This window comes from Magallana gigas, chromosome 9 (genome assembly GCF_963853765.1).
Source record: "Magallana gigas chromosome 9, xbMagGiga1.1, whole genome shotgun sequence".
NCBI classification, from domain to species: Eukaryota; Metazoa; Mollusca; class Bivalvia; order Ostreida; family Ostreidae; genus Magallana; species Magallana gigas.
In genome coordinates this window covers 16,139,232-16,283,410 of record NC_088861.1, presented here as the reverse complement: position 1 = coordinate 16,283,410, position 144,179 = coordinate 16,139,232, and the positions used below count along the sequence as shown (strand labels likewise).

The window sequence follows — 144,179 nt, the reverse complement described above, 5'->3', positions numbered from 1 at the left end:
AGTATTTCCCTTCTGCAATCATATATATCATAAGATGGATAAATATTTTAAATGTAAAGTGTATTAAGAATAAAATAATGTATTTTTTTTATTCAAAGGTTAAATTATTTCAACACACAAGGACATTTATCTAAAAGAATTATGTATTTAGTATTTCCTTGAATGCGAAATACAGCATAAAATTCTAACTTATTTTACAGTCTTACATGTAGCTTAAGTCAGCTTTTTAGTTTTAAGTCTTTTGCAATGTAGTAGTCACATTTCTTTGAAATTGCAGTCAAATAACTAATATCATTTACTTTATATTTAATAGATTAATGAGTTATTAATATCAAAAGATGCGTAATGCCACACAAACAGATAATAGCTAATTACCCCGATGATTCATTACAATCGCTGTTCTTTCTTTCATTGGTGTTGTTCGAATTGTTCATTGCTTTGGAGAAGTCTTGAGGCTCGGTAGAACACGATCCTTTCTTTTGTAATTTCACCATGTCATAACAATCATTACCTTTGACCAGTCAATGAACAATGAATAGGTTACGAAAATTAAATATGTTAAATATCACACCATTTTGTCTTTGCTCGAAATTTTGTTATAAACAGCATCACAAACTCTTTGGTTACAGAAATAAACACAAAAAATGACTGTTGTTAAAGATGCATGTACTAAATCAAAACGGAATTGTTAAAACTTACATAAATAGGCTTCTGAAGACAGATAGGTTGGGGGACATTTTGGTAAAAATGTTCTGCACTTCAAAATCTGATGTTCCTGTATGGTTTTTCCAAATGTGTTATATTCTGTACAACGACCTCCTGAAAGATAATGCGCATTAGTAATTCTTGTACAAATATATTAGTATGCTTTTAATTTCACTCCCAAAACAATTCTGTTAACAAAAACACTATAAATTACATACATATCAGCGTTAACATATTTATCATCGGTCATAATACAAATGCTTTGTTAGAAATTGGATAAGAACGGACGAGAACCGGTCACCCTTAAGGCAAAGTTTCCTAATCATTTGAGGGAGGGGGTAATTGAGATATGTTTTAAGTGTATTAAAAAATCACTGCAACTACAGAGAATATGAATAACTAGTTCTATAAAAAAAATATTACAAAATATTCAAATCTGTAGAAAAATACTAAAATATGAAATTGTGGAAAAATTAAAGGGAGGAAATATGATTTTTCTAAAATCTTAATCAGCCTCACGTTGATTTGAACTTAGGATCTGCGGTTCACAAACTTGATACTTAAACCACTGATCTATGGTGATATTCAATCAAATCAATTCAACATAAATAATCTCACAAAACATTTAATTCTCCATTTTGTGACGTTGGGTCATAAAATATTAATGTATAACCTTGACGTTAAGAGTGAGCTACATTACATTTGGAAGTTTACATGTATTCTTCATTTCATTGCAATTGGTGATTCAAAATATTTGAAATACTGTATATAATTCATGCATGAGCTTCAGTTTAAATGTCGAAAATGTGTGTTTTAAAATTGAAATTTTCTACTGAAATAACAAAAAAGAATGGTTTCTGACCTTTTAATCGTATTTCTGTGAGGAAAAGTTACTTAAAAGCCCTGATTGCAGAAACATTTATATCATTGTCGCCCTGTTCATAACGGGTTCTCATACATTTTTATATATTTTATTAATAAAGTTTTATGAATGACTTTTTAATCTTATCATTAGAATTTAAAGTCAAACGCAGAAGTATTGTTAGACTAAAGCTATTTTTTGGTAGCAAATTAAAATAAAATAAAAATACAGGTCATATTTCTTTACACTTAAAGTAAAACCCAAATAAACTTGCATGGATCGTAAACAAGTTCCGTACTTTGAATGCTATTTGAACGACCAAATAAAATTATAACAACAACATTTGAAAGATTTGCTTTTCATATTAAATACCTGAACTTATTCAATAATGGTATTCTCAGTGTAACCTTATTTTTATCTTATATCAATGTTTACAGCAAAGGCACTATATACTCTCACAACTGCTAATTGTAAAAACCAGGTGGTAAAAATGTCAGTTTGAATGAATCAGTACAGTTAAATGTCATATGTGTATAGCCTCACAATGAAAAATTTGTGTTTCTCAATTTTGAGCGTATACAGTTTTCATCGATTATTATTTCCAATAAATTATTTTAATAACAGTACATAAATAATGAGTAATGTAGTTAGATGTCTACAAATGTACTATGAATTTAAACAACCTACCGTTAATACGGTGTTCTTTTGCACAAACTTCAATCAGTTTGTTCTCGTGCTCATTCATAGCACAGTGATACTTAAACCTCTCTGGCTCTGTGCAATTTTGAAGTTTTGCCCATATTTCGCATTTTTTCTCCGCTTTCCTTTTGATTAATTCGTCTTGTGTCTCAGGACAAGTGTCAACTACCGTTTCAGTAAAAACAGAAAACTGACAGGGTTCGCATCCTAAAGCCTAAATAATTTTGAACTCCCACATCAACAACAACATTATCTACACATATTTAATAAAAACATTCTATTAAAAAGGGATTTTTTGTGCAAGATATTTTATGCAAAAAGTCTTACCGTGGGTATTACATGTAGTCCCCCATACAGTATAATTAATAAGAAAAGTTGACGAATACAATCTTTAAGCATCATCTGTTTTCAAACAATGCCAATAAAGCACATTGCCTACAAAACCAATAAAAATGTACATCATGAGATACATTTTGTAAATCTTTAACATAATTTTATGAAATACAGAGCAGACAATGAGTAATTTTAAAATGATCAACCTTTTAGCTAGCTGGAGCTAAAAATTCTTTATAGTAAGCATTTCGAATTCTTTTTAAAACATGTACAATGTTGGTTCATGTCGGTATGATCACTTGTACTTTTTTTTTCATCAAAACCACTGCCCAAATAAAATCAGTTCCAACAATAGCTGAGTTAAGCTGTGACATTTACCCAACAGAATTTTTTATTATGTCTATGACTCAAAATTGAAAAAAAATGAGTATGTGGACTTAATTGTTAAAAAATTGGCATTGTTGAAAAACGCTGTATATAGGTTCATAACATGGTGTCTATTTAAAACATTCAAATCGAAAGTAAGGTACAAATAATTGATTTGAAATATTCTTTTATCTATACAACGCACTGTTTTAATGAGTTTATCATGTATATTATTCTTTTGATAATGATAAATATAGTTATTCTTACTTACAATTGAAAATTGAGATTTAAAACCCACTGTGCATCCAATGTCGTTTATTTATGGACTATGGAACGCTGTTGCGGTATCTATCTATTGTGAATAATATGTATATTATGGAAAAAAACTAAGTCATGTTCATTATACATGTATATGATTCTTTATCATTAATCTCTGATTTTTGCAACCCTGCAAACAAAGTTTTGGAAGGAATATAGGAATCACAATGTACGTCTGTCCGTTTGTCCGTCTGTTCTGTCTGTGCAATCGTGCCCAGTCCGGACATCTTATGGAAAAACATTGAAGTTCTTACTTTTCACAAAGATTGCTCATAACCTGAGGATGTGTCATGATTCTGGCCGAAGGTCATTTGGGCAAGTTGAAGGTCACTGTTAAAAAAAACACATAATCCCTGGTTCAGGCACGTAGCGTCGTTTTTTAAAGTGGTTTTTGAACTTGTATGTGGACTGGGGCGCGGATATTTCTACGATATGTATGACTTGGATGCGTATGACTATTTTGATACGTTTACACGTGCAAGGCATTGTTTATTTGCAGATGATCGAGTGTGGTGGTTCTGTGTTCGTTGTCCTTTGTCTCTGTTTGAGATGATGCCTCAGTGAAAAGAAGAGTTTCTGTGTTGGTCCCCCCACTCCTTTTCCGAATAGGAAGTGGTACAAAAGGGAACGCAAATCTAAGCATGTTTATTCGTCCTTTCTTGGTCCTCGGACGACACAAGAGCGATGATATCTTAGTTCGCAGTTTAAAAATGTCGACTTCTTTTCTTGAGAGTTTCTTTTCAATGGTCTTATCTTTTGGCCTGGCGTCTTTAAGCTTTTCTTTCAGAGTCGGAACTTGTGTTTGTTATCAAGTCATGTTTTCTTAGTTCTTTTTCCAGGACGCTTAGAGGTTTTGTTCAAATATTACATGATTTTTCTGCTGCTTATTATCTATTCATTTAGTGCTAAAATCTTCCTTGCAACAGTAGTTTCCTTTTTCTGCTCTTGAAATGTTGGTCTTGAGATCTAGACCTTCAAGAAAAAAAAATAGTTCTGCGTCAGAAACTTTACAAAATAGGAATTCGATGGTGATCTCATGTCGAGCCATGAACATGGCCAATTGCTTTTGGCCACGCTTTTCTTCCTATGATTGTTGATTGTTGATATGTTGATTTCCTTTTGACAACCATTACGTTCACTGTTCTGACACAAGAACTCCTGCACTGCGTTGAAAGATGGCCGATTTTCTGGCAGGTGAAACAGTGCATACTCATAGCTTTACACTTGGTCTTGCATCCTTTGTAGAATAACTCTCAAAGGTAGCAGGCTATGCCGGATAATGTGCGCGACATTGGAGGAATTTACTGCTTACACAATGATAGACACGAGGTACTGGGATCTAGGTATTACATAGGAAATGCAATACTCCGGGCCAATTCTTAAAAATTCTCAACCAATTCTCACAACCTGACTTTAGCGTAATATTAAAGGAACACAAAAATAATGTTGAAACCTTTTATTTCCTTGAATGTCCAAATTAAAAACAGAAGCAATGAAAATATTCTCGCTTTCTTACAATATATACTCGTACTGTTCACACTAGTTTTGTTACTCAAAACTGTCAAGAGTTAAGCGACGTCCGGGAATCACCACGGCGGAACTCAAACTAACTTTACACAATTCAGTCAATTAACACAATCACACTTAAAGTAACTGTTTTCAATTTGTCTTTGATGGTTTGTATGTACATGTATAAGTGTTTTCCCTTTACTTTGGAGATAATATTTACTTCTTTGGACGATCCTTAATAGGTTGTATCCGAGAAGCTTGAAAAAGAGGTTAAGAGTGGGTGATGAAAATACGTAATATTTATCAAAAGAGCGTAAACAAATAAGTTACGCCCATAGCCCAACTCTCGACTGTCTTAAGTCCGATGCCACCTGAACGAATTGTGGATAGTTTGTTCTGTTCTTTAGAAAGGCAAAATTAACCAAAGACGTGTATGACGTCCTATCGGTCATTGTTTCGAATTCAACAAGACGCATGATATCAAAACCTGAGAGAAAGTCAGTATATTCCTGGTATTGTAGTCTCTAATTTAGTTCGCATGTGTTTTACGAGAGGAATTTGATATCTTCATCTGCTCACCTGCATTCTCCTATTTGGTGGGGGTGGATCCGTTTTGGAACCACTTAGCCGCAGGTCGTCCTCCATCACCGCACTGGTTGTAGTCCCACACTGCGGTCGGAGTTTGAATCTCCTTGGGCCCCGGGGGTTTCGTCGGCGTGTTCTTCAGTGTTAAACAATTTATTGTCAATTTTTAAATTATCAACCAATAACCTAACGTAAATGTATTGATTTTTTAAAACTGTAACGAAGAAAAACTCACTTCCCAGTTTTCTTTTAATGAAGGCGATAAATGTTATAATAAGTTATTTTTAGTATCCTTTTTTTATTCCTTAAGCTAGAAATATTAATATGTTTTCCTGTGTATTTCTACAAATTCAGAATTAGTTAGGAATAGTTTATCAATGACCCACTGCTTCGGCGCGAGGGGAGATTTCATAATAACATGAAAACAAAAATTTCATAAACTTCAGCAAGCATTCCGTATTTGTTTTTAAAAACCACGGATCATCGCTGAACATAAGATCCGCTGCTTTAACGGCATTATTGTCCGCTTTATTTATAGTTTATTTCTCTATACTCCATCAGTTAAATGTATTTGATATACAATACAGAATGTTTACAACGTTGACATTGGCGTTCACCCACTTAAGCTATATCGAGTGCACCATTTAGAGATGCATGTTTTGAGTTTAAAGGAGGAATGATGTTTCCGTGAAGACGTGACCTACAATGTCATACTAATATTATTATGGTGGTTTATACAGCATGCTGTTGAAATGTTAATTGTACTACACGTATATTGAAGTGAAATACGCCGCTAGATATTTTTACAAAGTACTTGTTTTGGATTTAATTATGGCACCAAATGTGATTCTAGAAGGAATTGAATTTAAGGTTCCTTGTCGTGAAACAATATGATGAATATTTGTGCTGTACAGCCACGCATTAAAAGTACATGCAGAAATACTTTAGATGCATTTCAAATGCGGATGTGATCCTTCTGTTGTTATTCTTTAGAACTTTTGAAATCATAAGTCAGTTGGAGTTTTATGATATTTATTAAGCACTGTAATCGTATAGTGGTATAAAAGCAATATATAATCAATCTGCTATCAATCCAAAATCCATCTACTAATTATTAATCAAATCATAAGTATATAAATCAGTAAAATAAAATAATCAATTGTTAGAACATCCTTTCGGGTCACAGTTCATAAGTGACTTATAACGAAGTCCATTGTTAAAGGTGAATTACAATTAAGAGTCTTGCATCCGTTGACCGCTTTCCAAAGTCCAATCATCATCGAGAGTTTTATTCTTCCTGGTCATTCCGCTAACACCACGAGTTCTAACTACGCAGTTGTCCCTCTCGGTCAATGACCTTTAACATTGTTCACTATACACTTATTTCGTATCGAGTGCACAACAAGCTAATGACTAATTAACGTAAAGTAGAATACAATCATAAAATTATATTTCATATATATACGGCTATCTGGTTACATACGTCCCCCTAACAAAAGAAATATCCCCGAGGGAGATTTCTTTCGCCAGGTGCCCGGTGTGAGAAATTATCCTTCAAACTCTTCTATGTCAGATGAACTTCCTGGTGACACACCGGTCAGAACATCTATGTTAAGAGGTTGAATGAAGTGACCAATTTCCTATACCGGCTTAAGACACAATAATAGTCTGTCAACAAACATGTATACTTCACTCATGACAATATATAATTGTTTAGCAATTCATGCAAAAGTCAGTAATAATCATATATACTTTTGACAACAATATTAATCAATACAAAATAATCAAAATCAAATATAATCGCAATTAAATGCAATCAGAATTGTCCAATGTCCAACGTTCCACACAGGTAACATATAAAGTCCATTATAAAATGTTAATTCAAGCATAAGCGCCGCTAGAATTATAATAAAATACATAAGCATATATAAAGGTTACACAGTCCAGCGTACATAAAAGTTACACTAAAGTTATCGGTTTCACACAATTGCATCCTTTTCGAATAATCGGAACGATAATCAAGAAAACGTTGTGTAATTCGGATTCGAAGAATTCCATTCGCAGTTCTCAGCTCACCACATTTGATTTCAAATATAACATTACATAATTATTTCAAAAACATTTTACATTTTTCACAAATTTGAACATATTGAATACACAATTTTCATAAGCACACCAACGGCACTTCCTGCGCGGATGGCGAGTTTGCTCCTCGCGGAACATCGACTGCGTTCCTCTATTTCTTAGACATCAATGCCCTTTCTGCAAGGTATTCGCGTGCCAAGTCCGGGTCCGGTCCATAGCGTTCAGGCCTCGGATAATCGGAGTTCCTATTCTCTCCGGTCAACTGGTATGCTAATTCTTCAGTGAGTGGTCCAATAGCGTGAGCGTCTGTAATTGATCGTCGTGGTTTTCCATAACGGCGAGGTCTCTTTGGGGTTGTAGTGTCCTTTACTATGGGGTTCATTTCAATAGTCTCTTGGGAATTTCGTTGATCAGGATTAACACCAGACAAAACATTTCTGCCAGAACTTTCCTCATCCCTGTCACCACCCCTTTTTCGACCACCCGACCAGCAACCACGGCACTTATATCCTAACTTTTTGATAGTTTTACGTTTCAGGATACAAATTCCGAATACAATTATTATTGCCAAAATCAAAAATACATAAAACCAAAGACTTCCCACCCAAGGTAATGATTCCATAGGTTGTAGTTCATTGCTTACTGGCAATTCCGCCATTAGTGTGTCCATAGGGAAAACTTTAATATCCTTTAATTTATCGGGGATCTTAATGTGTCCCATCCCCGGAAATTTGATGTTAAGGGGGTCCCAAAGTGTGTATGTGTTTATGCCATCAATAAAATTTTGAAAGGAGTCCGACATATTAAATTGACTTTCTCGATTATAGTAAGGAGGAAGTAATAATGAACCAAGAAGACCAGAACATCCTCGTCCAAACTCAAGATGTTTATCCTAACATTTATTATTTTACCAGTAATTTTAAATTTCTTACAACGACACGGTTTTACGGTTTCTTTACATAATCGCGGGTTCCGATATTTCAAACGTATTACGTCCGCGGTATTTCATTATCAGTCAAAATGTCAAAGGGGTGACACACTATCGTACCTATTCCAAAAGCGAGCAATATATACAAAGCAAGTTTACTCATTATTATTTACATTTACAACACGTTATACAATTGCTTTAAACGCTTCAGCCATGATAGCAAAACAATTTTCTACGTGCTGTTGTTTACTAACAGCTATATTCTTACGAGGTTTGGGGACTGGTTTACGCGGTTTGGGAAGTGGTTTACGGGTGAAGCCTAGACCTACTTTAGAATTTATTTCACCAATTTCCATATCCTCGTCTAAGGGTAAAGCTGGGGTATTTAAAGGTATCTCATAATTTTGATCATGATATTCACTTTGTTCTGACTCAGGGTTCTCATCCGATTCCGACTCAACAGTCTGTTCATGCTCGTCCTTACTCGGTCGACAATCCATGATCTGTTTAGCTCTTATGCGTCTCTGAAGTTCAGCTAAGGGTATATCTTCTTCGTCTGAAGAATTTTCTCTCTCTTGTTGTTTAAACCGAATAGCTCTTTCTAATGGCTCTGGCTGCAACTCGCCATCATCTTCCGAAGATGATTCCTCCTCAGGTGGTACCACATAATTGGTTTTTCTCAGAGTTCTTCCACCTTCTTCAATATCTTGTGAGAGGGGCCAGTGCGAAATATCTGCCAATCTCAATTGCCGTGCATGGCACTTGGTGATAGATCCAGTTAATTGATCCTTCACCACAAAACTGACTGGTCCTTTCTGTTCAATAATTCGGTAATAGGGGAGCCACTTTTTATCTAGTTTGTTTTGTCTCCTGTTGTTCTTGAGATAGACTGGGTCTCCTACCTGGAAATCTTCATCTTTGCTCTTCTTATCAGCCTGGGCTTTCTGTTTCTTCTTGGCTTCTTTCATATTTCGATGTACTAGCATAAACGCCTTGTGCTGTTCTTGAAGGGCGATTTTATGTTGATCTTCTCCTGCATATCTTCGACGAGGTTTCAGTAAAGTATCAAGAGGTAATACAACGTCTCTATTGTACATCAGGTAGTATGGGGAAAACTTTGAAGATTCATTCGGGTGAAATCGAATAGCTGCCAATGTTTGGTTAAGATGAATATCCCATGTTTGAGCATTGTCTGTTATCTTCTTAGCCATTACGTCATGAAGAGTGCGGTGGAATCTCTCTACCTTGCCATTGCCTTGAGGACTGTAGTAAGAGGTTGTGATGTGGTTAATGTTTAGTTCTTTCAAGGTTTCTTGTACCTTTTGATTTACATTCTCTGTTCCATTGTCTGTGAGAATTTGAAGAGGACAGCCATATCTGGGGTATATTTCTTCTAATATAAGGTGCACTATATTGTCAGCTGACTTGTCAGGAACGGGGAAGGCTTCCGGCCATCCAGAGTAAATGTCAATGAAAGAAACTATATACTTGTTTCCTGTCAGTGAAGTTGGATATGGCCCTGACAAATCAAGTCCTACCTTAGCCATTGGAAAAGGTGGTATGTCTGTCTCTTGAAGTGAAGGTTGAGTTCTCTTATTGCTCCTCGTTTGGCATATTACGCATCCTTCTATATAAGAGTATAACCTCTTGTATAAGTTTGGCATATAATATTTTTGTCTGATTACATCATACGTTTTGTCCACTCCCATGTGTCCAAGTCCATCATGGTATTGTTGTACTACCAAAAGTTCTAACTCACGTGGTATATACAGGCGCAGTCTCGGACCTTCAGAATCTCCATCCGAAAGATAGTACATTAGGCCATCTATTTCAAGAAACTTCTTTTCTTCGGTCGCCGTTGCTTTTCCTTTACTCAACCTATTTCTCAGCTTTTTGATCTGCTCATCATTTTGTTGGCTCTCCTTTATGTTTATTTCTTCCGGTAAGTCGATGAAAGGCTTGAGCAATTCGTCCTGCTGTTTAACTTCGCACCTGGCTAATCTTTTGGGTGAGAAAGCATTTGAGTTTAGTACGTTTACTTCAAAGAAATTGTCTTTAACATCCGGTTCATCACATTCAGATTTTTCTTCCGCTTCATCATCAGAGATAGTGGACGGTAACCTGGATAAAAGATCTGCACAGCAATTGAACCTTCCTTCTATGTACTCTACCTTGCAGTTATATCCAGCGATACTCAAAGCCCATAATTGAATCTTTTTATTTTGCATAGGGGATTCTAAAATATATTTGAGCGGTTTGTGATCTGTCCGTATAGTAAACTCAGCACTGTGAAGGTAATGGTCCAGCTTCTGGAGGGCATAGTGGATTGCAAATGCCTCCTTTTCTATGGTTGACCATTTCACCTGGGTTTTACTCAGCTTGTGGGATAGATAGTATATCGGCTTATCTTCTCCTTCGTCAGTCTTTTGGGTGAGGCAAGCTCCTATACAATTGTCGCTGGCATCGGTATACAAGATGTATGGCTTATTAGTATCTGGATAAGCTAATAAAGGCACTACTGTTAAACTCTCTTTAAGGAAGTCAAACGCTTCTTGACAGCATGATGTCCACTTGAATCTGGCATACTTCCTGGTTAAGTCGATCAATGGTTCCGCAATCTTTGAGAAGTTTGGTATAAATCTTCTATAATAACTGCACATACCTATAAAACCACGGACTTCCCTAACTGTAGTGGGGGCTGGTAATTTCTTAATGGCTTCCACTTTCTTCGGATCCGGTTTGACGCCATGTTCATTGATAATAAAACCAAGATATTCAGTCTGCTCTTTGAAGAAGCTACACTTCTTTAACTTCAGTTTTAGTCCATGCGTCCTTAGACGATCAAACACTTCCTGGATATGATGGAGGTGATCTTCCGGTGTTTCTGAGAATATGAGTATATCGTCCAGGTATGCGATAGCAAACTCCTCTTGTCCTTGTAGAACGATGTTCATGAGTTCTTGGAAGACTGCTGGGGCATTACTTAATCCAAATGGCATCCTATTAAATTGAAACAATCCCTTGTGGCATGCAAAAGCTGTTTTTTCTTTACTTGATTCTTCTAATTTTACCTGCCAATATCCACTCTTTAAATCTAGTGCAGTGAAGTACCTGGCCTTACCGAGCAAACAAAGAATGTCATCAATCAATGGTAATGGGAATGATACTGGTCTCACTATCTTGTTTAAACTTCGAAAGTCTACGCACATCCGGTCTGATCCGTCCTTCTTCTTTACTACTACCAGAGGAAATGACCAAGGCGACTGTGATCTTTCAATAATCCTTGCGCTCATCATCTCCTTTATGGCCTTGTCGATTATCTGTCTTTTATTGAGGGGAACTCGATATGGTCTGTTCTTTATCGGGTGATGGTCTCCAGTTTCTATCTTCATTTTGACGGTGTCGGTCACTCCAAGGTCGCTGTCCCTTTTAGCAAATAAGTCATTGTTTTTCCTCACAAGTCTTTGGATGGAGTGTTCGAATCTTTCAGGCACATCAATCTTTTCTTCATTGTCCTGTTGGGTTTGGATTTCCGAGATTTCTTTTGGTCTTAATGCGGTAACACGTCCTACAATGTAGCCTTTAGGGATTTTGTAACTTTTGTTGGTTTGATTAACGAAGATCATGGGAATTTTTCTGTCTCTTCGGATAACACAAACTGAGTCTTTTAAATATAGTCCTGGGTCCTCCATGATACAATTATTGTCTATACTGTTCACTTCCACTAAGTCTTTTTCTTCAAGGGGGAAATTTTTGTTCACTTTTCCATAAAATACAGTCACAGTATTTGGTTTCACTATAAGTTTCTTAGGTGTTCTTACGATCGTTGAAATGTGTAGATCCTCCTTTAATTCGGCATAAGCCCTGCCATCAATGCGCATGAGTCCAAGATCAAAGTATAAACGGACATTGTTTTTCTTGAGCCAATCACGACCGAGAATCAGGTTTCGGTTGAGTCCCTTTGTCACAAAAAGTTTATGGTCTAAAGTTAACCCTGCAATCTTAAATGAAATATTTACATACCCTAACGCAGTTAAAGAATTACCATTTGCAGCTTGAAGACAAGGAATATCATTTTTACACAATCTGGGGCGGGGGAACAAATTATCATACATTTTTTTACTAATCAAAGATACGGCCGCGCCAGTATCTACTAACGCTCTGAATTTATTTTTACCAATTTTTAATAAACAGCTACTGGGGTTGTTTGTAAAGTTAATTTCAAATGTAGGTTTTTTATGGACGTTCCTCCTTCGGGCTTCAACGAAGGAAGAACATCTTAGTTTTCCTGATTTTGTTTATCAAAAGTGGCGCGACGGGTCCAGATTTTGGGTGATCTCCTATCATTTTGGTCTTTAAAATCACGTGATCGATCTTGACGATCAGCTGACCTACCTCTGTTTTGCTGCGTTCTGCAAAACCTGCGTTTGCTCCAGCAATCTGCACGCAAATGTCCTATTCTACCACAATTCCAACACTCAATCGGTGGGCGGGGGCTTTGCTCAACATAATGCACAGACTGAGTATTATGAAGTCGTTTATTTAATTGAGGGCGGGGCCTAACCTGGGGTTTATTTAGTGGACAGAATCTGGCCCTATGACCAATTTTCATGCACTTAAAACAACCTTTGTTCCTCGTGTGGTCAACTTCCATGGGTTCTTCCTGTCTATTGTCTGTCGAGGACAAGTTAACCAATCTTTCACTTAATAAAGGCGTTGTACTGTCAAACCGTGAAACAGTCTGTCTATTGTCATTCGGCGTAGTACTTGTTATACTTGACCCCCTTATAGCTAGTCTTTGTCTTAAATTTTGTTCGCGCATTGCTAACTGAATTGCTGACTCCAAGTCTTTGGGGTTTTCTCTAAGGATTTTCATCCTGAGATAGTCAAAGGTCAGACCGTCACAGAATATGTCTACAAGTTGTTGTTGGACTAAGGGATCTTTTAATTTGTCTTTACTATACGCGTCTTCCGCGATTTGCAACAACCGTTCCGCGAATAACTGTACACTTTCGTTTGAATTTTGCCGCGTCCTGCGCATTACTGCTAACGCGTGTTGTGAGTCGGTTATCTCCGCGAATCTGTTTCTTAAGGATTCTTTTAAATCGTTCCACGACGGCATTTCTTCCGACGCGTCTGTTTCGTCCAAATATCTTTTGATAAAGTCCCCTACCGAACCTTTACTCGTAATATACGCGAGCATGGGGATTTCATGACCCTGTTTCCCAGACAATAAAGCATATTTTTCAATTTCCTTTATCCACTGCTTGTATTTACTAGCATCTCCTTCGAAAGGAGTTATCACAGAAGATAGGGGCACTGTAAGCGCGGATGTTATAGCTTTAACCTGACCAATGAAAAAATCTTTATCATCATCCTGATTTGGGACTCGGTGTCGAGGTTCATTAGTTTCATACAACCTTGCATCATAATATGTGTCAGTTTGTTTTTGAAAAGTGTTTTGTTTTACCTGTTCTTGTTCTGAGAATTTTTGACCTGTTTCATGCCCTTCCTTTTCTTCACTTTGACCCAACCCCGCAAATTGTTTTTCCAATTGTTCCATTTGATTTTTAAATTCTTTTCTATCATAACCATTTCCAGTTGCCATATAGGTTGCTGATCAGAGTTATTTACTTTGAGATAGTGAACAGAGATATTGAGAAAAAGTTCTTACCTTAACAGTTCAGTTTTTCTTTAGCACTTCGTTTTATCCTGGTCACTGGCACCATAAAAGTCTATGTGATCCTTCTGTTGTTATTCTTTAGACTTTTGAAATCATAAGTCAGTTGGAGTTTTATGATATTTATTAAGCACTGTAATCGTATAGTGGTATAAAAGCAATATATAATCAATCTGCTATCAATCCAAAATCCATCTACTAATTATTAATCAAATCATAAGTATATAAATCAGTAAAATAAAATAATCAATTGTTAGAACATCCTTTCGGGTCACAGTTCATAAGTGACTTATAACGAAGTCCATTGTTAAAGGTGAATTACAATTAAGAGTCTTGCATCCGTTGACCGCTTTCCAAAGTCCAATCATCATCGAGAGTTTTATTCTTCCTGGTCATTCCGCTAACACCACGAGTTCTAACTACGCAGTTGTCCCTCTCGGTCAATGACCTTTAACATTGTTCACTATACACTTATTTCGTATCGAGTGCACAACAAGCTAATGACTAATTAACGTAAAGTAGAATACAATCATAAAATTATATTTCATATATATACGGCTATCTGGTTACACGGATAACAAATTTAAAATTTGTGAAACGTCGAGGTGCAAAAAATTCTGACGTTTTGATGACATTGGAAAAAGTTGTTTAAATTTGACCATCATCCAAAGAAGTCCAGCGTTAAGGTCTTATACTGGAGTATTAAGTTCCACCCCTTTTTCCTTGTTGACCGCTCAAACAAAAATCAATCTTCATACCAGAGTGATTTGCTTGTGTCAAAATGTTGGTAAATGACACGGTTCCAATAGAAGATGCACATATTTTCGGGTTTTTTTTTCCTATATCTTAATTACATTAATGAGAAAGATACAGTGTATAAAAAACTGTCGATTCAATATTTTGAGATGTGCAAAGATGAGTTTATTGGTATATGACCATTGTTACAAAGGAATAGATATCTTGAATATTTGAGTTATCTTTCTCACTGTAAAACTAGACTCTTTCATTGACCGTTAAAACACCAGCAATCATTTGATCATCCGTTTCATTAACGTTTTTGATTTCTTCATAATGGACATTCGTTACCGGTTCCAGGTACATCGGATCAGTAGCATTTTCTACCGGAGGTTGTTGGTGGCTTTCCCGAAATAAAGATTCATACTCGGCAACTTGACTTGAAAAGGTTTCCTCCTTTTTACTGTGAGACACGTCAGTCCTCTTCACACAATGTTTATAGAAATATATTACCACAAAAAATCCAAATAGAACGACAAACGCAACTATTATATAAAATATAGAATTCGAAAACCCTTGGATGAAAATAGCATCCCCAGAAGATGTTTCTGTTGTCTTTGACGTTGTTAAAATCTGGGATGTTGAAGTAAACGTTTCATTGAGGGAAATGTCTAAAAAGTAATCATCAATGATAAGGATAAAATGTTATACATATTTTTGCAGTAATATTTATATTTGCATGCAAGTAAATTTGAAAAATGCAAGCGTTTTGTGATACATGAATGAAACAGTTTGGAGTTCTTATTTAACTGAGCCAAAATAGCTTTCCACAATGATGACACAGAATGCTATAAATATACCGTGAAATATTTTACATCCAAATCTAAAGTCACATTCGCTAGGTTTGCAGTCGCATAAGTCCTGACACCTTTTCCCAAAAGTCGGATATGTGCATACTCTGGAACAGTTAATGTCTTGGTACCCTAACGGGCATTCTACGTAAAGAATATCGACATGATAGTCAAAAATACACTGTAAATAGAGAAATATACAGTACGTGTGAAGTTCTAAATAGATTATTATTAACTATTGTAATTACTTTCACAACTTGATGTTTCATCATTCCAATATGTCCCTGCACAGCATACGGGTCCAACATAGCTTTTAAGTAAATAAGTATCCTTTATATTTGTAAAAAGTTAAGATAAATGTTTATAAATAGTAAATAATAAAACAAAACAGTAGTATTTTGTAGTCATACCATACCTTCCACATAATGATAAAACTGGTGTCCAGATTAGAGGGAAAACTATCAACACGAAACTCATTTTGTACAGCTAAAAGTTGAATTGATTCAGATCACTTGTTATAATTGCGTATCATATCTGGCTTATACGACGATCTTCCGTTAATAACTGAAAATAAGATCTGTAATGATAGCCAAATTTTAAATCAATTAAAAATAAGGATGTTCATAATCCAGCTAGATATAATTCAAATCCGTTTTTAAGAGTTAAACAACTTTTCAGCTCAATACATCTGAATTTAGGGACTTTAATCGTTGAATATTATATCCCCAGTAGATGTTATTTAGTTGACGATTGACCAGCCATTTATTAAACAATACTCGAGCCTTCACTTTGTTTTTTCTCTGTTTCACATTTATATAATTTCAATAAACATTAAATCAACTCTTCCATGGAACATGTACAACTATACCCTAGGTTTGTAAAGTTGAAACACACGAGTAATTAAAAAAAAAAACAAATAGTAATGAGGCCTTGATTTATTGTTTCCGAGATGTGTCTGAAAGACAAATTCCTATTTCACTGAGATATAAAATTTCAGTCTGAGTTATTATATGGAGTGTATGGTCAATTTCAGGCTAACTATCTTATTAACAAAGATATATACACCTTTAAGATCGCGCATACATTAAGTTTCTTTGTGTTATCAGATTATTAACATCCTCAGATGTTGATGATATTAATACACATTATAAATTATGTTCATATTCGTTTTAAGCTCATTAAAAAAATACAAGATTAAAACATACAAGTAACTGAACCTAATTTTTAAAAAAAATCTAAAAAACAAAAAAATAATACAAAACCTTATGATTAAAAGACCTACTTCTGTGTCTAAATATGAAGCTTTCACGAAAATATGTCAATGTGTTGATTGATCATAACATCTAAAAATTTTGAATTTAAAAATCCAAAGAAAACCAACCTAATATTTTGGTTAAAGGCAATAGCGCAGTCTTAAGAGAACTCCCAAAATCGGGTATCAGCCGTGAAAGTGAATCAAACAGCATTCTGACTCTTCATAGACTCTTCAACTGTGAAGAAGTCATCTGACTGAAGACCACTAGATGATAGCAGCGGCGCATAGGGAGAGAGGTAAATAGATTGAATTGAAGCGAGATGGACACTTCTTTCAAAAGATTTCAGGAAGAACAAAGTCCTATAATATATGCTATTAATAAACTCGCATTTTTGTAGATTTTAAAAATGAGTATACACTGGATCATTTGCTTTCGTCGTATCTTAAACTTAAAAAATTGTGTGTAAACTAATTAATATTAAATAAATATTTTATATATATGTAAAGCTGTGAATGTACAGGTTTTTATGTAAATTTTTGAATTGCAATTATAGTTTGCGAAAACTAATCTGAAATTAATTTCTTGCAATATAAGAAACATGACCCACTGGTCTCACCGGTTATCACGTATAATATAGTAATTTTACTTTTACGTCAGAGAATCAGTATAGAATACACTAAAAAAAGGTCGTACGCCGTAATAACGACGGACACATTCAGTTGTTGGGATATAAATTAGTAGATCACGAAGCAAGTGAAATATGCTTCAGTTATTTATGATCATTGACTTGTTGTTTGTGGTTGCTTCACGGTTGATTTAAGTGACGGTCAGCCACTACATATATATATATATATATATATGAATATTTTTAGTATGTTAAATATTTGTCACCACATTTCTCATATTCCTATGTAGGATATATTTTGTATTTATCTTGTAGGCATTTAAGTAAGATTACTTTTAACTGAAAAAAAATTCATTTTTATTTTTATTTTTTTATGTACTTGATCTCCCCCATTACTTCAAAATCCTGATTCTATTAAAAAAATGTCATAATTTTAAATTCTTCCTTGATTTATTTACTGTCATTATCTCAAAATTGTTAATTTCCTTTAGTTGATGAACAAGATAATGAAGTATAATTTAAGTACTTTAATTTATTATATTTTTGTACAATTCTAGTCAAGGAAATATTTTCACTTTATTTTGTTTCATAATAAAAATGCACGATTGCTAATTGATATCTATTTATCACAATGGTTTACAATAATTAATATAAATCAAACGATTATTATATGATGCGACATGATCAAAACCCAGTACTACATATTAAAGTAAATAAATGAAAAACTGAAAAGGATATAATAACGATTCTCTTACATAACAGATCTAAACAAGACTTTTTGATCAGTGTTTACAATTTAAGGCAGACATAAGTGTATGAAATATAAATATTGATTTTTTTAGCAGAATAAATAAGTGTAGGAAGTACAATCTGCTAAATCATGCTAGGTTTAATTCCTTTTTTAGAACTGACATATTTTGCATTTAATACCTTTAAAAGCTTCATGTGTATAATATACTCATATGTAAATGAGCTTTGACATTTGTATAGAAGTTTAAGTAACATATTAATACAGGAAGTTAAAACAAAGTTGGATTTCCTTTCACTTACATTTATATATAAGACTCAACAGATATTGTGATAATTTTCCAAGAGCAAACTCAACATTTCTTTCCATCGTACATTAGAATAACTTTTTTTTAAATCAAGGATACTTCTTATCTACATGTTTAATCTGTCTCGGGGAACAGTTCTCGTCTTTTTTATCGATTTAAGCACACATACTTATTTGTGGGAAAATCTTGCATTTTTATATTTAGAGGTTTTCGTGATCGATCCCTATACACCTTTTTGTCATTCCGTGAGCGGAATCGATACGCAGGATCAAAGACGCTCCGAAAACTGGATTAAATTCACACGGTGCTTCGGTCGCGGACGTTTATTAAAAACTAAAAACTCCTTAATGAATATTATTATTTTTTTAACATTGGGTACTAGTAATTTACTAATTAATTGTTAAACAATGTTTTCGTTAGGCAGAATATATTAACAATCAACACAAATTATTGCTTAGTGAATTGACAACCCATCCTACTTGCCAGATTAATTAATATGGAACGCAAAGTAATATAGATTTTGAGGTTTCCGTTTAATTTTGCATGTACTTAAATAAAGTCTTTAATATATGCACTCTTATAAAACCCTTTTCTTGCTTATATGACTGATACTGTAAATTCCTTATATTACGCGAGTACTTAATTTTGCGAGCCCGCTGGTTTGTATAAAATCGCGACAATATAAAAATGCGAACGTGGAACTTTTCTTCTTATTTTTTATAGTTTTCAACTCTCAGAAAATAATGGTGAGTTTTTAAAATTCGCGAAGAATGCTTCTCTCGATTTTACGCGGATATTAGTTCCGCGTTTAATTAGGAGTATACTGTCATTGGCAAATAACGAGTAAACTGTTTGTTGTTTACCCTTTTGTTTCGATTGCCATAATATTTCAGGTAAATTTGCTTTTCCCTCCCCTCACTTTCTGCCTAAACCAAACTGACTGACATTGAAATCCAATGCTCCAACCGTCTTATGGAAGGTTTTAATTACGGAAAGAAAATAAATTTGCGTATATGTAAAAAATGATATGTTTGTTCATATTAACGATTTTCAGTTTACTTGTTCACCAAATTCCGAAATCGGATAAACAGTTTAGTTTCAACAAGAATAAATATGCACTTTTTTAAAATTCCTAGTTATAAAAATCATTTTATCTGAATTTGCATGTGGTTTTGTTCAAACAATAGAAAGCAATTGACTCTATTTAAGTTTTGTTATTCTCTTTTAAACATCTGCTGATTTATCAGACATCGTTAATGAAACTCAATGTGTTGCTTTTTTTTCTCTCAGAAATTTTTCACTAGATTATATCTTATCTTTTATCCTCCTTTTTAGCAAAATATTCTGCGACCTTTTTTCCTCAAGTGCTTCAAATAATAATCAATAGATAATATTTAACGACTCTTGATTTTATGATAAAATTCGGTGCTTATAGACTGCATCTTTAGATCATGATGATGATAATTGTTTTCAGAAATATGGTTATTGAACTAAAAAAAGTGAAACGTAAGCAATAATATTGAGCATTGTTTTAAGCTCTGTTTTAACTTTGATTTCCTTCAAGATGTTATGCTAATGTTATTATACTGTAGCTATAGCCCTGAAATATAAAATGTACATATACCAATCATTTATATTGTCGTTTGATTCTACAACTTGTTTGTATTGTGGAAATATTCTTATCGTTAAATCAAGAAGAGGATCATCAACGACCTTTATAACTTAACTTATTCTCCTACATTTTTCTTTACCATCGTTGGGGAATTTTCATATTTTTTCTATGTTCTCATACAAATTATATAGAATAAAACGAAATATGAAAACGATTTACATTCTTTTATTCATAAGAACATGATAAAATGAACATCCATTTCTCTTCTAGAACACTTTTATTGGTACAATTCAACTACATGTATTATTTCTCTACAATGTTCTTAATGTGTGCTATTTTTTCATAATATTCCGTCTCAAAGTTCACTCGCTGGTAATATTCCTCCCGTGTCCTGTTATAAATTAGTTCGTCCATACAAAGTAAGGCTTGACTTTGGTAATTGTGGTGAAATTTATTGGCAAAGAACTCAGGTCGACGAGCAAGAAGAGGAAGATCTCCGACTCCAAATATACATATCGATCGAACAAATTTACCGTGACATTGGAGTGAATTTGCCGTATCCCTCCAGTTCTTAAAGCGAGATAGAAAAGGTTTTCGTACACCAAAATCTGTCTCTAAGTCACCTTAAAAAAACACAAACAAATGAATTAAACTCAAGTATACATTTTGTATTTAATTAAGGTAACTCACAACATCTAGACTTAAGAATACCAGTTATACGTGAGATACAGAACTTATAATTCTTTGTTATCTAGGAAAAGCTCAGGTTATTTTTGGGATTACATTTATATTTTGAAAAGTAAATATTTAGGTTATGACATAGAATGAACGTGACAAACATGCTGAACTGTTTATTTATATTTAAAACAAATAAACAGATAAAAACACCAGCTTGAAAAAGAATTTTTACCGGTATATTGAACCAATGCATTTAAAAACATGGCACGAGCCTTATTTACACAACCAAGAATGGTAAGATTTAAGTCTTGCTAGCAACTCTACGAGTGACACTCAATTTTTGGTTGATTATTAGCAATGCAATACTGAAGCATTGTAACCAAAGAAAAATAGAAAAAAAATTGACCAGTATTGTGACCATACCCGATTAAGAATTAAAAAACTCAAAATATATAACAGGTATGAATTTGTCGTACGTTAACTTTCAGGTTATAAAATATATCAACTCAAAATAGTCATTGAAATGATTATGCTGTTTGTGGAGATAAAAGCTGCTTTACATCACAATGTGTTCTGATACATGTATTAAATTGCACATCAAGAATATGGTACCATATAAATATCTTTTAATACTTACCCTTGAAACTCCCCGGAATGCCGAGCTGGGAATTATGAATCAAGGTGGCAAAGTATGTTTCGTCTGGGACTTCTGTTTTCTTTACCCATCTGAGAAAATCAGCAGCTACATCGTTATTAATGACGTATTCCACAAATTTTCTGTTTAAAGTCACGTGAACCGATCCTTTTACGGGGTGTATATCATGAGGAGGTTGCTCTCTTATATTCCATCTATATTTGTTTGCTCTAATTGAATATAAAAAGGATTATTAGAAATCTGTAAATTAACATTAATTTATTTCATCGAAACGCATTAAGAAACTATATGCGAAAGTGTTATATTCGTACATGTAAGTACAGATATTAGTGACAAAAGTCTTAACACGGCCATGTCAGTACAAAACAATAATAATTTTGAAATATTATATATAGGTATAAATAAAAAACTGCAATTTTTTACCATTGTATTTGTATATGCAAAAACAAATAGAATAAAGAAATTATTTGTTCTGCTAAATCTGAATTAAGGAGAGCTGTTATAGTTCTCATTCCATGAAAGTTATTTCCCTTGGTTGCTATCTTTGTCAAAGATGTGAATGTTTCACTTTGACAACCAATTTTAGGTATGTTAAAAATGTACAGTGATGAAAAAAAATTCAAACAGCACTACAAATACATAGTAAAGAAAGCTCTAACAAACGTAAATACATGATTTAAAAAATTCTATCTGCGTTAAAATACCCAGTAGTGCAAGTTGATATTGGTTGAATATTAAAGTAATCATGACAGTTTGACCCAAAATATGGCCATTAGCTGGAGGTTACTCCTGCTGGAATTATTTTTCTGAACTCATCTTAAGGGTAAAATAATCCTGCCATAATAGAAGCATCAAATAAAACAGTTTGTATATGTACATGTATATAGCTGATGATACAAATGTTGAAAAACATTTTAATATTTTTAATGCCATAAACTGCATACCTCTTGATCGTCCCGTCCCCTCTGCGTCATTTGAACCATTATAAATTTTTAAAATTTTCACCAACTCATAATTTGTACGAAGAGGAAATTCCGGTCCAGTGAGATTGATAAAATATTTCCAAGTTGAAAATGATAAAAGATTTCTCATGCATTCAATCTCTGGTAATAAAACACCTATTTTCCCCCAGTTCACTGAATATCTTTTCGACGCTAAGAAAACATTTGGAAAGCGACGTGTGATGCATTTAAATCCATTGAAGACGTTAGGAGGGGTTTTCTTGTCCACGTGAACACAGTAAACATTTTGTGGTCGGTAAATGGCTCTCAAAAGAAACTCAAATTGTTCTGGACTTTTGTAAACAAGAATGCTGTAGGCAATTGGGAAATGTTTTTCCTCGTCTGATAAAGAATCTGTTATATATCCTCTTGACGAAATAAAATGTCCACAGTCTTTTGTTTGCTGACACACTGGCGGTGAGGGTATTTTGGTGTTCATTTTACGTCGTACGTTTTTGATTTTCTTTAAATTGTTTTCAAACAGTAGGCTACAATCCACGTTTGAGACATGTCTTGAAGGACTAAAGAATCCTTGAGGTGATCCATTCACTGCTTGTGAGTCTTTGTACAAAGGTGAAAACGATACTGCAAACTGTGCCCCAATGTTAAATAGTTTATATCTAAATTGCATCTCTAAATCATGTTCCGTTTGTCTGTTCTTTGAATCAGGATTTGTCCGATTTTTATAATTGGTTTCAAGAAAGGCTGTATTATTTATCCCATGATACACATTGAATTTTAAAATATAATGTGTTAAAAATGTTAGACAAAAACTATAAAATAAAACCCAAATCAAGAATCTTTTTCCGTCAGTATATTTTAAAGTCATTGCAGTTGCTTTAAGAAGAGACACGTTTGAGGGGTCATGAATATATATATATATATCTTATGAATTTCAGCCTTGATTGGGATTTTTATGTATTATTATTTCTTATCGATTATTTTGTTTCTTTACTTTTCCTTTTGCGATGCGAGATAATCAGTGATTCTGGAATGTTCACTCCTTGTATGGCGGTAATGCATGCAACACATGTTGTGAGTGAGACACAAAAAAGTGAAACACAGTAAATCAGCCAGACAAAGTGAATTATCATCTGTCCGATAAAATCTCGAGCCTGCAATAAAACGGTTGTATAAGTGTCGTCAGCTTTTATTCTTTCCAATAAAAATGTATTTTCATAAACATAATAGGTGACAACGATATGCCAGGTTTACTATGTGTTCATAGTGAGAAAAAATATTCTGTGATCAAATGAAACGTGCAACAATAGATTTATATATTGTGTATTCTATTGCTGACAAACACCAAACATATTTTCTTATATTCTATTTAACACATCTCTTATCTTGATCGCTATTATTTGTTTAAATAAGAAATTTGTTTTAAAACGTTTGCTCTTTAAAATATGCTTCTCTAAGGCCCTTTCACACCAAGTTGCGTACCCACGTAGTGGTCACGGCGTTTTAAAATTCCTAACCTCGCCGAAGTATGGCGGGGGGGATTCAGAGAAATTGTACAATTTTATTCTAAATTATTTTTATTTTAAATTTTACAAGTAAATATGTCAGGGCGTACTGACGGCGATCTAGTCCTTTCTGTGGAGCCCGGGCGGCGAGTTCTACTTGGCGATTGACTCTCGCCGAGTATTACAAAGCGTTCATGACGTCCTAAGAGTTTTTACTTTGCGATCACGTCGTGTCCAGTGCACTGACTGCGTACACAAGACGTTCTTTACTTATGGGAATATACATTTTAATTTGAACGCAAAACAACAAGAATTTTGAACTTTATAACAAGTAAATAATTTTAAAAAAATTTGTTTGTTTTAATGACATAAGGATAAGGTTATTGAAACATCACTTTTGAAATAATATGTGACAAGACAAAAATTCTGGTAGAAGTGTTTAAAAAAAATAAGCGTTGTTAGCTGCTAGAAAACATGAATGGATAGTAATAAAAAACATTCCATGAATTACATGATCGATTAGGTCCTGATAAAATCCCAGATGTTGCTTTTTACATGGTTATCCACATCAGGTTTGCTTGCTATAGTACAACAACCATTGTTCCAGATGTGTGGTCTGGCTAAAATCGCACTAGAAATACCGAAGAGGTGCGTTATAAATGCCAATGAACAAAGATGAAACGCCATGAGAGTGCGATAATCGCAGCAACAGCTCTTTAGGGGAATGATAAACAACAGGTTCAGACGCTGCGGATGCGTACGCCAGTAAAAGCGCACTTGAGACCCGGCAATTACATCATCAAAGAGGTCTCTGTGCAAGCGCAATTGACTAAGTACTGCATCTAGGCTCCGATTAAGTGCGTTACTTGAGAGCGCCAGCGGAGCTATAGTGGTTCTGTTGGAGACCTTACGACGCTGTCACAGCGACCTCACTTTGTTTCTATCGCATGTTTATCAGAACGCAGAGCCAAGGCTCGTACTTGTGCATGCTCAAAGTGCGCGCCGTCGCATGGCATTTTTGCAATCCCACCGCGACAAATGAAGATACCGCTGTGCTGTTGCTACGCTGTAGGATACCCTTCTGCGTGTATAAGCACCTAGGCGTTTTAAAAATTTTTGGGGTGAAACGGGATCACTGAGGACGCAGTCAAGATGCAATTCCTGTAATTAAAGAACATTTAGACATTTATAATCTCTATATAAATATGAGATATACTGAAAATAAATTATCGACAGTAAAAATTTTAACTATAAATGTAATATATCTCTGTTAAACTAAACTTATAATACTAAAAATGTGAACATTGAAAATAAAAAGAAATTACAATTTTGTTTTACTACTTTATTTTGTTTCTGGTCCTTAAATATGTATTTTTTTTTCAGGACAGTAAACAGAGGAAGGGTTGCAGCTACAGGTAGCAAGGGGCAGTTTCGCATAAAGTACCCTTCAATATTTTAGTAAAAATGTGTTACTGTATTTAAAGGCCTGTATGTACTATGAAAATTAGTGAATTGATTGTAGGTGATCATTTTATGGTAACAGGGAGTCATTCCTGTATATTTATGTAAAGCGTGTAGGTCCCATAGTGTTATAGGGGGTGCTTGGGAGTCAGATGCGAAAAGGCGGCTGTTGGCAGGTGTTCTCACTTTTCATGCAAGAAGAAAGTAGGGCAGACGGTAAGTGAAATAGTGTGAAACTGAGGTGGGGCGGTACAGACTGGCAGGGAAGGGACATGTTAGACTACAGGTTACACTCTGTCGCAGGGGTCATCTCTCTGCAGGGAATACGTTAGGGTGGGGTCTAAATGGGTCAAAATGGGTAAAATTTTGACATTACACAGGGTGGTTAATTAGACATTTTATTTAACCAGAAAAAGATATTGGTGTCATTTAGTGTAAATTTTTAACTTTAATGTCCTTCCTTAAGCCTAACAGGTAGTTACAAGTCATTTTGATCCAGGTGCAGATTATATTTTTCCCGCAACATAGTGCTAAATGGGGGGTACCCCCACCCCACAATTTCATGCATAACAAAAACTGTCCCCTGCCACCTACAGTTCACTGCCTGGTATTTGCGTCTATAGCCCGATAGCCTGCTTTAAGTGCCTGCTTGTACTTATGGAAGTAAATCGTAAATATGTGTTTGATTTAAGATACTGTTAGTTCTGGGAAACCACTGTATCACAGGAATAATTCGAACACCTAGCTAGTAGGACACAGGCTTTCTCTAATGAAGTTTAAAAGTAGAACTTATTACGGTGAATAATTCGTTAAAACATTTCGATGTGCCTGGTATTTGGGTAGTTGCATTTTATTATTCATTCTATCACAATAAAAAAAAACAACACACATACTATATAATACAAAAATAAATGAAAATGAAATATTTTGACCTTACAATAAAATCTGCGTGACGTCTGTTTCAAAGTAAACAGCTAGATAACTGGATGTTTAATTTTTCTAACCCATCTTGACTGTTCTTGTCTTAAGGTATTCAATGCATAATGAAGGGATATTGAACAATTTTGAATCATTTTAAACTAGTTAAATATGTATTGCAAGATAACAATGAAAGTGAAATAAACCAAATTCACATGACTGACAACATATAAAAAGCCGGTCATTTTGCACTTCAAAATTTTTCAATGAGTTATCTCCCCCTTGACAAAAAAAGAAAATTTTAATTTCGTCAAAATATCTGCGGTAAGTGATTCATTTTCTTTCATAGATTAATAAAGAGAAAGTTTATGCATGTATTTACCAAGAAAGTTCTACGAATTTTAAGTTACTTTTTACAATATCTTAATAAAACATATGTTGTGCATAGACGTTAATGCAAAATTCAAGGTGTAATTAGTTGGATCATAATCAAACTTTTGAAAATTCCTTTGGTGGAGTGTTTTTATTTGATAACGCTGTCAAAATGATATCATGATTAAGAGTATCGGACCATTCATTTATTAGGTACAAAATGTGGTCGTTACACATCGAATAATACCTTAAAGTTTAGCACTAGGTACATTCAGCTCTGGATATACTGTCATTACATTTGATGTTTCTACATCTGAAGAGTTATAATAATTCTAAGGTTATAATGGATCTGCCAAAGTTATATCTAAATTAAAAACACGTTTTCTACGTTGGATTATTAAATTAAACTTATTCAATGTGACAAGTAAAGTCTGTCTGTCCCGATTAAACCCCGCCGACGTTTTCAACGGCATGCAGACCAGCCATTGTGATAGAAAATGTTAAACTCAATTTCATTGGTTAATATTCCTGATGGTTTAATCAGAATCAGTCTTTCTCGAAGACGTCAAAATGGCCGGTCTGGTTAGAAGTTGATGTGGCTGCACAATAAAAGTTCAGTTTGGAGAGTATTTAAGAAATTTTTTCGGAATTTAAGGATGTAAGTAGCGTGCGTTTGATGTGAGATTTTAAAAGATTAGTGCGAATGTTTCTCGACTTGTTGCAATACTGCTGTTGTCATACTAGGCATAATCCCATCGTGAGCCCTGGACCGGTATATGTCCGAGTAAAAATAAAATGGCGACTTCAAGAAAATAATGACGTATATCTCCGCTATTTTAAGACCCATCAACTTGAAATTCGGCAAGAGTGTATCTTAGACATTACTTTTCTGGAAAATACATGCATATTGCAAGTGTTATAAAAAATAATTGATTTATTAGGCTTTTGAAGCGAGCTGGTAGTTTTTTAATCTGGGTCAGAGTTCGACCCCTTTCTTTATTTATGGTTACATTGAAATTAATGTTAAAACGAGCTTGGCCCCTGTGCATCTACCGTCTTTCGCTTGATAAGCGGCGGCGAGGCGCTTTTGTAGCGGCCGACCGTAAAAAAAATTACCTTTTGCCGAACACATGATGATCGGTCAACTATTCGCTGACTATTTAAATTCAAACTTTTGAAGTTATCGGTTTTCCAAGGACTTAATATCAACGCACCGTGCCGTCGTTTGATATACCAGTATTAATGATTAGCATTGCGAATGTGTTCGATAAGAAGATATGTTCAATTAATTCAAATAATTGTAGGTTTCTCCCTTTTTGATAAGTCAGTTATAGATAAATCAGCAATGCATCTTTTTTCCTTATCTTATTTTTCATCTATATTGGTTTTTGGATAATTTGAGATTTATTGATGTCTAACCATCTAACAATACATTGGCAATCATCAAAGGAGACAATCCTTTATTGTCCTAGGAAAATGATGCAAATATAGATTAAAATCTGATGTATGTAGTGCATCAGCCAACCTATTACTGTATATTTTATTCCGCCTCCACAATTTGTCCGTTGCAAACCTTTATATTCCTTTTTGCAGCTATTTTTGATGTGCAATCCGTGGTTAAAAAAAACTTAGTGTAAAGTTATTAACTGCAGCTGTTACTAATTGCTAAGGAAAAAGATTTAAAGTGCCCTAAACTTTTTTTTCAAAATCTTCCTTACCTTTAAATGTCTAGAAGACAAACTATATAATTCTAAAACAATTTTGTTTTTGACTTTTAAATTTGATGAAAATAAATGTATATTAATTTGTTACTTTCTGGGTTCTTCGAGCAGGATAATCTCTCTCTCTCTCTCTCTCTCCGTCTCTCTCTCTCTCTCTCTCTCTCTCTCTCTCTCTCTCTCTCTCTCTCTCTCTCTCTTATACACGTCTTATTTTCATATTTTCTAATTTAATTGAACGACTTTAATAACCGTTATGAGATCTATAACACAGTAATATTGGTAGAGAAAAAACATTTTATATTTTTACATGTTATGAAAATCTATAAACCACTAACTACATATAATTATATCTTTATATGGTTGATATTTACTGCTGTGTTTCTTTGAAACAGCTATTCAAGGAAATTCTAATTTTGTCGTCAGGTGATTTTTTTCAAGGTATCTCGTCGGAAAATGAATACGAAGATGCGTTTAAAAACTTGCAAAAATCTATTTAAAGAGGGTTGTTAAATTACACTTATCGTAATTCATTGTTCACATAAGAATCAAAATTGAAGCAAGCATTAAAAAAAGACAACAAAACTTTTGAGTAATTGTATTACATAGTATATACTCTCTAAAACACAGGAACAAAGTAGTGTCAGCCTTATAATTTGAATTTACAACTATTTGTGTCATCTAGCGTTTATGAAATATCATATGATTGTTAAGTCGTTATGAATAAATATTAGAATGAAATAGTTCTACATGTACATAAAAGTGTTCTACAAATTTTTCCGATAATTGTGAGCGGATTCTGTACAAACTGAAAGAGCATAAAAAGAAATTAAATGCAATTCCTGTTCACTTTACACTAACTAAAGATTTTGGGGGAAACCCGCAACTCTGATGAAAACCGAATTAACCAAAATTCTCATTCTGCGTTCTGTTCTGTGTTTAAGTAAATTACATTTTACATTATATAATTTTCGGGGACCAAATTGAATATGATGTGGTAAAAATAACCATAAATCAAAACAAATAGATAAAATTTAAAAAAAAAACAATATCACAAGGCATAAAAAATAATATAATAAAAAAAACACTTTGATTGATGATTCTAATTACAAATAAACAAACCTCATACTCATAATGTAACGCAGATTAAAATATTTTCTCCTTTATATTGTTTGCCTGTATTTTTTAAAAAAATGTATTTAAAACGCGAAGCAAAATAACTCTCGTTCTTGCATACGTTTTAAAATGTAATTAAAAAAGTAGAAATCAACCAGACGCTCTCTCTTAGCGCAAATCTTCAAAGCGCTAGGTAGACTGAGCTTATCATAGTTTCGCGGAAACGCACATCTTGTTATTTCCTGATTGACCCCAGTATTCAATGGATCTCCATGCGTGTCCTTGTAAAACTACAACCATCAATAAAGATAAGCGGATGACAATTTATTTTCCCAACCCACAATGATGGCTCGAATTCTCCGAAAACCACCGCTTATTCTAATCCCTATGCATATCACATTAATGTCTAGCATTTGAAAGACACGTTATAAGACCTAAGATTGACAGTTGTTATACATGTACTGCAAACTTACTTTATATAATTTGTTGAAAGTTTTCAATATGATTTTTAGACGAGTGAAATTATATCAAAAGTTATGAATGATGTAGGGAGTTTTGTTTAAATATGCATACAGTCTCCTATAGGAAAAAAATAAACAAATCTCAAATTAACCCATTCTAGTCTTATAATGAATTTCTGTACATGTTCAACCGTCTATCAATTTTAATTTACAAAAGACAGTTCTACAAACACTATTTTTCCCTAGAATTGCGTCGTTGTAATTAAAATGAATGCAAATTTAGAAACACAGGAGAGATATGAAATGATATGTTTTTTAATAATATCTTGAACAATACAAAAAATGAACATGTAAAACTATATAATGATAATTTCGACTTCAGAACTGTTCTCAGTTAAGAAATATTCTCTTATTTCTACTTTGCTCATTAAAACGTTTAAAAAATGCTGTTTAATCGCAATATTTTTAGTTATTCTGATTTCTCAAAAATAATGGTGAAAAAAATGTTCTTGCCCATACAGTGTATATAATAAAAACGTTATTGATGTGTGACAATTTATTAATACAAAACACGGATTTTAACCCCCACATAACCCATTTACTATTTTAATTACTAAATATATAAAGTATAAAGACGTTTTCACAAATTCATAAGCAGCTTTATAGATTAAAGAGGTTACATGTAACCAGATTATCATCGACAAGGGCCACCAGCGACTGGAACGTGTCCTCTTAGCCCACAGGAAAGCAAATTGTACATACTTGTACATGTATATTGTGCATCTGCATGTCAATGCAAAATGGCCTTGCGAATAAATTTCTGTCGTAATTCAAAGTAAATAACAACCGGGGGGGGGGGGGTGAAAATGATTTGATGACAATTGGAAACCTTTGATTGTCTTTTTTAAGAAAGTTAAGAGGCTTTTTACCTTAATTTGTCCTAAATGGACATTAAGTTGTGCGACTGTGTATAGAAATTGAATGATATTACAAACGATGCTTGTCTGCGATTCCAGGGATGGAACCTTCTGACTATAATGGCCAGTTTTAGAGAAAAAAAAACACATACCACAAAAAAGCATTTATGCATAAAACACTATTTTTTATTTATCAAATAGGTCTTCAAACATGTAAATGCATTTATACAATGTTTCGGATATGTTTTAAGTTTTTATAATACTCTGTATCAAAATGCAGTCGTTGGTAATATTCATCCCTTGTCCTGTTAAAAATAAGTTCATCCATACAAAGTAAAGATTCTCTTTGGTAATCGAGATGAAATTTATTGGCAAAGAACTCAGGTCGACGAGCAAGAAGAGGGAGATCTCCAACTCCAAAAATACAGATCGTTCTAACGTATTTACCATTACATGGTAAAGAGTTGGGTGAGGTTTCCCAGTTTTTAAACCGAGATAGAAAAGGTTTTTGTACACCATAATCTGTTTCCAGATCTCCTGTAAAAATAACTTGTACATTAGTATCCTTCTCATGAAAACCTGATACTACTATGAAGTTGATGTTTTAAAATTTGTGTATCTATTTCATATTGACATCAGTAAAATCAGTAATGAAGTTTTGAGTTTTGGATAAAAAAAAAAATTCAAGGTTTGTCAAGGTTTGTAATGCGTACATTTTAACCACAATATATAAAAAATATAAAGTGACCTAGACAATGCCAATAGCTTTTTTTACTGAATTGTATTGAATTGAATTATTGTTTTACTTTTCTCTTTAGTTTCTCTTACCTTTAAAACTTCCTGGAATTCCAAGATTAGGATTGTGAATTAGTGTGGCGAAGTATGTCTCATCTGGAATTTTTGTTCTGTTTACCCAAGTTAGAAAATCAGCAGCTACACTATTGTTGACGAGGTATTCCACAAACTTTCTATTAAGTGTGACGTGAACTGATCCCTTTACTGGATGAATATTATGGGGAGGCTTTTCTCCAATTTTCCATCTGTCTTTGTTAGCCCTTTGAAAAAAAGATAACTCCATGCTTTGACATTGAATTATTTTTAATTAACAGTTCTTGTTTGAGAAGATTACAAACCTTTTGATTGTGCCTTCCCCATCGTTGGAACCATTATAAATTTTTAAAATTTTCACTAATTCATAATTTGTTCGCAGTGGAAACTCCCGACCAGTTAAGTTAATGAAATATTTCCATTTTGAAAATGATAAAAGATCTTTCATGCACGAGAGTTCCGCTAGTACTATTCCTATTTTCCCCCATTCCACCTCAATTCTTTTAGATGCCAACTTCACATTTGGAAAGCATTGTGCAATGCATGAGAATTCATTAAACACGTTTTCGGTGGTTTTTCTGTCAACGTGAACACAGTAAGCATTTTGTGGGCGGTATATGGCTCTCAGAAGAATTTCAAATTGTTCTGGACTTTCGTAAACAAGAATACTATATGCAATTGGGAAATCTCTTTCCTCGTCGGTTAAAGAATCCATTATATATCCTCTTGATAAAATGAAACTGTTACACTCGATTGTTTGATTGCAAAACGTAGGTGATTTGCTTGTAGTATTCAGGTTACGAACTCTCTCAATTTCTTTCAAATTTTGTTGAAACAGCGAACTACAATCCACATTTGATAAATGTCTGTCTGTGTCAAAGTTTTGATGTCGAGTATTTCTTTCGATGATTTTTGATGACTTGTTTTGATACAAAGGTGAAAAGGAATAATCAAATCGTGGTCCATTATCGAAAACCTTGATTATCCTTCGCAAAAATCGATCTTTAGTTGCACCTTTCTCCGGTTCGTCTGTAGCGTTTTGGCTCGTCCAAGTAATAACCGATTGAATTCCGTTTCTTTTTTCTGAGCAAGAATTGTTCATCAACATTGTGAACATGATAATACAGATACCTAATAGCACATAAAATATCCACATTGTTTTGTTTGTAAGTTGCAAATCCTTCAAATTCATTGTTTGAAATATTAACTTCCAGTGTTTTCTTTTTTTTGTAAAAACGCAATATTACGTGACTGCATAACTTAGTCTGGATTTATCTTATCTGAACCCATCTAATATTTTATAAATGATGTCCTTAAATGCACTCATATCTGCATTGGAATAAGGTTACTGGGTGCATTGAGAACATAGTCTATAATCGGAAAAGTAAAGCTCATTTTGTCGACAAACTACCTTATTCAACATTTTATATGAAAAAAGAAGAAAACATTTATAACAAGCGTAGGTGCTGAAAAATATCAACGTTGGTGTTTTAGGTTTCACTCTAAGCAGACAATAGTTCTGTAACGTGTTCTATTGTTTGTGGTTACATTTAATTTTTGGGCGACTCAACCTAATGTTTAAGTTTATGATTGTGAATCAAATTGTGTCATTTAAAGACAGGCATTTCAGTTATTAATAAAGGAAACTTATGGATATACCTGATAATGTTTGTAGAACAAAGAGTTACGCTGTACATGTTAATGATTTTTATATCTATGACATGATCATTATAAAAGTGTTCGAAAGCGTAATATACAACCCTAGCAAAAGAAAATTCAGGTCAAAAAGAAAACTTAAGCATTAAATGATAATTTACTAAGCGTATAGAATCCTTTTATTGCTTTCTTATTTGAGGCATCATTTCTAAGCAAGTTTTAAAACTGTGAACGTTTTACGATTAGAGATGTGATTTAACGTATCAACTTCGTTGCATTACTATCTTTTTAAAGATTTGTTATAGTAGTATAAAAGTCATAAATTTATAATCGTGATATTCAATGTCGTTTTATCAATTGTTGTAGTGCAAGCATATTGCGATTCAAGATCTGTTTATCAATTGTTGTAGTGCATGCATGTTGTGAACGGCACTAGTGTTTTATCTTATCTCAGTCACTGCAAATAATCCTTGGTTCAAGCAGTACATGCCGCTTTTTGTGAGAAGTGCATACATCTTAACCAGACATCAGATACAAATAAGTACTTTGTCGTAATATCCACTACAATGCCCCTTCTGTCATTGTGTTAGATTTTTTATTTGCAATAAACTCTTCTTTTCACCATTTTTGTTGATTAAAATGGTCAACAGTTTACAAATGTACCCTTTCCTGTAAATTGGTTTTTTCCTCACTGTGAAATACTGTACATACTTCCACACTTGTACCGACATATTTTGCATAATACAAATCGTGGAACTTAAAAAGTTAATTTTTTATTTGCTTATCTTGGCAACTTGTGTTTTCGTCATTTTTTCTTAAAAAAAGGAAACCATATTTGAATTCAAAATTCAAACTTTATGTATGGGATATGAATTACTTTGTGTACTCTGTTGTTTCATGGTTCTGGATAAATATGCTCTAATAATGTTGTCAAAACATGTTTTAGACATTTATTAGTAGTCATTTAAAATTAAAACATATACTGTAAAACGAGAAAATTTGGCGCATACGTATTTTAGCGCAAACACAAGTGCCAGTACATTAGCGCAATTATATTTTAGCGCATGCATCTTTTCTTTAAAAAAGAATACAAAAAATGTTGTGGTTTGATAAACGATGTGCACGCCCAATATTTAGTTTTGTGTTCACTCAAGCACGTGAACACAACGACCTTGATTTCTATCTCGCATGCACGGTAAACTGTCGTTGAGAACAATGCACTTACTTTTGTGTAAATCGTCAGTAAATAGATATGAAAACTTCATTTATTGGCGATGATGTGTAATTTTTGTTGGTAAACAAATTTGAGTTATCGGACTTTGAATTTAACGTGTCGACTTGGATAACACTAGAAGAGTCCCGAAACTAAAAGTGAAATCGAATGCTACATTTACCATGAGTTTCGATCACCATGAGAGAATCTTTTTCACAGTAATTTTACATTAAAAAAAATAGGTATCGTCTTGTTATCTTTATATCCACTAATCAGAGAACAAAGAAATTATGATCAATTATGTATTGTCAGCGTTAACGATCGCCACGATTAATCACATTTTCACCTCGAGGCGCTAAATGGAAGTGGCATGGGGAGAAGCCAAATTTTCCAGGTGCTAATGAGAGATATGAAAAAGCAATTAAAACTGAATTAATTAATCCATGTTTAGGCACTTATACCCGATAACCCATACCGTTTACCTTTGTAATTGTTTAAACAAACAGAACCGACAGCATCTGATATTTAAATGAACACTTCTATATAGCCTTAGAAATGGACTGACGTTATTGTTTTGCAACTTGAAGAAATTTAATACAAATGGAAAATCGTTGGCGCACTATTAATTTTAGCGCTCAGAGGCAGTTGCGCCAAAGGCGCTAAAATTTGTAGTGCGCCATAATTTCTCGTTTTACAGTAAGTTTCTCTGGTCCTCATTTTGTCATGAACTTCTCATAATATCACAATGAGTGAAGAAATTCATTTGTAATATTCATTTCAAAAACTCGATCGATTTCTTAAAAGCTATTTTATACAGTTCAAAACTACAGTCAACGTATGAACAGGCATTCCTCTCTCAGTCCCCAAGTCGCCTTGCAGCATTTACTGGAAAGCTTCGACAGTCGATGTTAATAGTCTATTTTACAAAGGGGCTAAAGACGTATCAAACTTTACTCATGCCTCAAAAAAGTAGTATTTTTGCTGTTGGTTCAAATAATACTATTTTGATTGAATACCCTTATCAATTTCATTTGGTGTTTGCTATTTCAGTCTAGTAAATCTAATATTAAAGCCTACCTCTTTAAACATGTTAGTGTTGTATGGCGTTGAAGAGCAACAAATAAATACTGTGGAATCATTAAAAATCGTGGGGTCAATTGTCCTGGATTGCTTAAATTTTACTTGTACATTGGGACGTAATTTCGTGTATTCTCATATTCATAAAAGGAAATATGACTTTATAACTCTAATTTATTAATTCGTGGAGGATGGTAATTCGTGGTGGAAAAGTATCCACGAATTCCAAGAAAACTGAGCCACCACGAAATCTTATGATTTCACAGTAATACATTTCAAAAAATGATTCTTTTTTTAAGAATATTATTTCTTTGAAAATCATCACGAAGTCGAACCTGTTTTCTTTTACTGGACCATAAATAGATGTATAGCTTCCGTTGTTTGGATTGTTTCTCAATATACCGATTATTTTATTTAAAGCTTTCTGACGCGTTGCGTAATATTCGATGACTATCGACAAGTTGGCAAAACTGTGTTTCTGCAACACTTGTAATGATTAAGTAAAAAAAAACGTAAAATTAAAATTTTACAAAGTGGGGTCCTATTACCCAGGTAGGCACACACTAGTATTATGAAATATAAATCCTTAACATCACTTTTTGAAACTCATTACGTAGTGCATAAAAAACAAAATGAGAATTGAAAAGCTTTTCTTTATTATAGTTTTTTCTTCCACTTGAATATGGGTATGGCGTGGTATAAACCTTTAATTTTTTTTGTTTCTAACTATAACGGAAGGACATGAAATAAATGATGTATGTCGACTCTCTACGGTGCATCTCTTTTTAATTATGATCTGCACATGTCACTCTATGTTATCTGGGTTTCTTTTCTGATGTAATTCTATTGTTGTCTGAATATAAGTTTATCATTTTATCACTTACTTCGTATAGCCATATCTTATTTTTATAAACATTGCAAATCTATATATTTCAAAGGTTACAATGTCTCCAAAATTGCGTATCTACGGATGGATTGAGTTGGTGAACACATTTTCGGCTTCATTATTGGATTTCACTTAGTTTCATTATGCTATGGGATTTTAATAAAAGTTTCTGTAAAATATTTCCAAGCATTATGAAGTAAAACATTTATTTAAAAGGAATCAAGTAACACACAGATATATTTTTTATATTAATTCCATCAAACAATTTGCTCATAATGTGTTAGCATGCGTTTAATGCAATTTTCTTGCAAGTTTCCTTTTTCATTCATGTGCGTCTTAACGATCAATGATATATCAAAAGTGTCTACAAAAGAAAGCAGCTTATATGCATAGTTGTTTTTTACTACAACGTTATAAATATGAAATGAATAACGTATTTTCTTTCTTATTATAAATAGAAACTCATGAAAACGTGTTTAATTTTCCGCATATTAACATGCCATGCTGCCAAAATATTTGAGGAAAGATAAACCCAAAAATGTTTAATGCCAACAAGGGGAGGAAAGATACCTTAAATCAATTATGATGTCATCACTGATGTAGGACGAATGAAACGGTCGAAACTCACTAACTAGCTTAGATCTTTACCTTATGTAATCTGGAAAATTATCAATTAAAATGTCTTGACAATAATAGCAGATGGGCGATGAATTGAATCTTCCGCTTTTTATATTTACTTTAAATTGAGTTTCATGTACCGTACTTTCCTTAGAGTGCAATCAACAAGTAAAATTATATTATATTTTTTTTAATCTATTTACTAATGTATTCATTTCTCTTGGGTTTATTTATGTTTTTGACGTCAGAAAAAATATTTTCCCGTATTTTACTCAATTTTTTTCAGAGCAGAAGGACAAATTCTGCCGGTTTTTTTTTAAATAGAAAACCATGTCCGCAGCCGTCGCCCATTTGATATCAGATTAAGCATACAGTAAAACTCGTATGATACGAACAATGATATCCTCGTGTAGCGACAGTAGAAAAACAAGGAGCGGATCGAGGATCTGATTTAAATCGGATTGTCAAGTTTTATGAAATATGATTTCATTTCCACATTACGGTCATAAAAATTATTGTCGGTTAAAAACATACACACAAAAGTGTGTTGATAAAAATGGTTATATATAATATTAACCCCTATAGGTTGACTTTATGAGACTGCAAAGATTACAATCGTGTCGTTAAATATTTTATTATACACATTCCATCATTGTCATCAGTAACAATTTACAAAATACAAAAAACCGTCCAAATACTTTTTATCACATTTTCAAACGTCTATATGATGTTCCTGATATGTGGTAGTTTTTCATAATACTGTAAATCAAATCCTAACCGTTGATAATACTCATCTCTGGTTCTGTTGTATATTAACTGATCCATACAAAGCAAAGCGGCTTCCTGGTATTCTGTGTGGAATTTATTGGTAAAGAACTCTGGTCGTCGAGCCAATAGAGAAAGATCCCCGACTCCAAACACACAGACTGAACGAACATATTTACCATGACACTGCCGATGATTTGATAAACCCTCCCAGTTTACAAATCGTGATAGAAAAGGCTTTCTTACGCCAACATCTGTTTCCAGATCTCCTACAAAGCAAATCCTACACTTAGTTGTAAATATAAAATAGGTGTATTGTCTAAAAATGAATAACTGTCCTTGTAGATCTGGCATATTTTAATTTTAACAAATTAAGCAATAAACATATGCATTTTGACTAGTATTTATTGCTAAAATTAAAAAATGCCACAAGGCCAGTGTATTCTGAGTAATAGCCTTATTTTATTACCTTTAAAACTTCCCGGAATTCCCAGCTGAGGATTATGAATCAAACTTGCAAAGAACGTCTCATCTGGAATACTTGTTTTGTTCACCCATGTAAGAAAATCGGCAGCTACATCATGATTGATGACGTATTCCACAACTTTTCTGTTTAAAGTCACGTGGACAGAGCCTTTGACTGGCTGGATAGTATGAGGAGGTTTCTCAGTAATATTCCATCTTTCCTTGTTTGCCCTAATTTGATGAATGTCGAATTGGAGCAAATGATTTAATGGGTGAATTACTATTAAAGATTGTGATTGTATGGGGACTTTTTGTAAATGAAAGGTGTTATATAGTCATTATTTCATTGTCCCTAGTCGAAATTTGTTTCATGTAATTTCATGTACATATTATAAAAATTCTGCAAACCTTTTGATGGTGCCTTCTCCATCGTTTGAACCGTTAAAAATTTGCAATATTTTTACCAGTTCATAATTTGTACGAAGGGGAAATTCCTGTCCAGTTAAGTTAATGAAATATTTCCATTTAGGAATTGATAAAAGGTCTTTCATGCATGTGATGTCTGGTAATAAAACACTTATTTTTCCCCAATTCACTTCAATTCTTTTGGACACCATCTTCACATTGGGAAAGCATCGTACGATGCAGAAAAATTCATTGAAGACGTATTCAACTGTTTTTCTATCTACGTGAACACAGTACATATTTTGTGGACGGTAAATTGACCTCAGAAGAATTTCAAACTGTTCTGGGCTTTTATAAACAAGAATGCTGTATGCAATCGGAAAATTCCTCTCCTCATCTGTTAACGAATCCATAATGTATCCTCTTGTTTTGATGAAATTTTCACATGCTTTTGTTTGTTGGCAAAATGACTGCGATTTGTTTTTTACCCTCATTTTACGAACTCTCTCAATTTCTTTGTCATTCTGTTCAAACAGCAAACCACAATCTACGTTCGGTATAACTCTTTCAGAACCAAAGTATTTCTGTGATGAATGTTCGAAAGATTGTGATCCCGATTTATTATAATACAGAGGCGAGAAAGAGGCATCAAATTGTGGTCCATTGTCAAACAAATGGACACTCCTCTGCAAGAACATATCATCAGCCTTCCGGCTTTGCTTGGTCGCTGTTACGTCCTTGTAGTTTCTATAGAAAACGAATTTTCCTCTCGTTGTCTTTTTAGATACATAATTGAAGATTACCTGTGTGGCTAGTAAAAGACAGAAAAAAACTAGCGCATAACGGGCGCATCTTTTTCTTGTGCTTCGATATGATGAGGAGAAATCCATTTTATCGAGATGGGAAAACGTTCAGTGTATTTCTTTTGGATTATTTTTCACGAAAGAGTTATTGTGGTACGAAGTAATGAAAATATGCAAATAAGTTGCTAAAGACACAAATACGTACGTATGGCCTCGACGGATCATTCGACAGTCAACTTGTAAACTGCTCATAGGTACATATATCATTTATATACTTATATATAGTTGCATCCAACAAGTATGATTCCTTCTATTTCTTACGGAAATTGATTGTAATTGAAAATGACAGGACTGAAAACGACACGCCCCGTTTATTGAATGGTCGAAACATCCAGCAACCTAAGTGTGGCTACCTTCATATCACGCATAAATCACCACAGAAAGCATTTTATTGATTAAATATACTTTTTTTCTCCTTTCTGAAAACACATCTGCGCTGCATTTTACAAAGTTAGTTGTAAATCTTCTATGTATAATGCAATTACTCTTACGACAATGTGCAAAACATTCAAGCAAAGCTAGTAATGAGGCCCAAGGATGTCGCCTTGTGTATATCATAAGAAATCTATGAGTTATTTTATTATTCCATAAGTGTTTTGCCCCGTGTAAATCAACAATTTAAATAGTTCAATTTAATTTGACATATTTTTTAATATGTCCGACATTTTAAATTAATTTAGTTCCAGCAAACAATTTTGTATATTTTTAGTGTTGACATAACAAACAAAGGCTCATTGTCCACCTCAGCAACAATAGCCATAATTAAATCAGTTGTATATAGCCCTATTCAAAATATATGAGGATTAATGTAAAAAACACACACACCTATATATATATATATATATATATATATATATATATATATATATATATATATATATATATATATATATATATATATATATATATATATATATATATATATATATATATATATATATATATATATATGTAGATAAATAAAGCCTTGGTACAGCAAAAATACTTAAATAAATAAAACAGAATGCGACAGTCCAAATTAAATAAATTGTTTACTGTTAGCGCTTTCAGCCATGTCGGCTCTTCAGACAGTTATACAAAATTAAAAACGTTGTTTGTAACGTTGTCAATGACGTCGTGTTTTTAAAGTTCATTATGACGTCACAATGTACATCAAGGTAGCGATGGCGTGAACTTTATCAACGCCGTAAAGCAATGCATAGACATATAATACAATACATATAAAAATTATATATATGATAAATCTATTTTCGATTAAGTTTCGGGTTAAATATTTTAATAAAATAGTCCTCTTTTGTGGTTCGGGCGATTTCATTTGAATTCCACATTTTGTAAAACGGAAATATTTTAAATGTTCCCTTTCCGCACTTCGCAAAATGTTCCGAACATGGAGTGTTTCTCACTGTTTCGTCCTTTATTTGTTGTTTGTGGACTCTCACTCGGGCGTTGAGCTGGTTAGTCTGGCCAATATAATTTTCTCCACATGTTGGACAAGTCGCACAATATATCAAATTAGACGATTTGCAGTTCATTGGGGCATTAGGTTTTAAAATTTGGCCGCTTTTTAATATTATTCCTTCTCCCTCCTGTATAAGGTCACATGTTCCACATCGGGGGTCGCCGCACTTTTTGATGGAAATAGTATTGCTGGACGAGAACTTTGCTTTGGAGAGAATTTTCCTCAGATTCGGCGCTTGTCGTCTGCTGTTTATGAAAGATGATTGGTTTAACAGTTTTTTCATATTTTCTGATTGTTCTAATATTGGAAAAAAACGTTTTGCTGATTTAAAAATATTATGGTTACACGGATTATGTGTAGTTACAAACGGAATTTTCTCATCTTGTTTCTCCTCCTTAAGGCGGGTCCTTCTAAGTTGTGCTAAAGGAATATCCATAGCCCGGTTAATTCCGTCATTAATAAGTTCCACGGGGTAATTCTGTCGTCTAAGGTGTTGTTTTAACTCTTGAAGCCTTTGTAGGCGAAGAGAAGGGTGAGTCACAATAGTACATACACGCCGTGCCATGTTGTATGGAATATTCCTTTTTGTGTGAGACGGATGACATGAATGAAAATCCAAGTATTGATGGGAATCTGTTTCTTTGCTAAATAAATCGGTAATGATATTCTCGCCGTCTTTGATAATAAGAATATCTAAGAATGGGAGTTTCTCACGATGGACGTCTATAGTGAATTTTATCGAGGCCTGCAGTTCATTTAAGATAGAATGAAATTTTATAAGATCCTCTTCCGTTTTGGTCCAAAAGATGAAACAGTCATCAAGGTATCTTTTCCAGTTCTCTTTAATGTATAGCGTAAAATCGGCATCAAAGATATCCGGCAATATACTATAAAGTTTTTCTTCAAGGTACCCCATTACAAGTGAGGCATACGTAGGGGCAACTTTTGTGCCCATGGCAGTACCTTTTATCTGTAGGTAATTTTCATCATCAAAGAGGAAAGTGTTATTTTCTAGTACAAGTTTTAGTCCGGCTAAGATGAACTCTTTTGAAAATCTACTATCTATTTGATCTGGATGCTTGTCCAACCAATATTGAATTGCCTCTAATCCTAAATTATGAGGAATATTAGTATATAGGCTGCTTACATCAAATGTAACAAGGATCGTAAGAGTTTTTTCAAAATGAAAATAACAATGACATATCTCTTGTTAAAAACAATAAGGGGTTCAAACCACCGTTAAATAGAGATAAACATCTGGAGGATTATATTTCATGTCTTCGCAACACTGCGAACTCCAACGTGACAGATAAAACTGTTAAGTCTAATATTTCCCACAAACAATATCAAGCAATGCAAACCTTGAAAAATGACCCATCAATTATAATTAAAAACGCCGATAAAGGAGGGGCTATAGTCATAATGGATAGAGACCATTACAAAGAAATGTCACTTTCTCAACTTCAAGATCATCAGTTTTACACAAAACTGGAACAGAATGAAGATCGGCGAACCATGCTCAAAATAGAAAAACTTACCAGAAAGTACCAAGACAATCTAACGGATAATGAAATTGAATATCTGACTAAATATGAGGTTAAATCTAGTAATTTTTATGGTTTGCCTAAAATCCACAAATGTAAAAATATCCAAGAAAACGTCAAAAAATGTAACTTTACTTATATCAAACTTCCTAGACCAAATGATCTAAAACTGAGGCCTATCATAGCAGGACCCGCATCTAGCACACAACGGTTAAGCAATATGCTGGATATCATTTTGAAACCGCTATGCACCAAAGTGACAAGTTACGTTCGTGATGATATGGATTTTCTGAACTACATCCCACAAACAGTACCAGGAGACACGATCCTTGTTACATTTGATGTAAGCAGCCTATATACTAATATTCCTCATAATTTAGGATTAGAGGCAATTCAATATTGGTTGGACAAGCATCCAGATCAAATAGATAGTAGATTTTCAAAAGAGTTCATCTTAGCCGGACTAAAACTTGTACTAGAAAATAACACTTTCCTCTTTGATGATGAAAATTACCTACAGATAAAAGGTACTGCCATGGGCACAAAAGTTGCCCCTACGTATGCCTCACTTGTAATGGGGTACCTTGAAGAAAAACTTTATAGTATATTGCCGGATATCTTTGATGCCGATTTTACGCTATACATTAAAGAGAACTGGAAAAGATACCTTGATGACTGTTTCATCTTTTGGACCAAAACGGAAGAGGATCTTATAAAATTTCATTCTATCTTAAATGAACTGCAGGCCTCGATAAAATTCACTATAGACGTCCATCGTGAGAAACTCCCATTCTTAGATATTCTTATTATCAAAGACGGCGAGAATATCATTACCGATTTATTTAGCAAAGAAACAGATTCCCATCAATACTTGGATTTTCATTCATGTCATCCGTCTCACACAAAAAGGAATATTCCATACAACATGGCACGGCGTGTATGTACTATTGTGACTCACCCTTCTCTTCGCCTACAAAGGCTTCAAGAGTTAAAACAACACCTTAGACGACAGAATTACCCCGTGGAACTTATTAATGACGGAATTAACCGGGCTATGGATATTCCTTTAGCACAACTTAGAAGGACCCGCCTTAAGGAGGAGAAACAAGATGAGAAAATTCCGTTTGTAACTACACATAATCCGTGTAACCATAATATTTTTAAATCAGCAAAACGTTTTTTTCCAATATTAGAACAATCAGAAAATATGAAAAAACTGTTAAACCAATCATCTTTCATAAACAGCAGACGACAAGCGCCGAATCTGAGGAAAATTCTCTCCAAAGCAAAGTTCTCGTCCAGCATTTCCATCAAAAAGTGCGGCGACCCCCGATGTGGAACATGTGACCTTATACAGGAGGGAGAAGGAATAATATTAAAAAGCGGCCAAATTTTAAAACCTAATGCCCCAATGAACTGCAAATCGTCTAATTTGATATATTGTGCGACTTGTCCAACATGTGGAGAAAATTATATTGGCCAGACTAACCAGCTCAACGCCCGAGTGAGAGTCCACAAACAACAAATAAAGGACGAAACAGTGAGAAACACTCCATGTTCGGAACATTTTGCGAAGTGCGGAAAGGGAACATTTAAAATATTTCCGTTTTACAAAATGTGGAATTCAAATGAAATCGCCCGAACCACAAAAGAGGACTATTTTATTAAAATATTTAACCCGAAACTTAATCGAAAATAGATTTATCATATATATAATTTTTATATGTATTGTATTATATGTCTATGCATTGCTTAACGGCGTTGATAAAGTTCACGCCATCGCTACCTTGATGTACATTGTGACGTCATAATGAACTTTAAAAACACGACGTCATTGACAACGTTACAAACAACGTTTTTAATTTTGTATAACTGTCTGAAGAGCCGACATGGCTGAAAGCGCTAACAGTAAACAATTTATTTAATTTGGACTGTCGCATTCTGTTTTATTTATTTAAGTATATATATATATATATATATATATATATATATATATATATATATATATATATATATATATATATATATATATATATATATGTGTGTGTAATCATCATTTGTTATTCATTTTTGTAGATACTTTGTCTGGTTTTGTCCTTATCCTAATCTTTAAAATCGAAATTAAAAAAAAAACCTGCGCATTGTTGGTTGATGAAACTGAATCGTACAATTTATATACATGTAGGTGGCATTAATCTTGTTTGTTGCAGCTGAATGGAAAAAAAAACTTTTTTTATTGTATTTATTTCAAACCTGTGAATGGGTTTTAATTTTAGTGTCTCTATCTCTAAATTTTGTTCTTTAGGTCAATTTTCATTACAATTTCAGATAAAAGACTTGGAGGGGGGCATTCCCACTTAACTTCCCCGTTTTGTTTATACATCATTTATCCATTTAGACACAGAATGCAATGATCTGTTCATAAATCATTCATGTTTACAAATTAATATCTAAGGTTCACAACCAATAATATGGTATAAAAAAAGTATGAAATTAAAACAAGCTATGTTATGCACTATTATCTATTTGCATGCATATTTTTAAACCAAGTTGTCAGATTCATAGTATCTGCCTGATGGTAACTTGCCCTACACTTTCCGCCATGATGTCAAATAGTCAACCGTTTCTAGGCAACCCGTTCTGGAAAGTTCTATCCATTAATACTAAAATCGCATTAATTGTTCCGGTTGATTTACTTAGTAAATCCGCATTCTTGGTTACCCCGTTCTGGAAAGTTCTATCCCATTCTCTCACCAGAGGTCGTGCTTCGCAAGCGTATGAGTATCAAAACTAAAATCGCCCACTAAAGAAACGGATTGACTCATTTTATTTATTCAACATTCGTCAAATCTTAACTTCTATGTATTCCCTGAATAGGCCTACAGTACATATATATTTACTCTTTACGTAATCAGTTAATGTTATTTTATAGTAATAGTATATATATATATATATATATATATATATATATATATATATATATATATATATATATATATATATATATATATATATATATATATTTATTTATTTATTTATTCTCGCCATCTGTGAGATTGATCAACCCAATATATTTCCGTAGTGAGGAGTCAGTAATAACCTATTAAGTGTTTTGTTTTCCTGAGGACTATCAAGCGACATATTTATTCACAAATAGCGATGATCTACACAAAGCCAAGTTAACTCATTTAAACTCTTCAAAATTTTCAATCTCACCTTTCAAATACTCTATAAAAATCATTGCTTCACCTATGTTCACTTACAATGTTTTGTTGTATTCAATTTTAAAAGTTTTCTCCCTTTCCTCTGCAGAGATTTGAGCAAATTTCAACGCTGTCATTTAGTTCTGCTCCAGACAAAACAATGTGACGTCAATATTCTAAGGGCAACTACTCTAATTTTAAAGAATTTCAAAGGGTAACTACTCTAAATACTTTAAGAATTTACAGCATGCGGTTTATGTATTGAATACTATGAAATGTCGAAATGAGTAAGGGAAGCGTCGACCAATGACGGCCATATTGCCTCATATTATTTCTCACCGAACAAATATAGAGATATATGAGGCAATCACGTGCTACCAATGTATGTCTAAAATATATATGTATATACTACATTTGGAGGAAGAGAAACATCTATAAAACTAGCTGGATTTTTTAACGTGTAAAACCCGGGTATTTTTTTCTAGTTGTTTATCTAGAAAACATTTGAACAGTTATCATTCATATCTGAATATAAGAAATACTGAAAATAAACTGTCAAAAGTACAAGTATCAACTTATGTTATTTCAACCTTGAATGTAATAATATTCTGTCAAGTGTAATTTATAAATAACGAAACTGTGTACAGACCCCATACTGCAAGCTTTCTTCATTAACAAATCAAGGCAAGGCCCAAATGTTCACAAGTGAATAATCACGTTTGCGGAAATGTTTATTTAATCGACTTCAAAAATCAACCTGTGGCTCAACGCTTGATGATCAGTCGAAGAATCGCTGACTGATAAATATTCAAACTTCTCAAGTTTTCATAGGTGTTTTTAGACGTTAATCTGACACCTCTATATCACCCAATGCCAGTATCAATTTTTTTCAGTGTGGTCGATAACAAAATATGTTCAATTTGTTTACAGACACCATTGTATGTTTCTTTCTTTTTTTAAGGTAGACTAAGTACAAAACAGATATTATCTTATTTCACTTAAGCTATTTTTTTCCTTTAATTCAAGGTTTCTTGAGATTTAATATTTTGATCTTTAAAACAAAATCCATAAATATGGAAAAAATCGAAGAAAAATCCATACCGAAATTTTTTTTGATAAACATCGTCCCTAAGCTACCATATTAATCTCATTTCAATGAAATATAAAATTAAATAGTCATTGATATGATTGTTTTTTGTGTCAGTAAGTTACTTTTCAAGATATTACAAATTTTTTACTGTTATATATACAAGAGACTTTTTGTTACTTCAAGACACTGAAATATATTATTACTGGTGACTTTATTTTGATGAGTGGTTAATGTTTGAAGTCTATCAACCAACCCACCACTGTATATCTTATACCGTCATCAACACATTGCATTTACACTTGCATTCCTTTATTTCATTTGCGCACCTAGCAAGTCAATTTCTACAATCTGTGAAAAGGAAAAAAGGCGTGAAGATCTAGATAAACTCCAGCTGTTGCTAATTGTCTATGCGAGATAGATTTAAAGTGCTTTGAAACTTTTGAAAATTTACCTTACCTCTTACTCTCCAGACGACAGACTAGATATTTCCAATACATTTTTATTTTCAGTTTTGTGTTATGGATTTGTTGGAGATATCTTTCTCTTACTTTCTAGATTCTTGCAAGCATTAAAACATTCTTATCTTCTCTGGTCGATTTCTGAAGTCTTGGTCCGCGTCCTTTATAGCTTTGAATTTTTTATGAGAATCAAATGAATTTATTAAGCTCTAGAAACCAGATCATATTTTTAATTACATCAAAAAAATATATTGACGAAATAAAGAACATTTTCTTCTTACAGACTTACTGTGGAATCGTTTTTATTCGTGGGGATCAATATTCTTGAGTAGCAAAAAAATTTCGAGTTTCTTGGACGTAATTTTGTCGAAAGCAAGTTTGGGGCAACTTTCAAAGATATTAATCAGAGGCTTGTGTATACGTTCTTAAGGATATTAATTCATGGGCAAGGATTACCCACAAATGCCACGAACTATGATGATTCCACAGTATAAACATTCATGTATATATGTTGTTTTAACATGTTTTTTCATTAATGTTTGGTGTTCTTTTGACAACAACATCTATAAGGAAATTATCACATTTTCTAAATAATTATAGTCTACTTACTACTCAGTACATGTATGTTTTAAGCCTTGCCATTTCCTGCTGTATTTCACTGAAGAAGATTTTAGATTCAAAAGGATCACACTCAAAGTCTAATAAATTCGTGTGTCAGATTACTAATTTTGAGGCATGTTATAAAATGCACCCAAATCTATTTCTAAAAAAAAGTCAATTCTAACACTTACTCAAAATAATGACCACAAACCGGTTGTTTTTAAATAAAAATATGATTAAAATATGTGGGTCAGAATTGAAAAATATCGAGTTTTTCCATTACATAAAACATACCTAAACATAAATCAAGGTGGTGTATCCCTTAATTTAATAAATAAACAAAAGATGTTTGTAAAACACTTATGCCCGCTCCCTTGGAAAGAACTGCAAAGAAAATGAACGGAAACTACAAATAATTGAAATTTTTCTAAGTCCAAGGCACACAACTCTATCGAATATTGCTCGATTGCACCCAAAATCAAACTTGACTTAGATATTATTATGATAAACCTGTATACAAAATTTCATTTCAATAAGTGTATCCTATGCGAAGAAAATGAACGGAAAATGTTGGTGGACATACCGACCGACCGACAGACAGCAGCAAAGCAAAATGCCCTTCTTTCTTCAAAGGGGGGCATAACAAATGTTTATTTCTGTAAATTTGAATGAACAATTATTAAGTTATCTGTGAGAAATGCTTACTAGTGATACCCTCACTCTGATGGGATTACATGTAAATACAAAAAAAAAAACAAAGTTAAAAATTAACAAGAAGTTCACAACCAAATTGTTCAAAAAACCCACTATATGACATGCCAAAACAGATTGTGTTAAGATTTCATGCATCTGCGATTGATAGTTGCTGAGAAATTTGTGTAGAAAATTTGTAAGCAAATTTGAACTGAAAATATAGAAAAGAAGTCGACGTCTGATTGGTACAAAAATAAATCCTACCATATTGTATACAGGCACGTAGCATCGCTTTTGAAAGTGGGGGCCAGACTCATTCAAAAAATCTTGACAAACCAAGAAAAAAAGAGAAAAAGCTACATTCAAAAATCCAGAAAATCCTTATCCTCCGGGGGGGGGGGGGGGGGGGAGCAAGTATTCCTTTCAGTTACACTGTTCATTTTCTTATTTTCAATTCAATTTTCCCTGGTATATCTATTTCAAAGAGTGTGATAAAATGTCAAGCATATGCAATTACTAGGTGCTGAAAAATCTTTAACAAAGTTTGTTACGGACAGACAGACACTCGGTCATACAGACAGGCACACAAGGGTAAAACGGTATACTCCCCTCTCCTAACAACAAAAGACCGTTAACTCGGAATGAATAACTTTTGAAATTAAAATTAAATGTAGATTCAAATGTAGATTAAAGTGTTTGACAAAGAACTATAAGACTAGTGTTTTCTTTCAGTCATGGCCGGACTCTGTAAAAATTGAAAGCATCAAAAGAAATAAATTGCAATATCTGTACACTCTATACTAGTTAAGGATTTGGGGGTACCTGCAACTCTATTGAAACCAAATTAACCTTTGTTCTGGTTTTTTGTTCAATTTTTGGGTTGAATTGTGGAGTCACTTTTAATATGATGTTGAAAAGATAACTATAAACCAACTAAGGAATATATCTATAGAAAATATGAATAATGAAATAATCAGATTTATTAGAAATAATGGGGTCGTGAGATTTAAACAAGTTTTCTTGTCTATTTATGTACTAAATATGTTTTTAACGGGTGAAAATAAATCAATGCCAATTTTATTTTTCTTAACTTAATTAATAAACAGAAGACACTTATATAAAAACATTTCAGCCTTATATAGTAAGACTTATATACTAGTATATATAATCATATTAATATGAGATAAAGTGGATAAACTTAAAGAAAAGCCAACAGTGATTGGAAGTTTCCTCTTGTATCTAACCTTCTGGGAAGTCAAATCTGTTATAAATTATATATAAGGTATTTGTTGCCAAATTTTAATAAGGCCACACTTGAGTAACTCTTTGAAACTTTTAAAACTGAAAGATATTCCAGATACGCACCTCCAAGTAAAAATTCTTGGAGGTACTCACGTGTGGTCAAAATGTAATTTACAATTTTAAAAAAAAAATAGTAACAGAAAATAAAACACTCTATTATAGCGTCCCAGGCAAGTTTTTTAATTACAATGTTCCTAATTCTAACTATTTTTTACCATAACAATGATAAAATATAAGGAATGAAGAATAACAAAGCAATTTGATTTAAACTCAATCAAAATTTACTTATTAATAAGAGCTTTATGAAAAATCAAAAAGGTAGAGATAACCGACGATATAAAAATCACAACGTTAACATCTCGTGCGTTCCCAATTCGCACTAATAACAGCATTTCATAGAGACCCCACAATTCAACAAAAAACCTTTGTGGATGGTTATTCCATTAGTTTTATATGTGGTCTAGTTCTGCGAAATTCGGATGCTGATGAACTGTCTCAATCTTAGGTTCATCTCGTCCCATCCATACATGCCATTAAATTATTACAAAATGTGCCGGACAGTAGCGCGTGCTGTACGGTGTCTATCAAAAAGGTGAGTTACCTTAATGTAGCGGTTATGTTGACGTATCGCTATATGACATTTTGCCCTTCATGGTAGGTCTTCAACACTTCCGGTTGCATTAGATTTACGGACAAGCCTGAGAATGATTTTTATGGCGTCCGTTATAAGATCTAGCAATCTATCAGAAATATTTTCAATTTAAAATAGCTGTTTAATTGTTTATATGACGTCATTTTACACGGTTAAAAGTAAATAAAGCAAATATTGTTAAAGGAAACAAACACAGCGCGAACCGCAATCTGCTTGGACCACGTCAACTGATCTTAAAGGTTCTTGGGAATACATGCGCCGCATTTTACTCAATTAGTTTTATGATTTTTGAAAGCAGTTAAAGGCAGGGAATCGATCGAATTGTGTCTTGAAAAACACATCCGAAAAACATAAGTATACAATCATGGTCGAGTAATTAATTACTAGATTACAATTTTTTTTACATGAACAGTTGAGTATTTTCAACAGCAGTCGGTAGTGGCAACGACTTTCTAAAAAATACAATGTAAGAGTGGGGCGTTCAAAATTTTGACCAGTTTATATGTTTCTATTCACCCCCTCTGAATTTATTACAATTTTATAACACAAATTCTACATGCTTTCTGTGAATTCAGCCTTTCAAGACAATGCAACACCACTATTCCACATCTACTTGTTAAAAACGTATTGTCAATGTGTGTTTCATGCGCGGATCCAGCATGAATAATATAAATTTTATTGCCAGCAGAGTAAGGTCAATATATACTTAGTTTAATAATATAAATTTTTTAGTATTATCATCATTCCGTTTTTAGCTCACCGAGACGAAGTCGGGGGGAGCTTACGGTAAAGGCCTGGCGTCGGCGTTCAGACAAGGTTGAAATTTTTATTGCAGGTCCTGTATCTAAGTTATTGTTCTATCTTAACCAAACTTGCATGGATGATGCATCTGGACCTACTTATGGACTTAAAAACTTGATGTTGAATCTGGGCCATGAATATCAGATCCTGGAGGAGGTTAAAGTTTTAAGAACTGGTTAAAGGTTTTGGTGCAGGTGCTCTTTAATAGCCATTTCTAAGTTACTTATGGTCCTAACTTCACAAAACTTGCAGGGACGGTGCCTATTATGATACTAATGCACCTGACAGGCTTGAATGCTGAATCTAAGCCATAGGTTTCGAATGCTGGATGAGGTTAATGTTTTTAAAGCTTGTTTAAGTTTATAAAGCAGGTGCCCTCTGATGATTATATCTTAGTAATTACCAGTCCTAACTTCACAAAACTTGCAGGGACGGTGCCTATTATGATACTAATGCACCTGACAGGCTTGCATGCTGAATCTAAGCCATAGGTTTCGAATGCTGGATGAGGTTAATGTTTTTAAAGCTTGTTTAAGTTTATAAAGCAGGTGCCTTCTGATGATTATATCCTAGTTATAACTGGTCCTAACTTCACCAAACTTGCATGGATGGTGCGTCTTATGATACTTATGCACCTGACAGGCTTGCATGCTGAACTGAGCTTTAGGTTTCGGATGCTGAAGAGGTTAAGGTTTTTAGAGCTGGTTAAACTTTATAGAGCAGGTGCCTTCTGATGATTATATCCTAGTTATAACTGGTCCTAACTTCACCAAACTTATGAAACAAATGCACCTGACAGGCTTGAATTCTGAATCTTAGCCATGGGTTTCGGATGCTGGGCGAAGTTAGTTTTTTTTTTGGGAGCATGGATGGTGCGTCTTATGATACTGAAGCACCTGACAGGCTTGAATGCTGAATCTGAGCTATAGGTTTCAGTTGCTGGATGAGGTTAAGGTTTTTAGAGCTGGTTAAACTTTATAGAGCAGGTGCCCTCCGATGATTATATCTTAGTTATAAGCTTATAACTGGTCCTAACTTCACCAAACTTGCATGGATGGTGCTTCTTATGATACATATGCACCTGGCAGGCTTGAATTCTGAATCTGAGCCATAGGTTTCGGATGCTTGGCGAAGTTAGTTTTTGTGGAACTGGTCACATGTTTAATAGCTAGAAGTACTGTTTCAAACTTGCAAAGTTCAACTTATCAAAGGTTATTAAAAAAAACTCCTACCTCACACAAACTTGTCTAATGGATGTGTTTGTTGTAAAATGATATAACATGATTCCTACGATGTTGTATTGTATGATATGGAACATAATTGTTTTATATGATACAAAATTTCATCATTTATTATATTGTAAAAATTAAATGATACAATATGATATTATATCTGTTTTTTGTATATTGTGATATGATATTGTATCATTGTATTGTTAAATATAGCATATATTGTATATTACGATATTGGATTATATATTATTGTATCACATGATATCTTTCCATATGATATTGTAATATATCATATTAAATCATATGATATAATATTGTTATATGTTATATTGTATAATATGATACGATATTGAATAATACAAATTTGTATTATATAATATATTATTATATAACATGATATTGTATGATTTAATACAATGTTGTATCAAATTATATTTGATATATGATACAATATCATACAATACAATATCATATTGTATCATACAATATAGTATCGTATGTTACAATTTTGTGATATGATATTTTATCATATGATACTATATTGTATCATATATTCTACATTATGATATTGTATTATGTGATCAAACACAAACATGTTTTACACGAAAATTCCCATATCATATTACATGATGCAATATCATATTTTGATACAACGGTGTATCATATGTTACAATATCATCTTGTATCATTATTTATTACAGTACTATATTGTAACATATAATATATATTTAATAGTTTCATAGGATGCAATATAGTTTTTTAGCTCACCTGAGCCAAAGGCTCAAGTGAGCTTTTCTGATCACAATTTGTCTGTTGTCTGTCTTCGTTGTCGCCGTCGTCGTCGTCGTCGTTGTTGTAAACATTTTACATTTTCATCTTCTTCTCAAGAACCACTGGGCAGATTTCAACCAAATTTGGCACAAAGCACCACTAGGTGAAGGGGATTCAAGTTTGTTCAAATGAAGGGCCACGCCCTTTTCAGAGGGGAGATAATTGAGTATTATTGAAAATTTCTTGGTATTTTTCAAAAATCTTCTTCTCAAAAACTATTCGGCCTGAAAAGCTTAAACTTGTGTGGAGGCATCCTCAGGTAGTGTAGATTTAAGTTTGTTCAAATCGTGGTCCCCAGGGGTAGGGAGGGGCCACAAGAGGGGGATAAAGTTTTACATAGGAATATATAGAGAAAATCTTTAAAAATCTTCTTCTCAAAAACTATCAGGCCAGAAAAGCTCAAATTAAAATGGAAGCATCTTCAGATAGTGTATATTCAAGTTTGTTCAAAGCATGGTCCCCGGGGGTAGGGTGGGGTCGCGATTTGGGGATCAAGTTTTACATATGAATATATAGAGAAAACCTTTAAAAATCTTCTTCTCAAAAACTATTAGGCCAGAAAAGCACAAATTAAAGTGGAAGCATCCTCAGGTAGTGTAGATTTCAGTTTGTTCAAATCATAGTCCCTGGTGGTATAGTGGGGCCAAAATGGGGGAATGGATTTTTACATAGGAACATATAGAGAAAATCTTTAAAAATCTTCTCAAAACTATTAGGCCAGGAAAGCTCAAATTAAAATGAAAGCACCTTCAGGTAGTGTAAATTCAAGTTTGTTCAAATCATGGTCCCTGTGGTTAGGGAGGGGCCACAATAGGGGGATAAATTTTTATACAGGAATATATAAAGAAAATCTATGAAAAAAATTCTTATAAAAACTATTTGGCCAAGAAAGCTCAAATTGGCGGGTAACTATCCTCAAATAATGTAGATTCAAATTTGTTTAAATCATGGTCCCTGGGTGTAGGGCGGGACCACAATGGGAGATACATTTTTATAGATAGAGAAAATCTTTAAAAATCTTTTTCTCAAAACTATTAGGCCAGGAAAGCCCAAATTTGAGTGGAAGCATCCCCAGATCGTATAGATTCAAGTTTGTTTAAATAATAGTCATGGGGTAGGGTGAGGCCACAATGGGGGATGAATTTGTACATAGGAATATATCAAGAAAATCTTTAAAAATCTTCTTTTTAAAGACTATTTGGCCAGAAAAGCTTTAACTTGTGTAGAGGCATCCTCGGGTAGTGTAAATTCAAGTTTGTAAAATCACAGTCCCTAGTGGTTGGGTGGGGCCGTGATGGCGGTTTGAATTTTTACATAGGAATATATAGAGAAAATCTTTAAAAATATTGTGGGAAAGTTTTCGGTCCAAAAATAAGTACTTAGTTTGAAAGCTCAGGTTATGCAGATTTAAGTTTGATGAAACCATGATTCCCTAGAGAAAAGTGGGGCCATGAAATGGGGGGGAGGGGGGTATATAGGAATAGAGAAAAATCTTCTTACAGGTACAACAACAAAAGGGGCTTGGTATTTACCAAAAAAAGAGGTGGATAAAAATTGGCATATTTTCAATTTTTTTAGCAATATCTACTGTACTTAGTTGTCAAGATATTTTGATACTGTAATGCTAATTTGATCAGAATTAAGGCAATTGTTGCTCAGGTGAGCGATGTGGGCCCTGGGCCTCTTGTTATATGATTGTATTGATTAAGATTGTATCTTACAAAACTGTATTAAATGAACATATTATGATCAAACTATTTTTAACGTATGAAATACGATGTTGTGTCAAAACGGTATTCATTAAATATCGAGGATCATTAAGTATGATTTTTATATAACATGATAAAGGTGGTCTTAAAAAGATGATGCCTCATCTCGGTGAGCTTTGTAGTCTGTGATTATCTATGGGGTTGGGGTTTTTGGGGTTTTTTTTTTTTTTTTTGGTTAAATTTAATCAAAAAAAATAAAATTTGAAAACTGATAGTGGAAATTTGGACTGGAATACGTATAAAAACTGTGAATGAAAACTTAACGCTTTTTATCTATTTAGTGTCAATACCATTCATAAACTGTATTTCATTTTTAAAAGAGTTAAGCAAATTTTATTATTTTCACAACAAGGAAAATCTCAATCTTAGTGTAAATATTTAATGGATTTTTCTTAAATATTTCAAAAGATATTCAATGGCCATTACCTCAACAAATAGGTCATTGGCCTACTTTTTGAAAGAAAAAAAAAGCTGGTCAATGACCTACTTTTTTAAAGTGAAAAATAACACTTCCATAAAAGGTCTATAACACACAATAGATGGTTTTAATTATCATCAGTGCATTTTTTTTCATTTGGGTAAACGTCATCCTTAACAGTTGAAATTCAAAGTGTCATGATTGACAGTTAATGTTTAATGTCGGAGTAAAACGCTGATGACGTGTTCTATTACCGGCTAAGACACATCATTTTCTCTAAACGACATTCTTTATATGTTTCAAACTTTCATAATACTTAGTATCGAATTTCAATCGGTGAAGATACTCATCCCTGGTCCTGTTGTAGATTAACTGATCCATGCAAAGTAAAGTATGCCCCTGGTAATTGGAGTGAAATTTATTGGCAAAGAATTCTGGCCGACGAGCTAACGAGCGAGATCTTCGATTCCAAAAATGCAAATCGATCGAACATATTTACCACCACATGGCCAAGAATTCCAGTTTTTGAATCGGGAAAGAAATGGCTTCCGTATTCCAAAATCTGTTTCCAGTTTTCCTGCCAAAACAAATAATCATTTATTTGGTCGACATTTATCAACTTATTTAGTTAAAATGAAAAACAAAAACGGGGAAAACTCTCTTAATGGTAAAGAGATTACCTACCTTTGAAACTTCCAGGTATTTCTAGCTGAGGATTATGAATCAAAGTTGCAAAAAATGTTTCATCTGGAATGCCCGTTTTATTTACCCATTCAAGGAAGTCAGCAGCTACCCTGTTAGTGATGACGTATTCCACAAATCTTCTGTTCAGTGTTACGTGGACAGATCCTTTTACCGGAACTATATCGTGGGGAGGTTTCTCTTTTATATTCCATCTTTCTTTGTTAGCCCTAGAATAGGTATTCAGGAAAGTTAAAGGGACTTGGACACGATTTGACTTAAAATTTTCAAATTTTATTTTTCCATTTTCAGTGTTTATACTTATTTATATAGAAGTTTATAATGCTTTGTCAAAATTTGAAAGTCAAATATCAAATTATAAGTAAGATACAGAATTCATTATTCTTTTTTTTTTAAACAAAGCTTAATATTGTCATTTTTTACATATGTGTTGTATTGGTTTAAGTTTCAATCAAATTTATCTTTCTTTTGCTGATAATAGTATTGATGATGATATTGAATTATTTTAAATTATTTTTTACATGTCATTTTGTCTAAGAAATGGTAATTTTCTATATTGTATTTTTTGTAAACAACTATAAGACTCGAGCTTTGTTTACATAACAGCCAATTCTTACCTCTGTAACTCGCTTGTAACTTGACTTTAACATTCAATATTTTGGTCAATCATTTAAAATGCACCAATTAACCTTTTTATACATAAAAAATAAAAATAAAATTTTTGATCTTAAATCGTGTCCAAGTCCCTTTAATAAAATGTACGTAAAATGTTTCAAACAAGTATTGAATGGACAAGTACAGCGCTGTGACAAAAGTATTGACGATTTTTGAAAAAAATCGCAGACGTAAACTATGACGCGCTTCGTAAATTGCGACATAATCATAAATAACCGACTTACTTTTTTCAATACTTGGTGAGGTGGTCCTTAGACTTGATAAAAGAGTTCTTTTAATATTAAGTCATATTTTTTTCATTTTATTAATGTGCGGTGGTTGAGATGTTGAGATGGTTGTTATGATGTTGTTGTATGTAAATTTGGGTAATACATGTACGAGCTCTGTGAACGGGGCGTTGTCGTAATGAAAAAGATTGGTTGTGTAGAGTAAATGTGAGTGACTGACAGTCCAAAGTTGGTCTTCTAATATGAATATGTACAGTATTTGCCTGCATTAATATCCCCATTAACCTACATAGGGCACCTTCCCTGTGGTAGGTAAACATCCTGTTTCATGTTCTGCCTGATACTGTCCACAATCATCATATCGATTATTTTGGCAGGTCGGAGGTTCGCATTAAGCACAGAAACATTAAAAAGCTTAAAGTTTCAAAATAGCACCTCACTGTGTTCCAACTGTACAAGTGGGCGGACACCCGAGTCTTAAATTCAATTCTTTGGGTGTACAAGCTATCTTGATGTCTGGGAGAAGTTTATTCCATTATCCGATGCTTTGTGGAAGGAATGAGTGTTTGTGAAACTAGAAGTCACTATTGCAAGTTGATATTTGATGGGCAAGCCATTGGGTATTGCGTGAAGGTCGTAGAATTGGTGTTACAAGCGTTTCTGTTGATGGCGACCTGGTCATTTAATTACTCTTTAAAATAACACTTTGTCTAGTTATGCCATACCACTACGTTTTTCAAGTGACTGCCATCTGGAATGTTGGATCATGCTGTCCACAATGATCTGTTGCCGACATAACTTGATGAACGTCATTGTACTATTTCTAGAGTTTGGATGTCTTTCTGGGTGTAGCTGTCCCCAACAGGTTAAGCAAACTCCAGTAAAGACCTGGTTAATGATTTGTATGCACTTTCCTTCATGGATGTGAAACTGATGTTTAAATACCGGCGTAATTAAGAAGCATTGTGCATGCCTTATTGGCCTTGCCACAGAAGTTATAATGTTGTCACTCCAATTCAGGTTTGATGTTATATGAGATATTTTTTCACTTATAACATGTTCCAGGATCTGGTCATGTAGTTTGTATTTATGGTCTGTTGGCTTGGTCTTCCTGCTGATTGACAAGACGTTGCACTTTCCAGGATGAAAATCCATTTCTATCTCCTTTCTCAAATGCTAAATTTATTTAGGTCGACCTAAAATGTTTGGGTGTCCGATTTTGATGTGACAGTAAGATACATCAATGTTGTCTTACTGTGGCCCTCTAGCATATCAATGATATAATAAATAGAAACAAGCTTGGCCCAAGAACCGACCATTGGGGTACTTTCGACTAAATACCGGCGTAACTGGACATTTCCTCGTTGACAATTCCAGCTTGAGTTCAGTTGGAATGTAAACTCGCGATCCAGTTGTTCACATTGCCCTAGATCCCATAGGATCATAGGTTTGATGAGAAGGCTGTGACCAACTTTGTCAACAGCCTTGGAGAAGTCCATAATAAGGACATATGTCTGCCTTCCAGAAGCAAAGTTGTCGATTACGTCGGTTCGGTTTCACAGGCCCTTTTGTTGCCGATTTTCCCACACTATAACCCTTCGAATTCGCTAGAGAGGGACGCACATGCATAGCTGTAAGTAGCGTAGGGCTCTTTAGATGTTATACACTCTGATTTTCTCCTAAAGTTATCAGCTCTCATCAGAAAAAATGACAATGTTTTAAAAATTATATACTGTTAGTTTTTCTTTTCAAAAAAACACAAGGCAACTCATCGCATAAAATATATAGAAATCATGCAAAAATCATAAGTATGTCCGTTGGTGAATAGAGTTATTAGCATATCTTTAATTACTAGTAATTCCTTTTAACATATGTCTTTCACTAGTTTTTGTATCTTTTATTATACAGTTACGACGGTCTTTCTTTCAGACGATTTGATCTCACCAGTCAACACATATTTTTCCCAAAAAATTTACAATAGCTAATATTTTTGCCCCTCAAATTTCATATCTACGATAATTTTTTTGTTATCACTGTTATTTGTACCGATATCCTACCCATTGTAATTTCAGTTTGTTAACATTAAATTCCAGACTGCAGACGATAAAACATACAGGTATAACGTCACTTCCGATGTGAAGATAACTCTGAAAGAATTTAGATGGTCAACAGGGCATACATGTATAAGTAGAGTTACCTCCCATTTACCAAGCGAAGCCCACGCTAGAACGACGTCACTGCGTAAATATTGTGATTTTTTTTGTCATAGTGCAGTAGGCTATAGCTATATCCAATCATATGAATATTTTAGAAACAACTTCTGTCACTTCATCAAAATGTTTGTATAAACCTGTAGTGTTGTTATCAGTGAAAAAACTATAAGTATAATATCGGTTCTTTATTTCTGATATAAATTAAAATAAATTGAAGGTCCACATCTCAGAATTATCTATTTTCCACTTTGTCATCACATTTGCGCTGTATTTAAAAAGGAACTTACGATCATAAAGCCATTTCGTCTTCAGCAATGATTTCTCAATGCGATGCGTAATACATTAACAAATCCACTGGGAGTTTTTCCAAACCACTTATTCTTTTGAAACATATTAAAATGTTTCTAAGTTAATACAAGAGTAACGGAAACTGATAGATGATTATTTGATGGATTTGGCCAATTTAAAAAAAGGTTGACTGTGCTCTTAGTGAGTGAATACGGCTGAACAAGATTTCAAACCTTTACTTCAAATTGTCTTGCTGCCCGAGAAGTACAAAATTCACCATACCGGTGGCTAAATTATCAATCAAAACATCTTTTGATCGAAAAAAAAAAACCAGCAATAATTATTCTAATATATAATTCAGCGACGAATTGATACAGACATATCAAACTGAGTGTTATCGGGCGAAAATTTTAGCTTGAAGCCATTTTTCATTGGACGATCTTTTTTAGTCCAATGTAGAGAAAATCAAATGTTATATTGACCTCCTAGGTCATGTGCAGGTGAATATAACGTTTTGTTTTTTCGGGATAGTTGAATATGAGCCTAAAGGAATCAATCAATCATATATTAATAATATTCAATATATGTGAAAAATTTCGGATGTTTTGTTTTCAAATTTTGAGTCCCTAATTTTTATTTAAGATTCGAACACATCCTTGTTTAACTCCAATCCTGTTATTCAGGTCTGAAAATTTCATATTCATATCATGAATTTTTTTTGAGAATTGTTCTGTACAAAATATGACGTAAACATTAAGAAAATTGTCGATACATTTGAGCATGAAATAACGCAATGAAACATTTTACAAACTGTAAAATTTATATCATTTTTTATCATCTTTGACAAGATTTAACGGAAAAAAGTAAGAAGCTAAGAACCAATACCAATAAAAAAAAATAACAAAGGAAGACTTTGATTTTAAAAAATTGCGCAAACCTTTTGATGGTGCCCTCTCCATCGTTGGAACCGTTGTAAACTTTTAATATTTTTACCAGTTCATAATTTGTACGAAGAGGAAATTCCTGTCCTGTTAAATTAATAAAATATTTCCATTTAGGAATTGATAAAAGGTCTTTCATGCATGTAAGTTCTGGTAATAGAACACTCATTGTTCCCCAAGTCACTTCAATTCTTTTGGACGCCATCTTCACATTGGGAAAGCATCGTAGAATGCATGAAAATTCATTCAAGACGTTTCTTGTTATTTTTCCATCCACGTGAACACAGTAACTGTTTTGTGGTCGGTAAATGGACCTCAGAAGTATTTCAAATTGCTCTGGGCTTTTATAAACAAGAATGCTGTAGGCAATCGGAAAATTCCTCTCCTCCTCTGATAACGAATCCATAATGTATCCTCTTGCTTTGATGAAATTTTCACATGCTTTTGTTCGTTGGCAAAATGACTGCGATTCATAACTTACATTCATTTTACGAACTTTCTCGATTTCTTTGTCGTTTTGTTCAAACAGCAAACCACAGTCTACGTTTGGCACAACTCTTTCAGAACCAAAGTATTTCTGTGGTGTATGTCCGAAGGTAGGTGTTTGCGGTTGTTTATGATACAAAGGCGAGAAAGAGGCATCAAATGGTGGTCCATTGTCGAACAAATCATCAGCTTTCCTACTTTGCTTCGCTCCTGTTGGGCCATGGTCGTTCGAATTGAAGACGGAATCTCCTACCATGGTCATTTGAGACACATAACTATAGAAGATCAGTGTGCAAAATAGTATAATAACTAATGCATAACGGACCAATCTTTTTCTTGTAGTTTGATTTGATGACAATGAATTCATTTTATCTTGGTGAGAAAAAACGTCAAATGTAAGGGGTTTTATTTTATCATCTACTAATAAAGTTTTTTATATGCGCAGCTTGATGAAAAAAATGCAAATGAGTTGTATAACTGCATGTACCCAAAGGATCTTTTGAAAGCGACACCTCACAACCTTATTAGCATAATCGGAGCATTTCTGATTTTTATATTTACGAAAAGCTAAAAAAAAAAACGAGAACTCCGAAATACGTTATTCACGGGAGTTTAACGAGACCAGTTCAAGACTCTTGCAAATTGAGAGAGGAGATTAGATCGAAAAAGTAAGTAAAAGTTTATGTTTATTCTATCAGCAAGCTTTTTAAATTATTTAAAGTTGCAGAACAATTGTTTATTAATGTCAATTCGAAGTTTTGGGTGATTAGCGTTATCTCGTTAAATATTGTTCAGCATGAAATCGTCTGAACAGCAGTTTTCGATTTTGTCAACAGTCTGAAACGTGCTAGGGGGTAGCCATGAATCGGTAAGAACATGCTCACTTACAATGTTAAACTAGATAAATACCTTTTTAAAAACCTGCAATGCAATAATTTCACTGCATGTGTTACCAAAATGTTAATAAATAATGGTCGTTGTGAAATGTGACTTGAAAGACATGTTTTAGTATGAAATGGGTATGCAGGTGTATTATAGTCAGTTTTTACACATATTGGTACCTAGCACACGTTAAAAAAATATTGTATGTTTTTCCTAGACTATTGTTTATGAATCAAGGGTCTGCATATAACATTATACGACTTTGAAAGTAGATTTGATTATGTTTGTAGTGCAGAGAGAGAGAGAGAGAGAGAGAGAGAGAGAGAGAGAGAGAGAGAGAGAGAGAGAGGGGGGGGGTATGAAAAGCCATTACAAATTTTATAGTTATATGTCATTTTCCACTTAATGAGTTGGTACAGCTGTTATCATGGTAATGTTTTGAGCCATGTCTCAGATACGTCATGTGCCCATTAAAAAGTGTAATCTGGGATACACCCTTAGTTTATCTTTTTTCTTCTAATCTACCGGTTTACCTGCGGCCTCCAGATGATCTGAAGATTAGGAATATAGAAAATATTGTCAATTTGATATTGCTAATGACCCAGTCAAGTCTGCTGAAGCCCGGAAGGTACTTCTTTGTCATGTAATAAACTTACAACTTGTCCTCCACATGTAAATATATTTGGTTTAAGCTGATTGAAAGCCAAGCAAGGTCATATAATTAAATAGCTACAATGTCTTGTATAAAAGGGAAAGATTTGTATGGGAATCTTGTTGCAACTCTGCATGATTATCTGTATTTAAAGTGGTGGGAACCTCTGAAAGGAATACTAGGAGTTTGAAAATATTATAAACTTAACGAAATGTCTTTTACACTCTCTGAGAAAATCGGATTTGCAGAAATCCAATGAATTTCTCATGCTGGTTAGTTATTCAGATTAGTTTTTGTCATTGACACAATCTTATTTTGGTGGACATAGATCTATGTCCACCAAAATAAGATTGTTCTAGAATGGTGATAGTTGCAACTCATACAGACATTCATATGTTTCATAAGTGTTTATGACTTTGATCTTTGTTCAATATATTTAATATCTTTCTGTCCACTGAAAATCTAAATATCTTTGAAGTTACACCAGTTGGTAACAGGGGCAGATGGTTTCTAGTGATTCTGTTTAAACTATTTGATTCATAACATTTATCATATGCGTGCAGCATTGATTGAGCCAGGTTTCCTGATTTTGTCGTATAAGTGATACATTGTACTGCTTTAAAAAGTATATATCACTTGTGACTTACTAGTATATTAGTACATATTTCATTTGTAAAATCATTCGACAAATTTAAAGTGTTTTGTAGTACTGAATTGTTTTTTACGGCTTTTAAAATTACTGAAAGTTCATGCACATGATGCAACTATCTTTTGACGTTCTATATATAACAAAAAGAAACTGTCAGCTGGGTTAAAAATTAGTGGCGAAATGATGTAATACATGTATGTACAATATTAGAAAAGATTACATTTTTAGTATCACATTCTTGAAATAACTGCATTGAATTATATATAAGTATTTGATGAGTGCACAATGTTTGCAAAAATTACATGTATTTCTCTCAACACTTTATGTTTATTCTATTTTAGTTTCCAGACCATGACATTAATGAATATTTCTTGAATGGAATGCATGAGGAATAGGATGGAACCTTATTCTGCCTCTTTACCAACTCACACCATCTTTTCAAGATTTATGGAGCCAACCACAGAAGAATTTGCTCTATACACATCATTCATAACATTCTTATTTATGTTACATAACTTTAAATGTAACTGGATAAATTGTTTCAACAATAAGTGTTCACATAATGAATACCAGCAAAATTTTTATCGAGTGCTCCTATTTTGTATTTTTCCTACCCATCCATCTAACATATGTTTTTATATAACATATTCATAAACATGTAACATTTTTGGAAACAGCTATTTTTAATTGAAATTTAGCCTTACTATTTTATACAAGTTTTTTAATATACTATTTTGTATACAAACAGAACAAAAATACTTAGTTACAATGGAAAATGGATATGATATATATAAAAGGTGTCCAAGTAGCGTAGTGGTCAATGCACTGGCTTCTCACCACTGCGACCCGAGTTCGATCACTGTGATCGACGGTGGTTGTATGTGATAGGGTATGGCGGTCGCCCGGTTGGACACGTGGGTTCTCTCCGGGTACTCTGGCTTCTTCCTACACCAATGACCGCCTTGCGCTAACATCCGTGCCGACGAGAGATATTAATATAAGTTGTAGAACTTGTTTATCAATCGTAAAATAAATAAAGTTCATTTTTATATATATATTTTATATTTATATTTATATATATCATTTTATATATATATATATATATATATATATATATATATATATATATATATATATATATATATATATATATATATATATATATATATATATATATATATATATATATATATATATATATATATAAAAGTGTCTGATAAATGTATAGGTCTTGTTCATAAACAGAAGAAATTGACAGAAGAATATTAAGTTTTAGCCATCAAATATAAACATTAATATATTTTAAGAAAATTATTTAATATAAATAAGAAATAACAGTTTTTATCCCTTTATTTAGATGTTTGGAAACAAATCCAATATATCTAAAATTGCTGTACAGTATATCCTATTGATCCCTGTAATATATCATTTTAGTTTCTTAAACATCATGTTTATTACTTTTTTTTCTTAGAATGATGTATACAGGGTCATTAATTTATTTTCATTATTTTCAACTAGATACAAATAGGCCTTCTGCAACCTTAATGAAATTTAAACTCCATACCCTTAATTACCTTTCATATGAAAAATGACATCTAAATCTAAAATTGCTGTACAGTATATCCTATCCATCTAATGTATCACTTTATTTATGTTGAACTTCATGTATATTACATGTAGTACAAGAATAGAATTCCAGGGTCCCCCGCCGGTCAAGCAGTATATTAGTACCGAGTCTATCGACCAAGGCTGATTTAGGAACTTGACCAAGAAACATTTGGTATAAATTTAATGAAAATCCGTCAAAATTTGTAGGCATGAGCGCGCTTACAAAGTCAATTTTTGGGAGAAAAAAAAACGGAGTCTTGATTGTGGCCAAGTCCCATAACTCCAACAAAAAGTATCGAACAATGCTGATTTTCGAACTTGACCAAAGTATAAGTAGTATAAACATTTGGTATAAATTCAATGAAAATCTGTCAAAATTTGTAGGCATGAGAGCGCTTACAAGGTCAATTTTTGGATAAAACGGAGTCATGATTGTGGTCAAAGTCCTATAACGCCAACAAAAAGTATCGACTAACGCTGATTTTCGAACTTGACCAAGGTAATAGTGGTATAAACATTTGGTATAAATTTAATGAAAATCCGTCAAAATTTGTAGGCATGAGAGCGCTTACAAGGTCAATTTTTGGATAAAACGGAGTCATGATTGTGGTCAAAGTCCAATAACGCCAACAAAAAGTATCGACCAATGCTGATTTTCGAACATGACCAAGGTAATAGTGGTATAAACATTTGGTATAAATTTAATGAAAATCTGTCAAAATTTGTAGGCATGAGAGCGCTTACAAGGTCAATTTTTGGATAAAACGGAGTCATTATTGCAGTCAGAGTCCCATAACTCCAACAAAAAGTATCGACCAATGCTGATTTTCGAACTTGACCAAGGTAATAGTGGTATAAACATTTGGAATAAATTTAATGAAAATCCGTCAAAATTTGTAGGCATGAGAGCGCTTACAAGGTCAATTTTTGGATAAAACGGAGTCATTATTGTGGTCAAAGTCCTATAACGCCAACAAAAAGTATCGACTAACGCTGATTTTCGAACTTGACCAAGGTAATAGTGGTATAAACATTTGGTATAAATTTAATGAAAATCTGTCAAAATTTGTAGGCATGAGAGCGCTTACTGTAACGGGATGAGCGGAGGCTACTCCAAACAACAACAAGACATCTTAAATTTAACAAAATTTAATAACAAAAAAAATTAGAGAAAGAAAGAAAAGATAGAAATATAAACACTAAACCACACAAACACTCACACACCTTTCACTCAACAAGAAAAAATATGATGTTTATACAAATGACCAAAAATAAATTAGAAGAGTGTCCGAATCTCCGGGGCTGTAGTCCTGGACCAACTACGGACAACCACAACTAGAGTAGTTTCGTCACCACAATCATCATCATCACCACTATCGTCAACATCATCAACTACAACACCATAATCATCATCGACATGACCATCATCATCGTCGTCGTCATCATCACTATAACATCATCGTCGTCATCAACATGAACATCGCATCGTCATCGACTTCACCATGAACGACATCATCTACACCATCATCGTCGACATGAACATGAACATCGCATCGTCATCGACTTCACCATGAACGACATCATCTACACCATCATCATCGACATGACCATCATCATCGTCGTCGTCATCAACATGAACATCGCATCGTCATCGACTTCACTATAACATCATCATCTTCTCAACATCAACAATATGACACTACAATAAGTGTACAAGTGACACCATAACACCATAATAAAAACAATATTGTATAATACTTTGCTTTGTTAAGGTAGGTCAGGGGTTGGTGATCAGTTTCAAGTAGAAACTCGCGTCCATAAAGGTACTGGTGGAACTTCTGTATTCCCCACACTACCGCCAAACACTCCTTCTCGATAACAGCGTATGCCTTCTCTCTTGGTTGAAGTTTCCTACTGGCGTACGCTACGGGTAGTTTCTCGTCATCCTCCATCTGTAACAGCACAGCACCTATCCTATCATCTGCAGCGTCCGTGCGTAAAATGAAGGTTTCATTAAATTCTGGCAACTTCAATATTGGCCTTTCTGATAACATGTGTTTCAATGTATCAAAAGCTCGTTGCTGACTTTCAGTCCAAATAACTTTATTTGGTTGGCCCTTCTTCGTAAGATCAAAAAGTGGAATGGCTATCGCAGAGAAATTCGGAATAAACTTTCTGTAGAATCCTGCTAAGCCTAGGAAGGCACGAACCTGTTTCTTGGTTTGTGGTATTGGCGCATTTCTGACTGCATCAATCTTGTCTTGTTCTGGTTCTAGACACTTGTTGCCCACCATATGTCCCAAACAGTCAATCTTGTCAAATCCGATGAAACATTTTGTCGGTCTGGCCGCAAGTCCCGCATCTCTGAGTCGTTCGAACACAGTCTTCAGTATGTGTAGATGTTCTTCAAAGGTATCTGTAAAAACAATGACATCATCGATAAAGTTTTCTACGCCGTTCATACCTTGAAGTAGTTTTCTCATCATACGACTAAATGTTGCCGGCGCGTTTACAAGACCAAACGGCATTGTCCTGAATTGGTACAATCCGGATGGTGTGGAAAAGGCTGTAAGCGGCTTACTCTCGTCAGCCATCGGTACTTGCCAGTATCCTTTGCTTAAGTCTATCTTTGACACAAACTTCTTTCCGGTCATTTTGGAAAATATGCTTTCTGGACTGGGCATTGGTTCTGCATTAAATACCGTAGCACAGTTCAGTCGTCTATAATCAATGCAAAATCGATTCGTTCCATCTTTCTTCCGAGCTATGACAACTGGAGCTGAATAAGGGGAAGATGATGGCTCAATCACATTCAACTGTAGCATTTTCTGAACTTCTTCTGTAATTGTTTTCTCTGTACTGAACGGAATTGGATATGGTTTCACACGCACAGGTTCAGACGATGTCACAACAATCTTATGCTCCACTAAGTTCGTCATTCCAGGTATATCCGTAAATACATCTGAGAACGAATCACACAGTGATTTAGCAGTTTCCAACTGATCTGGTGTTAGTCTGTCTGCAAACTTTATGTCCTTTGCTGTTTCGGTTTGAGTAACAGGTGGCATAAGAATAGAGTCCTGTTGTTCATCATCATCTAGGTCACTAAAGTCTATGAGTGAAATTGCACATGTTGACAAAACACCACAGTTCAATGTATCTCGTTCAACATACTTCTTAAGAAGATTTGCGTGGAAAGTTTTCAGCTTGCCTCCCATATCGATCTTGTAGTCCATATGTCCTAACGGTACTGCAGGTACTTTTCCTTTCGGAATAGTCCGCTGACACACGTCACATGATCTGCAAAACCGTCTAATGTCTGACTGAATTCCTGGCCAGTAAAATTCGGACACTACTCTGTCGGTTGTTTTCTTTGATCCCAGATGACCACCCATCAGCGTTTCATGTGCTATCTTCATGACGATAGTTCTGTATTTCCGAGGAACGATTAACTGTCGGAAAAGTTTTCCACTGGACACTTTGGGACTGCAAAATTCTCTGAACAACATTTGCTTCCGTTCACACATTTTTGAAAATCCGCCGTCACTGAAATGTTTAAGCTGTCCACTCTCAGCTAAGCTCCATAACTTTTTCAGTGTCTCGTCGTTTCGTTGTTCTTGTAAGATATCCTCCGGCGATACATCCCGTATTGCTTCCGGTACTTTCAATGGTTTGTATGGAGACTGTTTCTTTTTCAGTTGCGCACGCGTTTCAACAGCTGCTATGTTTTCAACGGAATGAATCCAGGCTGGATTTGGTTCATGTGGTTTCCTTACTCCACGAATATTACCAAGAATAAGATCGTACGAAGGCGAATCAAAGCACCAAGCATCAACACTTCCGGTAAAGTAAGGAGTATCGACATCAATTCTAGCCACATCTGAATCAATAATACGACCGTCTGCTAACTTGCATCGTTGAGATGTCCCTGTTAGTTGATCATCGTTTACCAGTTCTCTACGAATAACGGCACCACTACAACCTGTGTCTCTTAGCACAGTCACTAGTTTATTGCCAACACATCCTTTCACAACTGGCATTTCCGTTTCACAGAAAGCAACCGAATCACCAACACACGGTAAGTTTCCATGTTTCTCGACGACACTCGCGGCTCCTTGGCGACCTCTACCGCGTCCTGGATATCCATGGTTCCCATTATTGTACGACCCACGTTGAAAATCACTAGGGTAAGTATGTTTCGGTGTTGTTTCTTGTTTCTCGCTCGAATTAAACGGCCTGTTATTCGGATTTTTGCGGAAGTTGCAGTTAAAGGCTTTATGTCCTTGTCGTCCGCACTCATAACACTTCACTGCATTTCCAGATTGGTTTTGTTGCACGGAATCTTTGTACGGCGGTTGTCTATCGGACTGCTGTCGTCTGTCAAAGAGCGGTTTTTGCGTAAGTGAAGAGGATGTCACTGTTCTGGCCTCAGCAAACTGGTCCGCGTATCGCGCCATGTCTTGGATCGAAGTAGGAATCCTCTCCTTTAGGAATAAGGCAAGTTCTTTCGAGCAACACAATAAAAACTGTTCACGTAAGAACAAGTCCTTCAGATCATCGAATGTCTTGTTAGTCTTAGAGAGCTGAATCCACCGCTCAAGGTAACTGTCCAGTCTGGTAGAAAATTGCATAAAAGTTTCACTTCCGTCTGGTTTTGAAAATCGGAACTTCTTGCGGAAACCGTCCTCCGTCATGTCAAATCGTTTCAACAGGGCGTTCTTCAACTCGTTGAAATCAAGTGCTGTTTCGGGTGAGAGTCTTGCGAACACATCCAGTGCCTTTCCTTTGAGTAATGCGCTAAGATGAGTCCCCCACGTGTCTTTATTCCATTTCTGCGTTGTTGCGTATATCTCAAATCTTTGAATGTACGCGTCAATGTTGTCTTTCGAATCCTCAAACGGAGGAAGTTTTGGTCCTTTTATCACTTGAGAAGTTTCTTTCTCCTCTTTAGTCACAACACTCGGCTTCATGTGAGATCTCTCGAGTTGCAGTTTGTGATCAAGTTCCAGTTCTTCTAGTTTTTGCTGATGTCTCTTTTCTTCTATCAATCGGGCGTGCTCTCGCTCATCATGTTCTCTTGCGGCGCGCTCTTTCTCCATCTGTAGTTTGAAGTCGCGGTCTCTCTCCTCCTGGTCTCTCTCCTCCTGCCTCTCGACTCTATGTTTCTCACGTTCGTCCCGCATTCTGGCCTGTTCGTCCTTCACGAATTGTTGAAGGTCTTCATCCTTCATCCCCATCTTGGTCCCCACTTCAAGTAGCTCCAGCATCTCCTTGACAGTAGACATGGTGCATTGACTGACAGACCAACTTACCTCAAAATTATCTCATAAAGGGACTAACTTCTCAACTTTTAACAAAACAATCTGCCTAACGTAATGTACTCACCAAGGGAAAAGGAAACAACGACCTACACTTGCTCTTACATGTACTACAAAAGAGATCAAAAAATGAAAAATAAAATAAACCTTGGCAACTGTTCACTTATAAAGATATCTTGTAGTATCTGGAGGAGTCAACTCATCCCACCGCTGCCACCAATTGTAACGGGATGAGCGGAGGCTACTCCAAACAACAACAAGACATCTTAAATTTAACAAAATTTAATAACAAAAAAAATAAGAGAAAGAAAGAAAAGATAGAAATATAAACACTAAACCACACAAACACTCACACACCTTTCACTCAACAAGAAAAAATATGATGTTTATACAAATGACCAAAAATAAATTAGAAGAGTGTCCGAATCTCCGGGGCTGTAGTCCTGGACCAACTACGGACAACCACAACTAGAGTAGTTTCGTCACCACAATCATCATCATCACCACTATCGTCAACATCATCAACTACAACACCATAATCATCATCGACATGACCATCATCATCGTCGTCGTCATCATCACTATAACATCATCGTCGTCATCAACATGAACATCGCATCGTCATCGACTTCACCATGAACGACATCATCTACACCATCATCGTCGACATGAACATGAACATCGCATCGTCATCGACTTCACCATAACATCATCATCTTCTCAACATCAACAATATGACACTACAATAAGTGTACAAGTGACACCATAACACCATAATAAAAACAATATTGTATAATACATCATATAAGTATCTCACTGATAGTATCAAACTATGATAATGTATAAATAGTATTATATTAAAGGCAACATCTCAAAATATTGTAAGTATATGGTAACTAAGTTATTTGTTTACAGTAAACAATATGGCGTCTGAGACTTCCGGTGACGCACTTCCGCCCAAGTAGTTAAGTGGAAAAAGTGACCATAAATTGTAAAATAAAATAACGCATAGAAAATAGCCCTTTAAATCACCGTTTCTTTATACAGCAATAGCAAAAACTGTACTATAGAAAAAGACGAATTCCATTTAAACACTCTCGCTAAAGTCACACATCAGTGAACACACAGGTAACTCTACAGTGAACAATGGTCAAGGTGACTTTATAGGACGACTGCGTAATACTAATAAAAAGGCAAAAATTTACAAATAAACTACACCAAACTAAATAAATACTTACCACGGTCAGCTATCCGTGTCCGCGTCAAATGCTGAACTTGTGAAACTAAAACATGCCACACAGGCTTCTAACACGATACCCCCTTCTAACACTGAGCACGTCTTAATCGCTGGACAGCTCGGCCGGGTATAACTTAGCGCCTATTGTTAGCGTCGGCCAAGCACGTTGCAAAGAATTATGGGAAAAATAAAATCGGGTGTGTTCGATATGAACAGTGATTGTCACACTTACAAGGTCAATTTTTGGATAAAACGGAGTCATGATTGTGGTCAAAGTCCATTAACGCCAACAAAAAGTATCGACCAATGCTGATTTTCGAACATGACCAAGGTAATAGTGGTATAAACATTTGGTATAAATTTAATGAAAATCCGTCAAAATTTGTAGGCATGAGAGCGCTTACAAGGTCAATTTTTGGATAAAACGGAGTCATGATTGTGGTCAAAGTCCTATAACGCCAACAAAAAGTATCGACTAACGCTGATTTTCGAACTTGACCAAGGTAATAGTGGTATAAACATTTGGTATAAATTTAATGAAAATCTGTCAAAATTTGTAGGCATGAGAGCGCTTACAAGGTCAATTTTTGGATAAAACGGAGTCATTATTGCAGTCAGAGTCCCATAACTCCAACAAAAAGTATCGACCAATGCTGATTTTCGAACTTGACCAAGGTAATAGTGGTATAAACATTTGGTATAAATTTAATGAAAATCCGTCAAAATTTGTAGGCATGAGAGCGCTTACAAAAAAGTGTGACGGACGGACGCACGGACCCACGGACGCATCGGACCCACGGACCCACGGACACACGGACCCACGGACACACGGACGGACGGACGCCCGGCATTTCTATGTCCCCGCTCCGCGTTGCGGCGGGGGACAATTATGATTATTTAAAAATGATATATGCAATTTCATTAATTTATTTTTCATTTTAAGAAAATTCATTTAAAAAAAGATCTCTTATAACCTGTGTATTTTTTTTCGATTTACATAATAGAGTGTATTAATTGAATGTAGTTGTGTAGATATATACATGTACCTACAAGCAATATACATTTAATATTCACCAGGTACATGTACCAGCCTACTTAATTTGATAATGTACTTCTTTCATGCATTTTTCATGCCTTTTACTCATTGTTATATGTATTATGTATAATTAAAATACTTTGAAAACTTTTCTCAATTTATTTATTTTAAAAAAATTAAGAAACGGACTATAGTCAATGCACGTTTTTAAGAGTTGTCTTTCTTGGGGACAATGATGAATGCTCCCCAGGGTTCATGACCCTCAATATTGAGTAGGCTGTGAGGTGTGAAATGGATAAATGGAATTAAAAATATGGAATTCAACAGTGAAATTAAAGCTAAAGGAATACTACGCACCCCCCCCCCCTCTTCATTTATGCAATAAATGAAAATACGGAATTCAACAGTGAAGTTGAAGCTAAAGGAATACTACGCCCCCCCCCCACCCCACCCCACCCCATAGAATAAAATTGTCATGATTTATAAGTTTTAGATTTTTCCTCTCTTTTTTTCATTTTTTGGTTGTCGAATTTTTTTGGATGAGGCTGGCTCCCTCCCAATTTAAAAAAAGACGATGCTGCGTGTCTTTTATGATATTTTCTAATTGTTACCGTAATCGAATTTAGCTAACAATAGATTATATTTTTAGCATTTAAATAACAAAAGAGGGTACTAATATCCTAGGAACTTTATCGACAGTACGCTTTATCTCGGTTAGGTTCTAGCATTGTCGTTGAATTTTGAGAGAGTAAATAATTTTGTTGTTGTTATTTTTTAAATTTGTTTTTATTTTGTTTTTCGTACACTCGATTAACACGTTATGTGGTAATATTAAATAATTTCAAAACATTTTGTGTATGTTTTTCATTTAATACGAATACGTCCATTTCATTGATTTTTTAAACCTTATTTTACCTCCCTTTTAAGCGATAATCGGTACCTTCAGTTTGTTCAAGATTACATTAAAATCACAAGTGCACGTTGAACTTACACATATCTTATCAAGAAATTTTATCGAATGTAAATCGTGATCCTGTATAAACACTAGCTGAAGAAATATATTTTTGAGTGAACTATGCAATCGAATACCCTGCTTCTGTAAAATGAAATCAAAATGGAGAATTGCTTTCTTCTGCTTCTCTCGGTGGCGAGTTTCCTAAATATTGGTATGTATCAATGTTTCACTGTGATTTTGTTGCAGGATTTCTTGAGTTGGTTTTTGTTACCGCGACAATCTTATTACGAATGAAAAACAATAATAAATGGTTCGCATTAAATATGAACTTGGTTGGAACGTGGTCAAAAAATTGATCACATGATCCATTGAGGTTTTTGTTTATGCTGTCAACGCATTTGCATTGTGACACTAATAGCTGTGCTGACAAGTTGAAAAATATAGTAAGCATAAGCGTGAACGTGTGCTTGAGTGAATGAGTGAGTGAGCGACTGGCTGAGTGAGAGAACGAGAGAGACAGATGAATATAGAGTATGATATTTACAATATAAGAAGGTTTCATTTGTTTTTCTAAAGCTCTTGGAGAATACACCACATCCAAATGCTATGGCAACCATTTCATGAACTCACAATGTCCAGGATCAGGCAGAGTGATAGCCGTTAAAAAACTACAGTACGGCATGAAGTGGTATATCAGCGATGAGTGTCCCAAAAACATAGAGTCGGTACAACATGTCAATACAACGACATGCTGTCAGTATGAGGAGGGTGATTGTTTAAGAAACATCACAGATTATAATGATAAGTATCTGTACTTATCACGCTTGTCGAGACTACCAGTTATATCACAAAACACTGCTACACCAAGGCAATATATGACATGCACTAACAACAATCGTACTTACTCCAATTATGTTCAAGTTGTCTTTGATTGTGTTGAAGGTAAGATGACTCTTCTGTTTTATACGTTGTGTAAAGAATTTCAAACACAGTATCCAAATAATAAAATGCATTGACTCTTGTTCATGTACATATATGTAAATTTTATCGAATCTGAATGTAAGGGTTCTCTTGGGGTTTTCTCTCTTTTGGGGGGGGGAGGGTATTTTATATTGGTGAGGGGAGGGTTCATTTTTCCCAAACCTCTGCATCAATGTCAGCAAAGCTTTCATTACATTTTAAAGCGTGCGTTAGTGAATACACTTTATCTTCTAAATAAAGAACTGATTTGCCATTTGAGTTAAAATTATACATTTGTTATACTTGATATAGATCAGTATAAGAGTTTTCAAGGAATGATTCCATGTCGTGAAAGAAAACGAGAGTAAACAAAAAAGATTTAGACAAAGACTATGGAGACTACAATGGCTATAATCTTAAAAAGCAAGCTTACGTATAAAATCTGGAATAAAGTGTATAAAGTTTGTTTCTAGCCCTGATCAATATCTTTTTAAGATTTACAAAAATAATCAGCAGAATATGTTTGGTTTTTGTGTAAAATAAAAATAAGGATGCATTCAAAAGAAGATGGGGAAAATGGTGAAAATATATAGATATTTTAGACATAAACATGTAAACAATTTTTTATTGTTACTGCGGTGCATTTAATTTTATGTATTAACAAAGTTGAGAGTTGTACCTCAACTGAATATTTTCTCTATAACCGTTAACATAAATAGTGATTTATATTTTATAATGATAATAATTTGCAGCAGAGAGAATCAAGAACTTTTGCAGTTATCAGAGGTTTGTATCAGTAAATGGGACCGTTTACTTGTATCGGGAACCTTATTATTCAATTCAAGAGTCTTGCGAGTGTAGATTTGAATCGGCCAGCGATTCGACCATTCAAGTTTTGGCGATTGATGTTCGCCTTCAGCCAGTGTTGTACATTCCAGATAGTAACTATACTGGAGAATGTTTCAATTATTCCACAAATCGTCTCACTTTTAACGATACAAACAATAATTCCAAAGTCCTTGTATGTGAAAATAGAACCATCTATTCGGAATATGAACCTATCTATTCTTCAAGTGGAAATGTGTTGAATATCTCGTATACGGAAGATGGACCAGAGTCACAACAGATATGGATTCTTGTACAAGGTATGAGTAAAGGTTTTACGTTTTATTAAGAGGGCTAGAATGGTCGTGGTCGTTTTTAGACAATAAGTATCTCACAAAGAAGAGTTCTGTAAAAAGATACTAGAAAAGAAATATTTTAAATTACAAAGCTAAAATATATGGATTTTGTTTTTACTTAATAATACTGTATATACAGGGATATATTCGCCCTTGTTTTATTTTTGCCCCTTTCGCTGTCATTGTTAGCGGGCGAATTTAGGACTGGGCGAACTCCAATGACTCAAATTATCTTTCTTTATTAAACACAACTGTGTCTTGGCGAATACAAGACGGGGAAAAGCAGTTAACCTTAAACTTAAACACAAAGGCAAATGATTAACTTGAACTATTGAATTAGAATATATTACAATAAATATGAATTATGAATTTCATAACTTTACATCAGTAAAAAAATAGGAAGGAATGGAAAATGAATAACTGATTTTGATATCAATTTGTTAAAACCAATTTATTTTTGCTTTCCTTGAAAAGCCAGCAAAGGAAAGCTTGAAGTGGAATGTAATCCTCAGCTATCAACAACAACAACCTTTACGACGCCAGCTACTTCAGCTGGTGGTGGAATAACATCAAAACACACAAACAGCCCAAAAAATACTAATAATCATACATCTGGAGGCCACGGACACGGCAACAACATAAAGACAACAAACATACCTGGTAAAAAGGACCCAGGTAGGATATTCCTACTAAATTACATGTACTTACTTACCGTCTTACTTTCTAACTCGTTCATTTTAACCAAACCACCTACTTACTTTCTAACCCACTCATTCCCTGATTGACCGACTTACTTTCTTACTAATTCTCTTGCTGACTGACTGACTGACATACTAACTCTCTCGCTGACTGACTGACTGACAGACTAACTCTCTCGCTGACTGACTGACTGACTGATTGACTTACTCTATTACTTACTTACACCCTACTTCACTCAAGTAATAATACATTTGTACTTGCTAACTCACCGTTTTCTTACTTTGCACAAAGTTCAAGACTTAGTACATGTATATGTTACAGACCCTTTCTGACGATTAACTATTCAGTTTTTTATGATTGATTGTGTTATCGGTAAATGTTTTTTCGTTCGGCTGGTTGTTGTTTTTTTATTATTTTCGGGGGGGGGTGTTTTGTTTTGTTTGTGTTTCTTTTTTTGTTCTTGTTTTTTTTTTGGGGGGGGGGGTTGTTTTGTTTTTTGTTTGTTTGTGTTGATTGTTTTCTTTTAATCCAAGTAATGAAATAACTATATACAAATCCTAAGCCCTTTCATTCAAACATCTTTTCGCTGCATTTGATGTCTTTATATAATTTCTTGACTGCAAAGTTCTGCAAATTCCGATCACGTGGAAAATGGAAGTGGATCCTCAGCCTGAGGCAATTAAATCAGTTGTGAGTTAAAAATGTCAGTTAAAATGTTGTACACATCCTCCAAGACTTGCAAAATCCATGGCCACAAATAATACCAGAATGAGTAAAAATATTCTTTGTTGACATTTTTGCAGTGATATATTCCTGGGGTGAATAAAATATCGTATCATATTATTAAACAAAATATTATCTATCAGTTTTTTATATTTTCAAACACATCATTTTTTTCAAATTTTTAACGAATATTTTTCTGTAGTATTATTTTTCGTCCAGCTGAGAGGAGGGCGGTAGGAAACGCAGCGTTGTACACTGTTATTGGAGTAGCCGCATTGGCAGTTCTGTTAATCATCATGGCGGGGGTCTTCATTACAAGAACCAGAGGGTTTGTCTGTCTTCACTTCTACCTGTCAATCATTACACTTGTATGTAAAAGCTTATCTTATATCATCGTTGAATTGCTAACCTAAGAATTTATCAATACATCAATAACAGCTAGATATGCGTCCTAGGTACCATATGACACAAAGTTTATTTGAATTTGGAACGTTAACAGTAATATTTTTTAAAATTCCTTTGAAAAATTTGGATCGGACCAAAAGCGCTTATAGGGTTATGAAAGCAATTGGGTATTGTTAAATTATAGAGCAATCGGAGTGCTTAAGCTTTTTAATGTACGTAATATTTAAAAATCTAAGCATTGTTCCTTGTTAATTGCTTACCAATATGCCATTGTCATCTTTATGAAAACCGTTTTAATTATATTGACTATGCTTTAACTAATATAACTAATTACATGTATATAATATTGTACATACATAAGTTTAAATGAATCTTGTATATTGTGCATTATAATTTTTAGGTCAGCAAAACGTCGTCGGAGAGTAAGTACGATAATGGGGCGCTCCGATTAATTATGTTTATGCTAGTGTCAGATGTCTCACACTGGAAAAACTCCTACGAAAAATAATGGTCAAGAAAATTTGGGCTACACCGACCATTTGTACTAAATAAAAGCGAGGCTCGGCATTATTTCATCTCATTTGGATAGCTAACTTCAACGTCACAAATGTGGATTAAGCGGAAATTATCGGGGAACCTATTTCTATGGATTTATGTGTTTGTGGATATATTATAGTACATATTGGTTTGTATTATCCAAGATTCGTATTAGACTTGTATTTGTTTTTTGTTTTTATTTTATTAATGGGCCCTTCATTTTGGAGGTGTTTATATAAAAGACGGTTTTGATTTCGCGTCTAGGATAATGGCGTGCCGGTCATTTTCAAAATCATGCCAGTTTACTGGTAATTTTCTATACAGTTTGTATATTAATTATGAGTAATATAAGATTTCACAATAACTGCTCATGTTTGACTAATCTTACTATTGCATGTAAATTTTGTATGAAAAACATAGAATGCTAGACAAGAATTGTGATGTTATTCTTGCTTTTCATGCATTTGTCTCCCTCACACACATATGTATATAGAAACATGTATATGCACATAAATATCAGAATAATTTATTAATTAACAGACTCAAAGAATTATTTTTTTTGCATTTTTTTCATTTGCAGGTTATCTTTGTAAAAAAAAAAAAAGCAATAATGAAATACAATGTATTTCAATGAAAACTGATTGTTAATAAACAACAAGTGTATAGTTAAATATAGTTGAACACAATTTAGGATTTAATTGAAAACATGTGAAATTCATCTATGTAACTGTAAAAGTTAACAGTAACCCACAAAAACAGTTTGTCTTCAACTGTTTTTAAAAAAACTGTGGCAGTGTTTATACAGATACTTTAATGTATTAATAGCATCAACTTCACATGAATGAAATGTAAAAATAATTTGCTCTCCACTATAAAATGCTACTTCTTCAAATCTTCTAAGCAGCATTTCTTTCTACACTACCCATCTACGAGGATCTAAAAAATAAAAATATCAACAACAAACCACTGAAGGTGTAAGGTGAATTTTGTGATGTTTAACACGTAGAGTAACCTTATCCATGTAGGAAAACCTTTTTGTCCTTCAGTTAAACTAAAAATTAAAAGTCCAGTAATATTCATAAAAATGGCTGTTAAACATTTTCAAACATATAAATTTTGGTATTTTTTTTCCCCTAAACTTGAACATTAGTATTTTGAAATACCACTGTTTTTCAAATCCTGACAAGTTACCAAGAACTGTTCAGCATGTATAATATGGGTGAATAACATGTACAGTACATGTTTTTACACTCTTTTCACACTGGTCTTACATAAGGTGGATTATATGTACATGTATGTTAATGCTAGTGTCAGATGTCGAATTTTCTGAGCAGATAGTATGTCCGTGTTCTTCGCATTGCTCTCTCGCAACGGCCATTTTCTTATAGTCCTCTGTGTTAGCAAGCATGCATCCACCTTCCCAGGCATAGGTTATGGGGCTGAAAAAATTGTAGTCACATTAAACATTTTAATTTATACATCTCTCTCTCTGTCTCTCTCTCTCTCTCTCTCTCTCTCTCTCTCTCTCTCTCTCTCTCTCTCTCTCTCTCTCTCTCTCTCTCAAAACAAGGGCCAATACTGGCCAGTATTGTAAAATTCATTTCAACTAATATTGCATCATATCTAATCAACATGCATTTCTTAACTGCAATTCTTGGCTGAAATTGAATAGAATTGATCAAAATCTGCTGTATTAACATTTTTAAATTATTCATTCCTAGATTAGCTAGAAACTGTGTCTTCATGTAATCTACACTTTGTACCATTGATACAAATGTTGCCCCAGATAATGTTAGGATAGCAAACCTTGAACCCTCTCAAAAATGTTTTACTAGTATTATAATGCTATCATTATTTGATTCATAACTCTTCCAAAATTATCAAATCGGTTTTTCCCAGAGCTAGAACATTCCAATTATTCACTGTCAATATCACATTATAATGATCATCATAAAACTACCAGCACCGATTACATGTACCGGTATATCAGAAATTATCATGAGGATAATCAAGTAAACATAAAAAACTATTTAAAATAAGATAGAAATTACTTGTTTGGGGTTTTCACTTTGATGTCGAAATCTTCAGGCGCCATACTTCTTACATCAGCATAACTGTAGGGAGAGAAAATCTCAGTTGAAAATGTAATTTTCCGAATCTTGGCCCATAATATGAAAATTGTGTATCATGAAAACAGCTACAGTAAAACTCGGCGATAGCAAAATGCTAGGGACCAATGGAATTTTTTCGTTATATCTATATTTACATTCTACTGTGTTTTTCCATAAAATTCTGTGATGGTTAAATGCCTCTAAATGCAACACCTATTCACTGCGTATGAATTTACGAGTAATTTACATAAGTAGTTCTCAAACAGTGATTTCTATGTTATCGGTTAAAAAATGTATTTCATGAATGTTGTCAAAACACCATGTTTTATAATTATTCGACAAAAAAGTTAACTTTATTGTAAAAAGCAACATTTCAAGAGTTATTTATCATGGATTATATTGTCATGCTCGTCGATCTCATCTCAACAGTCTATGTGAAAACCAGTTTAAACCGGTTTTACAAAACAGCTGTTCTTGCTGTTACTTATTCATTCCCTCCATGATCTGCACTTAATATCGATTTATTTAAGTAAACAATTGATTTCTTTAGTAAGGGAATGTAAATATAAGCATTAAATGATTTATTTTTGACGTCGTCGTGTCAATAACTGCCGTCAGGTGAACAGACAAATTATCATAACGCGCTAACGCGCGTTATTCAATTTGTCTGCTCACCTGACGGCAGTTATTGACAAGACGACGTCAAAAATAAATCATTTAATGCTATAGTAAATCGTTATATCTGTATAACATATTCATAATATTATTTACAGCACATTGACTGTATACCGTTTTTCTTTCACTATAGACAATAATTTTTGCTAATTGAGGCATAAATAAAAATAAATTACTTTTAATATTCGGATTGTGAATTTAAAACAAATTATATGAAAATAGCCCCTTTTGTCCCCATTGTCAGTGGATGAATTCATGTTTAAGACTCATGTTACACTTTTTAAAAACAACTGTGTTTGGGTAAAATCAAGACGGGGGAAAAACTGTTTACAAGTTTAGAAGGGCTAAACGGGGCGAAAATAACCCTCTATACAGTTGACCCCTGTCCATTCAAGGCCATAATTCTAAATATCATTTCTACATTTAACTAGCAAAACAATGAAGTTTGTGAATGTCAACAGTACAAATATCTACAGAGATTGATTCAAGCTATTCCTTATTATATTTCCCAATATAGCAATCATTGCAGAAAAGTTTATATAGCCCGCTAACGCGGGTTACGTATTTTTACTGCAATTACGCTAGCTTTATATCCCGCTGGGTATCCGCAAAGCGTGCATGGCGTCCTAAGAGTTTTGACTTTGCGATCACGGCGTGCCTAGTGCACTGACTGCGTACACAAGACGTTCTTTACTTATGGGAATATACATTTTAATTTGAACGCGAAACAACAAGAATTTTGAACTTTATAACAAGTAAATAATTTAAAAAAAACATGTTTTTGTTTGTTTTAATGACATAAGAATAAGGTTATTGAAACATCACTTTTGAAATAATATGTGACAAGTCAAAAATTCTGGTAGACGTGTCTACAAAAATAACCGTTATTAGCTGCTAGAAAACATGAATGGATAGTAATAAAAAAAACATTGCATGAATTACATGATAGAATAGGTCCTGATATAACCCCAGACGTTGCTTTTTACATGGTTATCCACATCAGGTTTGATAATACTATATTTCTTGCTATAGTACAACAACCATTGTTCAAGATGTGTGGTCTGGCTTACATCGCACTAGAAATTCCGAAGAGGTGCGTTATAGATGTCAATGAACACAGAAGAAACGCCATGAGAGTGCGATAATCGCAGCAAGAGCTCTTTAGGGGAATGATAAACAACAGATTTATACGCTGCGGATGCGTACGCCAGTAAGAGCGCGCTTGAGACCCGGCAGTCACTGTGTCTCTGTGCAAGCGCAATTGACTAAGTACTGCGTCTAAGCTCCGATTAAGTGCGTTACTTGAGAGCGCCAGCGAAGCTGTAGTGGTTCTGTTGGAGACCTTACGACGCTGTCACCGCGACCACACTTAGATTCTATCGATTGTTTATCAGAACGCAGAGCCAAGACTCGTACTTGTGCATTCTCAAAGTGCGCGCCGTCGCATGGCATTTTTGCAATCCCAACGCGACAAATGAAAATGCCGCTGTGCTGTTGCTACGCTGTAGGATACCCTTCTGCGTGTATAAGCACCTAGGCGTTTTACAATTTTTTGATGTGCAACGGGATCACTGAGAACGCAGTCAAGGTGCAATTCCTGTAATTAAAGAACATTTAGACATTTATAATCTCTATATAAATATGAAAAATACTGGAAATAAATTATCGACAGTAGAAATTTTAACTATAAGTGTAATATATCTCTGTTAAACTAAACTTATAATACTAAAACTGTGAACATTGAAAATAAAAAGAAATTACAATTTTGTTTCACCACTTTATTCTGTTTCTGGTCCTTAACTATGTACTTTTTTTTTCAGGACAGTAAACAGAGGAAGGGTTGCAGCTACAGGTAGCAAGGGACAGTTTCACATATAGTACCCGTCAATATTTTAGTAAAAATGTGTTACTGTATTTGAAGACCTGTATGTACTATGAAAATTAGTGAATTGATTATAGGTGATAATTTTATGATAGCGGGAAGTCATTCCTGTCTATTTATGTAAAGCGTGTAGATCTCATAGTGTTATAGGGAATGCTTGGGAGTCAGATGCGAAACGGTGGCTGTTGACAGGTGTGCTCACTTGTCATGCAAGAAGAAAGTAGGTCAGACGGTAAGTGAAATAGTGTGAAAATGACATGGATGGGAGGTGGGCGGCACTAACTGGCAGGGAGGGGACATGTTAGACTACAGGTTGCACCCTATCCCGGGGGTCATATCTCTGCAGGGAATACGGTAGGGTGGGGTCTAAATGGGCCAAAATGGGTAAAATTTTAACATTACACAGGGGGGGTCAATGAGACATTTTATTAGACCAGAAAAAGATATGGGTATCATTTTCGGTAAATTTTTAACCTTAATGTCCTTCCTTAAGTCTAATAGGTAGTTACAAGTCATTTTGATCCAGGTGCAAATTATATTTTTCCAGCAACATAGTGCTAAATAGGGGTACCCCTACCCCACAATTTCATGCATCAAAAAACTGTCCCCTGCTACCTACAGTTCACTGCCTGGTATTTGCGTCTATAGCCCGATAGCCTGCTTTAAGTGCCTGCTTGTACTTATGGAAGGAAATCGTAAATATGTCTTTGGCTTTACGATACTCTCAGTTCTAGGAAACCACTGTATCACAGGAATAATTCAAAAACCTAGCTAGTAGGACACAGGCTTTGTCTAATGAAGTTTAAAAGCAGAACTTATTACGGTGAATAATTCGTAAAAACCTTTAGATGTGCCTGGTATTTGGGTAGTTACATTTTATGATTCATTCTATCACAAAAAAAAAAACACATACTATATAATGCAAAATAAATGAAATTTATATTTTGACCTCTGGAGATACTGTCATTACATTTGATGTTTGTACATCTGAAGAGTTATAATAATTCTAAGGTTATAATTGATCTGCCAAAGTTATATCTAAATTAAAAAGGTTTCTACGTTGGATTATTTAATTAAACCTATTCAATGTGACAATTAAAGTATGTCTGTCCCGATTAAACCACGACCATGTTTCCAACGGCATGCAGACAGTTTTTGTGGCAAAAATGGGATTTCTTTGGGCGACGGTCGGTAGTTCATCAGCTGATGTATTTGTGGATATCTCGTATTTCCTCTGCCGAACAATTTTCTCTCCGTCGGGCCAAGTTAATTTTTTTTTCGCGTCAGTGGTCGATTTCTCCAGTTGAACCAGCCGTTGAATATTCCTCGAGCATTAAATGATCATCTACCGACCGTCGGCAGACAGTTTATTGTCGACATTTAGGAAGTTCGATTTTTCTTAAAGTCATCGATTGACGACCGAATATTAACCAAGGGGCGACTGGTCTGACGGACGATTGAACTTATACGGATCGTTAAACATCCACCGTCTATCGCTTGATAAGCGCCGGCCAGGCGCTTTTGTAGCGGCCGACCGTAAAAATTTACCTGTGGCCGAACACATGATGATCTGTCAACTATACGCTGATTATTTAAATTCAAACTTTTGAAGTTATCGGTTTTCCAAAGACTTCATGTCAACGCTCCGTGCCGTTATTTGATATACCAGTATTAATGTTTAGCATTGCGAATGTGTTCGATAAGAACATATGTTCAATTAATTCAGATAATTGTAGTTTTCTCTCTTTTTAATTAAGTCAGTTATAGATAAATCAGCAATAGATCTTTTTTTCCTTATCCTATTTTTCATTTTTGTTGGTTTTTTGGATAAAATGAGATTTATTGATTTCTAACCATCTTACAATACATTGGCAATCGTCAAAGGAGACAACCCTTTATTGTTCTAGGAAAAGGAAGCAAATATAGATTTAAATCTGATGTCTGTTGTACATCAGCCAACCTACTACTGTATATTTTATTCCGCCTCCACTATTTGTCCGTTGCAAACCTTTATATTCCTTTTTGCAGCTATTTTTGATGTGCAATCTGTGGTTAAAGAAACTTAGTGTAAAGTTATTAACTCCAGCTGTTACTAATTGCTAAGGCAAAAGATTTAAAGTGTGCTTTAAACTTTTTTTCAAAATTTTCCCTACCTTTTAATATCTAGAAGACAAACTATATGATTCTAATGCAATTTTGTTTTGGACTCTGTGTTATAAATTTGATGAAAATAAATGTATATTAATTTGTTACTTTCTGGGTTCTTGCAGGCAAGAACTCTCTCTCTCTCTCTCTCTCTCTCTCTCTCTCTCTCTCTCTCTCTCTCTCTCTCTCTCTCTCTCTCTCATACACGTCTAATTTTCATATTTTATAATTTAATTGAATGACTTTAATAACCGTTACGAGATACATCACACAGTAATATTGGTAGAAAATTTTGTTTATATATTTTTACATTTTATGAAAATCTATAAACCATTAACTACATAATTATATCTTTAAATAGTTGATATTTACTGCTGTGTTTCTTCGAAACAGCTATTTAAGGAAATTTTAATTTTGTCGCTCAGGGGATATTTTTTCAACAGGTATCGCGTCGGAAAATTAATACGTAGATGCTTTTAAAAACTTGCAAAAATCTATTTAAAGAGGGTTGTTCAATTACACTTATCGTATTCATTACTCACATAAAAATCAAAATTGAAGCACGCTTTTGAAAAAAAAAAATTTAATACATCGATGACAAATATTGAGTAAATGTATTACATAGTATATACCCTCTAAAACAACAAAGTAGTGTCAGCCTTGTAATTTGAAATTACAACCATTTGTGTCATTTACACGTGTATGACTGTCATAGGATTGTTAAGTCGTTATGAATAGATATTAGAGTTGAGATAGTTCTACATGTACATAAAAGTGTTCTGCAAACTTTTCCGATAATTGTGAGCGGATTCTGTACAAACTGAAAGAGCATAAAAAGAAATCAAATACAATTCCTGTTCACTTTACACTAACTAAAGATTTTGGGGAAAACCCGCAACTCTGATGAAAACCGAATTAACCAATATTCGCATTCTGCGTTCTGTACTGTGTTCAAGTAAATTACATTTTACATTATATAATTTTCGGGGACCAAATTGAATATGATGTGGTAAAAATAACCATAAATCAAAACAAATAGATAAAACATAAAAAAAAACTATATCACAACTCATAAAAAATAATATAATAAAAAAAACACTTTGAGTGATGATTCTAATTACAAATAAACATACCCCATATTCATTATGTAACGCAGATTAAAATATTTTTTCCTTTATATTGTTTGCCTGTATGTTTTTAAAAATATATTTAAAACGCGAAGCAAAATAACTTTCGTTCGTGCATACGTTATAAAGTGTAATTAAATAAGTAGAAATCAACCAGACGCTCTCTCTAAGCACAAATCTTCAAAGCGCTGGGTAGATTGAGCTTATCATAGTTTCGCGGAAACGCACATCTTCTTATTTCTTGATTGACCCCAGTAATCAATGTATCTCCATGTATCCCCAAAACTACAACCATCAATAAAGATAAGCGGATGACAATTTATTTTCCCAACCCACAATGATGGCTCGAATTCTCCGAAAACCACCGCTTATTCTAATCCTTATGCATATCAAGTTAACGTCTAGCATTTGAAACACATGTTATAGACTTAAGATTGACAGTTGGTAAACATGTACTGCAAACTAACTTTATATAGTTTGTTGAAAGTTTTCAATATAATTTTGAGACGAGTGAAGTTATATCGAAAGTTATAATTGATGTAGGAAGTTTTGTTTAAATATGCATACAGTCTCCGTTAGGAAAAAAGAAAACAAATCTCAAATAAATCCATTCTAGTCTTATATTGAATTTCTGTACATGTTTAATCGTCTATCAATTTTCATTTACAGAAAGACAAGTCTCATACACTATTTTTTCCTAGAATTGCGTCTTTGTAATTAGAATGAATGCATACTTTTGAAACACAGGAGAGATATGAAATAATATGCTTTTAATAAAATAAAATTTACAAAAATTAACATGTAAAACTATATAATGATAATTTCAACGTCAGAACTGTGCTCAGTTAAGAAATATTCTTTTATTTCTACTTTGCTTATAAATACGTTTTAAAAATGCTGTTTAATCGCAATATTATTAGTTATTCTGATTTCTCAAAAATAATGGTAAACGAAATTTTCTTGAAGTAACAGTATATATTACAAAAACGACATTGATGCGTGACAATTAATTAATGGAAAAACGATTTTAACCCCCACATAACCCATTTACTATTCTAATTACTAACTATATAAAGTATAAAGACTTTTTCACAAATTCATGAGTAGCTTTATAGATCAATGAGGTTACATGCAATCAGATTATCATCGATAAGGGCACCAGCGACTGGAATGTTTCCTCTATGACTTTTAGCCCGCAGGAGAGCAGCTTGCACATACTTGTATATTGTGCATCTGCATGTCAGTGCAAAGTGGCCCTGCGAATAAATTTCTGCCATATTCCAAAGTAAAAAACAAGATCGAATTAACTAATATCATTCATGAACTTACTCATGTTAACTCCTTTTACTGTGAAAAGACTTAAAATCATTTGCCGACAATTAGAACCTTTGAATTGTGTCTTTTAAGAAAGTTCAGAGGCTTTTTACCTTTATTTGTCGTAAATGGACATTAAGCTGTGCGATTGTGTATAGAAATTGAATGATATTACAAACAATGCTTGTCTGCCATTCCAGTGATGGAACCTTCTGACTATACTGGCCAGTTTTAGAAGAAAAAAAACACATACCACAAAAAAGGATTTATGCATAAAACACTATTTTGATTTATCAAATAGGTCTTCAAACATGTAAATCCATTTATAGAATGTTTCGGATATGTTTTAAGTTTTTATAATACTCTGTATCAAAATGCAGTCGTTGGTAATATTCATCCCTTGTCCTGTTAAAAATAAGATGAAATTTATTGGCAAAGAACCCCGGTCGACGAGCAAGAAGAGGGAGATCTCTAACTCCAAATATACAGATCATTCTAATGTATTTACCATTACATGGTAAAGAGTTGGGTGGTTTCCCAGTTTTTAAACCGAGAAAGAAAAGGTTTTTGTACACCATAATCTGTTTCCAGATCTCCTATAAAAATAACTTGTATATTAGTATCCTTCTCATGAAAACCTGATACTACTATGATTTTGATGTTTTAAAATTTGTGTATCTATTTCATATTGACATCAGTAAAAGCAGTAATGAAATTTTGAGTTTTAAAAAAAAAAATCAAGGTTTGTCAAGGTTTGTAATGCGAACATTTTAACCACAATATAAAAAAATCATAAAGTGACCTAGACAATGCCAATAGCTCTTTTTTACGGAATTGTATTGAATTGAATTATTGTTTTACTTTTCTCTTTAGTTTCTCTTACCTTTAAAACTTCCTGGAATTCCAAGATTAGGATTGTGAATTAGTGTGGCGAAGTATGTCTCATCTGGAATTTTTGTTTTGTTTACCCAAGTTAGAAAATCAGCAGCTACACTATTGTTAACGAGGTATTCCACAAACTTTCTTTTAAGTGTGACGTGAACTGATCCCTTTACTGGATGAATATTATGGGGAGGCTTTTCTCCAATTTCCCATCTGTCTTTGTTAGCCCTTTGAAAAAAGATAAATTCATGCTTTGACATTGAATTATTTTTAATTAACAGTTCTTGCTTGAGAAGATTACAAACCTTTTGATTGTGCCTCCCCCATCATTGGAACCATTATAAACTTTTAATATTTTCACTAATTCATAATTTGTACGCAGTGGAAACTCCCGACCAGTTAATGAAATATTTCCATTTTGAAAATGATAAAAGATCTTTCATTCACGAGAGTTCGCTAGTACTGTTCCTATTTTCCCCCATTCCACCTCCATTCTTTTATATGCCAACTTCACATTTGGAAAGCATTGTGCAATGCACGAGAATTCATTAAACACGTTTTCGGTGGTTTTTCTGTCAACGTGAACGCAGTAAGCATTTTGTGGGCGGTATGTGGCTCTCAGAAGAATCTCGAATTGTTCTGGGCTTTCGTAAACAAGAATACTATATGCAATTGGGAAATCTCTCTCCTCTTGGGTTAAAGAATCCATTATATATCCTCTTGATAAAATGAAACTGTTACACTCGTTCGTTTGATTGCAAAACGTTGGTGATTTGTTTGTAGTATTCAGGTTACGAACTCTCTCAGTTTCTTTCGAGTTTTGTTGAAACAGCAAACTACAATCTACATTTGATAAATGTCTGTCTATGTCAAAGTTTTGAAGTCCAGTATTTCTTTCGATGATTTTTGATGACTTGTTTTGATACAAAGGTGAAAAAGAATAATCAAATCGTGGTCCATTATTGAAAACCTTGATTATCCGTTGCAAGAATTGATCTTTAGTTGTACCTCTATCCGGTTCGTCTGTAACGTTTTGGCTCGTCCAAGTAATAACCGATTGAATTCCGTTTCTTTTTTCTGAGCAAGAATTGTTCATCAACATTGTAAACATGATAATACTAATACCTAGTAGCACATAAAATATCCACATTGTTTTGTTTGTAAGTTGTAAATACTTAAAATTCATTGTATGAAATATTCACTTATAGTATTTTCTCTTTTTTTTTTTGTAAAAACGCAATATTACGTAATTGCATAACTTAATCTGGATTTATCTTATCTGAACCCATCCGATATTTTATAAATGAGAAGTTTTTAAATGTACTCATATCTGCATTGGCATAAGGTTACTGAGTGCATTGAGAGCATAGTCTATAATCGGAAAAGTAAAGCTCATTATATCGACAAAACTACCTTATTCAACATTTTATATGAAAAACGAAGAAAACATTTATAACAAGCGTAGGTGCTGAAAAATATCAACGTTGGTGTTTAGGTTTCACTTCAAGCAGGCAATAGTTATGTAACATGCGTTTTATTGTTTGTGGTTATATTTAATTTTGGGGCGACTCAACCAAATATTTAAGTCTATGACTGTGAATCAAATCGTGTCATTTAAAAACAGGAATTTCAGTTATTAATAAAGGAAACCAATAGATATACCTGATAATGTTTGTAGAGCAAATAGTTACGCTGTACATGTTAATGATTTTTGGGAGTTGATTTAAATCAACTCATCATGCAGTTACTCTGGCAAACCGAAAGTGAAACAGTGTTTGAACCTACGCACAAATCATCGCCGCTGACAAGACTTAGTTCTTGAAAATAATAGAAAAATTCGATGTAACGTATGCTGAAGCATTGTTTTTCAAGGAAACTTATCTATAAACACTTTGAAAATAGTCAGATTTTATATAATACGAACAATGTAGATATTTTTGTGGTCTCATGTGTTCCTACGCCAAAGTGTAATAAAGTCTCGTACAACCAGACGCTCGGCTGTCTCCGTAAATTTCCGGCAAGCAGAGAGGCTCTCTTGCTTGTCGAAGATTAACGGAGACAGCCGAGCGTCTGGTTGAACGAGACTAGAGTTCGATATCAATAGTGCTTGGATCCATACGATTTTTAGAATTGTTTCGATTACTAATACATAGTTTGAAATCTATCTTTAAATATTACACAACATGATTAAAATGGGGTTTCTCGAAATTCTTGTCGTAAAGTTCTAAACATTCATATCATAAAAAAATGCGTAATTCAAATACAGACTAGAAACTTATTGCCATGCAAGATAAGTTGATTTTAAAATAAATGATAATCAATTAAATCAATTCCCCTAAGTACTTCAGTACTTTGATTATATCTATGACATGATCATTATAAAAGTGTTCGAAAGCGTAATATACAACCCTAGCAAAAGAAAATTCAGGTCATAAAGAAAACTTGAGCATTAAATGATAATTTACTAAGCGTATAGAATCCTTTTATTGCTTTTTAATTTTGAGGCATCATTGCTAAGCAAGTTTTAAAACTGTGAACGTTTTACGATTAGAGATGTGATTTAACGTATCAATGTTGTTGCATTACTACCTTTTTAAAGATTTGTTATAGGAGTATAAAAGTCATAAATTTATAATCGTGATATTCAATGTCCTTTTTTCAATTGTTGTAGTGCAAACATGATGCGATTCAAGATCTGTTTATCAATTGTTGTAGTGCATGAATGTTGTGGACGGCGCTAGTGTTTTATCTTATCTCATTCAATGCAAATAATCCTTTGTTTAAGCAGTACATGCCGCCTTTTTGTGATAAGTGCATACACCTTAACCAGACATCAGATACAAATAAGTACTTTGTCTGTCGTAATATCCACTACAATGCCCCTTCTGTCATTGTGTTATATTATTTATTTGCAATAAACTCTACTATTCACCATTTTTGTTGATTAAAATGGTCAACAGTTTACAAATTTACCCATATCCGGTAAATTGGTTTTTTCCCAACTGTAAAATACTGTACATACTTTCACACTTGTACCGAAATATTTTGCATAATTTAAATCGTGGAACTGAAAAGGTAATTTTCTATTTGCTTGTCATGGCAACTTGTGTTTTCGTCATTTTTTCTTAAAAAAGGAATCCATATTTGAATTCAAAATTTAAACTTTATGTATTGAATATGAATTTCTTCGTGTACTCTGTTGTTTTGTGGTTCTGGATAAATATGCTCTTATAATGTTGTCAAAACATGTTTTAGACATTTATTAGTATTCTTTTAACATTAAAACGTATAAGTTTCTCTGGTCCTCTTTTTGTCATGATCTTCTCACAATATCATAATGAGTGAAATAATTCATATGTAATATTCATTTCACGATCTCGCTCGATTTCTTAAAAGCTATTTTATACAGTTGAAAACTACAGTCAACATATGTACATGCATACCTCTCTCAGTCCCAAAGTCGCATTGCAGCATTTACTGAAAAGCTTCGACAGTTGATGTTAATAGTCTATTTTACAAAGGGGCAAAAGACGTATCAAACTTTACTCTTGCCTCAAAAAGTAGTATTTTTGCTGTTGATTCAAATTATGCTATTTTGATTGAATACCCTTATCAATTTCATTTGGTGTTTGTTATTTCAGTCTAGTAAATCTAATATTAAAGCCTACCTCTTTAAACATGTTATTGTTGTATGGCGTTGAAGAGCAACAAAAAAATACTGTGGAATCATTAAAAATCGTGGGGTTAATTGTCCTGGATTGCTTAAATTTTACATGTACATTGAGACGTAATTTCGTGAATTCTCATATTCATAAAAGGAAATATGACTTTATAACTCTAATTTATTAATTCGTGGAGGATAGTAATTCGTGGCAGAAAAGTATCCACGAATTCCAAGAAAACTGAGCCACCACGAAATTTTATGATTTCACAGTAATACATTTCAAAAAATGATTCTTTTTTTAAGAATTTTTAAGAATTCTTTGAAAATCATCACGAAGTCGAACCTGTTTTCTTTTACTGGACCATAAATAGATGTATAGCTTCCGTTGTTTGGATTGTATCTCAATAAACCGATCATTTTATCTAAAGCTTTCGGACGTGTTGCGTAATATTCGATGACTATGGACAAGCTAGCAAAGCTGGCAAAGCTGTGTTTCTGCAACACTTGTAATGATTAAGTAAAAAAAAAACGTAAAATTAAAATTTTACAAAGTGGGGTCCTATTACCCGGGTAGGCACACACTAGTATTATGAAATATAAATCCTGAACATCACTGTTTGAAACTCATTACGTGGTGCATGATAAACAAAATGAAAATTGAAAAGCTTTTCTTTATTATAATTTTTCTTCCACTTGATATGGGTATGGCGTGGTATAAACCTTTAATTTTTTTTGTTTCTAACTATAACGGAAGGACATGAAATAAATGTTGTATAACAAATACTTGATCCAGAGAGCTTGATCATAGCTCTTTGTCATGCGCAAAACTCGACTCTCTACGGCGCACCTCTTTTTAATTATGATCTGCACATGTCACTCTATGTTATCTGGGTTTCTTTTCTGATGCAATTCTATTGTTGTCTGAATAAAAGTTTATCATTTTATCACTTACTTTGTACAGCCATATCTTATTTTTATAAACATTTCAAATCCATATATTTTAAAGGTTACAATGTCTCCAAAATTGCGTATCTACGGATGGATTCATTATTGAATTTCACTTAGTTTCATTATGCTATGAAATTTTAATAAAAGTTTCTGTAAAATATTTCCAAGCACTTTGAAGTAAAACATTTATTTAGAAGGAACTAAATAACACACAAATATTTTTTTTTATATTAATTCCATCAAACAATTGTCCAAACACAAATGTATATTTAGTAATTTGCTCATAGTGTGTTAGCATGCGTTTAATGCAATTTTCTTGCAAGTTTCCTTTTTCATTCATGTGCGTCTTAACGATCAATGATATATCAAAAGTGTCTACAAAACAAAACAGCTTATATATTGTGTTTTTACTACAACGTTATAAATATGAAATGAATAACGTATTTTCTTATTATTATAAATAGAAACTCAAGAAAACGTGTTTCATTTTCCGCATATTAACATGCCATACTGCCAAAATATTTGAGGAAAGATACATCCAAAAATTATTAATGCTAACAAGGGGAGGAAAGATACCTTAAATCAATTATGATGTCATCACTGATGTAGGACAAATGAAACGGTCGAAACTCACTAACTAGCTTAGATCTTTACCTTATGTAATCTGGAAAATTATCAATGAAAAAGTCTTGACAATAATAGCAGATGGGCGATGAATTGAATTTCCGCTTTTTTTAATTTGCTTTAAATTGAGTTTCATGTACCGCACTTTCCTTATAGTGCAATCAACAAGTAAAATTATATTTTTTTAATCTGTTTACTAATGTATTCATTTATCTTGGGTTTTTTTATGTTTTTGAATTTAGAAAAAATATTTTCCCGTATTTTACTCATTTTTCAGAGCAGAAGCACAAATTCTTCCGGTTTTTTTTTTAAAGAGAAAACCATGTCCGCAGCCGTCGCCAATTTGATATCTGATTAAGCATACAGTAAAACTCGTATAACACGAACAATGATATCCTCGTGTAGCGACAGTAGAAAAACAAGGAGCGGATCGAGGATCTGATTTAAATCGGATTGTCAAGTTTTATGAAATATGAATTCATTTCTACATTACGGTCATAAAAATTATTGTCGGTTAAAAACATACATACAAAAAAGTGTTGATAAAAATGGTTATATATAATATTAACCCCTATAGGATGATTTTATGAGACTGCAAAGATTACAATCGTGTAGTTAAATATTTTATTATACACATTCCATCATTGTCATCAGTAACAATTTACAAAATACAAAAAAAAAACCCGTCCAAATACTTTTTATCACATTTTCAAACGTCTATATGATATTCCTGATATGTGGTAGTTTTTCATAATACTGTAAATCAAATCCTAACCGTTGATAATACTCATCTCTGGTTCTGTTGTATATTAACTGATCCATACAAAGCAAAGCGGCTTCCTGGTAATCTGTGTGGAATTTATTGGTAAAGAATTCTGGTCGTCGAGCCAATAGAGAAAGATCCCCAACTCCAAACACACAGACTGATCGAACATATTTACCATGACACTGCCGATGATTTGATAAACCCTCCCAGTTTACAAATCGTGATAGAAAAGGCTTTCTCACGCCCTCATCTGTTTCCAGATCTCCTACAAGGCAAATCCTACACTTAGTTGTAAATATAAAACAGGTGTATTGTCTAAAAATGATTAACTGTCCTTGTAGATCTGGCATATTTTAATTTTAACAAATTAAGCAATAAACACATGCATTTTGACTAGTATTTATTGCTAAAATTCAAAAATGCCACAAGGCCAGTGTATTCTGAGTAATAGTCTTATTTTATTACCTTTAAAACTTCCCGGAATTCCCAGTTGAGGATTATGAATCAAACTTGCAAAGAACGTCTCATCTGGAATACTTGTTTTGTTCACCCATGTAAGAAAATCGGCAGCTACATCATGATTGATGACGTATTCCACAACTTTTCTGTTTAAAGTCACGTGGACAGAGCCTTTGACTGGCTGGATAGTATGAGGAGGTTTCTCAGTAATATTCCATCTTTCCTTGTTTGCCCTAATTTGATGAATGTCGAATTGGAGCAAATGAATAAATGGGTGAATTACTATTAAAGATTGTGATTGTATGGGGACTTTTTGTAAATGAAAGGTGTTATATAGTCATTATTTCATTGTCCCTAGTCGAAATTTGTTTCATGTAATTTCATGTACATATTATAAAAATTCTACAAACCTTTTGATGGTGCCTTCCCCATCGTTGGAACCATTAAACATTTGCAATATTTTTACCAGTTCATAATTTGTACGAAGGGGAAATTCCTGTCCAGTTAAGTTAATGAAATATTTCCATTTAGGAATTGATAAAAGGTCTTTCATGCATGTGATGTCTGGTAATAAAACACTTATTTTTCCCCAATTCACTTCAATTCTTTTGGACGCCATCTTCACATTGGGAAAGCATCGTACGATGCAGAAAAATTCATTGAAGACGTATTCAACCGTTTTTCTATCTACGTGAACACAGTACATATTTTGTGGACGGTAAATTGACCTCAGAAGAATTTCAAACTGTTCTGGGCTTTTATAAACAAGAATGCTGTAGGCAATCGGAAAATTCCTCTCCTCATCTGTTAACGAATCCGTAATGTATCCTTTTGTCTTGATGAAATTTTCACATGTTTTTGTTTGTTGGCAAAACGACTGCGATTTGTTTATTACCCTCATTTTACGAACTCTCTCAATTTCTTTGTCATTCTGTTCAAACAGCAAACCACAATCTACTTTCGGTATAACTCTTTTAGAACCAAAGTATTCCTCTGATGAATGTTTGAAAGATTGTGATCCCGATTTATTATAATACAGAGGCGAGAAAGAGGCATCAAATTGTGGTCCATTGTCAAACAAATGAACACTCCTTTGCAAGAACATATCATCAGCTTTCCGACTTTGCTTGGTCCCTGTTACATCCTGGTCGTTTCTATAGTAAACGAATTTTCCTCTCGTTGTCTCTTTAGATATATAATTGAAGATTACCTGTGTGGCTAGTATTAGACAGAAAAAAACTAGCGCATAACGGGCGCATCTTTTTCTTGTGCTTCGATATGATGAGGAGAAATCCATTTTATCGAGATGGGAAAACGTTCAGTGTATTTCTTCTGGATTATATTTCACGAAAGAGTTATTGTGGTACGATGTAATGAAAATCTGCAAATAAGTTGCTAAAGACACAAATAAGTACGTATGGCCTCGACGGATTATTCGACAGTCAACTTGTAAACTGCTCTTAGGTACATATAATATTTATATATTTATATATAGTTGCATCCAACAAGTATGATTCCTTCTATTTCTTACGGAAATTGATTGTAATTGAAAATGACAGGACTGAAAACGACACGCCCCGTTTATCAAATGGTCGAAACATCCACCAACCTAAGTTTGGCTACCTTCGATTCATATCACGCATAAATCACCACAGAAAGCATTTTATTGATTAAATATACCTTTTTTCTCCTCTCTGAAAACACATCTGCGCTGCATTTTACAAAGTTAGTTGTAAATCTTCTATGTATAATGAAATTACTCTTACGACAATGTGCAAAACATTCAAACGAAGCCAGTAATGAGGCCCAAGAATGTCGCCTTGTGTATATCATTAGAAATGTATGAGTTATTTTATCATTCCAAAAGTGTTTTCAGTACAATGTCAGATAAAAGCCTGTTTTGAAAAACAATTTGGAGGGGGGGGGGTGGGCTTTCCACTAAACTTCCCCGTTTTGTTTATACATCATTTATCCATTTAGACGCAGAATGCAATGATCTGTTCATAAATCATTCATGTTAACAAATTAATACCTAAGGTTTACAACCAATGTCGTGGTATAAAAAAAAGTATGAAATTAAAACAAGCTAGGTTATGCACTATTATCTATATGCATGCATATTTTTAAACCAAAGTTGTTAGATTCATAGTATCTGCCTGATGGTAACTTGCCCTACACTTTCCGCCATGGTGTCAATTAGTCAACCCGTTTCAAGGCAACCCGTTCTGGAAAGTTCCATCCATTAATACTAAAATCACATTAATTGTTCCAATTGATTTACTAACGTTTTGTATCAATCGAATTCCGATCCAAGGTATATACCCGCGATGCATTATGAACTCGTCCTAAACTTTTCGTTAATTGGTCAATCCGCGTTCTTGGTTACCCCGTTTTGGACAGTTATATCCCATTCTCTCACCAGAGGACGTGCTTCGCAAGCGAATGAGTATCAAAACTAAAATCGCCCACTAAAGAAACGGATTGACTCATTTTATTAATTCAACATTCGTCAAATCTTAACTTCTATGTATTCTCTGAATAGGCCTACAGTAAATATATAGTTACTCTTTACGTAATCATTTAATGTTTTTTCATAGTATATATATATATATATATATATATATATATATATATATATATATATATATATATATATATATATATATATATATATATATATATATATATATATATATATATATATATATATATATACTACATTTGGAGGAAGAGAAACATCTATAAAACCAGCTGGATTTTTTAACGTGTAAAACCCGGTTATTTTTTCTATTAATGTATCTAGACAACATTTGAACAGTTATCATTCATATCTGAATATGAGAAATACTGAAAATAAACTGTCAAAAGTACAAGTATCAACTTATGTTATTTCAACCTTGAATGTAATAAGGCTCTGTTAAGTGTAATTTATAAATAACGAAACTGTGTACAGACGCCATACTGCAAGCTTTCTTCATTAATAGATTGAAGCAAGGCCCAAATGTTCACAAGTGAATAATCACGTTGGCGGAAATGTTTATTTAATCGACTTCAAAAATCAACCTGTGGCTCAACGCTTGATGATCAGTCGAAGATTCGCTGACTGATAAATATTCAAACTTCTCAAGTTTTCATAGGTGTTCTTTGACGTTAATATGACACCTCTATATCACCCTATCCCAGTATCAATTTTTCTCAGTGTGTTCGATAACAACATATGTTTAATTTGTTTACGGACACCATTGTTTGTTTCTTTTTTTTAAGGTAGACTAAGTACAAAACAGATATTATCTAATTTCACTTATGCTATTTTTTCCTTTAATTCCAGTTTTCTTGAGATTTAATATTTTGAATCTTTATAACAAAATCCATAAATATGTAAAATTTGAAGAAAAATCCCTACCGGATTTTTTTTTCATAAACATCAAAACTACCTTATTAATCTCCTTTCAATGAAATATAAAATTAAATAGTCATTGTTATGATTTTTTGTGTCAGTAAGTTACTTTTCAAGATATTACAAATGTTTTAACTGTTATATATACAAGAAACCTTTTGTTACTTCAAGACACTGAAATATATTATTACTGGTGACTTTATTTTGATGAGTGGTTAATGTTTGAAGTCTATCAACCAACCCACCTCTGTATATCTTATACCGTCATCAACACATTGCACTTACACTGTATTCCTTTATTTCATTTGTGCAACTAGTAAGTCAATTTCTACAATCTGTAAAAAGGAAAAAAGGCGTGAAGATCTAGATAAACTCCAGCTGTTGCTTATTGTCTATGCGAGATAGATTTAAAGTGCTTTGAAACTTTTGAAAATGTACCTTACCTCTTACTCTCCAGACGACAGACGACAGACTAGATATTTCCAATACATTTTTATTTTCAGTTTTGTGTTATGGATTTGTTGGAGATATCTTTCTCTTACTTTCTGGATTCTTGCAAGCATTAAACATTCTTATCTTCTCTGGTCGATTTCTGAAATCTTGCTCTTCGTCATTTGTAGCTTTAAATTTATTATGAGAATCAACTGAATTTATTAAGCTCTAGAAACCTGATCATATTTCTAATTATATCAAAAAAAATATATTGACGAAATAAAGTACATTTTCTTCTTACAGAGTTACTGTTGAATCGTTTTTATTCGTGGGGATCAATATTCCTGGGTAGTAAAAAAAAATTCGAGTTTGCTTAGACGTAATTTCGAAGAAAGCAAGTTTGGGGCAATTTTCACAGATACTAATCAGATGCTTGTGTATAAGTTTTTGAGGATGTTAATTCATGGGCAAGGATTACCCACAAATGCCACGAATATTGGCCCCCTACGAACTATGATGGTTCCACAGTATAAACATTCATGTATATGTGTTGTTTTAACATGTTTTTTCATTAATGTTTGGTGTTCTTTTAACAACAACCTCTAAAAGGAAATTTTCACATTTTCTCAATAATTATAGTCTACATACTACATGTATGTTTTAAGCATTGACATTTCCTGCTGCGTTTCACTGAAGAAGATTTTAGATTCAAAAGGATCACACTCAAAGTCTAATAAATTCGGATGTCAGATAACTCATCTTAAGGCATGTTCTTATAAAATGCGCCCAAATTTATTTGAAGCAAGCTCAAAACTAACACTTATTCGAACTCATTGTTCACACAGGAACTCATTTAAAGAAGGCGTATTAAATGATATATAATGACCACAAACCAGTTGTTTTTAAATAGAAACATGAATAAGATATGTGGATCAGAATTGAAAAATATCGAGTTATTCCATTACATAAAACATACCTTCTTAAACATAAATCAAGGTGGCGTATCCCTTAAATTAAGATAAAAACAAATGATTATTTTCTGTAAATGTGAATGAACAAGATAGCTGTGAGTCAATGCTTACTAGTGATACCCTCGCTCTGAATGTGATTATAGAACAAAAACCAAGTTAAAATTAACAAGAAGTTCAAATCAAAACTGTTTTAAAAAATCCCACCATATGACATACCGAAACAGGTTGTGTTAAGATTTAATGCATCTGCAATTGATAGTTTGTAAGTAAATTTGAACTACAAATAGAGAAAAGAAGTCGGCGTCTGATTGGTACAAAAATAATTCCTACCATATTGTTTACAGATATGTAGCATAGTTTTTGAATGTGGGGGGCCAAACTCATCCAAAATATCTTGACAAGCCAAGAACAAAGAAAAAAACGTTACTTTTCAAAATCCTGAAAATCCTAATCCGTGTGTGTGGGGGGGGGGGGGTCAAGTATTTCTATCAGTTTCACTGTTCATTTTTTGTGATCGGCTTCGGCCGATCACTATTGTGTCCATATGAGGCATCCGGCAAATGCTTCCACGTGCGCACACATTCCGCTTGCATAAGTAGTTCTTATAAAACTTGAAGCTTTGGTTTAGTATTTAGATAACATTTTACTCAGTTTTATTTCCATTCGTTTACCTTAAGAGATGCAAACATACATTAAATAGAATTCGACCTGTTAATTCAAGAATGCACATTTTGTCTCACGCGTAAGAATTTCGATCGAAAGATTCATTCAGTAATGCAGTTGACCTCGATGAACTGACCTCGAACATAAGAAGATGCTCCATAAACTGACCTCGATCTATTGATGGTGCATAATAGTAGCTGGGAAGATGGCTTGATTTATAAACAAGGTTACGTTATAATGCTACCTCAATAGCAAGTTATGATGGCATTCAATGTTTTTCAGTCGGATTTAAATTATTTTAATTCACCTCTTTCTGTGTATACGTGTTAATGCTCTTTGAAGAGCTCTACCTAGTGTTCTGAAGAAGAAGAAGAAGATACATTAACATTTAATAATTACGTTAAAAATATAAAACAAGACAAGGAGTTTATGTACGGCTTTCCCCAAATTTATTTCAAAGTTAAATTTGTTGACGGTTTATAATGATAAAATTATGGTGTACAGATTCAGAATATTCGATATTTTTATAAAATACAGTATTTTTTAATTTTTTTACATCAAACTGATCATGTTGATTGCTTCTAGCTATCTATAAATCATTTTTGCCGATCATTCCTTTAAAAAGAATACTTGTTTTATTTTCAATTCAATTTTGCCTGGTATACCTATTCAATGAGTGTGTTACAAGGTCAAGAATATGGAATCACTAGTTGCTGAAAAATCTATAATGAAAATTTGTTACGGACAGACAGAAAAACGGACATACAGACAGGCACACAAGGGTAAAGCAGTATACTACCCTCTCCTTCGGAGCTTGGGTATAAACAACATAGGACCGTTAACTCGGAATGAATAACTTTTGAAATTAAATTAAATGTAGATTCAAATGTGCTCAAAATGTTCGACAATGAACTATATGTGGATTTTTTTCAGTCATGACCGGACTCGGTAAAAATTGAAAGCATCAAAAGAAATTAATTGCAATATCTATTCACTTTACACTAATTATAACTAAGGATTTTTGGGGAACCCGCAACTCTAATGAAACCAAATTAACCTTCGTTCTGGTTTTATGTTCAATTTTTTTTTGGTTGAATTGTGGAGCCACTTTTATTATGATGTTGAAAAGATAGTTATAAACTAACTAAGGAAGATATTTATTGAAAATATGAATAATGAAATAATCATATTTATTAGAAATAATGGGGTCGTGAGATTTAAACAAGTTTTTTTGTCTATTTATGTACTAAATGTGTTATTAACGAATGAAAATAAATCAATGCAAATTTTATTTTTAGTAACTAAATTAATAAACAGAAGACACTTATATAAAAACATTTCAGCCTTATATAGTAATACTTATATACTAATATATATAATCATATAAATATGAGATAAAGTGGATAAACCTTAAGAAAAGCCAACAGTGATTGGAGGTTTCCTCTTGTATCTAACCTTCTGGGAAGTCAAATCTGTTAACAATTATATATTAAGCATCTGTCGCCAAATTTTAATAAAGCCACACTTGAGTAACTCTTTGAAACTTTTAAAACTGAAAGATATTCCAGATACGCACCTCCAAGTAAAAATTCTTGGAGGTACTCACGTGTGGTCAAAATGTATTTTACATTTTAAAAAAAGAATAGTAACAGAAAATAAAACAGAACACTCTATTATAGCGTCCCAGGCAAGTTTTTTAATTACAATGTTCCTAATTCTAACTATTTTTTACCATAACAATGATAAAATATAAGGAATAAAGAATAACAAAGCAATTTGATATAAACTCAATCAAAATTTACTTATTAATAAGGGCTTTATGAAAAATGAAAAAGGTAGAGATAACCGACGATATAAGAATCACAACGTTAACATCTCGTGCGTTCCCAATTTGTACTTATAACAGCATTTCATAGAGACCCCACAATTCAACATAAAACCTTTGTGGATGGTTATTCCATTAGTTCTATATGTGGTCTAGTTCTGCGAAATTCGGATGCTGATGAACTGTCTCAATCTTAGATTCATCTCGTCCCATCCATACATGCCATTAAATTATTACAAAATGTGCAGGACAGTAGCGCGTGCTGTACGGTGTCTATCAGAAAGGTGAGTTACCTTCATGTAGCGGTTATGTTGACGTGTCGCTATATGACATTTTGCCCTTCATGGTAGGTCTTCAACACTTCCGGTTGAATTAGATTTACGGACAAGCCTGAAAATGATTTTTATGGTGTCTGTAATAAGATCTAGCAATCTATCAGAAATATTTTCAATTAAAAATAGCTGTTTAATTGTCTATATGACGTCATTTTTCACGGTTAAAAGTAAATAAAGCAAATATTGTTAAAGTAAACAAACACGGCGTGAACCGCAATCTGCTTGGACCACGTCAACTGATATTAAAGGTTCTTGGGAATGCATGCGCCGCATTTTACTCAATTAGTTTTATGATTTTTGAAAGCAGTTAAAGGCAGGGAATTGATCGAATTGAGTCTTGAAAAACACATCCGAAAAACATAAGTATCGAACAACTACAATCATGGTCGAGTAATTAATTACTAGATTACAATTTTTTTTACATGAACAGTTGAGTATTTTCAACACCATTCGGTAGTGGCAACGACTTTCTAAATAATACAAAGTAAGAAAGGGGCATTAAAAATTTTGACCAGTTTATATGTTTCTATTCACCCCCTCTGAATTTATTACAATTTTATAACACAAATTCTACATGCTTTCTATGAATGCAGCCTTTCAAGACAATGCAACACCACTATTCAACATCTACTTGTTAAAAACATATTGTCAATGTCTGTTTCATGCGCGGATCCAGCATGAATAATATAAATTTTATTGCCAGCGGAGTAAGGTCAATATATACTTAGTTTAATAGTAAAATATTTTTAGTATTATCATCTTTCCGTTTTTAGCTCACCGAGACGAACGTCGGGGGGAGCTTACGGTAAAGGCCTGGCGTCGGCGTTTAGACAAGGTTAAGATTTTTATAGGTCCTGTATCTAAGTTATTGTTCTATCTTAACCAAACTTGCATGGATGATGCATCTGGACCTACTTATGGACTTAAAAACTTGGGATGTTGAATCTGGGCCATGAATATCAGATCCTGGAGGAGGTTAAAGTTTTAAGAGCTTGTTAAAGGTTTTGGTGCAGGTCCTCTTTAATAGCCATTTCTAAGTTACTTATGGTCCTAACTTCACCAAACTTGCAGGGACGGTGCCTATTATGATACTAATGCACCTGACAGGCTTGAACGCTGAATCTAAGCCATAGGTTTCGAATGCTGGATGAGGTTAAGGTTTTTAAAGCTTGTTAAAGTTTATAAAGCAGGTGCCCTCTGATGATTATATCTTAGTAATTACCAGTCCTAACTTCACCAAACTTGCATGGATGATGCGTCTTATGATACTTATGCACCTGACAGGCTTGCATGCTGATTCTGAGCTTTAGGTTTCGGATGCTGAAGAAGTTAACGTTTTAGAGCTGGTTAAACTTTATAGAGCAGGTGCCTTCTGATGATTATATCCTAGTTATAACTGGTCCTAACTTGGATGGATGGTGCGTCTTATGATGCACATTACAGGCTTGAATTCTGAATCTAAGCTATGGGTTTCGGATGCTGGGCGAAGTTAGTTTTTTTTTTTGAGCATGGATGGTGCTTCTTATGATACTGAAGCACCTGACAGGCTTGAATGCTGAATCTGAGCTATAGGTTTCAGTTGCTGGATGAGGTTAAGGTTTTTAGAGCTGGTTAAACTTTATAGAGCAGGTGCCCTCCGATGATTATATCTTAGTTATAAGCTTATAACTGGTCCTAACTTCACCAAACTTGCATGGATGGTGCGTCTTATGATACAGATGCACCTGACAGGCTTGAATTCTGAATCTGAGCCATAGGTTTCGGATGCTTGGCGAAGTTAGTTTTTGTGGAACTGGTCACATGTTTAATAGCTAGAAGTACTTTTTCAAACTTGCAAAGTTCAAATTATCAAAGGTTATTAAAAAAAACTCCTACCTCACACAAACTTGTTTAATGGATGTGTTTGTTGTAAAATGATATAACATGATTCCTTCGATGTAGTATTGTATGATATGGAACATAATTGTTTTATATGATACAATATTTCATCATTTATTATGTTGTAAAAATGTTTTTTGTATATTGTGATATGATATTGTATCATGGTATTGTTAAATATAGCATATTTTGTATATTACGATACAATATTGTATAATATGATATTGGATTATATATTATTGTATCACATGATATTTTTCCATATGATATTGTAATATATCATATTAAATCATATGATGTGATATTGTAATATGTAATATTGTATAATATGATACGATATTGAATAATACGAAATTGTATTATATAATATATTATTACATGACATGATATTGTATGATTTAATACAATGTTGTATCAAATTATATTTAATATATGATACAATATCATACAATACAATACAATATCATATTGTATCATACAATATAGTATCGTATGTTACAATTTTGTGATATGAAATTTTATCACATGATACTATATTGTATCATATATTCTACATTATGATATTGTATTAAGTGATCAAACACCAAAATGTTTTACACGATAATTCCCATATCATATTATATGATACAATATCATATTTTGATACAACGGTGTATCATATGTTACAATATCATATTGTATCATTATATATTGCAGTACTATATTGTAACATATAATATATATTTAATAGTTTCATAGGATGCAATATCTTTTTAGCTCACCTGAGCCAAAGGCTCAAGTGAGCTTTTCTGATCACAGCTTGTCCGTTGTCTGTCGTCGTCGTTGTCGTCGTCGTCGTTGTTGTAAACTTTTCACATTTTCATCTTCTTCTCAAGAACCACTGGGCAGATTTCAACCAAATTTTGCACAAAGCACCACTAGGTGAAGGGATGCAAGTTTGTTCAAATAAGGGCCACGCCCTTTTCAAGGGGGAGATAATTGAGAATTATTGAAAATTTCTTGGTATTTTTCAAAAATCTTCTCAAAAACTATTCGGCCTGAAAAGTTTCAACTTGTGTGGAGTCATCCTCAGGTAGTGTAGATTTAAGTTTGTTCAAATCGTGGTCCCCAGGGGTAGGGAGGGGCCACAAGAGGGGGATAAATTTTCATACAGGAATATATAGAGAAAATCTATAAAAAAAAAATCTTTTAAAAACTATTTGGCCAAGAAAGCTCAAATTGGCGTGTGACTATCCTCAGATAATGTAGATTCAAATTTGTTCAAATCATGGTCCCTGGGGGTAGGGCGAGGCCACAATGGGAGATAAATTTTTATAGATAGAGAAAATCTTTAAAAATCTTCTACTCAAAACTATTAGGCCAGGAAAGCCCAAATTTGAGTGGAAGCATCCCCAGATCGTAAAGATTCAAGTTTGTTTAAATAATAGTCCAGGGGTAGGGTGAGGCCACAATGGGGGATGAATTTTTACATAGGAATATATAGAGAAAATCTTTAAAAATCTTCTTTTTAAAGACTATTTGGCCAGAAAAGCTTAAACTTGTGTAGAGGCATCCTCGGGTAGTGTAAATTCAAGTTTGTAAAATCACAGTCCCTAGTGCTTGGGCGGGGCCGTGATGGCGGTTTGAATTTTTACATATGAATATATAGAGAAAATCTTTAAAAATATTGTGGGAAAGTTTTCGGTCCAAACTCAGTACTAAGTTTGAAAGCTCAGGTTATGCAGATTTAAGTTTGATGAAACCATGATTCCCTAGAGAAAAGTAGGGCCATGAAATGGGGGGGGTATATAGGAATAGAGAAAAATCTTCTTAAAGGTACAACAACAAAAGGGGCTTGGTATTTACCAAAAAAAAAGAGGTGGATAAAAATTGGCAGATTTTCAATTTTTTTAGCAATATCAAGATATTTTGATACTGTAATGCTAATTTGATTAGAATTAAGGCAATTGTTGCTCAGGTGAACGATGTGGCCCCTGGGCCTCTTGTTATATGATTGTGTTGATTAAGATTGTATCTTACAATACTGTATTTAATGAACATATTATTATCAAACTATTTTTAACGTATGAAATACGATGTTGTGTCAAAACGGTATCCATTAAATGTCGTGGATCATTAACTATGGTTTTTATATAACATGATAAAGGTGGTATTAAAAAGATGATGCCTCATCTCGGTGAGCTTTGTAATCTGTGATTATCTATGGGGTTGGGGTTTTTTTTGGTTTTTGTTTTTTTTTTTGGTTAAATTTAATCAAAAAAATAAAATTTGAAAACCGATAGAGGAAATTTGGACTGGAATGTGTATAAAAACTGTGAATGAAAACTTAACGGTTTTTATCTATTTAGTGTCAATACCATTCATAAACTGTATTTCATTTTTAAAAGAGTTAAGCAAATTTTATTATTTTCACAACAAGGAAAATCTCAATCTTAGTGTAAATATTTAATGGATTTTTCTTAAATATTTCAAAAGATATTCAATGGCCATTACCTCACCAAATAGGTCATTGGCCTACTTTTTGAAAAAAAAGCTGGTCAATGACCTACTTTTTTAAAGTGAAAAATAACACTTCCATAAAAGGTCTATAACACACAATAGATGGTTTTTATTCTCATCAGTGCATTTTTTTCATTTGAGTAAACGTCATCCTTAACAGTTGAAATTCAAAGTGTCATGATTGACAGTTAATGTTTAATGTCGGAGTAAAACGCTGATGACGTGTTCTATTACCGGCTAAGACACATCATTTATCCTCTAAACAACATTCTTTATATGTTTCAAACTTTCGTAATACTTAGTATCGAATTTCAATCGGTGAAGATACTCATCCCTCGTCCTGTTGTAGATTAACTGATCCATGCAAAGTAAAGTATGCCCCTGGTAATTGGAGTGAAATTTATTGGCAAAGAATTCTGGCCGACGAGCTAAACGAGCGAGATCTTCGATTCCAAAAATGCAAATCGATCGAACATATTTACCACCACATGGCCAAGAATTCCAGTTTTTGAATCGGGAAAGAAATGGCTTCTGTATTCCAAAATCTGTTTCCAGTTTTCCTGCCAAAACAAATAATCATTTATTTGGTCAACATTTATCAACTTATTTAGTTAAAATGAAAAACAAAAACGGGGAAAACTCTCTTAATGGTAAAGAGACTACCTACCTTTGAAACTTCCAGGTATTTCTAGCTGAGGATTATGAATCAAAGTTGCAAAAAATGTTTCATCTGGAATGCCCGTTTTATTTACCCATTCAAGGAAGTCAGCAGCTACCCTGTTAGTGATGACGTATTCCACAAATCTTCTGTTCAGTGTTACGTGGACAGATCCTTTTACCGGAACTATATCGTGGGGAGGTTTCTCTTTTATATTCCATCTATCTTTGTTAGCCCTAGAATAGGTATTCAGGAAAGTTAAAGGGACTTGGACACGATTTGATTTAAAATTTTCAAATTTTATTTTTCCATTTTCAGTGTTTATACTTATTTATATAGAAGTTTATAATGCTTTGTCAAAATTTGAAAGTCAAATATCAAATTATAAGCAAGATACAGAATTCATAATTCTTTTTTTTTTTTAAACAAAGCTCAATATTGTCATTTTTTACATATGTGTTGTATTGGTGTAAGTTTCAATCAAATGTATCTTTCTTTTGCTGATAATAGTATTTATGATGATATTGAATTATTTTAAATTATTGTTTACATGTCATTTTGTCTAAGAAATGGTAATTTTCTATATTGTATTTTTTGTAAACAACTATAAGACTCGAGCTTTGTTTACATAACAGCCAATTCTTACCTCTGTAACTCGCTTGTAACTTGACTTTAACATTCAATATTTTGGTCAATCATTTAAAATGCACAAATTAACCTTTTTATACATAAAAAATAAAAATAAAATTTTTGATCTTAAATCGTGACCAAGTCCCTTTAATGAAATGTACGTAAAATGTTTAAAACAAGTATTGAATAGACAAGTACAGCGCTGTGACAAAAGTATTCACGATTTTTGAAAAAAAATCGCGGACGTAAACTAAGACGCGCTTCGTAAATTGCGACATAATCATAAATAACCGACTTACTTTTATCAATACTTGGTGAGGTGGTCCTTAGACTTGATAAAAGCTAGAGGATGTATTCGTACAAAGTTTTCTCTTGGTGTTTGGAGCTTAATTTTGCAGAGTGTTTTTAATATTTAGTCATATTTTTTTCATTTTATTAATGTGCGGTGGTTGAGCTTGCCTGGCCATACAATTGTAGGAATATGATGTTGTTGTATGTATATTTGGGTAATACGAGCTATGTGAACGGGGGCGTGGTCGTAATGAAAAAGATTGGTTGTGTAGAGGAAATGTCAGTGAGTGACAGTCCAAATTTGGTCTCCTAATATGAATACATACAGTATTTGACTGCATTAATATTCCCATTAACCTACATACGGCACCTTCCCTGTGGTAGGTAATGCATCCTGTTTCTTGTTCTGCCTGATACTGTCCACAATCATCATATTGATTATTTTGGCAGGTCGGAGGTTCGCATTAAGCACAAAAATATTAAAAAGCTTAAAGTTTTAGAATAGCACTGCACTGTGTTCCAACTGGACGAACGCAAGTGGGCGGACACCCGAGTCTTCAATTTTTTGGGTGTACAAGCTATCTTGATGTCTGGGAGAAGTTTATTCTATTCTCTGATGCTTCGTGGAAGAAATGAGTGTTTGTGAAACTAGAAGTCACCATTTCAAGTTGATATTTGATAGGCAAGCTAGTGGGTATTGCGTGAAGGTCGTACGAGTGGTGTTTCTGTTGGTGACAACCTGGTCATTCGATTACTCTTTAAAATAACATTTTGTCTCGTCTTGCCATACCATTACGTTGTTCAAGTGACTGCCATCTGGAATGTTGGATCATGCTGTCCACACATGATCTGTTGCCGACATAACTTGATGAACGTCTTTGTACTATTTCTAGAGTTTGGATGTCTTTCTGGATGTAGCTGTCCCAAACAGGTTAAGCAAACTCCAGTTAAGGCCTGGTTAATGATTTGTATGCATTTTCCTTAATGGATGTGAAACTGATGTTTAAATAACGGCGTAATTAAGAAGCCCAGTGCCTTATTGGCCTAGCAACAGATGTTATAATGTGGTCACTCCAATTCAGATTTGATGTTATATAAGACATCAGAGATATTTTGTACTTTTAACATGTTCCAGGATCTGGCCATGTAGTTTGTATTTGTGGTCTATTGGCATGGCCTTCCTGCTGATTGACAAGACGTTGCACTTTCCAGGATGAAAATCAAATTTCTATCTCCTTTCTCAAATGCCAAATTTAATTAGGTCGGCCTTAACTGTTTGGGTGTCCGATTTTGATGTGTTACAGTAAGGTACACCAGTGTTGTCTTACTGTGGCCCTCTAGCATATCATTGATATAATAAAAAGAAGCAAGCTTGGTCCAAGAACCGACAATTGGGGTACTTTCGACTAAATACCGGCGTAACTGGACATTTCCTCGTTGACAATTCCAGCTTGAGTTCAGTTGGAAAGTAAACTCGCGATCCAGTTGTTCACATTGCCCTAGATTCTATAGGATCAAAGGTTTGATGAGAAGGCTGTGACCAACTTTGTCAACAGCCTTGGAAAAGTCCATAATAAGCACATCTGTCTGCCTTCCAAAAGCAAAGTTGTTGATAACGACATCAATAAACACAATACGTTCGGTTTCACAGGACCTTTTGCTGCCGATTTTACCACACTATAAGCCTTCGAATTCTCTGGAGAGGGAGGCACATGCATAGCTGTAAGTAGCATAGGGCTCTTTAGATGTTATACACTCTGATTTTCTCCTAAAGTTTTCAGACTCTCATCAGAAAAAATGACAATGTTTTAAAAATTATATACTGTTAGTTTTTCTTTTCAAAAGAACACAAGGCAACCCTTTTTCCATGTTGATCTCGGAAAGTACCATTTTTTCCCTATTAACTCATCGCATAAAATATATAAAAATCATGCAAAAATCTTAAGTATGTCCGTTGGTGAATACAGTTATTAGCATATCTGTGTCATTAAATTTACTAGTAATTCCTTTTATCATATGTCTTTCACTCGTTTTTGTGTCTTTAATTATACAGTTACGACGGTCTTTCTTTTCGACGATTTGATCTCACCAGTCGACAAATATTTTTTCCCCAAAAATTCACAATAACTAATATTTTTGCCCCTTAAATTTCATATCCACGATAATTTGTTTTGTTATCGCTGTTATTTTTACCGATCTCCTAACCATTGTAATTTCAGTTTGTTAGCATTAAATTCCAGACTGCAGACAATAAAACATACAGATATAACGTCACTTCCGTGTGAAGATAACTCTGTAAGAATTTAGATGGTCAACAGGGCATATTAGTAGAGTTACCTCCCATTCACCAAGCGAAGCCCACGCTAGAACGACGTCACTGCGTAAATATTGTGATTTTTTTCTGTCTTAGTGCTGTAGGCTATATCCAATCATATGAATATTTTTAGAAACAACTTCTGTCACTTCATCAAAATGTTTGTATAAACATGTAGTGTTGTTATCAGTGAAAAAACTATAAGTATAATATCGGTGCTTTATTTCTTATATAAATTAAAATAAATTGAAGGTCCACATCTCAGAATTATCTATTTTCCACTTTGACATCACATTTGCGCTGTATCTACAAAGGAACTTACGATCATTAATCCATTTTGTCTTCAGCAATGATTTCTCAATGCGATCCGTAATACATTGATAAATCCACTGGGAGTTTTTCCAAACCACTTATTCTTTTGAAACATATTTAAATGTTTCTAAGTTAATGCAAGAGTAACAGAAACTGATAGATGATTAGTTGATGGATTTGGTCAATTTAAAAAAAGGTTGACTATGCTCTTAGTGAGTGAGTAAGGCTGAACCAGATTTCAAACCTTAACTTCAAATTTTCTTGCTACCCGAGAAGTACAATATTCACCGAGCCGAAGGCTAAATCATCGTATTGACCGAAAGAGCAGCAATGATTATTTTATTATATAATTCAGCGACGAATTGATACAGACATATCAAATTGAATGTTATCGGGCGAAAATTTGAGATTGAAGCCATAGCCGAGCATAATTGAGAAACGCGATTTTTCATTGGACGATCTATTTTAGTCATATGTAGAGGAAATCAAATGTTTTATTGACCTCCTAGGTCACGTGCTGTTCTGTTTTTTCGGGACAGTGGATAAAAACCAATCAGAGAGCTAGGAATTAATAAATCATATAATAATACTCAATATTTGTGGAAAAAAAATTTCGGATGTTTGGTTGTCAAATTTTGAGTCCCTGCGAGTTCCGGTAATTTTTATTTAAGATTAGAATACATTCTTGTTTAACTCCAATCCTGGTATTCAGGTCTGAAATTTCATATTGATATCATGAATAATTTTTGGGAATTTTTCTGTACAAAATATGTCGTAAAGATTAAGAAAATTGTCGATACATTTAAGCATGAAATAACGCAATGAAACATTTTACAAACTGTAAAATATTTATCATTTTTTATCATCTTTGAAAAAAAACAAAAAACAGGTTATTATTTTATAAATCGTCTGACAAGATTTTACGGAAAAAGTAAGAAGAACCAATACAAAAAAAAATAACAAAGGAAGACTTTAATTTTAAAAAAACATGCGCAAACCTTTTGATGGTGCCCTCTCCATCGTTGGAACCGTTGTAAACTTTTAATATTTTTACTAGTTCATAATTTGTACGAAGAGGAAATTCCTGTCCGGTTAAATTAATAAAATATTTCCATTTAGGAATTGATAAAAGGTCTTTCATTCATGTAAGTTCTGGTAATAGAACACTCATTGTTCCCCAATTCACTTCAATTCTTTTGGACGCCATCTTCACATTGGGAAAGCATCGTACAATGCATGAAAATTCATTGAAGACGTTTCCTATTGTTTTTCCATCCACGTGAACACAGTAACTGTTTTGTGGTCGGTAAATGGACCTCAGAAGAATTTCAAACTGCTCTGGGCTTTTATAAACAAGAATGCTGTAGGCAATCGGAAAATTCCTCTCCTCCTCTGATAACGAATCCATAATGTATCCTTTTGTTTTGATGAAATTTTCACATGCTTTTGTTTGTTGGCAAAATGACTGCGATTCATAAATTACATTCATTTCACGAACTTTCTTGATTTCTTTGTCGTTTTGTTCAAACAGCAAACCACAGTCTACGTTTGGCACAACTCTTTCAGAACCAAAGTACTTCTGTGGTGTATGTCCAAAGGTTGGTGTTTGCGGTTGTTTATGATACAAAGGCGAGAAAGAGGCATCAAATTGTGGTCCATTGTCGAACAATTGGACACTCCTCTGCAAGAACAGATCATCAGCTTTCCTACTTTGCTTCGCTCCTGTTGGGCCATGGTTGTTCGAATTGAAGACGGAATCTCCTGCCATAGTCATTTGAGACATATAACTATAGAAGATCAGAGTGCAAAAAAGTAAAATAAACCAGAAACAAACTAATGCATAACGGACACATCTTTTTCTTGTAGTTTGATGTGATGACAATGAATTCATTTTATCACGATGAGAAAAAACTTCAAATGTAATGGCTTTTTTTCATCATCTGCTAATAAAGGCTTATCTATATGCGCAACGTGATGAAAAAATGCAAATGAGTTGTATAATTGCATGTACCCAAAGGATCTTTTGACAAGCGACATATATAAAGTGCTCAATCATAAGTACACTGTCACATCATCATTTATAACTATATACCAGTATACTTTTTTCCTCTCTAAAAACATATGCGCTGCATTTTACGAAGAAAGTTTCGACTTGACTGTATATTTTTTTCCCTTCAAATGCAAATATCAATACAATGCGCAAAATTAAATCGAAACCAACATTTTCATAAATTTTATTCTTTTGATGTATATTCAGAGGTGGTGCACGAAGAAAAAATTGAAAAATTATCATATGTTCAAAGTTATTTTGAATAAAGAGATATCCTCCATTTTTAAACATCATTGTTAGATCGGTTAGAAGTATATATATATATATATATATATATATATATATATATATATATATATATATATATATATATATATACGTGTATCATCCAGATCAATTGTATAATCTGTGTGATGTATTCTACAAAGCGTCAACACTCTTTCATTCATTCTTTCCTTTATCAACAGGGGCCCAGGGTCGGACTCATCCCTCCCCCCCCCCCCCCCCCTACACACACACACCCACGTACACACATACTTTCATCACAAGCGCAGAAGAAATTTTTCATAAATTTACACATTAAAAATTAAATTATTATGGAGGTGCCCCCCTTGTTTGGATGCATGCAATAAGGGAATTGAAAACACGAATTCAGCAGTGAAGTTGAAGCTACGCACCTTCCCCCTTCATTTATGCAATAAATGCACACCTCACAACCTTATTAGCATAATCGGAGCATTTCTGATTTTTATATTTACGAAAAGCTAAAAAAAAAACGAGAACTCCATAAATACGTCATTCACGGGATTTTAACGAGACCGGTTCAAGACTCTTGCAAATCGAGAGAGAAGTTTAGATCGAAAAAATAAGTAAAAGTTTATGTTTATTCTATCAGCTAGCTTTTTAAATTATTTAAAGTTGCAGAACAATTGTTTATTAATATCAATTCGAAGTTTTGGGTGCTTAGCCTTATCTCGTTAAATATTGTTCAGCATGAAACCGTCTGAACAGCAGTTTTCGATTTTGTCAACAGTCTGAAACGTGCTAGGGGGTAGCCATGAATCGCTAAGAACATGCTCACTTACAATGTTAAACTAGATAAATACCTTTTTAAAAACCTGCAATGCAATAATTTCACTGCATGTGTTACCAAAATGTTAATAAATAATATGGTCGTTGTGAAATGTGACTTGAAAGACATGTTTTAGTATGAAATGGGTATGCAGGTGTATTATAGTCAGTTTTTACACATATTGGTACCTAGCACACGTTAAAAAAATATTGTATGTTTTTCCTAGAATATTGAGTTTGTGTCAATCATGTAACGAGCAGAGTGTTTATGAATCAAGGGTCTGCATATAACATTATACGACTTTGAAAGTAGATTTGATTATGTTTGTAGTGCACAGAGAGAGAGAGAGAGAGAGAGAGGGTATGAAAAGCCATTACAAATTTTATAGTTATATGTCAGTTTCCACTTAATGAGTTGTTACAGCTATTATCATGGTAATGTTTTGAGCCATGTCTCAGATACTTCATGTGCCCATTAAAAAGTGTAATCTGGGATACACCCTTTTGTTTTGATAATGACAACATTTAGCTTTGTAATGATAGCTAGTTTATCATTTTTCTTCTAATCTATCGGTTCACCTGCGGCCTCCAGATGATCTGAAGATTAGGAATATAGAAAATATTGTCAATTTGATATTGCTAATGACCCAGTCAAGTCTGCTGAAGCCTGGAAGGTACTTCTTTGTCATGTAATAAACTTACAACGTGTCCTCCACATGTAGATATATTTGGTTTAAGCTGATTGAAAGCCAAGCAAGGTCATCTAAATAGTTACAATGTCTTGTATAAAAGGGAAAGATTTGTATGGGCATCTTGTTGCAACTCTGCATGATTATCTGTATTTAAAGTGGTGGGAACCTCTGAAAGGAATACTAGGAGTTTGAAAATATTATAAACTTAACGAAATGTCTTTTACACTCTCTGAGAAAATGGGATTTGCAGAAATCCAATGAATTTCTCATGCTGGTTAGTTATTCAGATTAGTTTTTGTTATTGACACAATCTTATTTTGGTGGACATAGATCTATGTCCACCAAAATAAGATTGTTCTAGAATGGTGATAGTTGCAACTCATGCAGACATTCATATGTTTCATAAGTGTTTATGACTTTGATCTTTGTTCAATATATTTAATATCTTTCTGTCCACTGAAAATCTAAATATCTTTGAAGTTACACCAGTTGGTAACAGGGGCAGTTGGTTTCTAGTGATTCTGTTTAAACTATTTGATTCATAACATTTATCATATGCGTGCAGAATTGATTAAGCCAGGTTTCCTGATTTTGTCGTATAAGTGATACATTGTACTGCTTTAAAAAGTATATATCACTTGTGACTTACTAGTATATTAGTACATATTTCATTTGTAAAATCATTCGACAAATTTAAAGTGTTTTGTAGTACTGAATTGTTTTTTACGGCTTTTAAAATTACTGAAAGTACATGCACATGATGCAACTATCTTTTGACGTTCTATATATAACAAAAAGAAACTGTCAGCTGGGTTAAAAATTAGTGGCGAAATGATGTAATACATGTATGTACAATATTATATAAATAGTGCCTGTTTGGGAGGGTAACAGTTGAAATTGACACCCCGAGAAAACCATTGTCAACCGACGCGAAGCGGAGGTTGACAATGGTTTTCGAGGGGTGTCAATTTCAACTGTTATCCTCCCAAACAGGCACTATTTATTTTGTTATACTGAATGTCTTAATTTTTAAGAAAATTTTACTGCTTTTATATAGGAATAACGTGAATTCTACAGCGAACCGTACGCGCATAATTTTCGCGCATGTAACATTTTTTAATGTTACCCGTTGCTAAGTGCGTTGCTAATGCTGAGGGTAATTGCAAATATTATTAACTGCGTCTTAACCAATCAAATTTCAGTATTTAACATGAAAGTATAACAATAGAAAAGATTACATTTTTAGTATCACGTTCTTGAAATAACTGCATTGAATTATATATAAGTATTTGATGAGTGCACAATGTTTGCAAAAATTACATGTATTTCTCTTAACACTTTATGTTTATTCTATTTAAGTTTCCAGACCATGACATTAATGAATATTTCTTGAATGGAATGCATGAGGAATAGGATGGAACCTTATTCTGCCTCTTTACCAACTCACACCATCTTTTCAAGATTTATGGAGCCAACCACAGAATTTGTTCTATACACATCATTCATAACATTCTTATTTATGTTACATAACTTTAAATGTTACTGGATGAATTGTTTCAACAATAAGTGTTCACATAATGAATACCAGCAAACTTTTTATCGAGTGCTCTTATTTTGTATTTTTCCTACCCATCCATCTAACATATGTTTTTATATAACATATTCATAAATATGTAACATTTTTGGAAACAGCTATTTTTAATTGAAATTTAGCCGTACTATTTTATATAAGTTTTTTAATATACTATTTTGTATACAAACAGAACAAAAATACTTAGTTACAATGGAAAATGGATATAATATATATAAAAGGTGTCCAAGTAGCGTAGTGGTCAATGCGCTGGCTTCTTACCGCTGCGACCCGAGTTCGATCACTGTGATCGACGGTGGTTGTATGTGATAGGGTATGGCGGTCGCCCGGTTGGACACGTGGGTTCTCTCCGGGTACTCTGGCTTCTTCCTACACCAATGACCCCCTTGCGCTAGCATCCGTGCCGACGAGAGATATTAATATAAGTTGTAGAACTTGTTTATCAATCGTAAAATAAATTAAGTTCATTTTATATATATATATATATAAAAGTGTCTGATAAATGTATAGGTCTTGTTCATGAACAGAAGAAATTGACAGAAAAATATCCAGTTTTAGCCATCAAATATAAACCTTAATATCTTTTAAGAAAATTATTTAATATAAATAAGAAATAAAAGTTTTTTCCCTTTATTTAAATGTTTGGAAACAAATCCAATATATCTAAAATTGCTTTACAGTAAATCCTATTGATCCCTGTAATATATCATTTTAGTTTCTTAAACATCATGTTTATTACTTTTTTTTCTTAGAATGATGTATACAGGGTCATTAATTTATTTTCATTATATTCAATTACATGTAGATACAAATAGGCCTTCTGAAACCTTAATGAAATTAAAACTCCATACCATTAATTACCTTTCATATGAAAAATGACATCTAAATCTAAAATTGCTGTACAGTATATCCTATCCATCTAATGTATCACTTTATTTATGTTGAACTTCATGTCTATTACATGTAGTATTATGATTATTTAAAAATGATATATGCAATTTCATTAATTTATTTTTCATTAAAAGAAAATTCATTTAAAAAAAGATCTCTTACAACCTGTGTATTTTTTTTTTCGATTTACATAATAGAGTGTATTGATTGAATGTAGTTGTGTATATTTATACATGTACCTACAAGCAATATACATTTAATATTCACCAGGTACATGTACCAGCCTACTATATTTGACAATGTACTTCTTTCATGCATTTTTCATTCCTTTTACTCATTGTTATATGTATTATGTATAATTAAAATACTTTGAAAACTTTTCTCAATTTATTTATTTTAAAAAAATTAAGAAACGGACTATAGTCAATGCACGTTTTCAAGAGTTGTCTCTCTTGGGGACAATGATGAATGCTCCCCAGGGTTCATGACCCTGAATATTGAGTAGGCTGTGAGGTGTGAAATGGATAAATGGAATTAAAAATATGGAATTCAACAGTGAAATTAAAGCTAAAGGAATACTAAGCCCCCCCCCCACCCCCCCCCCCCCCCCCCCCCACCCCATAGAATAAAATTTTCATGATTTATAAGTTTTAGATTTTTCCTCTTTTTTTTTTAATTTTTTGCTTGTCGAATTTTTTTGGATGAGGCTGGCTCCCTCCCAATTTAAAAAAAGACGATGCTACGTGTCTTTTATGATATTTTCTAAATGTTGCCGTAATCGAATTTAGCTAACAATAGATTATATTTTTAGCATTTACATAACAAAAGAGGGTACTAATATCCTAGGAACTTTATCGTCAGTACGCTTTATTTCGGTGAGGTTCTAGCATTGTCGTTGAATTTTGAGAGAGTAAATAATTTTGTTGTTGTTATTTTTTTAATTTGTTTTTATTTTGTTTTTCGTACACTCGATTGACACGTTATGTGGTAATATCAAATAATTTCAAAACATGTTGTGTATGTTTTTCCTTTAATACGAATACGTCCATTTCATTGATTTTTTTAAATCTTATTTTACCTCCCTTTTGAGCGATAAACTGTACCTTCAGTTTGTTCAAGATTACATTAAAATCACAAGTGCACGTTGAACTTACACATATCTTATCAAGAAATTTTATCGAATGTAAATCGTGATCCTGTATAAACACTAGCTGAAGAAACATATTTGTGATTGAAATATGCAATTGAATACCCTGCTTCTGTAAAATGAAATCAAAATGGAGAATTGCTTTCTTCTGCTGCTCTCGGTGGCGAGTTTACTAAATATTGGTATGTATCAATGTTTCACTGTGATTTTGCTTAAATTGGTGTATGATTTCTTGAGTTGTTTTTTTTTGTTACCGCGACAATTATAATTACGAATGAAAAACAATTATAAATGGTTCGCATTGAATATGAACTTGGTTGGAACGTGGTCAAAAAATTGATCACATGATCCATTGAGGTTTTGGTTTATGCTGTAAATGCGTTTGCATTGTAACACTATCAGCTGTACTGGCAAGTTGAAAAATATAGTAAGCATAATCGCGAACGTGTGCGTGCGGGCAAGATCATGAGTGAGGGGGTGAGTGAGTGAGCGACTGGCTGAGTGAGAGAACGAGAGACAGATGAATATAGAATATGATATTTACAATATAAGAAGGTTTCATTTGTATTTCTTAAGCTCTTGGAGAATACACCACATCCAAATGCTATGGCAACAATTTCATGAATTCACAATGTCCAGGATCAGGCAGAGTGATAGCTGTTAAAAAACTACAGTACGGCATGAAGTGGTATATCAGCGATGAGTGTCCCAAAAACATAGAGTCGGTACAACATGGCAATACCACGACATGCTGTCAGTATGAGGAGGGTGATTGCTTAAGAAACATCACAGATTATAATGATAAGTACCTGTACTTATCCCGCTTGTCGAGACTACCAGGTATAACACAAAACACTGCTACTCCAAGGCAATATATGACATGTACTAACAACACCCGTACTTACTCCAACTATGTTCAGGTTGTTTTTGATTGTGTTGAAGGTAAGATGACTGTTCTGTTTTATACGTTGTGTAAAGAATTTCAAACACAGAATCCAAATAATAAAATACATTGACTCTTGTATGTAAATTTTAATGAATCTGAATGTAAGTGTTGTTTTTACTGTAATCTCTTGGGAATTTCTCTCCTTTTTTTTTTGGGGGGGGGGGTTATTTTTTTTATTGGTGAGGGGAGGGTTCATTTTTTCCAAACCTCTGCACCAATTTCAGCAATGCTTTCATTACATTTTAAAGCGTGCGTTAATGAATACACTTTATCTTCTAAATAAAAAAAACTCATTTGCCATTTGTGTTAAAATTATACATTTGTTATACCTGATATACGGATCAGTATTAGAGTTCCCAAAGAATGATTCCATGTCGTGAAAGAAAACGATAGTAAACAGAAAAGATTTAGACAAAGACTATGGAGGCTATAACGTGTGAAATTATTTTTAAAAGCATGCTTACGTATAAAATCTGGAATAAAGTGTATAAAGATTGTTTCTAGCCCTGTTCAATATTTTTTTTAAGATTTACAAAAATAATCAGCAGAATATGTTTGGTTTTTTGTGTAAAATAAAAATAAGGAAGCATTCAAAAGAAGATGGGGAAAAAATGGGGAAAATGTATAGATATTTTAGACATAAACATGTAAACAATTTTTTATTGTTTCTGCGTTGCATTTAATTTTATTTATTAACAAAGTTGAGAGTTGTACCTCAACTGAATAATTTCGCTCATTAACCGTTAACATAAATAGCGATTTATATTTTATGATTATGATAATTTACAGAAAAGAGAAACAAGAACTTCTGCAGTTATCAGAGGTTTGAATCAGTAAATGGGACCGTTTACTTGTATCGGGAACCTTATTATTCAATTCAAGAGTCTTGCGAGTGTAGATTTGAATCAGAAAACGCTTCAACCATTCAAGTTTTTGCGATTGATGTTCGCCTTCAGCCAGTGTTGAACATTTCGGATAGTAACTACACTCAGTCTGGAGAATGTTTCAATTATTCCACAAATCGTCTAACTTTCAACGATACAAACAATAATTCCAAAGTCCTTGTATGTGAAAATAGAACCATCTATTCGGAATATGAACCTATCTATTCTTCAAGTGGAAATGTGTTGAATGTCTCGTATACGGAAGATGGACCAGAGTCACAACAGATATGGATTCTTGTACAAGGTATGAGTAGTGGTTTTATGTTTTATTAAGAGGGCTTGATGGTGCTGGTCATTTTTAGACCATAAGTATCTCCCAAAGAAGAAGAGTTCTGTAAAAAGATACTAGAATAGAAATATTTTGAATTACAAAGCTAGAATATATATGTATTTTTATTTACTTAATAATACTGTATATACAGGGATATATCCGCCCCCGTTTTATTTTCGCCCCTTTCGCCGTCATTGCCAGCGGGCGAATAGAGGACTGGGCGAACTCCAAAGACTCAAATCATCTTTCTTTAAACACAAATGTGTCTAGGCGAATTCAAGACGGAGAAAAGCTGTTAACCTTAAACTTAAACACAAAGACAAATGATTAACTAGAACTATTGAATTATAACATAATACAATAAACATGTATTATGAATTTCAGAACTTTCCGTCAGTAAAAATTACAAGGAATGAAACATGAATAACTAATTTTGATATCAATTTATAAAAACCAATATATTTTTGCTTTCCTTTAAAAGCTAGCAAAGGAACGCTTGAAGTGGAATGTAATCCTAAGCTATCAACAACAACAACCTTTACGACGCCAGCTACTTCTGCTGGTGGTGGAATAACATCAAAACACACAAACAGCCCTAATAATACTAATAATCATACATCTGGAGGCCACGGACACGGCAACAACATAAAGACAACAAACATACCGGGTAAAACGGACCCAGGTATAGGATACATGTATTTATTCCTACTACTTTATTACTCTCCATCTTACTTTCTAATTCCCTCATTCCTGATTGACCGACTTACACCTTCTTATTAACTCTCTCGCTGACTGACTGACATACTAACTCTCTCGTTGACTGACTGACATACTAACTCTCTCGCTGAATGACAGACATACTAACTCTCTCGCTGACTGACTGACATACTAACTCTCTCGCTGACTGACTGACATACTAACGTTCTCACTGATTGACTGACATACTAACTCTCTCGCTGACTGACTGACTGACATACTAACTCTCTCGCTGACGGACTGACATACTAACTCTCTCGCTGACGGACTGACTGACTGACATACTAACTCTCTCGCTGACTGACATGCTAACTCTCTCGCTGACTGACTGACTTACTCTCTCGCTGACTGACTGACTGGCATACTAACTCTCTCGCTGACGGACTGACATACTAACTCTCTCGCTGACTGACTGACTTACTCTCTCGCTGACTGACTGACTGACATACTAACTCTCTCGCTGACGGACTGACATACTAACTCTCTCGCTGACGGACTGACTTACTCTCTCGCTGACTGACTGACTGACATACTAACTCTCTCGCTGACGGACTGACATACTAACTCTCTCGCTGACGGACTGACTGACTGACATGCTAACTCTCTCACTGACTGATTGACTTACTCTATTACTTACTTACATCCTACTTCACTCAAGACATAATACATTTGTTAACTCACTATTTTTCTTACTTTGGACAAAGTTCAAGACTTAGTATATTATGGTACATGCAGACCCTTTCTGACGATTTTCTATTCAGTGTTTGATTGTGTTATCGATAAATGTAATTTCGTTCGGCTGTTTTTGGTAAATCCAACCAATAAAATAGCTTTATACGAATCCTTTCATTCAAACATCTTTTCTCTGCATGTACTTGATGCTTTTATATGATTTGTTGATTGCAAGGTTCTTCAAATTCCGATCACGTGGAAAATGGAAGTGGATCCTCAGCCCGAGGTGAACGCAAATAAATCAGTTGTGTGTTAAAAATGTCTTTCTTATAAATGTATTTCTTATAACGCATGCAATCCATGCACCCCTGTCAGTTAAAAATGTCATACACATCCTCCAAGACTTGCATAATCCATGGCCACAAATAATACCAAAATGAGTGAAATGTTCTCGAAATGATTGAAATATTTTTTGTTGAAATTTTTGCAGTGATATATTATCGTGTCCTGTTATTAAACAAAATATTATCTATCAGTTTTTAATATTTTCAAACACTCCATTTTTTTTAATTCTTTAAAGAATATTTTTCTATAGTATTATTTTTCATCCAGCTGAAAGGCGGGCGGTACAAAATGCAGTGTTGTACACCGTTATTGGAGTAGCCGCATTGGCGGCTCTGTTAATCGTCATGGCGGGGGTCTTCGTTAGAAGAACCAGAAGGTTTGTCTGTCTTCACTTCTACCTGTCAATCATTACGCTTGTATGTAAAAGTTTATCTTATATCATCGTTGAATTGCGAACCTAAAAATTTATCAATACATCAACAACAGATAGATAGAACCATTTTAACAAGGCCTTGGACTTTCAGTAGGATGTAACTTTCTATTTTCTTGCGTCAAAACAAGTTAACATGACGCTGGTTTCAGGCGAAATATACACCGATTGCGTGGCCTTGTCTCGAAAGTCAGACAAATCTTGTTGATTTCAAAGAGCCGTGACTGAGTGGCCAGCAATGAAATAGACATGCCTACATCACATTGCCAATTGACACAACTATACCCAAAGTCCAAGCTCTTGTTAAAATGGTTTTAAGTGTCCTAGGTACCATATGACACAAAGTGTATTTGAATCTTGAACGTTAATTTTTTAAAAATTCTTTTGAAAAATTGTGATCGGAGCAAAAGCGTATTGGGGTTATGAAGGCAATTGTTTATTGTTAGAGTTCTAGAGCAATCAGAGTGCCTAAGCTTTTTAAATGTACGTAATATTTAAAAATCTAAGCATTGTTCCTTGTTAATTGCCTGCCAATATGCCATTGTCATCTTTATGAAAACTGTTTTAATCATATTAACTATGCTTTAACTAATATAACCAATTACATGTATATTGTATTGTACATGCATTATTATTTTTAGGTCAGCAAAACAGCGTCGGAAAGTAAATGCGATCATGGTGCGTTCCGATTCATCCATTCTCACACTGGAAAAACTCCCACGAGAAATAATTGGTCAAGAAAATTTGGGCTACACTGACCACTTGTACTAAATAAAAGCGAGCATTATTTCATCTCATATGGATAGCTACATGTACCTTCAACATCACAAATATGGAATAAACGAAAAATATCGGGGAACCTATTTCCATGGATTTATGTGTTTGTGGATATATTATATAGTGACATATTGGTTTGTATTATCCAAGATTCGTCTTGGACTTGTATTTGATTTTTTTTTAGTTATGGACCTTTCATTTGGAGGCGGTTGTGATTTAGCGTCTAGGATAATGGCATGTCGTGCCAGTTTACTGGAAATTTTCTATACAGTATGTATATTAATTATGATTAATATCAGATTTCACAATAACTGTACATTTTTGATTGATCTTATTGCATGTAAATTTCGCATGTAAAACATAGAAATCAATGCCAGACAAAAATTGTGATGTCATTCTAGCTTTTCATGCATTTGTCTTCCTCACACACATATGTATATATAGATACATGTATATGTACATAAATATCAGAATAAATTACCGGTATTAATAAACAGACTCTATGAATTTTTTTTTTTTGCATTTCTTTTTATTTGTAAGTTTTCTGTGTAAAAAAAAGATAGTAATGAAATACAATGTATTCCAATGAAAACTGATTGTTAATATACAACAAGTGTATACTTAAATATAGTTGAACACAATTTAGGATTTAGTTGAAAACACATTTGAAATTGATCTGTGACTCAAAAAGTTAACAGTCACCCACAAAAACAGTTTGTCTTCAACTGTTTTTAAAACAACTGTGGCAGTGTTTATACAGATATTGTAATGCCTTAACAGTATCAAGTTCACATGAATGAAATGTACAAATAAGCTGCCCACTATAAAATACTACTTCTTCACATCTTCTAAGCAGCATTTCTTTCTACAGTACCTATCTACAAGGATCTAAAAAATAAAAAAATATCAACAACAAAATGGCTGAAGATGACTAAAGCAAGTGTTGTGATGTTAAACACTTAAAGTGACTCTACACATGTACAAAAACATTTTTTCCTTCAGTTAAACTAAAAATCAAGTCAAGTAATATTCATCAAAATGGCTGGTAAACATTTTCCACCATATAAATTTTAGTAATTTTTTCCCCCTAAACTTGAACATCAAACAAAGTGCATCAATACTCTCTCTCTCTCTCTCTCTCTCTCTCTCTCTCTCTCTCAACAAGGGCCAATACTGGCCAGTATTGTAAAATTCATTTCAATCAATTTTTCAAATCCTGACAAGTTACCGAGAACTGTTCATAATGTATGATATGGGTGAATAACATGAACAGTACATGTTTTTACACTCTTGTCAGATTGGTCTTGCATAAGGTGTATTACATGTACATGTAAGCTCAATGCTAGTGTCAGATGTCAAATTTTTCTGAGCAGATAGTATGTCCGTGTTCTTCGTATTGCTCTCTTGTGACTGCCATTTTCTTATAGTCCTCTGTGTTAGCAAGCATGCATCCACCTTCCCAGGCATAGGTTATAGGGCTGAAAAGAATTGTAGTCACGTTAAACATTTTTTTAAATTTCATTTATATTTAGAACTCTCTCTCTCTCTCTCTCTCTCTCTCTCTCTCTCTCTCTCTCAACGAGGGCCAATACTGGCCAGTTTTGTTAAATTTGATTCAACTAATTTTGCACCATTTCTAATCAGCATGCATTTCTTAACTGCAAGTCTTGGCTGAAAATGAATCGATTTGATCAAAGAATGCTGTGTTAACATTTTAAAGTTATAAATTACATGTGTAACAGTGCATTTCCTAGATTAGATAGAAACTGTGTCTTTATGTAATCTACACTTTGTACCATTGATAAAACTGTTGCCCAAGATAACAATGTGATTTTCAACCTTGAACCCTGTCGAAAAATGTTTTTTTTATAAGGTTATCATTCTTCGATTCATAACTTAGTAAAAACTATCAATTCAGTTTTTCCCAGAGTTGAAACAATCCAATCATTCACTGTCAATATCACTACATCATCATCAAACCACTATATAAATAGTGCCTGTTTGGGAGGGTAACAGTTGAAATTGACACCCCGAGAAAACCATTGTCAACCGACGCGAAGTGGAGGTTGACAATGGTTTTCAAGGGGTGTCAATTTCAACTGTTATCCTACCAAACAGGCACTATTTATTTTGTTATACTGAATGTCTTAATTTTAAAGAAAACTTAACTGCTTTTACATAGGAATAACGTGAATTCTATGGCGAACCGTACGCGCATTATTTTCGCGCATGTAACAATTTTTAATGTTACCCGTTGCTAAGTGCGTTGCTAACGCTGAGGGTAATAGAACGGATTATGAACTGCGTCTAAACCAATAAGATTTCAGTATTTAACATGAAAGTATAACAACACCGATTATTGGTCTATAATCATTATAATGATACTAATACTTATATATATATAGGCCTAAATAATCTACAACTATTTATTGTTTCCCTAAATTAACTTTGCATCATAGTGTAATATGATTTTTATTTAAATAGAGCTCTACATCTGCGGTTTTTAAATACTAACATGTATCTTTATAATCATACATGTATATCATGAATTATCGTGGGGATAATCAAGCAAACATAAAACGGAGATTTAAATTAATGTAACAATTACTTGTTTGGGGTCTTCACTTTGATGTCAAAATCTTCAGGCGCCATACTTCTCACATCAGCATAACTGTAAGGAAAGAGAAACCTCAGTTGAAAATGTATTTCTCTAAATATAACAAACAATCTCAACCCATGATGTAAACCAAAATTGTAATCCCTGAAAGGTTAAACCAAAAAGCAATAATATGTAAAGCCCCCTTATGAATGCTTTTTAGGAAAGTTTTAAACAACCTATCCCTATACTTTTATATTAAATTTATTTCAGTCTTTTCTCTTTGGTATTTGTTTGTTTTGCAAATTTTCATCAGTTGCCCCTTTTAACAACCATTTTTAGAATTGGATGCTACATGAGTCTTTTTGAACATTTTGAAAATATTTCTATGATAAAATAAATGGCCTATCATTAAAACAACTACATGTACTGTATACAGGGAAATATTTTCCCCCGTATTATTTTTGCCCCTTTTGCCCTTGTTGTCGGAGGGCGAATTTTAAGACTCGACACTGGTAGAATTCCAATGTCTAAATGTAACCCCTTTTTAAAACTTGATCCCCCAATTGTGGCCCCACCCCCGGGGACCATGATTTGAACAAACTTAAATCTACACTTTTTAAAACAACTGTGTATGGGTGAAATAAAGATGGGGGGAAAAACTATTTGCAAGGGTAGAAGGACAAAAATTACATAGGGCGAAAAAAAAACCTGTATACAGTCAATCCCTGTCCATTCAAGGCCATAATTCTAAATATCATATCTACTTATAACCAGCAAAGCAATGAAGGTCGTGAATGCCAAGAGTACAAAAAATTATAAAAGTATTTACTTACAATCTATCAGAGAAGCCGGGTAATAAACAATTGCCGCCGGTCAGTACAATGTTCTTATACATATGGGGCTGCATTTCTAACCAAACAAAAAAAGACACAAACATTTTAAGTAATGTTATACATATACAAAAATTGTCAATTAAAACAACGTGTTCAAAATCATTTGTAAGAATGGAAACCTTTGGTTTAAGGAATGACATATTTTCCCTCATCCTTGCATATATACCTTTCCACTTTTATGAATATGAAGAATTTAAGTTTTATTATAAGAATGTTTCCATTTGACTTCCTTATAAGCACATTTTACAGTAAAACAAGAGTCCTATTGGGAGTGTATATAGAAACATAGCTGCAATAATGTAGCCCTCTCCGATTTTTTATATCTGATGTTTACTGGTGAGGGCTACATCAAATACTTTCTGCAGTTGAGGAGTCTGGATTGTCAACAAATTACACGTACCAATCAGATTTGCTTTCAAATTTTAAATATGATATTTTTTACCATAAACAGTATTAAGTAAGGAAAAATCCAAATATTTAAGATTTAAAATTTGAATGTTTTCATACAAAGCTCTTTTTCTAAAGGAGGTAAATATGGAATAAAAATCAATGGCTATGACCATCCAGCCCTATTCATTAACAGAAGAAATAGTACAGACCTTCAGGCAGAGTACTGATGGCGTACACCAGAGCCTCAGCCACGCCCATCTCCTGGACCCCGACGTCAGACGGGTGGAAGAGGAGCTCGGGGATAGCAAACCTCTCGTTGTTCATACGAATTATCTATACAAAAAAAAAATCAAATTCAACTAGACATTACTGAGATGAAAGAGGAGCTCGGGGATAGCAAACCTCTCCTTGTTCATACGGATTATTTACACAAAGAAAATCTGAATTCAAAGGGTAATCAATGAAATCATGACTATCTCAAAGGGCACCACCTTAGTGAAATATGTTAGGATAAAAAGTGTTTTAAATTTGACTTCTTTACTTAGAATTTTAGTTAAAGATCACTGCAAATCTTTCTTCCACCAATCACTCCTAGGGTGCAGTACAAGTCAAATAGGGACAGGGGGGGGATGGTTTTAAGGATTTTACAGAGGTCTGCTATTTGACTTAGAAATTTGATGAAAGGTTACAGAACACTTCTTACCTACAAGCAGTCATTTAGTAAGTCTGAACTAAATTGGGCTCAGTGCAGAGAATATATGGTCCAAACAAGGATTTTTCACAGAGTTCTGATATGACCTTGACCTTTCACCCAGAAACTTGGTTCTTGGTTGTTGCATACTGTGGAATCATTTAATTTCGTTGGGGCCAATTTTCGTGGATTGTGGGTTTTTTGCTTATTGCGGGGACGTAATTTCGTGGATGCGTCGGTTTTCAGTTTCAGAAGGAAAACTTAATCTTTTGTAATTAGTTTTCGTGGAGGATGTAAATTCATGGGTGAGAGGTACCCACGAATACCACGAAAATTGAGCCACCTTGAATTTTAATGATTCCACAGTACCCTTTTTTCAAGGGCACTTTATTGGTGAAGTATAAACTAGATTGTGGGATAGAAGGGAAAGAAAATATCGACCGGACAAGCATTTTTTACATAGGTCTGCTATGACCTTATCCCCTGTCTATAGAAAATAAATTCAAGTCACTACTCACTTTCTAAAAAATGGAATTCTGTGGGTGTAGTATGAGCCAGATTTGGCATTATGATAGGGAATAGAAAATAAGCTACAGACAAGTGATGTTGGATGGACAGACAAACAGACTGATCACTATAGCTTGCCAAAAGAGCCCTGTCCTTGTTATAAAAGCATTAGAAACTTGTAAAAGCAATCTTTGTGAAATGACTCTATACTTAGCCCATTACATGTAACACGAAAATCTCCATACACAGGTAATATACACCTAATGAACAAGATGATTTCCATAAATGATTGATATATACACTTATTAATTAACCAGCAGAGGGTATCTGCATTTACATATTCACCCACAAACAGGTGAACTTTCACGTTGTTTATTACTTTAGTAATATGTCTATTTTTGCAGAAATAATACCTACAATATTGATGCATACTGTTTTAAGCATACATGTATATTCACACATTTAGTGGTAATAACACATAATAATCTTTTACATTAATGTTAAAAATCCTTCTATTTTCCATCTTTATAACAATAATATTTCTTATATATATTTTACCCTCCCTTTTTTCCTCCTTATGATGATAATTATACACAAGATTAAAAGAGGAGTATTGCACACATACATATAATATAAAAATTGGTATTTCGATCTACATGGTTTAAAACCTGTCCATGTAACCACACATTTGCCTGGAGTTAATTTTGCTAAAGTGAGGAATTTAATTTTCTAAATGTACATGCATGCATGAAAATGTTATGATTTCATGCATGCATGTACATGTGGTACATGTACATTAAAGTGCCTCTTACAGAAATTGTTAACCTAATTATAAATATTCTAAAATTTTTAGTCACTGTAAATTTTGAGTAATTCCATCATGGATGCAAATATTTCAACATTGACGGTACACGTATCATACAAACCTGCTCCCCGTCCTTGGCCTTCCCTGTGGTCTCCTCCGGGGGTCTGACGTAGCCCCTCTTGATGTGGGTGTAGTCAGGCAGAACATAGTCCCTGGCTATCGTGTTCTCTTTACCTTTCTTCCTGAGGAATAAAGAGTTTCACTTTTAATAGAGAGGATTGAGGGTATAAGATCAAGCAATCAAAATATTCTAGGAACTTAAAATAATCTTATATGTCACACAACTGTATTGTCTTGGTAAAGTTTTTGTGCTCGTTAAGTTACATTCTACCAACATTATACATATCTGACTAAATAAAATTTCACGGGCAAACAATTTATTTTTCAAGGGTGCTATACATTTAAATCTATCTTTCCTGTTTCTATATAGTGTAATTATATTTTAGATATTCTCATACTCTGACTCACTTGGCAATATCCATATCCTCCATAAACTGTGACGACACATAGCAGACATCCTCCTTCACTTGGTTAATGACGTACGTTTCATCCATCACCATCAGCTGTCTGTGTGAGACAATTAATTCTACATTAGTTACTTATCAAAACTACAGACCTTAAAATGTGCTACTACACCTCAAAAATGAACTGTACCCTTCCGGGCAAGAAACAAACCGTACCGTTCACATAAAGAACCTATCGTTCACAAAAAGAACCGTACCGTTCACAATAAGAACCGTATCATTCAAAAGGCCTACCAAACCGAACCATGCAACTGGTGTAGTACACATTCCAGGGTCTGTATCTTAACATTTTAGAGATTATTTCTTAACATAACCATTAAACTATTGTTCATAAAAGAAAAATTCCAAATATTTTACCTTTGAAATTGGAACAATTGTCTTTTAAAAAACATTTCTTTTTACAGAGCTCTTTATGTCAAGGAAATTATTATAGTCTAAAAATGGCCACAATCAAAGAGTCCTCTTAGACTAATCACCAGTAATCATGTCCAACTTAAAGACTTATTTTTTTCTCTATATCTCTATATATTTTCAAGCGATTGATTTAAAAAATTCTAGACAAAGTTTGAGGTCCTTGTACCAGTTAATGTTTCAGCTATAAGTATTCATAGTACCAATGTTTTGCTTATTTTTTCAAGAACATTTAACTTACAATAGTCAAGGCACTATGTTAGAAATAAAACTACATGTTGCCTAAATTTAAATCACTAAAACATAATTTCTAAATTTCTGTACATCTCTTCTACGAATATCATAGTAAAAAAAAAAAAAACAACAAAACTTTTGACCAGCTCTAAACATATATAAATAGTGCCTGTTTAGGAGGGTAAGAGTTGAAATTGACACCCCGAGAAAACCATTGTCAACCGACCAAACACAATTTCATTGGCATTTAATTTCGTCATATTTTGTATTCATTAATACTTTGGTTCATAATTCGTCATGGATTTACATTTGTTTATTTATACTGCCAACAAAATTAACGAATTTAAATCCTCAAAGAATATTTCTGCTTCTACAGTTTATTTATCTTGAAAAACTAGCAGCGTTTCTTTGAGGTTTTTTCTTGAGCCAATGCTCCTGGGATTCCAATCAATAATGCTAGAGATTCAAACAGCAAGGCATTCAAGGGCAGGTAACTCAAACAGTTTGAATTGGTAAAGCTAGTTTCCTCTCTCAACAAATATATGTACAAACATTAAAGTATAGTAAGCTAAGGATAAATACCTGTAAGATATCACCTCCTTCAGATGATTGGTTAAAACTTTGCCACCTACATTTACTCTGAAAAAAAAACCATGAAAGCTGTCACACATTCTACTGTATAAACAAATGTACGATATCTAATTATGGAGAAGGCTTACATAGGCATTGCCTGCTGTCTAATCCATTTATATAAATGTATACATTTACTTGCATAATAAAATATTTAATTAATTATAATTAAATTAATTTATTATAAATAAAAGATTGAAAACATATCCAATGTAAATTCCCTCTTGAAAAATATCCTTACATCTCATTTTATGTATGCTGATTTTTCTAGTAAAACATGACAGTTTAAATAAATTCATTCATCTGATTTCACACAGAACTTTTTTTTTTTATTTGGGTTGCTCAATCTAGAAAAACAACTTTTAAAAAAAAACTGGCCTTGTATGCAAAAGGTGTACCCTTTAACTTGAAATCATGTTTCCTATCTTTTCGTTACCTTTTGACTGCCTCTGGGATCTTCTTTCCCTTTAAATAAGGCACCACATGAGAGAAAGAGTAACCAGTGTCCAGCACCACACTACACAGAGGTGGTGCATTGGTCTCCTTAGTGTACTTGTACTGACTTAGAAAGGAAGCTAAAGAAAAAAATTCATAAACATATAACCATGCTTAACAAGTCCTAAATAATGATAATTAATACAAACTTCACATCAGAGCAATGGATATTGATCAAGATCTTCAGTTAGATTTGAAACAACAAGAGAAAAGCTGTCAATGTGACAGCAAACCAGGTTCTCTTTTGTGTAAAGTTAAAACAGTATCCATAATCCATTTGTCAACCCTGAATTGATGAACACAACCTATCCAGAGAAATGGGGTACTCTTTATGCAATATTTTGCCCCAAAAATGACTAAGTTCAACAGCTGGCATTTTTTTCATAAATTATCAGAAATCAAAATCCTAGCAATAAGCACATCTCTAATATATGTACAATTGAAGAACAACTTCCTATCTTGGAAACTGTAGGAGGAAATATCCGTACAATAAGGGTACCCTTTTGGCAGACGCCCGCCTGCCCCTGTGCCATTTTCACCATGTCAATAATGGTAAACTGAATTTTTCCTTCTGAAAACCACGTTAAAAATTCTCTCTCTCTCTCTCTCTCTCTCTCTCTCTCTCTCTCTCTCTCTCTCTCTCTCTCTCTCTCTCTCTATTTTCGTGGATTTTAGTATACCCCTCACACAGGAATTAATATCCCAAACAAATTGATGTTTGATGAAAGATAAAATCATGGAAATCCATATAAAATCAAAAATGAATTAGACATGAAAGAAGTACTTACGATTAGATTTTAAAACAGATTTAAATGCATATTCCTCAAAAAAGATTTCATTCATAGCCTCTTGGACAGAATTGAAGTTAAAATATGGCTCAGTCACAATTAAGTTGGTTTCATTGAAATCCACCTGAAAGAAATTCATGACCAAAACAATGATTATTCATTTTCAAAAGCTTTAAAATTATCAATTGTTTAAAAATCACATCACAGTAATATCTAGTACTATTGAAAGAAATATTGTTTGTGCTCAATATGTTAACAATCAAAAAGAAAAACAAATTATAACAATTTACCTTCAGAGTGTCTTTTCCAAAAATGTAGTCCCACACTTGACGTTCTATATCCCAATTGACTAAATACCCCTGTAAAAAGAAATTGAATCAACTTTAAACAAAAAAAAAATTACATCTTTCTTTTAAAGTAAAATAATACCCTGTGCAGGGAAATATTTTTCCCTCATTTGCCCTCGTTGCAGCAGGCGAATTTAAGACTTGGCATATTCCGATGCCTTACTTATTTTTCTTTAAACACAACTTTGTTTGAAAGAATTCAAGGCAGGGTAAAACCATTTGCAACTGAAGAAGGGTGTAAATAACATGGGGCAATAATTAATAACCTTGCATACAGAAAATCCCTGTTAAAATTCCATAAGGCCTACATCACACTTTTAAATCTTAGCAAAATTTGTTAAGACTGAAAAAGTTTTGACTGATTCTGGCAAATCTTGAGATTATTGTCCCAGCTAGGTCGGAGATTCTGTCAAAAAGTTTCCAGTCTCCGACTCTCGAAGAGTCTCTCCAAGATAACACTCTTTCAGCCTTCATTGTGAACTATATAAATTATATAAATTGACAGTGCCGTAATCACAAAACCTTGACGTTGTGAAGATGGAATATACTTCGAACAGTTCTAACTGTTTATCATATAATGGGGAAATTATACCTTTTGAAATGGCAGGAGATAATACAGTCCTGATAGATCTTTGCAATCATCAATTTGATCGCCAATAAATATTCTGGTCCTTACATTCTTAGCTTTGGTCACACAATTTGGAACAATCCTGTAAGCAAGATAAAAAAAAATACATTTGACTAAATAAACTCTTTCATCAATTATATAACGTTACTGCTTACAATACTGATCAATGTCGTTTATAAGCTTTAGAGAATGCCTGAGCAATAACGCTCTTAGAAGAACACCACTCAGTATTTTGATGAAGAGAAAATTCGAAATAAATGCATCCAATTAGTACATTTGGGATTTTTGACATTATGAACATTTTACCGAAAAGGGTTTAAAAACCAAACAGTTTATTACAAAAAAAAATACCTTGGTTCTTTGTCAGTTGCGTATCCCACTTTAGCAGCACCGGCTCCATTGTCTAAAACGACTGTCGCCATCACGCGATAAACATGATTTTCGAGATAATTCGAACTGCTTTGTATTTACGACATGCCATATACCAGTGCCACATGCCATATACTCATGTAAACAAAATAAAATGTGGATTTATTCTAATAGGTTTAATCGACAAGGCCATAAATATGGTTAAATATATAAGATTTACATATATAAAGATTAATTTGATAGTAAATTCTTTTCGACATTGGTTGAAAACATTGGAATTAGCGGGAAATATAGAATGGTGGATCAAACATTTTGCATTCATGAAATTGCAACGAGAGAGAGAGAGAGAGAGAGAGAGAGAGAGACGTCATTATGACGATCGTTATCTATGACGTCATAATCATTGTTGTTGCCACAACGAAGAAGAAAGATGGAGAAGAATGTAAGTATGATTATTTTACCGTAATTAACTACAAATGAATGTCACTTTTGTATAATTTAGAATGAATTGCTCTTTTATCACTCCGATATAAGCTTTTGGTTGTTGTGTTATTTCAAATTTTAACTGAATTATCAAAGTTTCAATATTTTAATATCTCCGTGCATTCCGACGGATTTCCCACATTGGTATTCGTCTTTAGATCTTTTTGGTTAGTTCCTTATTTAAGTCGATTTTTTTTCTTTTCTTCAGAATCAAACTCAGAGCGAGATGAGAACGAGAAGACGGACTGTTGAGCAGGTCCAGAGGGATTTATTGGTAAACACTTCATATTAAAAATCGAACGTACATAATTATAAAAATCATACATATCATAGAAAATGACGCTAACTTTAAGTATACCACAGACAACGGATTATTTCTATCTTGCTATTATTTTACAACTGCATTATCACAAGTGCATAGTGAGATGTTTAACACCCCACCCCACCCCCAAAAATCAGATTAAACCACAATCTATGTTTGAATATTTCTGCAGAAGGACTTAGTGGCTTATGTGAACAAGTCAGGAAATCTAAAGACCATTCATGAGAGACATTCTAATCTGAACGTAAGTTTCTTTTAATTAACTATGAACGTTTCAAAATTAAATCTACTCAATATACATATATGTACATGTATATAGCATATACAAACACAGAACTGTATGCGTGTGAAACTTGATAATTATCTTCAAATCTTAAATCTTTATTTCAAGTAAAACGTCCAGAGATGATTTATTCAATGAAAAAAAAAATGTTTTTTTAGGTCTTCATGCCATCTTAGGCCAAGAGAGACGGCATATCGCCACTACAAAGCAAAGCTCCCATGGTACGTATCTGAATGAGTTATTTTATAATAAACACATCCAAATAAAACAAATATATATATCTTCCTATGACCGTTACAATTGTCAAATTATTATAAATCTATATTTATTTATAATTATATAAAAATTGTGCACATCAATTTCAGACTCAACAAGATTCTCGAGCAAGCCTAGTCGCCGTAGACCGGGGAGAAGAAATCAAAGTACTAAGATTTTCAAAAGTTTCAAAAATCATATGCATTTAATTGAATTCATGCGTGTTTTGAAATTTCACATTGAAATCACCCTTTTATTCTTGGGATCAACAGAATGACAACCATGGAGATAAGAGAGATGTATACAGAGAACGCATGCGTCAAGTTTTAAAGGAGCTACTGGTACGTAAAAAAAAATGACAAAAATTAAAACTTTATATCACAAGATGAAAGCAAGGTAAATGACACGGTGTTAATCTCAAATTATATTTTGTTTCATAAATAAAAAAAAATATACGAGTCTCTTCAAAAAAAAAAACCATATTTCATACTTTCAGGACAAACAAAAAAAAGTTCACAGTGAAAAGGAACGAAAATTTATGGAATTTCAAAAAGAAAAAGAAAGGCGAGGGATTGTTATGAAGGAATTATTGGTAAGATCTTTTACAATGATGTATATTCATTTATTTACACTATTACCGGTATATGATTCCCTAAAAAACCATGTAATCAAATCTGTTTATTTTCCAGACATTTCATGCTCAGCAGCAGGTTAAAAAGTACAAACAACAGATGATTGGAGTGTTTGAAGAGCTAATGGTATATATTAAAATATTAAATGATATATTACTATTTATATATTTTGAAAATCTTCAAATTCAGCAAATACATATATATTTTAAGGGACGAATATTAATAATACATAATTATAGCCTTTTGATGAGGTCAATAAATGGTTTTATAGACCTGGCCCCGCGGGGCCATAAAAGTTAGACGAGCTCGATCACTTTTGATTTCAGTCTCACTTTTCCACCATATATTTCTTTTGTAAATCAAAGTACTGAAAGTACTGTTAGACGGTGGCGTCGTTTGAAAGTGGCATATTACATGTAACAATGAGTGATGTATGATAATTATTTTTTTGTCGAAAACCGCGACCAGTATCGCATTCATGTACTAATACTTAACGCTTACTCGCACAACTAGTCGTGAGTTTCCTACATGGATAATTCTGTGGAAATCGTAGCTGTGATCTCACTCTACACTTTACAAATGCTGTGTCTCTTGGTCGTCATCTTTTGGGAAAGGCCCAAAGATTTATCACAGTAGTCTTTGTCGTATAGAAGTTTGTATATATATTTTGTATCAATATGTTTGTATCTATATCAGTTGACATTAAAACCCCGTTTGAATGGTTGCCACCACATATTGAATGAATAAATCAAATCCAAAGCGATTTCATCACAGTACGCCCAAATATTTGATTGTTTGAAGAAGGGGAATTTTGGTTTATTCCTTTTTGACCTTTGGGTTGGCCCCGCAAATGGGAACAACTTTTGAAAAGTGTGGATTGGACTATTGTGCTTTAAATATATTGTAGATTTCTCAACGTAACGAGAACAAATAAAGCTTTGGTATGATAAAATACTTATTTTTACTAACTATTTGGGCATACATATAGTATATTAATTGTCCCTCTCGACAGCATTTTCCCTCATTTTCTTCACGGGGAAAAAGTTGCAGTCTTGTGGATCATCACATTTGCTTTTTTTTCCCTCATAGTCAGTTAATACATTAAGGTGTAAAAAAAAACGGAATGGGTTTACAAGAACCTGTTTGATAAAACTGGCATTGCTTTTGGAATGCACGTCATCATGAAACAGAAGAGTAAATCAATATTTTATCTTCGACTTTAGGGGATTATTTCCATTTGCTCACAACGAAAGTGAATGAAAATTTTAAAAAATATCATACAACATTCGGTCGCGGCAGTTTCATTAATCAACGTTTTAAACATTTGTTCTATTGTATTTAGCTATAGATTTATTCAAACTATTTGAATGAATTCGGGAAAGTCACATGTATATTTTATCGCTTCTCAGTACACTTTAACACGCATAAATTACTTGCTACATTAAACTTTTCTAGTAAACTTACAACAAATATTGATTAATTATACAAAATAAGTTTTTAAAAACACCAAACAAACAAAATTCAAGCTGAACGCACGTTTTTCTGACCGTACAGCTGTGTATATAAAGAAGATGGGGGGATAAGATGGCGCAACTGCCATTTTGGTTTAGTTGTAAAATACAATTTCAAATTTAGCATTTTTTCAATTAAATATATTTGATATGTTATTATGCAAGTTTACAAAATGGTAATTTCTAACTATATTCAGTTTGAAATATTTCAAAAAGATAAGAAAAAAATAATAAATTTTTAAGTTTTGGTGGTATCGAACCCAAGTTCTATAAAGTTTCCTAATGGATGGTGCTCTAACCATGGTGAGCCATTTCATTCACAACAAAGTGCGTTGTTTAAATGCTATATGAGACTATGACCACGAATTTTCGGACTTGTATTATATTTCTAAAACTTTCAATTGTTGAGCTACAAAATGACATTTTTGAACTGTAGTGGGTCATCTCTCCACATTTTTGTTGAGTCCAATCGGTTTATTAAATTCCATTAAACCACATTTAGACTGTAAAAAAAAAAATATTGAGCTCAGACCCACTCTATGAAAGAAAATGAATTGAAGTTATAAAAATTACACGATTAGGAGGTTTTGACACGCATACGCCAGTTTAAATCAATATATTGCAAGTATATTTAAAATATTTAAAGATTACAATCCGATGTTACGTTAAATATACATTGTTTTTAATTATTTTTTAAAAAAGTATCAGATTTAATGATATTTTAATTTTGCCGTATCTAATCATTCCTCATATGGGCATTTTACACGCCTTATTCGCCTATCTTCTTTGATTTTATTCTTTGCATGTACTAAACAATAGATCTAGGGTTCGCAAATCCCGGCAATATTTTCGGAAAGCTATATTTCTGTAGCTCAGCAGAATTCTACAGTCATCTATGAAGCACATTTTTTTGCCTTCAAGCATTGTGTTAAGTGATGACACTTTCTAACCGGTGTGTATTTCAATTGTGAGTCGCAACAAACTGGCGCATTTATATAGGCCCGCCTATTTGTAAATGCATGTTGACAAAATGATGCTAACACTTGGAAACAAATGTCGAAGAAAGTTCATAATAGAGTTGTACTCGCGAATTAAGAATCATTTGAGAACAAACGGGGCGATGTTTACGTACATATGTAAATAATGTTATCTGTTAGTGAAAAAATGCCCCCAAACCAAAGAAAAGATGCTCTCTTACATTACCGTTCATTATGTACCATAAATGTATATGGAATATCGCATGTTTTTTCTCACAAAAAAGCTAGCATTTGCTGCAAATTAGAGATAGACGAGCTGACACGCCGTGAAATCCACAAGACGTTTTACAGCATATGTAAAAAAAAATCTGAACTAAAAATCTTTGAAACATCGTAAAATGTAGTTTATAAACATTTAAAATGGGGACTCGATTTGCACGTGAATTTTACAATCCGACGTCGATTAGCGTGTTTGAGAGAAAGTCAGCAGCAAGTAAAGCGTCAACATCTGCAGTAAATATTGTCTGATGAATATTGAGGTGCCTGTAATAAAATTTATGTTTCTACAGACTGAGTGAGGTACGAAATAAGGTACATTGTAAATCACAGGTCAGTCGAAAATTTAACACATTTGTATCGTTAATTTAAAGTTTTTGTGTGTTTGAAAACACACTAGTGCACACTTGTAGAAGAAACTGTGCCATTGATCGGTTGAAGTTCAATAAAATGTAATTTATGTAATATTCATTGTGAGTATCTGTTGTGAATTCTTTGGAATAAGCTTCAACAACAAAAAATATACTGCTCAACTAAAACTAATGCGTTGAAAATGGCTGAATTTATCGATGAAGCATAATTGCTGAAATATGAAATGGCAAACCAGTTTAAATAGTGTGTTTCTGACAATTATTTATATCATAAAAAACAAGAAGCAATTATTGTGAGATCTCTTGACCAATTATCGCAGTGATATAGTTTATATGCAGTCCTGATACAGAGTTAAACGTCAAAACTGGCAGTTTGAGCCTTAATTAATATTATTAATACCGCGTAAGCAGATAGGGTAACGGCTCATTTAAAATAAAACCCAATTTCATACATTATTTAAATGTATGTACAAAATAATTAGCAGCTATAATGCTTAAAATATCTGATAAGATTAAAATGAGTTCTCATACTGAAATCGACACGTAGATAAAACACTGCATACATGTACCTAACAGAGTTATCGTTCGTTATCCGCTAGGGTCCCCGTGAGAAATACCCTTCCGGTCAGGACCGTAGCAATAGACAGTGGCTATAAATAGCCACCGTCTAAAAAGAGACTGAGATCAAAATTGAGCTCGTCTAACTTTTATGACCCCGGGACCTGCTGAGAAAACAATTTTTTCATAAATTATTTTATAAAGTCCTAGTTTTTATTTCATTAATTTTTTTTCAGACTTTTCATGCTCTGCAAAGAACTAAACAGATCAGTGAGAGAATGCGTGACATTTTTGCAGAACTAATGGTAAATAAATGTACATAGCGATGTAAATAATGATTAAACATACTATAGTATACGTTGCATATGCATGAATTTAATTTCAAGAATACACAACACATATTAACAATCAAGAGTCTATATTTATTGGAATTTTTCTCTAGACGTTTCACGCTCAACGGAAAACACAGAAGAGCAAGGAGATAATGATGTTGTGTTTGCCGAGCTATTGGTAAGTATATATATAGATGTACATGTATATATGTAAATATATGGCCAGACAGCATATATTAGCTAATTGTATAATTTAAATTAATTTACATGTGCTATCATACATTTTTATTCATGGAAATGTGAATGACACTTTTTTTTAATTTGATTTTTAGCAAACTAACTCCGAAAAGAAAAAGTTAAAACTTTTGGAGGAGGAGGAGTTTGTACCAAGAAAACTGTTCTTGTTCAACATCAGCACATTTAAATCAAGCGACGACCATCTAGTCCAGGTACATACTGGTTCCAAATAAGAAGTTCTAGATCCAGAGTTATTGTTCCTGCTTGTTTCTGCTATGCTCCCCCTTCATATTTCTTTTTCATTCAGTCTGCTTTGAAAATTGTCTCAACACTGTACTATAATTTGGTCACAAACTGATTGATTGAAATACATCTGAAATGTAAATCTATATGTAAAAGAGTTTGAGGTTATTCATTTCACAATTATATATTCGTTTAACTGTGTTTCTTTGTGTACTACATGTAAATTACATATATGGAAGGTATTTTTAAAATATGAAATATTCTGCCTTCTTCGCAGGAGCCGAGTTCTCCACACTTATCTAGCCCCGTGGCATCATCCCAACTTGCACCACCCCAAGAATCCCTAGATGCTAAGGCTGTTGTTGATGATGAAAATGACGACGAGGAAGTGGACAAAATGGAGGTAGTTACCGCATAACAATAATCATTAATCTTACGGAAATTCGTTTTATAAAAAAAAAATTTATCCATGAAGGTTTTCATCAATGCATTTATACATGACTCTTTCTTTCTTTTTTAGACTCATTCAAAGAAGACGAAAAAGGGTGGACTGAGGAAAAGAGTGTTAAGATTTCTTGGATTGAAATAGACATTGAGCACCAATTGTGTTGTCAAATTTCTATATTGCATGTCGGCTACATCTGTAGCTTGCTTTTAATCTCAACTTTTAAAATACACAATTTAAAGTGGATGTCAAATGCCGTTGATTAAACTTTTTTCACCACTTTTAATTTCGGTTATAGTTCTTTTTATTCTTGTTTAGATCAAACAAAATTGTATTAATAATTCATAGTGTACAGGAGAGAGAGAGAGAGAGAGAGAGAGAGAGAGAGAGAGAGAGAGAGAGAGAGAGAGAGAGAGAGAGAGAGAGAGAGAGAATGACGTAAAATTGCATTTATTTGCTAAAAATTCCATGCTATTTTCACTAGCCGTACACAATTAGCTAGGGCAATGTATTGTACCTAAAAAGTCTGTCAAAGTTACCGTTTCCATCACATTCAAAATTTTGTTGATACCAGGCACGTAGCATCGTTTTTGAAAGTGGGGGGGGGGGCAGACTCATTCAAAAAATCTTAATCCGTGGGGTGGGGGGGGGGGGGTGGTAAGATACCTCTTTAACTTCAATTTCACTGATTATTTCCTTATTTTTAATTCATTTTTTTACATGGTCCCATAGAAGGGGGGGGGCAACTCCATGTTAAATAAATTTTTTGTATGTAAATTTAAGAAAAATCTTTGCGGCGCAAAAAAGTGGGGGGGGGGGGCTGCCCCCGTCCCCCCCCCCCCCCCCCCCCGATGCTACGTGGCTGGATACACAAACCTCTCAGTGAATAACAATTGAAATTAATATATAGCAAAAATTCTAATATTTCCTCATCCATTAATTCGCTCTTTATACCAGGAGAACAGAACAAAAAATACGTTTTTACCCTTAATCTTAGTAAGAATTATATGCGTCTGAAACTTTCTAATTCCAACGTCACACGCTTGATTTTGCTTTGTCACATTCAAATAAGGCAAGAAAACATTTACCACACCTAACACAATCAAAAGAGAAAACAGTGTAATGAATTAACTTTGTCGATCCTTTTCATTGTATTATTAGAACATTTTGACTTTTGGTCAAAAAGACCCTTTTAATTTTTTTATTATATGGCTTTTCGACTTTTTTCGACGAAAATACCTACTGTTTTTTTCTGTTGGATTATCATTATTCTTGACTATATGGTGTCCCGATAGAGCCATTTGTAAAAGTGTAACAGTCGTGAAAGACACCGCACTAGTGCGAAGGGACATTGCGCTAGCACAAAGTGACAACGCGCTAGCATGTTTCTAACAACGCGCCGACGCAAAATTAGGAACAACACGCTAGTGCGCAGTGACGATGCACTGGCACAAAGTCACAAGGCACCAGCCTGTTTATAGTAAAGCGCTAGCGCGACGTTAGGAATAATGCGCTAACACAATGTGACTACATGGTAGCGCAAAATGACAACGCACTTGCACGTTTATTACAACTCACTGACGCGTTGTTTATAACACGACTTTTCACTAATAAAATTCTTCACAACACGCCTTCGCGATATAACACACAACTCGCTGTGGCGCGTACATATAGAATATCACACTGTTGTTTTGATCTCGGCCCTGGTATCAGCCCGAGCGGTTGGTATCGGCCCAAGCCCGAAGGGCGCGGACCGATACCATCCGAGGGCTGATACCAGGGACGATATCGAAACAACAGTGTACGTGATGTTGTTTATATCATATATCTAAAATCAAATACTTTTATTCAAATTCAAATTCCAAATAAGGAATATAATTTATCACGAAGAAGCTATGGATTAATTTTCGGATTTACAAAACTTGTTCGTTTTTTTCCTTTTTATGTGTTAAGAACTGAGCGATTGTCGGACTTAGTTGACAAACCAACATCGTTTGAAATATACAGTAGAAGGGAGTCTGTCGTCTGAGATTAAGCACTATCTTCCAGAATTGAAAATTATCGAGAGAGAAACTTCAACTTACTTCCATCCTACGCAACTTCGTAACGTCTTTCACTGAGATTTCGTAAGTTTCCTGTTAAATTTCATTCATAAAAATCCATACTTTTGAGAACGTTCATAAGCGCGTCCATTACTTGAACCAATTACTTTTTACAATCTAAACTCTGGTTTTCTAAGATTAATCTCTATATCCTCTATTATTTAAATGTTGATTGATATTAAATAAAGCATGCTATTGTTCTAAATAAACAACCGTCGTTTGGTTTACTCCCCTTTCTTAGATACATATCATTCTTTGGCGCTATTTTTGAATTATCATTTTTCACAGCAATTAATAAAAATATTCAGACGTGTAAGGTGATGCTTTGTATTATATATTTGATAGTATATCGTTATTTCACAACTAGTCTTAATTCAAAGCAGAGATATTTGGGAATTAGCTATTTTAAATTTGAGGGCAATACACCCCCTTGACGACGGACTGAGACAGAGAAATATCAGCCCCGAGGGCGATACAGCCCTAGCTTTTGGTTGCTGTCTCATCTATAGTCTGTCCCAAGATATTTTTGCCGCATATTTTCTTAAATTATTCAATATTTATAAATACCTCTTGGTTCAGACGATGTTCATTCAATAGTATGAAAAAATCCCAAGATTTCCCCTTTGAAACGCCCCCTCTATCTTGTCGGGTATCAGTACACGGCTAAAAATAAAAAGTCTACGAGGTTTTTCCATTGCCAAGATGATGAAGACGCCCGGATGATAACGTTGAAAAATTGCGCGAGGTGTCCCGAGTATTTCCGAATGGAGAAAAGATGTCAACATTCCCCATTATAAATCTCCGTAGGAAATCTGTTTTCGTTCCTGTGAAATTTTACGAGGGAAAAATGATAATGTGTGAATGAAGTTATCTTGGGAATTTTCCCTTTCATCGATTTTAATTGCACTTCAGTCACAGGTATGTGTATTTTTATTAAAAATCGTTCAAATATGCAGCATAAATATCTTGGGACAGACTATAGTCCAAAACACGTGTATCAGGGCTGATACACTACTAGGTATATGATATACACAATATACCGTCGTGTCAACACAACTTTGCATTAGCGTGACGCGGCGTGTTGTGTGTTAAAGCGTGACCACGTGTTAATTAGCCTCAGATTTAATGAATCTGGGTGCACAACAGATATGTATGGCCTTAATACTCAGTATACTTGGACATAGTTTTCCTATTTAAGTATCAATATGTAAGAGTGGAGTGTGTCCT

The 144,179-nt window shown here is 33.7% G+C and overlaps 10 protein-coding genes, 2 long non-coding RNA genes, 1 other non-coding gene and 1 pseudogene across 16 annotated transcripts in view; 3 read left to right on the top strand and 11 right to left on the bottom strand.

The window, feature by feature from the left end:
- The window catches only part of LOC105336533 (uncharacterized), an 11,443-nt gene extending 8,134 nt beyond the window's left edge, over positions 1-3,309 (bottom strand). For all 3 annotated transcript variants that reach the window (XM_066071599.1, XM_020070638.3, XM_066071600.1), the window contains exons 1-5: positions 3,237-3,309; positions 2,594-2,701; positions 2,255-2,480; positions 700-819; positions 376-511 (exon numbers count right to left, since the gene is read on the bottom strand). In XM_066071599.1, coding sequence (XP_065927671.1) covers positions 376-511; positions 700-819; positions 2,255-2,480; positions 2,594-2,668 — 557 coding nt within the window. In that variant the 5' untranslated portion in view covers positions 2,669-2,701; positions 3,237-3,309. The remainder of the gene's footprint in view (positions 1-375; positions 512-699; positions 820-2,254; positions 2,481-2,593; positions 2,702-3,236) is intronic.
- Positions 3,310-14,968: 11,659 nt separating this feature from the next.
- On the bottom strand, positions 14,969-16,228 carry LOC105336551 (uncharacterized). Its single transcript, XR_004599174.2, has 4 exons — positions 16,072-16,228; positions 15,905-15,966; positions 15,666-15,800; positions 14,969-15,476 (listed from the first exon to the last, which is right to left on the bottom strand). It is a non-coding gene; the product is annotated as an uncharacterized lncRNA (long non-coding RNA).
- Positions 16,229-20,498: 4,270 nt separating this feature from the next.
- Positions 20,499-23,389, bottom strand: LOC105336746 (uncharacterized). Its single transcript, XR_010709822.1, has 3 exons — positions 22,482-23,389; positions 21,520-21,746; positions 20,499-20,827 (listed from the first exon to the last, which is right to left on the bottom strand). It is a non-coding gene; the product is annotated as an uncharacterized protein (transcript).
- A 7,742-nt stretch (positions 23,390-31,131) lies between these two features.
- On the bottom strand, positions 31,132-33,084 carry LOC105336560 (beta-1,3-galactosyl-O-glycosyl-glycoprotein beta-1,6-N-acetylglucosaminyltransferase). Its single transcript, XM_066072365.1, has 3 exons — positions 32,101-33,084; positions 31,796-32,022; positions 31,132-31,504 (listed from the first exon to the last, which is right to left on the bottom strand). The coding sequence occupies exons 1-3, from the start codon at positions 32,985-32,987 to the stop codon at positions 31,191-31,193; spliced, it is 1,428 nt and encodes a 475-aa protein (XP_065928437.1). The 5' UTR covers positions 32,988-33,084; the 3' UTR covers positions 31,132-31,190.
- A 4,477-nt stretch (positions 33,085-37,561) lies between these two features.
- LOC117691384 (uncharacterized) lies at positions 37,562-40,006 on the bottom strand. The gene is made up of 3 exons (XR_010709333.1): positions 38,884-40,006; positions 38,480-38,706; positions 37,562-38,279 (listed from the first exon to the last, which is right to left on the bottom strand). It is a non-coding gene; the product is annotated as an uncharacterized lncRNA (long non-coding RNA).
- A 16,206-nt stretch (positions 40,007-56,212) lies between these two features.
- On the bottom strand, positions 56,213-61,708 carry LOC117685728 (beta-1,3-galactosyl-O-glycosyl-glycoprotein beta-1,6-N-acetylglucosaminyltransferase). Its single transcript, XM_066072159.1, has 3 exons — positions 60,838-61,708; positions 56,480-56,706; positions 56,213-56,372 (listed from the first exon to the last, which is right to left on the bottom strand). The coding sequence occupies exons 1-3, from the start codon at positions 61,692-61,694 to the stop codon at positions 56,242-56,244; spliced, it is 1,215 nt and encodes a 404-aa protein (XP_065928231.1). The 5' UTR covers positions 61,695-61,708; the 3' UTR covers positions 56,213-56,241.
- A 4,798-nt stretch (positions 61,709-66,506) lies between these two features.
- LOC136271470 (uncharacterized) lies at positions 66,507-71,899 on the bottom strand. The gene is made up of 3 exons (XM_066071542.1): positions 71,675-71,899; positions 66,877-71,176; positions 66,507-66,510 (listed from the first exon to the last, which is right to left on the bottom strand). The coding sequence occupies exons 2-3, from the start codon at positions 70,401-70,403 to the stop codon at positions 66,507-66,509; spliced, it is 3,531 nt and encodes a 1,176-aa protein (XP_065927614.1). The 5' UTR covers positions 70,404-71,176; positions 71,675-71,899.
- Positions 71,900-73,715: 1,816 nt separating this feature from the next.
- Positions 73,716-124,026, top strand: LOC105337673 (uncharacterized). Its single transcript, XM_066070550.1, has 10 exons — positions 73,716-73,875; positions 74,241-74,606; positions 75,377-75,769; positions 76,280-76,480; positions 118,990-119,355; positions 120,149-120,547; positions 121,056-121,256; positions 122,238-122,288; positions 122,615-122,723; positions 123,419-124,026. Exons 1-10 carry the CDS (start codon positions 73,824-73,826, stop codon positions 123,546-123,548), a joined length of 2,268 nt encoding a protein of 755 aa, XP_065926622.1. The 5' UTR covers positions 73,716-73,823; the 3' UTR covers positions 123,549-124,026.
- On the bottom strand, positions 79,422-134,063 carry LOC105328260 (actin-related protein 6). 2 transcript variants are annotated; one of them, XM_066070551.1, is made up of 12 exons: positions 133,908-134,063; positions 133,521-133,638; positions 132,872-132,940; positions 132,582-132,705; positions 131,735-131,873; positions 131,251-131,307; positions 129,968-130,066; positions 129,561-129,681; positions 127,646-127,769; positions 126,987-127,062; positions 80,221-80,283; positions 79,422-79,608 (listed from the first exon to the last, which is right to left on the bottom strand). In XM_066070551.1, exons 1-12 carry the CDS (start codon positions 133,976-133,978, stop codon positions 79,437-79,439), a joined length of 1,233 nt encoding a protein of 410 aa, XP_065926623.1. In that variant the 5' UTR covers positions 133,979-134,063; the 3' UTR covers positions 79,422-79,436. The 2 variants fall into 2 exon arrangements, with proteins under 2 accessions (XP_065926623.1, XP_065926624.1); XM_066070552.1 differs by lacking the exons at positions 79,422-79,608; positions 80,221-80,283 and adding exons at positions 124,675-125,032; positions 126,163-126,225.
- LOC117691325 (beta-1,3-galactosyl-O-glycosyl-glycoprotein beta-1,6-N-acetylglucosaminyltransferase 3-like) lies at positions 87,837-89,568 on the bottom strand (annotated as a pseudogene).
- On the bottom strand, positions 94,065-96,208 carry LOC117685722 (beta-1,3-galactosyl-O-glycosyl-glycoprotein beta-1,6-N-acetylglucosaminyltransferase-like). The gene is made up of 3 exons (XM_034460223.2): positions 95,177-96,208; positions 94,773-94,999; positions 94,065-94,572 (listed from the first exon to the last, which is right to left on the bottom strand). Exons 1-3 carry the CDS (start codon positions 96,061-96,063, stop codon positions 94,259-94,261), a joined length of 1,428 nt encoding a protein of 475 aa, XP_034316114.2. The 5' UTR covers positions 96,064-96,208; the 3' UTR covers positions 94,065-94,258.
- On the bottom strand, positions 106,784-108,778 carry LOC136271382 (beta-1,3-galactosyl-O-glycosyl-glycoprotein beta-1,6-N-acetylglucosaminyltransferase 4-like). The gene is made up of 3 exons (XM_066071309.1): positions 108,711-108,778; positions 107,434-107,660; positions 106,784-107,326 (listed from the first exon to the last, which is right to left on the bottom strand). The coding sequence occupies exons 1-3, from the start codon at positions 108,776-108,778 to the stop codon at positions 107,025-107,027; spliced, it is 597 nt and encodes a 198-aa protein (XP_065927381.1). The 3' UTR covers positions 106,784-107,024.
- A 202-nt stretch (positions 134,064-134,265) lies between the features above and the next one.
- On the top strand, positions 134,266-140,107 carry LOC105328261 (uncharacterized). Its single transcript, XM_066071541.1, has 10 exons — positions 134,266-134,367; positions 134,617-134,682; positions 134,903-134,974; positions 135,172-135,234; positions 135,379-135,435; positions 135,541-135,609; positions 135,765-135,860; positions 135,958-136,026; positions 139,830-139,898; positions 140,036-140,107. Exons 4-10 carry the CDS (start codon positions 135,232-135,234, stop codon positions 140,105-140,107), a joined length of 435 nt encoding a protein of 144 aa, XP_065927613.1. The 5' UTR covers positions 134,266-134,367; positions 134,617-134,682; positions 134,903-134,974; positions 135,172-135,231.
- An 18-nt stretch (positions 140,108-140,125) lies between these two features.
- On the top strand, positions 140,126-141,136 carry LOC136271469 (uncharacterized). Its single transcript, XM_066071540.1, has 4 exons — positions 140,126-140,146; positions 140,258-140,374; positions 140,683-140,808; positions 140,926-141,136. Exons 1-4 carry the CDS (start codon positions 140,126-140,128, stop codon positions 140,992-140,994), a joined length of 333 nt encoding a protein of 110 aa, XP_065927612.1. The 3' UTR covers positions 140,995-141,136.
- Positions 141,137-144,179: the final 3,043 nt, after the last annotated feature.

What these genes read in the sequence shown, in the direction of transcription:
- LOC105336560 (XM_066072365.1), bottom strand. Translation starts at nt 32,987, where the DNA reads ATGAATTTGAAGGATTTGCAACTTACAAACAAAACAATGTGGATATTT. An exon ending in GGGGAAGGCACAATCAAAAG is followed by an intron (nt 32,023 to 32,100) that starts GTTTGTAATCTT and finishes TTTTTTTCAAAG; the next exon opens with GGCTAACAAAGACAGATGGA. An exon ending in AATTCCAGGAAGTTTTAAAG is followed by an intron (nt 31,505 to 31,795) that starts GTAAGAGAAACT and finishes TTATTTTTACAG; the next exon opens with GAGATCTGGAAACAGATTAT.
- LOC117685728 (XM_066072159.1), bottom strand. Translation starts at nt 61,694, where the DNA reads ATGAATTCATTGTCATCAAATCAAACTACAAGAAAAAGATTGGTCCGT. An exon ending in GGAGAGGGCACCATCAAAAG is followed by an intron (nt 56,707 to 60,837) that starts GTTTGCGCAATT and finishes TACCTATTCTAG; the next exon opens with GGCTAACAAAGAAAGATGGA. An exon ending in AATACCTGGAAGTTTCAAAG is followed by an intron (nt 56,373 to 56,479) that starts GTAGGTAATCTC and finishes TTGTTTTGGCAG; the next exon opens with GAAAACTGGAAACAGATTTT.
- LOC136271470 (XM_066071542.1), bottom strand. Translation starts at nt 70,403, where the DNA reads ATGTCTACTGTCAAGGAGATGCTGGAGCTACTTGAAGTGGGGACCAAG.
- LOC105337673 (XM_066070550.1), top strand. Translation starts at nt 73,824, where the DNA reads ATGGAGAATTGCTTTCTTCTGCTTCTCTCGGTGGCGAGTTTCCTAAAT. An exon ending in TGTCTTTGATTGTGTTGAAG is followed by an intron (nt 74,607 to 75,376) that starts GTAAGATGACTC and finishes AATAATTTGCAG; the next exon opens with CAGAGAGAATCAAGAACTTT. An exon ending in TTCGTTAGAAGAACCAGAAG is followed by an intron (nt 122,724 to 123,418) that starts GTTTGTCTGTCT and finishes TATTATTTTTAG; the next exon opens with GTCAGCAAAACAGCGTCGGA.
- LOC117685722 (XM_034460223.2), bottom strand. Translation starts at nt 96,063, where the DNA reads ATGGATTTCTCCTCATCATATCGAAGCACAAGAAAAAGATGCGCCCGT. An exon ending in GGGGAAGGCACCATCAAAAG is followed by an intron (nt 95,000 to 95,176) that starts GTTTGTAGAATT and finishes TCATCAAATTAG; the next exon opens with GGCAAACAAGGAAAGATGGA. An exon ending in AATTCCGGGAAGTTTTAAAG is followed by an intron (nt 94,573 to 94,772) that starts GTAATAAAATAA and finishes TTTGCCTTGTAG; the next exon opens with GAGATCTGGAAACAGATGAG.
- LOC136271382 (XM_066071309.1), bottom strand. Translation starts at nt 108,778, where the DNA reads ATGATGATTGTGGACAGTATCAGGCAGAACAAGAAACAGGATGCATTA. An exon ending in CCTACCACAGGGAAGGTGCC is followed by an intron (nt 107,661 to 108,710) that starts GTATGTAGGTTA and finishes TACCTATTCTAG; the next exon opens with GGCTAACAAAGATAGATGGA. An exon ending in AATACCTGGAAGTTTCAAAG is followed by an intron (nt 107,327 to 107,433) that starts GTAGGTAGTCTC and finishes TTGTTTTGGCAG; the next exon opens with GAAAACTGGAAACAGATTTT.
- LOC105328260 (XM_066070551.1), bottom strand. Translation starts at nt 133,978, where the DNA reads ATGGCGACAGTCGTTTTAGACAATGGAGCCGGTGCTGCTAAAGTGGGA. An exon ending in ATCTCCTGCCATTTCAAAAG is followed by an intron (nt 132,941 to 133,520) that starts GTATAATTTCCC and finishes TTCTTTTTACAG; the next exon opens with GGGTATTTAGTCAATTGGGA. An exon ending in TTGGAAAAGACACTCTGAAG is followed by an intron (nt 132,706 to 132,871) that starts GTAAATTGTTAT and finishes AATTTCTTTCAG; the next exon opens with GTGGATTTCAATGAAACCAA.
- LOC105328261 (XM_066071541.1), top strand. An exon ending in ACCGGGGAGAAGAAATCAAA is followed by an intron (nt 135,436 to 135,540) that starts GTACTAAGATTT and finishes TGGGATCAACAG; the next exon opens with AATGACAACCATGGAGATAA. An exon ending in TTGTTATGAAGGAATTATTG is followed by an intron (nt 135,861 to 135,957) that starts GTAAGATCTTTT and finishes TTTATTTTCCAG; the next exon opens with ACATTTCATGCTCAGCAGCA.
- LOC136271469 (XM_066071540.1), top strand. Translation starts at nt 140,126, where the DNA reads ATGTATATATGTAAATATATG. An exon ending in TGTATATATGTAAATATATG is followed by an intron (nt 140,147 to 140,257) that starts GCCAGACAGCAT and finishes TTTGATTTTTAG; the next exon opens with CAAACTAACTCCGAAAAGAA. An exon ending in GCGACGACCATCTAGTCCAG is followed by an intron (nt 140,375 to 140,682) that starts GTACATACTGGT and finishes CCTTCTTCGCAG; the next exon opens with GAGCCGAGTTCTCCACACTT.